Below are 143,683 nucleotides of genomic sequence, written 5' to 3'. Positions count from 1 at the left end.
TACTGTTGTGATCTTGATTGTAGGTGTCATGCTTGGGATCTTTGCTTGAGGAGTAGCTAATGCTAAGTGAAGAAATAGTAGTGTAATGAATCTTGGTTCTGTTTCTGTTGTGTAGAATTTGTCATTTGGTTATGTTCAATTGTGATCTATGAACTTCATATGTAATGTGACATGTCTTATCTGTTGTGTGGGATCTATCATTTTGTTGTCGTTATGCTGAGTTGTGACATGACTTATCCATTGGTTTATATAGGAAACTTATTTTTGTGAGCTACGGTTTATATTTTTGTGAGCTTAGTTTCCTACCATAGTCACATTCAGGAAGGTATGAGGCACTATGCCAAGTGTTCTGCTGAGGATATGGTGCCTTGCATCAAGCATTGTACCCATTTCTAGGGGCGGACCATGTCATCACTCGTCCCTAGAAATAATTTTTGGGAGCAGGTGATGCCGTCACCCGCCCTTGGAAATGGGGGCTATTTCCAGGGCGGGTGATGGGGTTACCCGCCCCTGCAAATTGTGATTTCCAAGGGCGGGTCACCCATCGCTCGTCCCTAGAAATCACCCCCATTTATAGGGGCGGGTCGTCCTGTGGCCCATCCCTACAAATGGTTCTCTAGGGACGGGCCGTATGCTACTGTAACGACCTTGTTTTATAGGTGCGGGTGGCAATTTCGCCAGCCCCTGTAAAAAATAGGGCGCCCCTACAAATCCATCACTTAATAGCTTGTGAGATTCCGGATCCAGGCACGCTATCTTCAAAGAGTGTTGCGCCATGGAGATCCTCAAACGACGACTTGAGAGGCGGCGGCGTGTCCTTGAACCGACTTGCCAATCCCAGCACTGCATCTATGTAGTACCTTGAGGTCGTGGTGAGCACAATGGCCTTTTGGTGTGCATCTCCGTCAAGGGCTATGCCGTCCACAAGGAGTTTAGACTGCAGGTTGAGGCCGTAGGTGGCTTGCCCGGTGGAAGTGTTGGCGGTGAAGACCCAAGATGAGGCAAGAAACCGCATGAGGCGGCCAAGGTATGGCAACTTAGATTGCGGGATGGATAGCTCGGTCGTCAGGCTGGGCAGCGAGGTGGTGCCGCCGAGGCGGTAGATGGCTGTTGGGATGCCGAGCTCGACTGCGCACTTGAGTGCCATGGACGTGAGGTAGCAGAGGCTGTGGCGCCATAGGTCGGCCTGCGCCTGCAGCAGCTCGGTGTCCGTGGGAGCTATCTCTGGGTGAGCCTGGGACGCCATCTCTATGCCTAATTAACAATACCTTGATGTGTTTTTATGTGCTACTTAGAATGTTTTGGGTGCCCAGCGAGGACTTTTATAGCGCTGGACGATAACTTGTGTTGAGCATCTATTAGCTATGGGCTTAGGTAGCCTCGCTCTGTTGTGGAGACGTGGAGCACGAGAGGGGAATGGGTTCTTATGACCGATGAGCGGTTCATATATGGCCACACGTATTCCGAATTAATGGCACCTTGTGTACGCACTTCCATTTTTTCATTTTTTTTAATGCAAGCTGGCATATTAACTGCCAGCCTATATATATTAATAGAGAAGGAGTACAATAAAAATGCAATAACAAACAAGTCGCCAACCAAGTCATGTCCACTACAATAAAAATCTCATGTAGAGACACTTTTGTACTTATAAATATGTCATAATATATTATAAAGACACTTTTTGTGTCACTTTAGAAAGAGATATTGTTTGTAGTGGCACCTTTATGACATAGTGGAAAATGATTCTATGAGTATATATAGAGGTTAAAAATGTCTTTAGAAGACAAAAATAGTGTATCTACATGTGAAGTTGTGTTGTAGTGTAGGGGTGTGTGTGTCGGCTAACAACCAAAATTGTGGTACAGGCTATTTCAACGGGAGATGCTGTCATAGACATGCCATATATCACTGACGCTGCATGTACGACGCCACTTGAACAGCAAAAATAAGGTCATGAAGCTTATCAGCAGTTCATTCATGGTTCCAACCGAGAACAAATTTGAGCCTGATACTTTAAATGCCTGTTTTTAAATTAAAACCACTTGCAATTGGCAATTTGGCATTGATCCTTGCATCTTAATTGCATCCTTGCAAACCAGGACCATGCTCACCGTGTTCATGCACTCCATATGATCTCTTGTGTTCTATCTTATAATGATGTACTGTTTCTTAACCAAATATATTATAGGGGCCAAAACCACTCCCTTTTGCATCAAAAGAAAAACAAGAAAAAAAGGGAAAGCAAACATCTAACAAAAATGGTTCATGACCTCATTGCAATCCTATTAATGGTGTATGGATGAGGTTGCGACTTAAATTGATCTGTTTGGCGCCAAATATCACTGCATATTCATTGGAGTTGGTAGTAGTTAAGGGTCACTCTCTTGTATTGTGCATTATTACTAGTGTATTAAAATCTGTCAACTATGAAAACATGAGGCATTAAAAAACATCGAAGCACCACATGCCCATATTTCTCACCCCACCCTCCTTGTGCTCTAGTAGTTGTCACGTCTGGGAGGCAACCAGTTGGAAACATGCATGGCAACGACAAGACAGGGACACAACAACCATAGTTGCCACGTATCCTCCCTTGTGAACAGAGCCCCCTCTCGTTGTTGATTGCAGCTACATCATGCAAGAGCAGGTCTTGGTCGACCTTACAATTGGGAGTGTACGTGCTTAAAGTAACGATCGATCATGTTCAAAACTGAAAACAACCCTCTGAAAGAGAAACTCCATCAGTGTCTATTTTTCAATTGAGCCCTTGTTCTCTTACCTCCAAACTCCCAACTTTGGCACTATGCAAAAAGAAGATTCCCCATCACATCAAACTTGCGGTACATGTATGGAGTACTAAATGTAGATGAAATTAAAAACTAATTGCACAGTTTTGTTATACTTTGCGAGACGAATCTTTTGAGCCTAATTAGTCAATGTTTGGACAATAATTCACAAATACAAACGAAACGCTACAGTGTTGCTACAGTAATTTGGCACCTCCCAAATTCGCTAAGTAAACAAGGGCTGATTGTTGGTGGATTTCAAGGTTGGTCGGTTTCAAATCGATTCTGCAAATTTTGTAAGTGTAGATATTTTGTGGATGCTACCGTACACGAGCTGCTCTCCGTCACATGAAACGTCAGAGAGACTAGAACCACATGTGTTGAAAAGAGACTACAAGCACTGGTTGGTGCAACATGTTGGCCAACAAGCAGGCACTGTGTTAGAGAGAAGGCTCCAACAACGACAACAGCTATAAATGAGAATTTGAGGAGAAAGAAACTGCCTTGGTCATATATATATGTTCATAGTTAATTACCAATTAGCCTGGGAAGTTAAAAAATTTGCCCAATGATCTATCTAATCCTGTGAGAGGACACAAGTGTATAGCCGTAAATCAGTATCGTAATTTAATTGTCGACCTTTCTTCCTTAAAAATCGAAGATACAGAAATAATCTGTTTATGGACTTGGTTCGGTGACAGTTACTTGTGCTTCAGATCTCACTTGGTCATCTGCTGCACATCGTGATCCTATCTCCTGATTTTGTACAAGTGCAAGCATTGTATTCGCCATTGAGCCATGGAATATTTGTTGTCATGATGTAGATATCTTTGTGCACTGGGTGCTGCTAGATGCTGTCATTAGTTTCTACTGCTGTAAGGACACAGAAAAACTGCACGGACAAGTTTCCAACTAAATCGATTACTGAAAAACAAAGAGAAAATTCCCTGTGCATATGCCATTGAAAAATTTAACCCATCCCTTACATTGCCATCCAAATTTAGCTCATCCAAATTTAACCCATCCTCTCTCTTTGGCTCGATGTATGCCAGTCTCGCCACCATGGGCGGGTTAGCGACCGGGACCAAGGGCGGGCGGGCGCCGTAGCCGGTGAGCGAGGGTAGAGCAGTGGATAGGGCGGAGCACAGACGCTGGCGAGGCCAGATGCGGTGGGGCGGAGCAGCGTGCGCCCGGGCGGGACCTGGGCAGGACTGAGAGCGCCGCCGCCGCCGCCGCTCATCTTCGTGATGGTCTCGGCGACCTTCCTCCCCCGTCCGCCCGCGAAATCCCGCCGCCGGAGCTTGGGTTTCGATGTCGATTTGTGCTCGGGCGAGCCGCGGGATCCGGAGTTTGGGGATTCGTCGCCGATTCGCGTTTGGACGAGCCGCGGGGGTCGGAGCACGGCCGCCGCCTCGCGTTGGGCGGATCTCGGCATCCGGCGCAGGAAGAAGCGCGAGGGAGGCGGAGCGTGGGGCGTGGCCGCGTGTTTGGAAGCGAGGCGGCCGGAGCGGCATCGCTGACCCGAGGGATTGAAGGGATCTCGACGTCGAGAGCTTTCTTTCTAGTCTCTGCCTTCTGTTTTATTGTGCCTTGTTCTAATTCGATCCACGACGCTGCAGCCACGAAGAGCTGTTTGCACAAGACCTTGGTTCGTGTATATGTAACGTAAAATTCATATACTCGTTTGTTTCAACCTCCTCTGCAATCCAATTACATGCAATTGGATATCGAGCAGTTTCCATCCGATTATGAGCCTTCCTCTCCGGTATCCTATCGATACTGCCCCGCCTGCCCCCCAGACTTCTCACATCCCGTCTCCCACGACATCCTCTCGAGTGTTCCCCATCGCCCCCATCTCACACGGGGGAGAAGCTACTGTTGGCCTGTCCCTCCATCTCCCGAACGTCACCGGCAGCTGCTCCCCTCATTGCCGGTACGAAGGCGTCGATATTTTCCTCCCTTTCCTATCCTTCTCTCAAATCCTCTTCTCTGCTTACCCTAGATCGGTTCTTTTGCAAGGCAGCGGAGGAGAATAAGAAAAATCGAAGGATTTTCGGGGGGAAGAGAAGGAACTGCAAGGGGGAGAGAAGGACCGCATGGGAAAAGGAAGAGAAGGGCGGCAAAACAACAGGTCCTCCTCACGCGCCTCTCCTTGACATAGATCCTCCTCGATCTATCTCACGCTTTCTTGATCCGGTTGAGCCATTAGCTTTCTTGATCTGAGATGTGAAGTGATCGAGATTCGGTTGAGCCATTAATTAACTTCTCGTTGGATCCACCTCTGTAGTTTCTGTGTTGGAAGACTTGGGTGAAATGATGGGTGGTAGTTGGGTCCTGAGGTGCCGCAGTGGGTTGAGATGGAGTGAGATCAGGCTGTGGTTGGGTCCTCCATTTGTTCAACACCCCAAATCAGCTCCTGGTTTGGTCTGTTCCATTAGTCTGCATGGCCTTACAGTAATGTTGAGTTGGTGACTATTCTTTTGCTTTTTTTTCATCACTAGAAACACAATTGGGAGCCCTGTAACTGTTTTTCTACCTATTAAAGTGTTAACACCATTGCATCAGTGATAAATAAGTTCATGGTAATCAAGATTCTAGGTATTCTTCAAAGCAATGAGACTGAGTGCATATATGTGACTTGTGCTAAGAAATTCACTATGGCACATGTGCTCTAAATTTCAATGGAAGCTAAATTTGAGATGCAAGTAGATCTGTATTGAATATCTACACTTGTGTGCTCTGGATTTTACTAGGGAATAACCTATTAGTCATTTTCACTTAAGCTGTGTTTCTACTTGTCAAAGATGAACATGTTGGTGAACATTCGGAGCATGTTTCATAGAGATTATTACTGCTTGTAATCTGAACTAAGTTAGGAAATCTGAGAGCAAACCTTTATTAAATTAACACTTTTAGATTTATTTCTAATGTTAGCCTACCTGTTTGTTTACTTGCATTTTTTGTCGTGTACAGCAATATGGCTCACCTTTCTTTATCCACAAAAATCCGAAGAAGGAACATGACCCTTAGAAATATGATGACTTCCATCATTGTCATTTACTACTATATGTGGTCACTCCTTGCAATGGCATATAAAAGGAGATGTTTAAAAATTGAACAAAGAATAAAAAACATAGAACAAAGGAATGTGCGGTTGAGCAACCTTATTCGCAATACTGATGCTGCTTGTATCAGCCAGCTTCGGATGGACAGGAAAATATTCTACACTTTGTGTGAAATGCTTAGTGATGTTGACGGGTTGAAAGCAACACGGAATATGTCTCTAGAGGAGATAGTGGCTCAATTCCTATACACACTATCCCATCATTCGAAGTGGCGAGATAGTTATTAAACAATTCAACTTATGTCTTGTAGCTAATTTAAAGTTGCACCACTTGCTACTTAAGGCCCCTGAACCTATACCAGAGAATAGCACGGATGGTAAATGGAAATATTTTAAGGTAAATGACTTATCAAACAGTTTTTCTTTTCAAAAAAAATCCTAATTAAAGAAGTAGTTTTGTGACATTCTTTTATTTGTTGTGTCTTTTGTTTCTAGAATTGTTTGGGTGCTTTAGATGGAACTCATATCAAGGTAACAGTTCCAACTAGGCTGAAAGGAAGATATAGGTCAAGAAAAGGAGACATTGTAATGAATATTCTCAGTGTTTGTGCTCCTGACATGCAATTCATATATATATTACCTGGATGGGAGGGCTCAGCACATGATGGGTGTGTGCTTCGAGATACTATTTCAAGGCCAAATGGGTTGTGTGTTCTTCAAGGGTGTTACTACCTTGTTGATGCTAGTTATGCAAATGCAAATGGATTTCTAGCTCCATACCGAGGTCAAAGGTATCACTTGGGTGGTTGGACCGCACAAAATCCGTCACACAGTGTGGAGGAATATTTTAATATAAGGCATGCTAGAGCAAGAAATATCATTGAGAGGTGTTTTGGAAGGCTTAAGGGTCGGTAGGGAATTTTGAGGTCACCATCATATTTTCCTATAAAGACTCAATGCCGAATAATAATGGCTTGTGCCCTTTTGCACAATTTAATTTTGCAAAGAATGTCTATTGATCCAATGGAAATGGAGGAGGATGACTCATCAGGGGAATCATCAGGGGAAATTACAAAGGGGGAAATGAGTGAACCAGAATTTATCATGTGTGTGTCAACATCTAATGAGTGAACTAATTTTTGAGATATTCTCGCTCAAGGGCTGTATAATAATTTTAGAGCTTCTGTTTCTTATTGAGGTTTACTTTTTTGTTTCTGTTTACTGAGTTTAAAGTTCATGTATAATACTTGTAGATTTGTTTTACAATCCCTTCTAACATGTTATCATTTTGTGCAGCTATGGATTTATCTGAGAGCTCAACAACAACAATCCGTGGTAGGGGAAAGAAAAAAAGGAAGTGGACTGTTGCCAAGGATGATGAATTGGTTAAAGCCTTGTATGAGATATCTTTGGACCCAAGGTGGAAGGGCGAGGGAGGCTTTAAGAATGGATATTGTTTAGTGCTTGAGATTCATCTGGCTGAAAAGTTACCTAATGGTGGAATATCTGTTATTCCACATATTGAGTCAAGAGTAAGTGTAACGACCTTGGTTAAATCAGCCGAGTTAATCTTAATCCGAGTCCCAAATTCCGCTGACTCAGCTCTCCTGAGCTTAGGCGCTCCAAATCCGGTTCTCAGTCCCGACCCCTGAAAACCCAACCCAAAACTGCCGGTTCTTTCTCAATCCAAAGGCAATATTCCTTTCAATCTTGGAGCTGTGGAACAACCGAGACTGACTGGTGGACCCGAAATCTTTCCCGGATCTCCCGAGGCAAACGCGCCCGAGCAGCATGCGCCCGCTTCAGAGCTTCCCCACCACGTGGCTTGATCTCTCCGACGCCCGCCGCTTCGCCCAGTCGCTGGCCGCGACAGGATGGATCCACGCGCCCTCCTCCCCAATCCCAGCGGAAGCCCCTCTGCAACTCTTTCTGCCTCGCCTCGTCTCGCTCGCGCCCTCGCCGGCCGCGCCAAGGTGCCCCGTCGCCATCGTGGCAGAGTTTTGCCGCTGCTGTGTCAGACCGTCTCGCGACCCGCGCCCATCATCTCACCGGATCCCCGGCTGCAAGACCCGATGCCTTCCGACTTTTCCGCCTCTCCACAGTCGTGCTACCCACGGACTCACTCCACGACGATTCCGTCCTCACCAACCCCGACTCCGGCAGCGACAGCTCCTTTTCTCGCCTCGCCAGTGATGTGCCCCGGCAATGCCGCTGTTTCGCGCTCGCCCGCGCCGCCGCTCGCCCTGTCACTTCGCCTGTTGCAACCTCGCTTGTAGCGCCTTTCTCCCTGTCACGCCAGTCAAATCCACTGCTCGACTTGACCAGACCACACTCGCCTCCGCCAAATCTAAACCCCGGCAAAATCGCGCCTGCGCCGCCTTGTCTCCAATGCCCAATAGCCGAAGACTCTATCTCCAACGTCTTGTTCCGCCGCCCATCGCCGCTCAATCGCTGCCATGGCAGCGCACTCCATCCTTTCTTCCCGGTCTTCGTGCTGCTCGAAATCTCTCTCTTCCGCGCTGCTATAAAAGGGAATGCCAGAGTCCCACCGGAGTTCCTTCGCCATTGCTGTTTCATCGCCCCTACTCTGAGCCCACTTGAGCAATCCCACTGAAACTCTTGAGAAGTTCCCCTCTCCGCTCAAGTCCGCTTTTCCCCAATCCACCCAGCCGTCTGCTCCTCCGTGCTGTGCTAGAGCTTCCTTGTTGCCCACAAGAAGCTCTGCCGCCGCCGGAGCATTGTCCAACCTCGCCGCCACCCAAGCCTTAGTACTTTCATCTTCCGCCCAAGTCTGTTCCTTCCCGACCTCAAGCTTCACCAGTAAACCTGAAGGTAAGCTATCGACCCCTTTCCGCCTTGCCCGACCCTGTCTGTTTCGCTGACCCTTATTCACCTCGCTCGAGGACTCGTCTGTATCCTTTTCCTTGACGCGAGGGTATCTGTGCAAATTATCGGGGACTCCCCAGTGTTAAATCTGAGGACCCCCAACACAGTTATTCCTCAAGTTTAAGGGTTAGATCACAAGTTTATCCCCATCCGACCTTTTTATCCTGTTCTCCACCAACTAAAGCTGGACTCCCCACCTTTTTCTGTAGCCTTGCTACAAGTGTTCGAGCTTTAACTTGCAAGTGTTGTTGAAATAACCGTCTAAATGCTAACTCCTGCATTTGCATTCGTGTAGAGTTACATCTCGCTGACGGCATCTACGAGCTACACCCGATGCCTGAAGACAGAGCTGTAGCAGAGCTGCCAATCCCAGAAGCCGAAGCAACCCCAGCTGAAGACCAGTTTCCCTCCCCTCCGCTTGAAGGCAAGCCCCGGAGCATGAACCCATCTTTCCAAACTTGTGCATGCCTTCCTTCTCATGATTGTGCATTTACGTATAGGAGTTGTTTGCAACCATAGATGCATGCCATAGTTCCTTTGAAATGTACACTAGTCTGTTGGGTCGAGTAGTGCAATGCTTAAATAGGAATCAGTAAAATTCGAGTCATTTCCTATCACTCGCGAGTTATAGGAGTTGGTTGTTTCCTTCTGTTACAACTATAAGGACAATGGACGGGGCAGGGTTATGGTTAACTCTTTTGGTGGTCGGCTGATCGCCCCGTATGTTTATTGAACCTGCTAAGGCCCGACAGTGGTGGTGTTCGTGATCAAGTGTTTGAAAGTACTAATATCATACCTAGTATGGGATGGGGAAGCCTAGTACCTGATTGAACCTGGACGTGAGCGGTCGCTCCATTGTCCTTGGAACAAAGTTCCCCTGCGACCGCACGTGGTGGCAAGTGTGGTCACAGAACGGCAGAGGCCGGGTCTGTGGAACCTTGCACCAAAGGAAGTGGACCCGACACGGGTTAGGGAATTGATGGGGAAGGCTGACACAGGAAGCGACCCTCAGTGGTGCGCAGATGTCATGAGGTTAGGTTCACCATGCATGGTTAAAGAACTCGAATCGATTCGTCTGCCTCTCACAGTTTGAGCCTGCTTGATCATAATGCTACACTGAGTAATGAAGGAGTCTGATGATGACATGGTCTTGATGATGAGCTTATATACATAAAGTTGGATCTATGTTTGCTTAGTGTAAGTTGCCAACATAGACTGGTAAATGAACTTAGAATCTGAGCTAAAATTTGAAAGCAAGGATCTAACATAGTGCTTTTGGCAAACAAAACCCCTCAGCCAAAGAGCCTTGCATGTCTAGACGTGGTGGAGTAGTTCTTCCCACCGGACGGTTAAGTATTGTTGAGCTTAGTAGCTCAGCCTTGTTTGTGGCTCTCTTTTCAGGTGAAGTTGCAGCTTCTGAGCTTGCTGCTGGCACTTGGCTGCCCCAGCTCCCTCCGGGTTGGACGGTCGAGTGGGATCCTTCCTCGGACGGCGGGGAATGGGATCATTGATGTCCTGGCTGGCCTCACCAGGGACGTCCGACCCCGACGAGTAGCTTCCGCGAGGTGTTTACCTTCGATTGTTTTCTTCAGAACTTGTAAAACTCTGATTTTAACCTGTGTGTAACAACTTGTTAATCAAATTGTGGATCTGTTGTATTCTCTGGAACCACTCACTTTCATGTGAGCTATGCTAATTTGGTCCTGTTGAGTGGTTAAATCGGATGAAATCCGATGGCACATCGAGTTAACTTGATTAAGGCATGAGTGTCGCGTGTGAAGCGACTTAACCGTGCTTTAGTTAAGTTAATCCGAGGTGGTTCCGCCACAGCTGGTACCAGAGCAGGTTTAGCAGGACAGAGAAAATGATGGGTCCGAAAACACGATCTTTTTGAATAAAAATTTGCAAGAAAACTGTTGAAAAATCTCTTATGATCGTTAAGGATGACTTTAGCACGAGAGGCCCTAGGGGATTTTTGGGTTTGTTTTAGGTGGCTATTACTTATTGGTTATTTTGCTAACCCCCAGCACTTCGCCACGTGTATCATACGTGTGCCGAGTTCTGCATCATGAGTATGCGAGGGTTGATAGGAAGTTCTATTCAAAGGACCCTATCATCGCGGTTGTTTCGCCCACGTCTATCATATGTGCGCAGGTTCCGTGTGTTGATTCATACGAAGGGTGGTATGGTTCGATTCCAACGAGCCTATCATCACGGTTGTTCGCCCACGTCTATTATACGTGCGCAGATTCCGCATCTTGAGTGTGCGAAGGGTTATACGGTTCCATTCAAAAGGGACCTATTTCCGCGGTTGTTGTGCTGTCCATGTAGCATTAAACGCATGGGTGCCGTTTCTATAGTGAACGGTAATGCTTAGGGATGCTTTCGTGGGTGCTGGCACGAAAGGTTCAAGTGGTTGTGTTTTTCTGCAAGTACACTAACCACGTTCGCTTAGGAGACGCTACTAGAACCCGACTAGCTACTATAGGGAGAGACGTACTGGTTGCCTTGCCACCGGCACTGACTGCGTAAGACCAAAGTTTTGGCAGTTGTTTTGGTTAAGAGGACGAAGTAGGTCGTGCATGCGTTATAAACTAAAATCTATGAAGCCACCTCTCAGAAACAACCTTGCCTTGGAAAATCTCTTCTTCGCTTTAAGGATTTCTAGCTTCCTTTCTAGCTTACGCTCTGGTTTGAATTCCGAGTGCTTTTCCTACCCAACCTGTCCTTCTTCTTAGAGTCTCTATCTCACGTTGTTTCGGTTCTTGGTTCCAAATGGCTGCCCCCGGACACGTGTTTTACGCCGCTGACGGCGTTTCCCACTCTACATGCCTACACTTTGAGGGTTTTTCTGCTATTCTGTGGGATACCTTAAGGTGGTTTGGGTACCAGTCCCTGCCTCTGTACGTGGGACGTGAGTACCAAGAGCATGGAGTGTAGAGATGCAACGTGCAAGTGGTTGTACCTCCACCCCCTGTACTGCCTGAGTGGCCCCCGCTCGAGGTCTGGACCTATGGTCATGCTCTGGAGGACACCTAGGAGTCGGCTGCCCTGCAGGCTCTCACCCAGTTCTGCCGGCTACACCCGCTTGAGGTCACCTTAGACCCAATCGGCTTGTTTCCCACCAGGGATCGGCTGGACCCAGCCTGGCTTGACCGCGTCAACAACATGGAGGTGTTGGCAACCTCCCATTCGTTGGTCACCATCTCTACCATCACCCGGTGCATGTCAGCACTATACCGGCTGATTGAGCTTCAAGGCCGAGCTATGGCTGTCTTGGCTCGGATAGCCGTAGACACACAAGGGCATTTCCATGCCGCCAAGAGAGGCTTGGTGGAGCGGTCATATCAGCTCATCCAGAGAGGCATCCAGATCCATGACATGCAAGCCAGAATTTCCGAGCTCGAGGAAGAAGTGACAGACATGGAGCATGGCATGATCTAGCTTGCCGAAGAGAAGATGGAAGTTGAGATGGAGCTCACAGTTGCTAATGCTCATTTGGACGAGCACCACACCGAGCTCGATGCTATCCATGCCCTGGAGATGCAGCTGGACGAACAAGAGGATCCTGAGGAGGTCGTAGGAGCGTCCAGCATGGACATTGAAGATGGTGACTCCCCTTCTCCGACTCATAGTGTTCCCTCATAGGTTGAGAGCTGTAGGAATCTAATCTTTTGTTGTACTCCTCGGCAACCTAAGTTTTGGATAGTGATGTAATAGGTTAGCCTTGAGTTGAGTGTTCCTCATATGTTTGGAAGAACAACAATGAAATGATCTTAGTGAAATCAGATCTTGACTTGACTTTTGACCCCTTGTGACACGCCTTGGATGCCAAGTTGTGTAAGTTTTGTGCTGTGACCACACACAAGTTTCCTGTGGGTCTGACCAAAGCTTGGTCGACCCCGAGTCGCAAGGTCGGATGCGCTCGACCCCTCGAGGCAGGTCTCCACCTCGCCCGACCCCTTGTTGCCCGATTTTGCTTCGCCCGACCCAAGTGCCTAAGGTCGGATATAGTGGAACCCATCGGATACGGTTTGACTCGCCCGAGGTTGTGTGCAGAACTAAGATAGTTGCTAACTGAGATGGCAAGAAAAAGTGTGTATCCCCTTAATGAGAAATGTTGTTGTGTTGCACTATCGGCAAGAGTCGTAATTTGGGGATTTAAAGTATACGTTCCCGCTTGATTGGAATACTTCTGAGGTTATGGAATTAACGGAACGTTGACTCTTGCAGATGGTGCACCGCACCCGATCTGGCTCTGTGCCTAGCGGTAGCGAGCAGAGGCAGGATCTTCCTCCGCCTTCGCCCCCACCTTCACTGGAAGCCATCCTAGCGGCTCAGACTGAGCTGCTAAGGCACATTGTACAAGGGCAGCAATAGTAGCCCCATGGAGGGAGAGCTCATCAACAACCGCAAGTTGCTCGTTATGAGGACTTCTTGAGCACGCAGCCCCCGACCTTCCACAAGACTGAAGACCCACTCGATGCAGATGCATGGGTTCGTACGATCGAATCCAAGTTCAAACTCCTCACCACCCCGTGCCCTGACCAGAACAAAGCCTGGTTCGCGGCTCAACAGCTACATGGTTCCGCCCGGCTTTGGTGGGATCACTACCATGCCATGCTGCCGGCTGACCATGCTATCAGCTGGAACGAGTTCAAGACCGCTTTCAGAGGGCATCACATTCCAGAAGGTCTCCTGGAGCGCAAACTCAATGAGTTCTTGGCCCTTACCCAAGGAAGCCGTGACGTCCTACGCTATGCACAAGCCTTCAACGACCTATGCCGCTACACCGGCTATCACGCCGATACCGACGGGAAGAAAAGGGATATGTTCTGCAGAGGCTTAAGCCTGGAGCTTAAAGAGAGGTTGAATCCCATCAAGGTTGATACCTACAATGAGTTGGTGAATCTGGCCATCTCTCAAGAGGACTGCATGCAGGCTCTCAAAGCCGACCACAAGCGGAAGGCCTCAGTGGCATTACCGAGCCCGCCCGCTCAACGGTTCAGGATGGTTCTCCCTCAGGTGCCCCATAGGCCACCGCAATCGGGATGATGGATTGCTCTCCCTCCACCACCAGCGGCACCTCGTTTCCCAGGTTTCCAACCGTAGGCGCCCCGGCTGACCTTACCGCCGCCGCGCCCTATGAATAGCAACCGCTATTTCACCTGCGGAAATGAAGGGCACTTTGCCAAGGACTGCCCCAGAAACAAGAATCAGCAAACTAGCCAAAACCCCACGGCCAACAGAGGAAGAAGGCCCAAGGTGCAGGTTCGCCAAGGACGGCTCAACTACACCAGCTTGACCGAGCTCCCCGAAGGTGCGCCAGTAATGACGGGTACCTTCCTTGTCCATAATCAAACTGTTGTTGTTTTGTTTGATTCGGAAGCCTCCCATAGCTTCATTGGGAATAAAACTAGTGAGAGATGTAAGCTGAGTGTTGGTCACACTAAAGGGTCATACTTGATCTCCACCCCGGGAAGGAAGATAGCTTCGGACAAGATAGTTACCCTTGTGCCTATCCAGCTAGGCCAAACTCTTTTTAGGGAGAATCTCATCATCCTTGACCTAGAAGGAATAGATATCATCATTGTGATGGATTGGATGACCTGACACCAAGTGGTCCTAGATGTAGCTGTCCGAGCTCTCCACATCAACTCGCCCTTTCATGGCAGGTCTACCCTATCCTTGACCCGCCCTGAGTACGCAACTCCTTGTGCGTATCCTATATCAGAAGCCCGAGTAGAAAACCTTCCTGTTGTCCGCGAGTACCCGGATGTGTTTCCAGATGACTTGCCCAGCATGCCGCCAGACAGAGATATCAAGTTCGCCATTGAACTGCAGCCTGGCACCGCTCCGATATCCAAGAGACCCTATCGGATGCCACCCGCCGAGCTGGCCGAGTTAAAAACCCAACTACATGAACTGTTGGAGAAAGGCTTCATCCGACCCAGTACTTCACCCTGGGGTTGCCCAGCCTTGTTTGTGAAGAAGAAGGATGAAAGTCTACGCCTGTGTGTGGACTACCGACCTCTCAATGCGGTGACTGTCAAGAACAAGTATCCACTTCCCCGCATTGATGTCCTGTTTGATCAATTAGCTGGAGCCAGAGTGATCTCCAAGATTGATCTTCGTTCCGGTTATCACCAAATCAAGATCAGACCCTGTGACATTCCCAAAACTGCTTTCTCCACAAGATATGGACTCTACGAGTACCTGGTTATGTCTTTTGGACTCACCAATGCACCCGCCTATTTCATGTATCTCATGAATTCAATGTTCATGCCCGAACTGGACAAGTTCGTGGTGGTGTTCATTAATGATATTCTGGTGTACTCTAAGAGTGAAGAAGAACACGCCGAACATCTTCATGTGGTTCTTCAATGATTGAAAGATCATCAACTTTATGCCAAATTCTCCAAGTGTGAATTTTGGTTAGAGAGTGTCAAGTTCTTGGGACACACCATTTCTCGGGATGGCATAGTAGTTGACCCTAGCAAAGTACAGGAAGTCATGGACTGGAAGCCACCCACTTCTGTCCACCAGATCCGAAGTTTTCTTGGACTAGCAGGCTACTATCAGCGCTTCATTCCGGATTTTTCCAAGATAGCTAAGCCAATGAATGATCTGCTGAAGAAGGAAGTCAAATTTGTGTGGAGCAACAAGTGTGAAAAAGCCTTCAACACCTTGAAACACTTGCTGACCTCAGCCCCAATTTTAGCTCAGCCCGACCCTTCTAGGCCATTCGACGTATACTGTGATGCCTTTGGCACTGGACTTGGGTGTGTTCTTATGAAAGACCACCGAGTCATTGCCTATGCCTCGCGGGCGTTACGACCTCATGAGCTGAACTATCCGACCCATGATCTTGAGTTGGCAGCAGTAATTCATGCCTTAAAGATATGGAGACACTATCTGATGGGCACCCACTGCAACATCTACACCGATCACAAGAGCCTCAAGTACATTTTCACTCAGGCCGACCATAATATGCGCCAGAGAAGATGGTTGGAGTTGATAAAGGATTATGATTTGGAAGTGCACTATCACCCCGGCAAGGCCAACGTGGTGGCAGATGCTCTTAGCCGCAAGACTCATTGCAATTGCTTGATGGCAACCAACTTCACAGAAACCCTGTGCCAGGAAATGGGAAAGCTCAGTTTGGAAATTGTTTCCCATGGAACCCTCGGTCATATATCCCTTGAGTCTGTTATAGAGGACCAAATTGGGTCAGCACAGTTAGATGATGAGGAAGTAAGGCGAATAAAAAGGAAGATTTCGTGGAAGGATGAAGGGTACAAGCAATTCTGACAGGATGAGAATGAAAGAGTGTACTATAGGAATCGACTTGTTGTACCATCCAACCCCAATCTGCGGAAGCAAATCCTAGATGAAGCTCATCTCTCCAAGTTCTCAATCCATCCTGGCAGCAATAAGATGTATCATGATCTCCGTCAAATTTTCTGTTGGAGTGGAATGAAGCCAGAGATTGCACGCTATGTTTCGGAATGTGCACTTGCCAACGTGTCAAGGCCAGCCATTTAAAGATAGCAGGTACCCTGCAGCCACTACCTATTCCCTTTTGGAAATGGGAAGACATCAGCATGGATTTCATTGTTGGACTGCCCCTTACATCGCAGCGACATGATTCCATTTGGGTTATTGTGGATCGTCTTACCAAGACTGCCCACTTTCTTCCTGTTCACACCACCTACCTGACCAAGAAATATGTGGAGTTGTATCTTGACCGCACCGTTTCCCTGCACGGTGTGCCTAGGACGATCATATCTGATCGAGGTGTCCAGTTTGTAGCGCGTTTTTGGGAACAACTACAAGCATCACTTGGCACCAAACTCATTCGTAGCTCTACCTACCATCCTCAAACCGATAGTCAGACGAAAAGATTAATCAAATCCTTGAAGATATGTTAAGAGCTTGTGTCATCCATTATGACAAGAATTGGGATCAGTGCTTACCCTTAGCAGAGTTTTCCTATAACAACAGCTACCAGACTAGCTTGAAGATGGCACCGTTTGAAGCCCTATATGGTCGGAAATGTCGGACACCGTTGAATTGGTCACAAGTTGACGAAAGGCAGACCTATGGCCCTGATTTAGTAGTGGAAGCAGAAGAGCAAGTGAAGGTAATTCAAGCAAACCTGAAGGCCGCCCAATCTCAATAGAAGAGTTACTCCGACAGGAGAAGGAGACTCCTGCAGTTTGACATTGGTGATCACGTATATCTTCGAGTCTCCCCGACCAAAGGAGTGCAACGGTTTGGAATAAAGGGAAAATTAGCTCCCCGTTACATTGTTCCTTATGAGATTGTGGAAATCTGTGGACCCGTTGCTTACCGGATCCAACTCCCAGAACAGCTTTCGGCCATACATGATGTTTTCCATATATCCCAACTGAAGAAGTGTGTCCAAGTTCCAACTGAGGTCTTGGAACATGAGCAACTTCAAATCGAGTCCGACCTGACCTACACCGAGTATCCAGGCAAGGTCCTCGACCGAAAAGAGAGACATACCCGACGACAGACTGTAAAAATGTACAAGATACTATGGAAGAACCACACCGAGGAAGAAGCGACCTGGGAAACAGAGGAGTATCTGAACAAACACTTCTGAGGTTTTCTTTCCAACCAAGGAGGTAAGAACTACACACCCCCACTGGTCGCCCTTACACCCGAATCTCGGGATGAGATTCTTTTTAAGGGGGCTAGGATGTAACGACCTTGGTTAAATCAGCCGAGTTAATCTTAATCCAAGTCCCAAATTCCACTGACTCAGCTCTCCTGAGTTTAGGTGCTCCAAATCCAATTCTCAGTCCTGACCCCTGAAAACCCAACCAAAAACCGTTGGTTCTTTCTCAATCCGAAGGCAGTGTTCCTTTCAATCTTGGAGCTGTGGAACAACCGAGACTGATTGGTGGACCCGAAATCTTTTCCGGATCTCCCAAGGCAGACGCGCCCAAGCAGCATGCGCCCGCTTCAGAGCTTCCCCACCGCGTGGCTTGATCTCTCCGACGCTCGCCACTTCGCCCAGTCGCCGGCCGCGACAGGATGGATCCACGTGCCCTCCTCCCCAATCCCAGCGGAAGCCCCTCTGCAACTCTTTTTGCCTCGCCTCGTCTCGCTCGCGCCCTCACTGGCCGCGCCAAGGTGCCCCGTCGCCGACATGGCAGAGTTTTGCCGCTGCTACGTCAGACCGCCTCGCGACCCGCGCCCATCATCTCGCCGGATCCCCGGCTGCAAGACCCGATGCCTTCCGGCTTTTCCACCTCTCCACAGTCGCGCCGCCCACAGACTCACTCCACGACGATTCCGTCCTCGCCAACCCCGACTCCGGCAGCGACAGCTCCTTTTCTCGCCTCGCCAGTGATGTGCCCCGGCAATGCCGCTGTTTCGCGCTCCCCCACGCCGCCGCTCGCCCTGTCACTTTGCCTGTTGCAACCTCGCTTGTAGCGCCTTTCTCCCTATCATGCCACTCAAATCCACCGCTCGACGTGACCAGACCACGCTCGCCTCCGCCAAATCTAAACCCCGGCAAAACCGTGCCTGCGCCGCCTTGTCTCAAGTGCCCAATAGCCGAAGACTCTATCTCCAAGGTTTTGTTCCGCCGCCCATCGCCGCTCAATCGCCGCCATGGCAGCGCACTTCATCCTTTCTTCCTGGTCTTCGTGCTGCTCGAAAGCTCTCTCTTCCGCGCCGCTATAAAAGGGAATGCCAGAGTCCCACCGGAGTTCCTTCGCCATTGCTGTTTCACCGCCCCTACTCTGAGCGCACTTGAGCAATCCCACTGAAACTCTTGAGAAGTTCCCCTCTCCGCTCAAGTCCGCTTCTCCCCAATCCACCTAGCCGTCTGCTCCTCCATGCTGTGCTAGAGCTTCCTTGTTGCCCACAAGAAGCTCCGCCGCCGCCGGAGCATTGTCCAACCTCGCCGCCGCCCAAGCCTTAGTGCTTTCATTTTCCGCCCAAGTCTGTTCCTTCCCGACCCCAAGCTTCACCAGTAAACCTGAAGGTAGGCTGCTAACCCCTTTTCCACCTCGCCCGACCCTGTCTGTTTCGCTGACCCTTATTCACCTCGCCCGAGGACTCGGTTGTATCCTTTTCCTTGACCCGAGGGTATCTGTGCAAATTATCGTGGACTCCCCGGTGTTAAATCTGAGGACCTCCAACACAGTTATTCCTCAAGTTTAAGGGTCAGATCACAAGTTTATCCCCATCCGACCCTTTTATCCTGTTCTCCACCAACTAAAGCTGGACTCCCCACCTTTTTCTATAGCCTTGCTACAAGTGTCCGAGCTTTAACTTGCAAGTGTTGTTGAAATAACCGTATAAATGCTAATTCCTGCATTTGCATTTGTGTAGAGTTACATCTCGCTGACGGCGTCTACGAGCTACACCCGACGCCTGAAGACAGAGCTGTAGCAGAGCTGCCAATCCCAGAAGCCGAAGCAGCCCCAGCTGAAGACCAGTTTCCCTCCCCTCCGCTTGAAGGCAAGCCCCGGAGCATGAACCCATCTTTCCAAACTTGCGCATGCCTTCCTTCTCATGATTGTGCATTTACATATAGGAGTTGTTTACAACCATAGATGCATGCCATAGTTTCTTTGAAATGTACACTAGTCTGTTGGGTCGAGTAGTGCAATGCTTAAATAGGAATCGGTAAAAGCCGAGTGATTTCCTGTCACTCGCGAGTTATAGGAGTTGGTTGTTTCCTTCTATTACAACTATAAGGACAATGGACGGGGCAGGGTTATGGTTAACTCTTTTGGTGGTTGGCTGATCGTCCCGTCTGTTTATTGAACCTGCTAAGGCCCGACAGTGGTGGTGTTCGTGATCAAGTATTTGAAAGTACTAATCTCATACCCAGTATGGGATGGGGAAGCCTAGTACCTGATTGAACCAAGATGTGAGCGGTCACTCCACTGTCCTTGGAACGAAGTTCCCCTGCGGCCGCACGTGGTGGCAAGTGTGGTCACAGAACGGTAGAGGCCGAGTCTGTGGAACCTTGCACCAAAGGAAGTGGACCCGACACGGGTTAGGGAATTTATGGGGAAGGTCGACACAGGAAGGGACCCTCGGTGGTGCGCGGATGTCATGAGGTTAGGTTCACCATGCATGGTTAAAGAACTCGAATCGATTCGTCTACATCTCACAGTTTGAGACTGCTTGGATCATAATGCTACACTGAGTAATGAAGGAGTCTGATGATGACATGGTCTTGATGATGAGCTTATATACATAAAGTTGGATCTATGTTTGCTTAGTGTAAGTTGCCAACATAGACTGGTAAATGAACTTAGAATCTGAGCTAAAATTTGAAAGCAAGGATCTAACATAGTGCTTTTGGCAAACAAAACCCCTCAGCCAAAGAGCCTTGCATGTCTAGACGTGGTGGAGTAGTTCTTCCCACCGGACGGTTAAGTATTGTTGAGCTTAGTAGCTCAGCCTTGTTTGTGGCTCTCTTTTCAGGTGAAGTTGCAGCTTCTAAGCTTGCTGCTGGCACTTGGCCGCCCCAGCTCCCTCCGGGTTGGACGGTCGAGTGGGATCCTTCCTCGGACGGCGGGGAATGGGATCATTGATGTCCTGGCTAGCCTCACCAGGGACGTCCGACCCCGATGAGTAGCTTCCGCGAGGTGTTTACCTTCGATTGTTTTCTTTAGAACTTGTAAAACTCTGATTTTAACCTGTGTGTAACAACTTGTTAATCAAATTGTGGATCTGTTGTATTCTCTGGAACCACTCACTTTCGTGTGAGCTATGCTAATTTTGTCCTGTTGAGTGGTTAAATCGGATGAAATCCGATGGCACATCGAGTTAACTTGATTAAGGCATGAGTGTCGCGTGTGAAGAGGCTTAACCGTGCTTTAGTTAAGTTAATCTGAGGTGGTTCCGCCACAGTAAGGCACTTTAGAACAAAGTTCGGGGCACTGGAGGCAATGCTTAACAAAAGTGGCTTCAACTAGGATGAGAATAGAAAGATGTTTCAGTGTGAAAAAACACAGTATGAAGCACATTGTAAGGTATGTCTAAACTTTACTTCAATGTAGTTATTTCATTTCAACTTGCAATGCAACATTTTGTGTCAATTGCCAAGGTTGAGAAACATTAGTGCATTCCTTTGCAGTATCATCCTGAAGCGAAGGGCCTATATGATGTTGCTTTCCCTTATTATGGTTCATTGGCTGCCATATATGGGAGTGACATAGCTACTGGTGAAGGCGCAGAAGGACTTAGCGAAGCAGTTGGGAACATAGAAAAAGAACTTGTAGTTGAAGGTGGTAACCATCAGGAGGAGGAGGAGGAGGATATGATGTCTAGAGAAACCCCTAGACGCTCTACTGACTCAACTTCATCAAGCTTGAAGAGGCAGAAGACAGACAGGAAGGGAAAGGATCATGTATCTGCAACATCAAGTGACCCTATTTTGGACATGTTACATGAAGTCCAAGGTGATCTAAAGGGTATGGCTACGAATATGGGAAAAATGGCAGCAGTGATGGAACGTGAGGTTACTGTTCAAGAGAAAAATTCCAAAGAGGATCATCAGCAGAAGTTAAGAGAGAAGGCCACAACAGAGCTGTGCAAGCTTGGGTTCACAGGGAGCGAACAACTCAAAGCTGCTAGTGTTTTTGTGAAAATTCTAGACCAAATGAGCATGTTGTTAATGCTGGACGAGACACTGAGGAGAGAATTTATCCTAAACATGCTTGGTATGTGACACTTTGCTATGCTGTTTTAGCTGTTCATTTATTTACTGCCATAATTCGGATGCTTGTTTTTATCACAAGAAAGCAATATCAACCTATCTTGTTGTATGTTTGCAGTAATATCAACCTACTATCTTGTTGTATGCTTATAATGGTTAAGATTGCTGATCTTGAGCACAAATTTCAGTCTATTATTGCTAATATGAGTAGCCTCTAGATGAACATGCTTGCTGAATGATAACCATTCTTTGTTGAAAAATATGATAGCTCATTACTAGTTATGTATTATTTTTTTTTGTAGAGGAAGAGAGAAGGACGATGATAGGTGGTGGAACAAGATAAGATGTTTGCATCTCTGGAGTTGAGCTGAATTTCACATGTTGCAGAGCTTGTCGTGCTGCCGATGCATCTCTGGTGTCTATGATATGGTTATTATGAAGTGATGAATAGTCTATGCTGAATATGGAGAGCCTGAGTTCTCATTTTATCTTCAGATTACCTGAGTTCTCGTTGGCTAGGATTCAGTCTATGTTGAATACTTTTTTTGGGATATACCTATGTTTGAATTACCCGTATCTTATGTCCTAAGTTAATTATTTCAAAATAGTTAACATTCTTGTTTAGTTGCTAAAGAAAGTATTGGTATTGGCATTGAGATCTTATTGGTGTAGTCAAGAGAGCATGGTACTCCAGTTACTGCTATGTCATTCTTGTAATATTTCAATATAGTATTGGTTGTTGACAATGCATCACTTACCATGAGGAGTATTTAAATTTGAAAACTACCTTGTGATACCTGAGCGGTAAACTAAACAGCTGTAACGTTATCCATTACCATTACCACATCAAACCAAAGGACGTAATCAGTGATTACGCTACAAAACCAGCTATGACCTGATTATGTTTCCCTTTGCGTACCTGAGCCCCAACCAAACGCCTCCTTAGTTCTAGGAGTGTTTGCACAAGCCAAACGTGAGCTGCCCGACGTACATCACATGCTAATCTATACTAACGAACTGTGTGAAAAAATTCTCTCTTCTCTTCAAAGGGTAACATTGTCTTTCCTACATCAATCTAACAGCTATATGACTTGAGTGTGACAGCAATGGCATAGAAGGGATGGAGTTAAATTCCCAATGGTGAAGGATGAGCTAAATTTGGATGGCATAGAATGGATGAGCTAAATTTTTAATGGCATACAGAGAATTTTCTCAAAAACAAACAGGGGAATTAGGGTGCAATCCCCCGTAGGGTTTGAGTGAGATGGAAGGGATTTACTAAATCCCTGTGTGGATAAGTTCCATTTAGCGATTTAATCCCTGCCAACCGAGCAAGGCCTTAGGAATTTTACTCATCTTCAATCGACTAACCATTTGCTATCCATCTACTCTATTCGAAATGTTCCTTCTAAAAAAAATAAAGTGATGCTTGCATGTGAAAACCAATTTTCAAAAGCTTCATTTAATCTGGAGGTACTAGCTTGCCTCTCTGGTTTCACATTTCAGCTGTTCAGGAGCAGCTACTGCCTGTTGCAGCTTCGGGATTCGGTTGGCACCATCCATCGATGCACTAGTGACCTCAATTGATATCACACTATCAGATGCTTAGTTATATTATATATAGAACTCCCATGGAAAAAAAATTGTTGCCCCCAATTTAAACCTCTCATTAGCAAAAATGAAGGTACAAAGCAAGCCGTACGCAAATATTGTAATTGCTCAGTCATGCAGCCGGTCTCAAGCCAATTTAGTAGACATTAAAAGTTTCTTGTATTTCATCAGCTCTGATAAATGATAATCTACCTGCAACTAATGGTATTGTTATTTCTTCTTAGAAAAACTGTGTCATAGAATAGCTGTCTAAATGGAACATGGAGTTTCCATTTAAAATAGATGCCAAAGGATGGTGCAGCTAATCTCAAAACTGTGAATTCAAAAATGAAAATCTGATCCTATTTCGGGCCAGCATTACAATAGTTACAAAGATATCCACCCTCATATATTGCTAGCCATGTGTGCATATTCGAAAAATCTAATCCGAGTCTTCTGGTCATATGTTACAGATGCTTTTTTAGATTACGAAAATTTATCTGGTCTTGATAATTCACATGTGAATGTTTACGACCACAAAGAAATAAATCCGGTCAATCCAACCATATACATGAGTACTTGGACTCAACGCCTCATAATGAGGAACAAAGAAAATAAGAAAGCAAGCAACTACGAAACAAAGCTACAAAACTAAACTTCAAACTTTTTCTATGCTCTTGCTTCAACCTTGCAATGGGCCTTGTCTAGTACCTAATCCCTCACATCTGCTATTTTCTTAGAAACTATAGAACCGCCTACTTCATGTTGCTCTCTTGTCGTGTAGAAACTGCACTTAGTCAATCTCTACCATACACTTTAGCAACCCAATCAAGTGCACTGAAACACCCATGCACCACCATCCTTTCAAGTTGATATAGTACCTCCATCCCAAGGATCCAAAATGGCACCTTGAGAGGAAAGCAACGCCAAACACGCCGCCGCCGCCCGAACCTGCGATTCGGTTCTTTGGTTTTCACCTGAAAAAATCCCTGGAAGTCGAAGTCCTCACCACAACACCATCAACAAGGAGAACGATGCAACATGGCACCATCGTCGTCAGCACCGGTCAAGACCGGTCATGGCTTTTGCCTGAGAACCTGACACCCTGACGACCACTAAACATCGCTTGCTACTGCCATAGCTGGTCCACCTCGGGTCCCCATGCGGTCGTGGCAGCTGCCGCCGTCTCCATGGAGGCGAGCAACATCCGCTAGTAGCTGCCATGGACCATAGCCGGGCGGATCCACCCGTGGGGCATCGGAATCGGCCGAGCAGAGTCGCATCCGGCACCCAAAAAACCGGCCGCCCGCCGTTGCTTCCCTCCATCCACCGCTGCCGCCATGGAGCCGAGCAACGCTCGCCTGTAGCTGCCACGGATCGCGGCCGGGCGGCCACCCGCGGGGCACCGGCCTCCGCCTGGGCGCCACATCCGCTGCCGGTACGAGCCACCACCGGGGGACCACCCCCACAGGCCAACATACCCCCACCGGTGGCACCCAGCCGCCAGCGATGCCGCAGGGGCCTGGACTACTAGATCCGGATGCTAGCAGCTCGGATCTGCCCCTCCCGCACTGAAGATTAGGCTCTGTGCGGAGCTACCGCACACCCCAACGCTGGTGGCCACAAGCACAAGAAGAGGAGGGAGGGCGCTCCACCAGCTGGTCCCCGGTCAAAGAGGTCCCACCACTGCCGTCCTCGCAGCCGCGCAGGCTTCCAGCAGCCCGCTCAAGTGGCGGCGAGGAGAGAGAGGATTTGGTTTTGTGGCGGCGCTGTTGAGGTCGCCGCCCTATGTTACAGATGCTAACTGAACGAAACTTACTTTTAGACCAAAACCTACAACACTAACTTCAGACTGATGAGCTCCGACTACCTTGCATCAAACAAAATTCCATGCAATCTGTGACCTATTCTGGATAATTTTTTTGGGCCTTGGGAGTAGGATATTGCTGAAAATTTCTAGGTTCCTCACTACTAGAAAAAATGACATCACCATCGGCCCATCACCACCGGTTTTCGCCGCCGGTTTTCGACGAGCCAGCAGTGATAAGTTATCACCGCCGGTTTTTTACATGATTCGGAGGTGATAACTAAAATCTGCAGTGATAATATCCTATCACCGTCGATTTGTATTATGAGCCGGCGGTGATAATACATACCAGCGGTGATGCGGTTCATGGATCCAAAATTATTATGAACTTCAATTTTGACCTCACGACCGCCTCACCTCCACCCCCCTCTCCCGACCTCCACCCCCGTGCCCCTTATTCGGTCGCCTCACCCCTACCTCCCTCAACTCTGTCCCCTCCCTCTCTCTCTCTCTCCGCCTGACCCTCCCTCTCCTTCCCCATCGCCGTGCCGTCCCTCCCATTCCTCACCGGTCCCTCCCTCTCCCTCACTCTCCTTGCTCGCGAGCTCCATCAGCAGCCGTTCCCCTCCCCCCTTGGCTTGCCCCTCACTCGCGGCAGTGAGGAGCAGCGGTGGGGCAAGAGGTGGTGGCAGCGAACGACTTGAGGGCAAGGCACAGCAGCGGCCGGTAGGGAGCGGCGTGGGGTAAGGCGCGTCGGTCAAGATCCGGCAGCGGGCGTGGTGGTTTGGATGGCGTGGCGGCATGCGCAGGAGGAGTCTCTCTCGCTCTCACTCCAGTTTTGTAGCGGGCGGCGGCCAGCTGGCAGGATCCAGTGGCACTAGTAGAGAATTTGCCTTTAGTCCCGGTTGGTAGGGTGCATATCTCCTAAAAATCCATCCGGGATAAACCAACCGGGATAAAAGGGGGGGTCTTTAGTCCCGGGTCTTTCAACCGGGAGTAAAGGTCATCCTTTAGTCCCGGTTGGTGTCACCAACCGGGACTAAAGGGCCTCCCATGCCAGGTGCGGGACAGGCCCTTTACTCCCGGTTGGTAAAAGCAACCGGGAGTAAAGGGTGCCCCTTTAGTCATGGTTGGATTTCCCAACCGGGACTAAATGGCACCCTGCATGGCACCCTGCGTGGCGCCTGAAATTTTCATGCATCACGTACGTAGTACCGCAGCCCTTTTGTTAACCTTTAGTAGTTGAGATTTTTTTTAGAATGAAATCAACTAGTATTTAAACGAATGAAATTTGTAATTATACAATTATTATATATATACACAATTCATATACACAATTCAACTAGTACAAATCGATCATAATTAGGGCGTATTATATATACAAATAAATCAAACTATATATCTATAATCTTCCCGTTGAGGTGTTGCTGCTCAGAGCGTCTAATTGTCGTCCATCGTAATAAAATTCTCCTTTTGGATTTACCACCTCGTCCATTAGGAATCCAATGAGACCTTCACATATTGCCGCTACTCTTTCTTCCTTCAAGATGCCTTGTTGAATATTTAACATCTATAATTTGGAAATTTGTGAATGTTACACGAACAATTAAATATAAGGAGCTAGAAAATAATTAACTAGTAATAGTTTTATTTTACGTACTTTAATGTTGTACGGCGTCATCTTTAGTCCCTTGGGTCCCATAAAACTGTGCATGTGCTCACAGATGTAGTAGCCACATAGATTATTCCCGGGTTCCTGTCTTAAGCACTTCAGTGCGGAAAAAAATAAGTTATGAAATATTCGTGTTATACAATGTAATAAATGTGCAGACTTCATACATACCGGGAAGTCTGTGTTCCATGTAAGTTTTTCTTTGAATGGACCTTTATGTGTCCTTATGAATTGTTTCCATGCGCTGCGGATTAGAATAATGAATGATATAGTGTAACAGGGATAAAATTTAGGAAACAAACTTTTGCATAGAGATAAAGGTCTTGGTACTCCGCCGGATCTTTCCTCAATGAATCGAAGACAGTGACGTGGCTTCTTTCAGGCTCAATTATAATAAGGATCCAGTGGAAGCTGCATACGTAAAATGTTCATGCATATTAGAGCTAACTAACATTAATCAGGTAAGGAAAAAGACAACGAAAGTAGACGGTATACACACACTTACTTGAAGTTGTATGGAAGTAGTATGAAATCTTTGAATGTTTGTTTGTCTAGGAAATTGTATACTTCCACCAAGATTTTTTCCGGCGACAATTGTATTTGTTTTTGGTTAACTACAGATGGATCCATGAAGCCTATATGTAGGTACGCCTCTCGTTGGCACGTCTGAATTAGCATCCTACATAAAATGGAAGACGAAGTTAGTACGGTGACGCACGCCAAATTTTACATGTAGAGATAAACGGACACTTACAGAACCCAAGCGCTGATTAGAGAGACATCCAGGGCATCATGATGGTACACATGGTATATATCCTTGAAGCCTAGCCAAAATACTTTCTCACCTTTGCCGTAAAAATCTATCGGTTTTACCTTAAGGCTAAACATCTCCCTCGAGTCGGCGGATGCCATCATGTACCATTGATGCAATTCGTACATCTTTGTTGATAGCTTCCGTACCAATGAAGGCCTTACAAGAGGTTTGCCTAGCTCATAAGGCCATCTCGGCTCAGGGGGCGGTGCAGTTGGCATCTCAACTTGCCCTAAACATTCATCAAGTCCCAGACCTGTTTCTTGCATGAATTTCAATACTTCTGCTTGTTGATCCAAGAGCATTGCTGCTACCCTTTGAGCGTCTTTTTTTGATAAATGCCCAAGGTCGGGGACAGCACCACTGGAAGATGACTTTCCTTTCCTTTTGTCCTTTTCATCAGCCTTTACTAAAGCCTGTTCATAGTTTGATAAGAGTGGTATCCTTATCTTGGCTCCTTCTTCCATCCTGATAAAAAAGTTTAAATCTCTTTGATTTACTGGCGGTGGCTCCATCTCCCTTGCTTTTTTTTCTTCGGCTTGTTTCTTGAACCACTCACTGGCCTCTCCTTGGATTTTTGCCCATTGTTCCGCATGAATCATTGCCTCCCAGCGTTCCTTATGAGTCACTTATGAGTCACTTCAGGCTCCTTTGTTTTCTTCTTTCTCTGTCTTTGCTTGGGAGGCGGTGCTCGTGACTTCTTTAGTGGTGCTGCAGGTTCCTTCATGGGGGCTGCTCTTGATCCCAGCGACGGTGATCGGGGAGGGGTGTTGTTATTGTCGTCGTCGCTCCCACCACCAGGATGTGGTGGAGATGGAGACCTTGATATAGCAGGAAGTGACGGTCCTGGAGCAGGTTGTGCAGGAGATGACGGTCTCGAGCTATAAGGAGAAGGTCGCTGCTGGGGATCTACAGGGAGCGGTCTTGAGCTCTGAGGAGATGACTCCGTTCCGGGAATGATGATGTAGCGTTTTCGGCATAGAATGATCCCATGAAGCGCATCTGCCAGTGTCCTTTCCCCGTCGCCTCCTGGGACGTCGAGCTCTCAGCCTTCATATTGGCTATCAACAATTTGCTCTACGCGGACGCTGGCGTAGCCAGGTGGAATCTCCATGCCAAGACTGCTCTGCCCCGCCAGGGTTGCTAACGCACTCCCGTACGCTACCTGTACATATAGCAGAAGTAAACAAGTTATTAAACTCCGATCACTAGGCGTGGATCAATTGACAAGATTGCATAAATATTATGTATAAGTATACCTTAATAGTGAGGTTGCCGACCAGTGCATGCAGCTCACATGTGGTGTATTGTGTGATGGCATCCACGGGGAACTGTTGCTCCTCCACGGGTAACCTAGGCGTCTGCGCATCGGGGACCCCTGTAGAAGCACAACTGCTCAAGAGGCGTTGAGAAGGGCTAGCGTAGTTTGGATTCGGCAATGCTCTAGATTGGGCCAACTCCGCAACTGCGTGGGCCACTCGACGATTGATTTCCTCCAACATTCTTTCTTCTTGTGCCTGCACTTTGGATTCTAGCATCTACCGCCAGCTCTCCTTGATCTGTTCCTTTCTTCGCTTGCGGCTTCTGTACGATGCGCTGTCACCTCGGAAAGCAAACTTCCACAGAATGACCCCGAACCCTCGGCAACGTCCTGAGTGCTCAGGATTATCGAGGGCCAATGTGAGCTCATCATTCTCTCGGTCCACCTTCAACCTCCCAGCCTTAGAATCTTCAATGTTCTTCATAAGACATTCGGCCTTCTCACGTATTGTGTTATTGAAAATCAACGTCCCATCTTCTTGGATCAGGGAGCCTCCATGAGCGTAATACCAATTTTTGATCGTTCGGGCCATTCAATAGTTGCAGGTACGATTCCCCGTTCGATCAGATCTTGTTCCATCTTCCTCCATTTGGGAATTGCTGTGCCATAACCACCTCGCCCTAGATGATGATGGTAGCCCTTCTGACCAGCATTTGTAGTGTTGGTCAGGATCTTTTTCACACCGTCTTCACTCCTCTTATATTCAACAAATGCCTCCCAGTGGTCCCTCAACTTTGGCCACACATTGAAGTCTGGAGTTCGGCCCTTCTTAATATAGTTGGCATCCAGCATCTTCTTGAGTGTCTGGAATTGTGTAGCCATCTTCTTCAGCGTCCACACTTTCACATCCTTTTCAATATATCCTTCGGGGAATGTGAAATGTCTCTTGACATCTTCCCACAGCATATTCTTTTCTGTCTCCGGGAGCGCGTACGGATTAGTGCTTCTGCCCTTCCATTCTCTGATGCTTATAGGCACGTTGTCCCGAACGATTGCCCTGATCTGACTCACGTACTTCTTTGCTACTTTCTCGGGAGCAACCGGCCTGCCCCCTTCTATCACTTCCGTGATGACAAGTCTCCCTTCCATCACCTTTGTACGACCTCGGGTCTTCTGCCCTTGCATCGATCCAGAGGGCTAACAGTTCAAGATTCGTTAATTAGTATGTAGTAGTAACGGTGGCGTGAAATAATACAATTTATATATACCTCGCATGAACCTTCCGCCACGGCAAGGTGTTGCTGGGGCTCATACTCTTCATTCCCATCGGTGGACATGTTGAGGAACATGTCCGCCTGGGTGCCCTCTTCATCGGTGTACGATATTGGAAGGTTGTCGCCACTACCATCACCAGCGATTATCTGCTCCATGAGATACCTTGCGGTCTCATCGTCTGCCATTTCAACTATTGATTTAAACATACATGGAATCATACATGACAGTCATAGAAATCGCCTTAGTTATATGTACATAAGGGTATATACATGAAATCATAAAATAACATGAATCCCACAAATTCCAGAATGTTTATACAAATTTCAACAAATTTATACATATTTATTGGAATTTCTAGCAAATTACTAATAATTCCTACTAATTTTACAAGAACATGAATCCCACAAAGTCCGGAATATTTATACAAATTTCAACAAATTAGTAGTACTTTGTACGAATTTTTACCAAATTTCTACTAATTTATACATATTTATTGGAATTTCTAGCAAATTACTACTAAATACTACTAATTTGAATTTCTAACTAATATACAAATATCTATTGATTTTCTACTAATTCATTCACGGCGCCAGTGCCGGCGGACCTCGCGCGGTCGACGGTGCCTAGGTTGGGCGACGAGGTGGCCGGGGCGGCCGGACGGCGGCGGTTGGGGCGGCGGGACGGCGAAGGCGAGGATGGAGCAAGGTGGCCGCGGCAACGACTAATTTCTAACCTAGGCGGAACCCTTCGTAACTCGGACTAACTAATTACTACTAATTAGTAAACATTTCCACTAATTTGATTTTCTAACTAATATACAAATATCTATTGATTTTCTAACTAATTACTACTAATTTCTATTTATTTTCCAACTAAAAAATACAAAAAGGCCCTTGCTGACGCAAGCCAGTGGGCTTGCGTCAGCAAGAGCGGTACGTTCCTGGCGCCAGTGCCGGCGGACCTCGCGCGGTCGACGATGGCCGGGCCGATGAGGTGGTCGGGGCGGCGGGACGGCGGCGGCCGGGGCGGCGGGACGGCGGAGGCGAGGACGGAGCAAAGCAAACGCCAAGCGGAGGCGGCCGGCGATGAGAGGCGACGAGGCAGCGCGCGCGACAGAGGCGGCGACGAGGAGGCCCCGCGACGGATGAGGGCGCGGCGGCGACAGAGGAGGTGGCGTTGACGGAGGCGGCAACGACGACGGAGGCGACGACGAGGCCCCGCGATGGAGGCGACTGGCGGCGACGAGGTCGAGGGGGCACGACGGAGGAGGATCGAGGCGTGCCGGGACGATGGAGGAGGAGGTGGTCGGGCGGCGGGACAACGATGGCCGGGGCAATGGGGGACGATGACAATGGCGACCGGCGAGGGAGGCGGACGGGCGGCAACGGAGTAGGAGCGCGGGATCTTGGCGAAATTTTAGCTAAGTGTAACTGGCGTGGGGGGTAGAAGAGGCTACAGTACCTTTTATCCCCCCCCCATCCCGGTTCGTAATAGCACCCAGGACTAAAGGCCCTTTTGTTCCGGGTCCCATTACCAACTGGGATAAAAGGCCCCCCCCTTTTATCCCGGTTGGTGATGGGACTCGGGACAAAAGGGTACATCCACCCGGCGGGACTGGAAACCTACCCTTTTATCCCAGGTGCCAACACCAACCGGGACAAAAGGTCCCCCCCTTTATCCCGGTTGCTAACTGTAACCGGGATAAAAGGGTACATCCCCGGCGGGAATCGAAAACTACCGTTTTATCCCGGTTGCAGTTGTCAACCGGGATAAAAGGGGGTCTTTTGTCCCGGTTTCAATTGGCACCCGGGATAAAAGGTCCTTTTTCCCACACTTTCATCTCCCACCTATTTTTTGGAAAAGGATTTTATTTATGTTTTCACTGCATTTCAGGATGCAAAAACAAAAAACTTCACATATTTGAACATGCAAAAATATATTTAATTAGCGAGTATATTGACAATAAGTGTGATTTAGTCATTAATTCTATACCAGTTCGTTTAACCTCTAAAATAATTATTTTACTGCATCGCTATGATCAAGAAATTATTCAATTAAATAATTTCAACGCGCAAAAAAATCCATGTATGTATGTGGTTAACATTGTTCATGTTTATCTAATAAAATCTTCACCTAACAAATTTAAGAACACATGAAATCATAAATAGGGTAAATTAAAAATTGTATCAAGTACTACACAAAGGTCATGTAAATTTAGCGCATTACAATACAACGTTCCTTGATCATGATCGCAGCGTAAGTACGGAGCCTCTTCTTCGGATAGCAGGATGCTTGGATCAACTTCAACTGCGAATGGAGGCATGCCATCAAATTGATCATAATCATCTGATTGGTCTGTTTTATCCTCGACTCCCACGATTTTTCTTTTACCTGGAAGAACTATGTGGCACTTTGGCTCCCATGTCTCTTCTGGATTTCTCTTGGGTTTGCTACACATGTCCTTCACATAGAACACCTGATGCACATCATTGGCAAGTACGAATGGGTCATCACTGTATCCAGTCTTGCTCAGATCTACTATTGTCATTCCGTATTGATCTTTGGTTACGGCAGTTAGCTTCACCCAATTGCAAAGAAATAGAGGGATGTATAGCGGTCCGTATTCGAGTTCCCATATCTCCTGTATGAAACCATAATACGACTCCTTGCTATTATTTCTATCTATGGCATCTATGCGGACACCACTATTCTGGTTCGTGATTTTTTGATCCTGGGCTCTCGTGTAAAATGTATAACCATTTATCTCATAGCCTTGGAATTTCACGATTGTGTTAGCAGGTCCCCTGGCTAACCAAGCGAGCTGTGGGTGAATCTTAGAGTTACCCATAAGTTGTTGGCGCAACCAGGAGGGAAAAGTTTCCATGTGATGACGTGTAAGCCAAGCATCGGATTTGGTCGGGTTTTTGGAAACTACCATCTGCCTGTGCTGCTCGATATACGGAGACACAAAGGATGACAGTTGTAGAACAGTGTAGTGTGCCTTGTTGAACAAATCAGTATCATTGCTGAAACTTGATTTCCTTCCAAGGGTGCCTATTCCCCGGAGTCTCCCCTCGTGGCGTGAAGTTGGAACCCCAATCGAGTCAATTGAATCAATAAAATCAACACAAAACTCGATCACCTCCTCTGTTCCATATCCCTTGGCGATGCTTCCTTCTGGACGAGCACGATTAAGAACATAGTTTTTTAGGATTGCCATGAACCTCTCGAAAGGCCACATATTGTACAGGTATACAAGTCCGAGAATACCAATCTCTTTTACTAGGTGAACCAGTAAGTGCGTCATAATATTGAAGAAAGATGGTGGAAATAACAACTCAAAACTGACAAGAATTTGCACCACATCGTTCTGTAGCTTTGATAGTTTGGATGGATCGATTGCCTTCTGCGAAATCGCATTGAGAAACGCGCATAGCTTTACGAGCGGCAACCGGACATTTTCTGGTAGAACACCCCTTAGTGCAACCGGAAGCAACTAGGTCATCAACATGTGGCAGTCATGGGCCTTGAGATTTGTACACTTCTTTTGTTTCATATTTATTATTCCCTTTATATTCGAGGAGTACCCAGACGGGACCTTCATACTATTCAAGCATTCAAACATGCTATCCTTCTCTTCCTTGCTAAGAGTGTAACTGGCAGGACGTAAGTAGTGCTGTCCATTATCTCTCTTTTCCGGATGTAGGTCATCTCGTTGCCCCATGGCTTTCAGGTCCTGTCGTGCTTCCAATGTATCTTTCGAGGTCCCATAAACACCCATGAAGCCTAGCATGTTCACACAAAGATTCTTCGTTAGGTGCATCACGTCCATTGCGTTGCGAACCTCTAGGATTTCCCAATAAGGTAGCTCCCAAAATATTGAATTTTTCTTCCACATGGGTGCATGTCCATTATCGTCGTTCGGAACAGGTTGGCTACCATGACCCTTTCCAAAGACTACATTTACATCCTTCATCATCTCGAAGACACGCTTTCCATTATGGTGTGCAGGTTTTTTACGATGGTCTGGCGCCCCTTTGAAATGCATCCCGCTCTTTCTCAGCTGGTGGTGAGTAGGGAGAAATCGATGATGACCCATATAGATGACCTTCTTACAGTGCTTCAAATGCATGCTGTCTGTGTCGTCTAAACAGTGGGTGCATGCCCGATATCCCTTATTTGTCTGTCCTGAAAGGTTACTCAGTGCAGGCAAATCATTGATGGTTACGAACAACAATGCTCGTAGATTAAAGATCTCTTGTCTATCCTCATCCCACACACGTACACCTTCTTCCTTCCAGAGCTGTAAAAGGTCATCAACCAACGGTCTTAGGTACACGTCAATGTCGTTGCCGGGTTGTTTTGGGCCTTAGATAAGCGCCGGCATCATAATGAACGTCCGCTTCATGCACAGCCAAGGAGGAAGGTTGAACATACATAGGGTCACAGGCCAAGTACTATGGCCACTACTCAACTCACCGAATGGATTGAATCCATCAGTACTTAAACCAAATCTTATGTTCCTTGCTTCGCTTTCAAAGTCCGGGAATGCTCTATCAATTGATCTCCACTGGGCCCCATCTGTGGGGTGTCTCAGCATCTCATCTTCCATACGTTCTTCTTTGTGCCATCGCATCAACTTAGCATTCGCCTTGTTCCTGAACAAGTGCTTCAAGCGTGGTATTATAGGGAAATACCACATCACCTTCGCGGGAACTCTCTTCTTGGGAGACTGCCCCTCGACATCACCAGGATCATCTCGCCTGATCTTATACCGCAGTGCTTCGTAGATGGGACAAGCATCCAATTTCTCGTATTCATCACCACAATAGAGGATACAGTCATTAGGGCATACGTGTATCTTCTAAACATCCAATCCGAGAGGGCAAATAATCTGTTTAGCTTCATATGTTGTGGACAATAATTCATTATTCTCGGCAAGAATCTTCTTGACAATGTTCAACATTCCCTGAAATGCCTTATCGGACACACCATTTTTTGCCTTCCATTGCACAAATTCTAGTGTCGTACCTAGTTTTTTATGGCCCTACTGGCAATCTGGGTACAATAATTTTTGGTGATCATCTATCATGCACTGCAACTTTGCTGCTTCCTTCTCAATTTCGCAATCTCTGTGTGCATCTCGTAGCACCTGACCAAGGTCATCAGTACGGCTATTTTCTGCAAACTCATCTTCATTAGCCTCGCCCGTTGTAGTATCTGCAAAAGCTTGACCTGCAACCCAATCCGGAATGCTATCATCTTCCTCCTCCTCCTCGCCATCTTCCATTACAACCCCTCGTTCACCGTGCTTGGTCCAAACCAAATAGTTAGGCATGAAACCGTATTTAAACAAGTGGCCGTGAATAGATCCTCAGGAATTCTTTGAATAATCCTTCTTGTTATTGCATTGAAAGCATGGACAACACACGAATCCATTCTCTGGCTTGTTCGCTTTAGCCACTTCGAGAAAATAATGCAAGCCATCAATAAACACCTTGCTCCGCATGTCTGCATTATACATCCATTGCCGGTCCATCTGCATCGTATTACGCATGAAAATGGATTACACTTGACAATGGATTACGCGTGAAAATTGATTACACATGAAAATAGATTACGCGTGAAAATTGATTACACTTGAAAATGGATTACGCGTGACAATTTGAGCACATGTCAAACGTTGTAGTGCAAATAATGCTAAAAGTTTAGATATAGATACAAATACATATATTTAAATTAAAGATCCAAACAACATGATACAATACAACAAGCCATCCACTGGTTATTATCTAGGAGGACTTTAAGCATCCTTGGGCGGTGAAGACGAAGGTTCTGCTGACCCAGCCTCATCCTATGGTTTATTTGTGCCGCCTAAAATGGTAGTACTAAGTGGACGTGAAACACCCGGGACTGAGGGTGGAGCATAACGACTACCAAAAGGAGGTTCCTAACCCGCGGCAACAGCTTCTTCATGACGTTTCTGCAAATAACGAAGCATTGTTTTTTCCAACACCCTCATTTTCTTTGGCTTATGCTGAGGGCCAACTATGATTTCCCCTTCCGAAAGAGGAACCACGATCGCCCCCACCATCGCTACTTCCTCCCGTAGCAGAAGCCATCTATGTACAAAAATTCTTACCTTAGCACTGCAGAAGTTGTTGAACTTGGGGACTGTGATCATCTCGCGAGCATGTCCTCAACTGGGCAGCACCGCACTTCGTCATGAAAGAGGTTCGATGCTATGGAAAAGGGAACACGATCACGATGTCCGTATCCACTCTTTCTCATAGAATTGAACCTCCTTCTTGACATACGTTGCTGCTCGGCGAAGAACATCTTCGCAGAGACGAACACGGTATGCAAGTTCAACATGTATGGATTTGAAAAAACCATATTGAATTTGATAAGTTCAACAAGTAGCATAAGCCATCTATGTACAAAAATTCTTACCTTAGCACTGCAGAAGTTGTTGAACTTGAAGACCGTGATCATCGTGCGAGCATGTTCTCAACTGGGCGGCACCGCACTTCGTCATGAAAGAGGTTCGATTCTACGGAAAAGGGGACACGGTCACGATGTCCGTATCCACTCTTTCTCGTAGAATCAAACCTCCTTCTTGACATACGTTGCTGCTCGGCGGAGAACATCCTCGCAGAGATGAACACGGTATGCAAGGTCAACAAGTATGGATTTGAAAAACCTTATTGAATTTGATAAGATAAACCGTTTAGACAAGGTAGCATCATTCTTAAACCACTGCAATAATACATACTATATATGACACATCAATGAGTCCCTCACATTCTAGCTCAAAATACCTCTCCATTTTCTACTTCATCACATTCTAGCAATTAATCTTTCCATCTCCAAAGCATAAATCAAAGCATAACATAAGGATGAAGTAGCAAACCTTCACAACACTTGTGTTGGCTGAGTGAAATTCCCACAAAAATGAGGGAAAAAACTTCGGGCAGCACCTCCCTTGCTTCGGCACCACCGGAGAGTAGGTGAAGCTCAGCTTTTTGTCTATGTGGTGGACTGGCTCGGGCTGGAGGAGGAAGAAAGGCCTCTGCCTTGGTATATAATGGGGATGAGTTTTTATCCCGATTAAAAACTCCAACTGAGACAAAAAGGAACACCTTTTGTTCCAGTTGAAAGTTTAGTCCCAGTTGGAGCCTCCAACCAGGATAAAAGGGTGTCCCTTTTTTCCCGGTTGGAAGCTGCAACCAGGACTAAACTTTTTGTCCCGGGTGGAGGCTTCAACCGGGACAAAAGGTCCACCCTTTTATCCCGGTTGGAGCCTCCAACCGGGACAAAAGGGTCCCGCCACCGACACCGCGGAACTAGCCGTTGCAACCGGGACTAAAGGGGGGGGCCTTTAGTCCCAGTTGCAAATACCAACCGGGACTAACTCTCCCCTCCATTTTTGCCTACCGTGGCGCACCCCCTTTTGTCCTGGGCCAACTTTAAACCGGGACAAAAGGGGGCGCATCGAAAGCCAATTCTCTACTAGTGTGGGATCGTGGCTGCCGGCAGCTGGATCTAGCAGGGCCGTGGTTGTTGGTTCGATGGTTGGTTTGGGGCCCGGTGGTGATAAGGTACTCTGGACTAGTGCATGTGCTCATCATAGCGCACCAAAGTCCCCACAAGAGCAATGGCCATCCTTGAACTTGTGAAGGCGTTTACTGTCCGGGACAACAATCTCTCTGTTTGCAAGTAATGAAAAGAGCTTAATTGAACTGTGGCAGTCGCTGCGCATGGTGATGTTCTCTGTGGCACGAATTGTTGCACCTGGAGGTGTTTGGAGCAACCCGAGGGCAACAGCTAATCTCTCACTATGGTACTTTAGGGAACCTGCAGCAGGCTTCTCGTCATCCTCACTGTCATACAACTCTGCATTCTGGTAAGGTTCATAGTCAATGGTTTTAGCTTTCTCCAACAGAGTCTCTAGCAGTTGATACAGGTTATTATCACTTTGTTCGTGCATCTTGTCATTAGCTCTGAAGAAATAGACTTGTCTTTGGTCGTAATCCAGCTGTGATCGCTAAGGATTCCTAGATCCTCCTGTCTCATCAGCTTCCGTACTCTGGCCACATCATGCCACCTCTTAGTGGAAATGTGAAGGAGCATCTAGCCTCTGATTTAATTATGGCGATTAATGACAACATGATCATTGCAACTAACATGTATTTTGCAGTGGCATTAAATAAATTAGTGCAATAATCATGAGATTGAAATTGTACCGGTTCAAAGGATAAGCGAGAAGGCTAAGGACAAGCTAGTTCCAAGTGTCGTTTGGTGTTGAGAGATACTCGGATTAGTGTATATCTTTTATTATCCTTTAGCCGCACTATAAAGGGGGGCGAAGAGTAATAGCTTGACCTAGATAAGTCCTTGAGTTGAGTGGATGCACACTTGTGAAACTAGGTACTAGGTAGCTCAGTTGAAGCCCATGAAGATGATGAAGAAGTGGTGGATCTCAAAGAAGATAAATTGGATGAGTTAAACATCTTAAAATGCAAAGCAGGGTGTCACAGACTGATTTCAGTGACCTCTATGGTGTGTCACCGAATCAGCCAGTGACCACTGGGTGTATAATGAGGTTGCATGGCTGCACAGGATGTTACGGTGGTAAGAGTGGCCAACTAGTGAATGAGTCGATGGCTAGCACCTGCGTAGAAGCTGATTGTGTGCGACTGTGTCCACCGACTGATTCGGTGGGTGCCAATGTGCCCCACCGAATGAGTCAGTGTTATCGGCTTGGCTTGCGATTGGCTCAAAATTGGCATAGTTTTGGATGATGAATAAGGCCGCACCGATTTGTTGCGATGAAAACAGTGGTGAAGCACCGAATGAGTCGGTGGGTGTATTAGTGACCGTTGCTAAGTGTACTTGCTGCTTGCACCGATTCATACGGTGACCCCTTTGGGTTGTCACCAAATCAGTTGGTGCTGATGTTTTCTGTGCACGTGAACAACAATGGCTAGTTTCTTGCCTTGGCCTATAAATACCTCTTGTGGTGGTTCATTCCACTTCTCTTGGCACTTTGTAAAGCTGATAGGATAAATTTGAGGTCCAGAGCAAGTTGAGCACTGGAAGTGATTTGAGAAGTTCTTAATTGAAGATTAAGGACATTATTAGTGCTTGGAGAGTAGCAAGTGTGCATCCATCCATCTCTTTGGCTTGTGTAGGTCAAGTGAGAGTCTTTGCTTGTTACTCTTGGTGATCGGCATCACCTAGACGGCTTCATGGTGATGTTCTTGGTGAGCTCTCAAGGAGGTGTCTTCTCAGGTGTCTTGAGAAGCTCCAAGAAGTGTTGTGCTCGGTTTGGAATCCGCCGATTCGGAGTGGAGAATGGATTACTACTAGTGAGCACTTGGTCCTTGCGTGGATCAAGGGGAGCTATACCCTTGCGCGGGTGCTCCAACGAGGACTAGGGGAGAGTGCCGACTCTTTGATACCTCGGAAAAAAAATCGGCGTTGTAACCCTCTCTATACTTTCCGCACTTAAATTCCACATTAATTTTCTGCATTTCATTTTCTAAATTTGCCCTGCTAGTGTAGGGTTGGAACTAGGGTGCAAACCTTTTGTGTGAGTAGAATAGACACACTAAAGTTTTAGGCATATGGGGTGAATAGGCTTGATGATAGGTTTTAATTTCCGCAAAAATTCATAGGAGCCTAATTCACCCTAGGCATCTTGATCCTTTCAAAATGTACATGTTCAACGGTAATACACAAGTTTCGACAACTTTTGGCAGTCTATCAGCAGCATAGAAGGCAAGCTCCGTATTTCCATTACTCCGACATTCAGTAACCAGCTCAAGCTGCTTTATGGCTTGAAAGCCCATAATAGAAGTCTAGATCAACATTTTAGCATAGTAGATTCAACATTTTATAAAGTTATGTCAACATCTAAAAGTAGTAAATTCAACATTCTCTCAAACATGCATCAACATTTTATAAAAATATACTACATTCAACATTTTTCATAGCTTGTTCAACATTTGAAAATAACATATTCAACATTTATATGAACAGAGATCAACATTTCTATTAGCTTTTGGAAACACCAGCACCAGCGGCGCGGGGAGCAATGGTAGGGCAATGCGCGAGCGTGGCTACATGTCGATCGCAGGCAGCTGCGACGCAGCAGCACACGGGGCAGGCCACCACGTCGGGCGCAAGCAGCGGCTGTAGGGAAACGCGCGGCCTCGCGGCGCATGGGGCATGCCTGCCGTAGGCGGCGGTGGCGGAGCAGTGTACGGGGTCGCGGGAAGTCGCGTTGGGGCGACGAGCAGCAGCATCGCAGTAGTGTGCATGCAGGGGCAGCGGCAGGCGTGTGTCGCACGGGACACTCCGGCGGCGGCGACAGCTTGAGTAGGCTGTAGTTAGGTTTGAGCAAGATGGACACATCTGACGGACGATGCTATCTGCACGACTCAAACACCGGAAATTTAATAAGAAAAAAATTCCATAAGTTAGATAGGATCTTCGAACTGGACCAGATGGCCCCATTTGGTTCAGAATTACTTTTGATGAAGGAAAATGCATCATCGAACCAGCCCAAGCGCACAAACATGTAGGGCCGGCTTAGGACCTAGGCAGGAGAGGCGAACGCCGCAGGCCGTACCGGAGGGGCCCATCATATGTTACTTCGAGGCCCAGCAGGTCCTGCATCCGCAAAAGACAGCCCAGCACTGCAGCTTTTCATGTTCCTGTCGTCGTTCATCTGATGTCCATCTCCCATCCGCATCCGCCAAGAGCCCACGACGGCTAGAATCGAAACAAAGCATTGCGCCCTGCAAGTTTTCCATCCGGCGTTCGCGTCGCTCGTCAAATCATGAATGATGATAACACTGCCGGGAATTCACGTTTAGTACAGGCGGTTAGGAACCTTTAGTATCCATGGTAATTCAGCACTAAAGGGAGGTCTTTAGTACTGGTTGAAATAACCGGTAGTACCGTTGGTCTTTCCAATGGGTACTAATTTTTTTTCTTTTCTTTTCTCGTTTTTCTTTTCTATTTCTTTATTCTATATTCGTATTTCGTATTTGTTTCCGTTACGTATACTAGTTCTAATACGCTGATTTATATAAAGTTCTATTTATCTTTAATATTACATTTGAGATAATATTATATATATAGACATATTGTGGATACACATATATGAATAATATTACATTGCCTCAACTTCCCAAGTTCAACATTTCATATCTAATATTCTAAACCCGAATCCGGACGGTGATGTAGATTTGATCCATCATTATGAAACTCCCCCGCTAGATTATGACCTCGTCCAAAAGAAATCCACAGAGTTGATCTTGAACTGCCCTGATGCAATCCGTGTAGAGGACTCTTTCCTTCGTGTACATCATCTGTGTCATTGACAAAGGTTATTATATATATAGTTGATTAATAGGTTTGCACAATTAAAACTAATTTATTGTTAAGAATTTTGTATACATACGGTTAAATCGTGGTCGGTCATACGCTGCGGACCTACAAAGTCGTGGATGAACTCACATATGTAGTATCCGCATAAATTGTTACCCGGCTCCTGTCTCCAACACTATATATATGGAAAAAAAGTTATGAAATATTTGTTGTGTTAAAGGAAGTGTAACGAGATGTGAAAATTCAACACATACCAGGAAATCAGTCTTCCAATGAATTTCCTTCTTAAATTCACTCACGTGATTTTGACGGAATCGAGCCCATACTTTGTTCATAGCGTCTGTGATGTCATTGTATTCTTGTTTTGGTTTTCTCAAAGAGTTGAAGACATTTATGAAGCTCATATCAGGCACAACAACAATGAGTATCCAATGGAATCTGTACAGCCAAATTAAAGCTAGTTAGTCTTATGTTTAACTACTAGTTCGAAAAAGAAAGAGATAGGAAACACGTTCACTTCAAGTTGTACGGTAGTAGTATGTACTTCTGGTAATGTTGCTTGTCGAGGAACTTATATATATTCTTCAAGGTCCAATTTTATTTATCTCTTAGAGTTGACTCATTTACAACATCGGGGTTCATGAAGCCTACATGATAGTATCCTTTCCTCCAACAAGTTTGAATCTTCATCCTGCATGATACAAAATTGAATAGGAGTTAAGACATCGCACAATGACTAGAGCGGGAATTTTGAAGTTAGAGGATATTAAAGACTTACAGAACCCAACAACTGATGAGTGACTTGTCAAGTGCGTCTTGATTGAACAGGAAATACAGTTCCTCAAGCAGCACATTTATGATGTCTTCCCCACGGAAAAATGTTGATCACCAATCCGAACTTTGAGCACGGCAAAACCCTCGGCTGAAGCCTCCATGTACCATTGGTGCAACTTGTACATCTTTATTGGGAGATGGTCCACCAACTGCGGCCACACAAACGGTTTCCCATACTCATATTTGCATTTAGTAGCCCCAGGGTGCTTTGGGATGTGATCCTCCCCTCGAAGTTGAGCTGCGGTCAGATTTGTATCTTTAGCGAACTGCAACAGGTTCTTATAAAACTCAGAAAGCACCTGGAGTGGGGCAACCGATTGGTTGGATTAGACTCCGAGTTGAGGAATAGTTGACCCACTTTTGTTCCTCTTCTTAGAAGCCTTTGTTATTTGTCTATCGTAATCAGAAAGAGCTGGTTTCTCTGGCTGTTTCCTTCGCTCCACCTCCATACACTTGATGAAAGCCTGAATTTTACCCTTATCAACTAGTGGATCCTCTGGCTGTTTCCTTCGCTCCACACAACTTGCGAAGAAAGCTTTTTTCGCAGCATCCACTGCTGCGCGGAGTTCCTCATATGTCATATCACATGGGTTCTTAGGTGGTGGTTGTTTCTGCTTTTGCTTTTTCTGCTTCTTCGTGGCCGCAGTAGGCGAAACTGAAGGCGTCTTTCACCGTGTAGCCATGCTTATAGGAGGTGGAGGTGGACTCATGCTTGGATCCCTGTCTGGTAGTGGACTCATGCTAGGATCCCTATCTAGTAGTGGTGAGGGTGCCCTGGCAGATGGCGTAGGTGATATTGCCCTTGAGCTACTTATTTTTATACATTTCTAAGAATTAACATGATTTTATATAAATTCAGCTACTTCAAGAATTTTTTTCTAAGTTAACATGATTTCCTACAATTTCCTGTACAAAATGGTGCATACATTCATATAAATGAAAATTTTCTTCATTGTATCTTATTCTAAAAATCACAAATTACTATAGCTCTATAGCATAAAACTTACTATACTAACCATGTATCATGGGAGGATGAAGTTTCTAACATTTAGAACACTTGAATGAATGAAATCCCCAAGAAATGGTCAAAAATCTTGCAGCACCTCCCCTATGACGTCAAGGATAGGGTGAAGCTCGAGTTGTGGTGAATGGCTCGGGCAGGAGGAAGAAGGAGGGAATTTATAGGAGGGAATTTAGTACGGTTGGGGGCACCAACCAATACTAAAGGGTCCACATTAGTACCGGTTGGTGCTCCCACCTGGTACTAAAGGGGGTGGCACAGTAGTACCGGTTGGGGGCACCAACCGGTACTAAAGGGCCCCCTCGGGGATTATCCGTTAGGCCCGATACTAATGCTCACATTAGTACCGGGTCCAATTTCAACCGATACTAAGGCTGTGGACGAAAGGTCCATTCCCTAGTAGTGTAACACTGATAAACTTAAAACGATATGTAGATTTGTAGTCGTAGGATAGTAATGGGGATGTAAGTGGGTACATGACCATGATTCTAGGTCAGACTAATTCACACCGTATTGCAATTTTAGTTTATTTCTTATCTAAATTAGTTATGTGGCTGTCATTGTGAGCTGTCACAATGATTCAAAAGAAATATAATATGCATCTTATTACTAGGGAATAATAGTATTACTAGATGGAACATAACAATCCACCAACCTAAAAATCTGTTGCTCTTTTTGAAAGGATGTTGATGCCGCCTACATGGGGGTGAATAGGCGTATCCTAAAAACATCGCCACTTAAAAAAATTTTATCAGCGACTTTCGGAATATTCCGAAAATACCTCCGGAGATTTTTGGAACTTACGGAATCTCCGAAGAAATCTCCAGAATCTCAGAAGATAGGAAACACACAAAACACACGCCTTAAACAACGGAAGAAGATCTGTCTACCTAGAAACCGAAACTTCCGGTTTTAAAACTGGAACCTCCGGTTTTGCTACGAGCAGAGAGAACCCATTAAACCTTATGCAATGCAAGAGAGGTAAAGATCAAACTAGATTTAGAGAATGTGCTCAGATAGAGTATCTTAGTAGAAATATAAAGTTCCTGCACTCCATAAACACTAACAGCCGAGTAGATCAACTAATATAGTGAGATCCACAACGAAGTAGAAGTACAATGCAAGTGTATGCAAAACAGTTAGGAGACACAATCATTTATTTCACCGAAGTTCAGATTCACCACCAGCCGAATCCTACATATCCGTTGGGTGCTTCCAAGGAAGCCTGGTTGCACTCAAACCTTTCCCACTTCACTAGTTAGCTTCTTCCCTTTCGGAGGTGAAGCTTGACCTGCACAAACTGTCCCGTGGCTCACCACATCTTGGGAGCTCTTGGGCAACGCCTAGCCGTCTAGGGGAACACCTCCAAGAGTAACAAATACTTCACTTGTAACTTGAGAAGGCAAACCAGTGCTCAAGCGTATGAGTGCTCTTCTAGTGCTCTCAAATAACTCCTCTCTACTACCCAACTCACAAGATCTTAGCTAAGATCACACTACCTCACAAAGAGGGGTTGGTGAGAGCTATTTGGCTTTGGCTCAGGTTAGAACAGGCAAGAAGCACAGCAGCAACTACAAAAACAGCACCCAGCCACTGAGGGGGTCGTGGGGTATAAATACTCCACTCCCCAAAAACTAGCCGTTAGACATGTCAGACCAAAACCAGAACTTCCGGTTTCCCAAAATCGGAACCTCCGGTTTTCAAACCAATTAGCCGTTAGGAGTTGAGTTCCGGAACTTTCTTCAGAAACTCTGGAACTTCCGGAATTTTCTAGAAATTTCTTCGGAAACTTCCGAAACTTTTAGACCATTAGTGTATACATGTGGCTTTTGTGTCTCTTTCCTCACATAGGATACTTGAGCACTGAGACTATGTCAAATGACCATGTGATGCATCACTCTTGATAGTACGGCACACCTATACTCAAGATCAAAAATAAATAAACCATGTTCATCTTCTTGAGCTTCATTCTCATTAACCATGCCATACTTGATAAGCATATCCTTTTAAGAGCTGCATCCACTTTTATCTCTTTGTTTTGAGCACTTCAACCTTGAGCTAGTATCTTGGATCAATATTCAATCACATATGAATGAAAACCTAATTTTAGATCACAAGTCACTTCTTGATATGACTCAATAAACGTTTGACGCATCCCATTGCTATACTTGGTAAGGCTTGACTTGATACCTCAAAATTATCCAAGTACTAGATCCTTCACCCTATCAAAGCTCATGGCCCAAGTCACTAGTTGACCAAACTTTGCCTAGTGCCTCGTTGCTAATCACTTGCTTGATTTTTTCATCCAATCGCTGCCGCATTTGAGTCTAGCTATGTTTTGACATCATGAATGAAATCCACTTGAGATCATATCCCATTTATTTATAACAAACTTCTCATTCTATTTAGAGATCAACTAATATCCCAATGCCATCATGCCTCTATCTTTTCTTCAATTTGCTTGTCACATATCGCATATAACCATCATGGGATTCACATAATATTTCCTTTTATGACATTCATTTTTAACTCAAGCAATCTTGCAATGTGAGGCTATCAACCAAGAATCAATCTTTCTTTTACATCATTGCTTGCTCGAATGAATAACGCCATATGCCATACTTGTTCTTTTCATTGTCTGAGCTATTTAGAACGATCTTTTCTACAAAGAATATATATCGATAGAATTACACCTGCTCATAGACTTAACAAGTTCATTGGACCTTTAATCACGTTGTCATTCAACACTCCAAAACCCACTAGGGGCCTAGATACTCTTTCACTTTTCATTTCGCTTTCAAGCATGATCTCATTTAAATCATTAACTACGCATGTAATTATTATCACGCCTCTGATTATTTTTGTCACCTTTTGTAGGACATACGGAGTGAGCAACAACCAAAATATATAGATGCAAGGAGTTACAAAATTTATTTGATAGAAAAATAAAAATTGTAGTTGAATAAAATAATTGTTGCAAACCAAGATGGCAAAAAGTTCAACGAATATAGTGGTATTGTTTCATTAGCCAATGAAAAATTGTTTCGTGGAAACATAAAAATGTTATAGTTAAGTAAACAAAGTTTGTCAAAACCAAAAAAATGTAATAACAATGTTGCAGTAGAATAGTTGTTCAATAGTTTTAGATATGTAAAAACATGACGGTTGATGCGTTAAATTTATCCCGATGCCACTTTAACCGACTTATAGTTGGAGTTGGCACAACTCAATACCGATTGATAGTTTGTTGCTCAAATGACTCATACTGGACCATAACGAAGTCGCTGTTTTGGTGCTGTGGTATAGTGCAAGGTGCAGTATATCAGCCGAACAACAGGGGCTTCCTTGCATAACAATCAAGATGCCAAATCTAAAGAGCAATGAGTTTACCCGGGGTCGCACTTGTCAAATCTACATGGCAACAGATCATGTTACCGTTACCGTTCCCTTTGCGGTCGCCACAGCAATAAACATGGCAACAGATCATGTATGGTGCAAAGTGGTGTCAGGGCTGGTCTTGACGTTTCGTGGGGCCCAGGTGAAATATAAATATGGGCCCCTTTATTTTTATCGTCATAGATTTTTCGTTGATGAAGTTGTCCAAAAGCTTGTAAACTAGTTAGGTTAGTTGCTATTTCAATGAAAGGTGACATGCCTATTGATAATCAGGCGACTGCAGTGACCTCATCAATATTAATTAAGATCTGCTAGCACAATCTTTGGTAAGCATCTTCATAGAAGTTTGGTGTGTTTGTATATTTGCGTTCATAATAGTGTATGAGGGTGTATACGGGCCTGTGTGTGTTGAATAAAATGTGCAAGGTGAAAGGGCTCTAACCATTGGTGGAGTGGAGTCTACCACCAAAGTAATTTTGCATTCATTTGTCAATAATGTGGTGTAGAAAAACACCCATGACAATATTGCCTCAATGATGCCCACATTCACGGTAGAATTGCATCTGCAGGGACACTGCGACGGGGCTACTCTAGTACCTAACCGTGGTAGAATTGCCAATCACTAGCCCGCTTGTAGTTGTAGCAGCCTCGGTCTTAATCTCCCCGTCGTTGTCCCGCAGTCCGCGTGGTACTACAAAACTGCAGAGAAAGCTGTACAGAGGTGTTGTATGCATGGCAACCCAAAGTCTCAGCTTGACAACTTGCGCCAGGTTTTGAGAATAACCACCACAGGAAACAGTAAAGTTGCCGAGTGCCACAGGCACTCGGCGAAGACCCAAAAACACTCGGCAAAGTGTTTGCCGAGTGTAACACTCGGCATTCAGCACACGGCAAATTTTGCGTCGGCAAACACGTATTTGCCGAGTGTCAAACTCGGCAAAGTGTTAGCCGAGTGTAACACTCGGCATTCAGCACACAGCAAATTTTGCGTCGTCAAACAGGTATTTGCCGAGTGTCAAACATTGCGCACTCGGCAAAAGGTTTGCCGAAGGCCAAAAAGACACTCGGCGAAGATAAACACTCGGCGACAACGGCGGCGACGGTGTCCAGGTTAACGGCAAATTTCCCGAGTGTCAGACGGCAGACACTCGGCAAAAAATTAAAGTTTGCCGAGTGTCGGCCTCGCGGCACTCGGTAAAAATTTAACGTTTGCCGAGTGTCGGTGGCTCGACACTCGGCAAATACGTAAACCTTTGCCAAGTGTCGGGGTCGTGGCACTCGGCAAACATGGGGCACCGGGAGCATTTTATGCCTTCTTTGCCGAGTGTTTAAGCCAATACACTCGGCAAAGAAGCACCAAAAAGTGGTACAAATGCCCCCTTTGCCGAGTGTAATACTCAGCAAAGTTGACAGTGCCCCCCTTTTTACCTATTTTGTCACATATAACGGACCCCTCTCAATTCACAATACACATTATCACAGGCATTTATAATAAACAATCGCAGGCATAATTCACAACCACCATTACAAGTATTATTCATAAACATCACAGACATAATCCAAAGTAAGCATGAAACAAGCCATAAATCCAAATTCAAGGCACAACTAAGTTTCATCCAAGTTCAAGTCACAAATGCAAAGTCTAAAACCGTGGAGGTCAAGGAGACCACTGCGATAAATCTTGGTCTTCATTATTCGAAGCTGCCGATTGATTCTGCACATAGGATAGGACATTCTGAGCTAACATCTAAAGTTGTCAAAATTAAAGTATTCAATCTTAAGCACAATGTGTCAAGTGACTCACAGGAGTAGTTGTGGGTGGCTGAGGTGGAGGGAACAATATCGGTGGCGGTGGCAAAGATTGACCCATACTCGAAGCAAAATTCTGCATGTACTGGAACATCTGGTCCATCCTCATCCAATTTTCTTCCTCCATCCTCTGCCGCTCGACCTCTATCCTCTGCTGAACCATCTCCTCCATCCTCGCCGCCATCTCCTCTTGTTGCTTCCTTGCTGCTTCCACATGGGCCTACAATATTCCATTGCAATGTTACAATGCAAAGCTAAAGTACATAACAACCAACGAACGTTGAATGGATGAGAAAGAACCTGGAGAGCCTCCATCTGGAACTGTGCAGTGGTTGGTCATGGCCATATCGCCGGGCTCGAGTCCGTGCTCCTTGCTCGGATCTGGGAGAGAGTAGGAGTAGAGGCCGTGTCGATTACGCCATCGCCAATCCAATATCGGCCATGCTTCTTGCCTCCTCCCACCCTCATCACGATTTCTCCATCAATGTCCTCGGAGCTCGGATCGAAGTCTGGCCCGTGAACGTCCCTAGCCATCGTTGTATACTTGGTGACGTGGCTATGTATGCTAGGATGGTTGTACGCCTCGGATGGGTCCACCGGGTCGAAATCGATATCGGTCGTCGCCTTGCTATTTTTGGACAGGACCCATGCCTTGAGCTGGGAGCAAGGTTGGCCATCATGTGATGACAACTGCGGCAAAAAATACAAAATGATTAGGAATTATGTAGAATTGAACGTTAGAATAAAGAATTGAAGTCGCGTACCCATTTTTCTCTATATTCATCAAGGCTTAGGCTGCCTTGATGGTGTGGTGCACTCGGCATCTGCAAACGCTGCTACCGGCAAGCAAGGTGGTTCTCCAACCACCCGAGCTCCAACCACACATCCACCATCATCTCCCAGCACCGGATATGCGCATGGCACCACCACGGAGGCACCTACGTCATCAAGCGTGTGACATAAGAAAAAGGAAATTGAGCCTAATTAATCTTAAATAAAGTAAGTATCAACGTTCTTTACTTATCCTCATGAATTGGTCCTTGCCTCCTCTTTTCTAACCTTTATCCTTCTGTATTGAGCGTAGAATTCGATATGGCCTGGATGCGCGCCTCGTAGTGCATGTCCTTCACGAGCTCCTTGGCAGCTAGTTCAGAGACAAACTTCGTCTTGGCCTCGAATCCCTCCTGGCATCTATAGAAATCCTGCATATATACGCGATGTATACAGTTATTATTTCAAGGATGTCAAACGTAAGTGATGTATTGAGCAATGTAGTGCGAGGAATACTTACCCACAGCTCGTCCTTCACCCGCTCCGCTATGTTGGAGAATCTCCTCTGTTCACGATCAGGGACGTTGGGGGCGGTGACGTAGTGGTCCCACGTGTAGGCCGGCTGCTGCTGTCCGGCGTACACCACCAAGCCACGGAAGTGAAGCCTGCACAAAAGGCCAAGGATCCCGTTGGCCTTACGGTTGTGACCACCCCCACTGAGCTTAATCCAACTCCTGCACAAATGATTAATATAAATTATTATTTTTTTTAACTTTCAACATAACAACATTATTGAGAATATTTAAAGTTACTTACTTGGTCCCACTCGGTTTAATTAGCGGGCGTAAATGCTCAGGCATCAGACGCTTCGGGAGGGATGAGGGACCTCGCAACCATATCTTGGACTGGGCATCCCCTGCCTCCCCCTCCCCCTCCTACTCCTACTCCTCCTCCTCCTCCTCCTCCTCCTCGTCACCAGTTGCGTGTGCGGAAGGTACCTCCTCCTCCTCCTCCTCCACCTTAGGTTCAGGCGACGGGGGCCTCACCGCTTTGCCCTTCCCTGGAGGCCTCTGGACCTCCTCCTCCTCCTCCTCCTCCTCCTCAACCCTGCGTCAAAGCCTGCCTCGACCGCTCCTTGAATCTGACCCTGAACCTGAACCAGTCCCTGTAGCGGCCAGTCTCTCGCAAATAGCCGTGAGCTTCCTCATACCACCCACCATTGCTCAATGACCTGCAATTAAAAAGAGTAAACCAATCAGCATAGATAAACAAAAACATAATTAGAAAGATATGCAAAATAACATGGTATGAAAAATTATAAATAAATTTTAAATAAATTAGTATGACTCATACATGTATTAGAAATAATCGTCATGATCGGGATTAGCTGGATCATAAGTCTCATCATCACTATCACGCATGTCGATATAATCAAGCCCATGCTCCGAAGGAGGAATATCATCATCACTGTCATTGCCTAACTGTAATCGTTGAAGTAATTCTAAGTCCTTCACATTCTGAACCTCATCTCCAGCGTCCTCTTTAGCAACCCTTTCATTGTCTACTTCTATTCCGATCGTTTCGGTTAAGTCTATCACAAAACTCCCTTCGAGCCCATCTTCTTGGAATAACTCTCCTTCGTATGTGTTGGGGTCTATATTGTAATCTTAATTGTTTGGTATAGGTAGTTTACTGTGTGGCGATACCTTGTACACAACATCCCAACCCTTAAGACGGCTGTCGGTTTGGCACGGGTATGACAAATAATAAACTTGCGTGGTCTGTTGAGCCACAATATAGACATCGTCTCCTGGTAACATGGATGATTTTCGAATTTCGACTAGCCCAAGATTAGGGGCCCGTCTCACGACAGATGGATCAAACCAATAGCATTTGAATATGACTGGATTAAAAGGTTTTCAACCATGAAAAGTTAGTTTGTATATTTCTTCAATTCTTCCGTAGTACTCGACCCCATCCTCGGGCTGTCCAAAAAATATGGACAATTCGAAACAGATATGGTTATAGATATGCAAAGATCTGCATATTTCCAACTGTATCTCTTTCAAATGGGAGACGCCTACCTAGCTTATGTGATATACGAACATCTTACGGAAAGAGAGGTGTAGGATGCCTCACCTTGCTATCCTACAAAGTGACGAGAGGTGGACGGTAACGTAGCCTCTCCTGCAAGAAAAGAAATATAGAATTGTCAAGTCGTAATTTTGGCAGCACCTCCCCTGCACGAGGAGGATTCTAAAACCTACATCAAATCAAACGGCACGATGGCCGACAACTACATCCACTCCAATTTAATGGCACGATGGCCGACAACCACACACAGCTCAAAAGGAAGCAGATAATTCATACATCATTCATCCTCTTCTAATTTTTAAAAGAAACTCCTATCACCTCCCTAGTCATCCTACCCTTTTATAATTTCTAATTTTTTTCAAATTTCTAATCTACAAGTCCTTTTCTAATTCATCCTATCATTTTCTAATTCTAATTTATTTTCTAATTAATTTGAACAGCAAATATTGAAAAATTACCGGCTGAGAGCGGCGAGGGGGCGGGCGGGGCACGCCGGGGGCCGGAGGACGTGGGGCCGGGTGCGCCGGCCGAGGGGGCACGCAGGGCCGGGGGCTAGGGGCGCCGGACGGGGGCGCCGGGCACTGGGGCGCGCGGGGCAAGGGCGTCGGGTGCCGGGACGCGGCGAGGTCAGGGGCGTCTGGGGCACTTTCCGCGGCGAGGTCAGGGGCGTCGCGAGCCCCGGCGCGGTCGGGGGCGGGCGGGGCGCGGCGCCAGGGGCTGAGGGCGGCGGCCGGGAGCGCGCAGCGCCGGGGGCCGGGGGCGGTGGCCAGGGCCGCGTGGCGCAGGGGGCCGGGGGTGGCGGCCGGGGACGCGCGGCGCCAGCGGCCGGGGGCGGGCGGGGCGTGGCGCCGGTGTGGCGGAACCGCCCAACTTAAGCTGGTTTAAGTGCGCCTAATCGCTATCGGAACAGCAATTATTCGAAACGCGCCTAAAACAGCATAAGTCCGGTAGTCCGTCGAGTGTCCCTAGGACTCCTCGAAGGATCCACGACGTGTCTCATAGCCATACATCAAGATAATATCCGCGATGGGATAATATCAACAAACATTATATTTTTACATATATATATAAAAGGTACGAGTTATTACAGGACATAGGTTGAAACAAACTTAGTGATGCAGTGTCAGACAAAGCTCTAAGATTTAAACATAAATAGTTCAGGAGAAGATGCGCAAGTAGAACTTTTTCTCTAGGGTATTGTGAGACTCAGGTCAATACCCTAGGGCTTCGGGGTCTCCTCCTCTGTAGACTCCTGTGGAGCTTCTGAAAGATAGCCACAAGGGAAAAACCCTGAGTACGGGGTACTCAGCAAGTCTTACCCGACTAACCAATATAATAGTTTTCTTTGGAATGCATGCTAGCTTTTTGGGGGTGTTTGGCTAACATAGCTTTTGCCGAAAAGCTTACTATGAGTAATGCCTTAGTTTTATCTTTTATTTGGGTTAAGTTATTACCTAACCATTCTAAATGATAACAGAAGTAAAAACAACCATAGCTATTAAATCATACATCAGTTGGTAACAGAAGAATACATATTGCATGAATTGATACTACGATGCTCAACAGTGATCAAGTGCATTCATAACCGAGAATTGCGGCGATCCGGATCTAATTACATCTTGTAGGAGAGTACCCTGATCACCAGCGTTATACGACTGTCCAGGTCGTATCTAACAACCTCTTGATTAGCAAAATCAATGATTAGGAATACGACTACCCGGACCCAGGGATGCACCCCCACATGGGATCCCACGTCTGGCCCGATCACCATGTGTGTTTTCAGGCTATACCCCTGCCAATCTCCAGCACGTCAAGCGCGGGTACAAAGTATTCCTGATCATAGAGTTTACTAACCTACTGGGCTTTACTGATCCCATACCCAGTAAGTGATCAGATGCTTATCACTTGATCAAAGGTTAAGACAACGAATCGGGCCTTAACCAAATTAATCTAGCAGACAGAACTACATCTCTAGCTTCTGTCCGTTTTCACCTTCCAAGTTATCTTCCATAAGCAACATGTATGACTTAAGGGTTTTCCTTAAGGTTGGTAAACCAAGTATGTAAGCAAGTAAGCAATTCTAAACTTGGGTATCTTCTAAGGTTTGAACAAGTGGCAAAGATGTCCTTAAAACAAGGCATGATCATACACAAGAATAGGTTTCAAGCAACTCCTAGATTTAGTGCATACATAAAGCAAATAACCTATAATTAGTCACATGAAATAACGACTCCAAAATAGATAGGTATAAATGCACCGGGGCTTGCCTTGTTCGTTAAAAAGATTAGTAGTCTCTGACGGGTGGGCTTCACAGGGAACTAACTCAAAAATTTCTTCGGATTCCGAAGGTCCTTCTGAAAATTCCCAATATTCTCCTTCCGGTGCTTCGGGATCTATGGCATAATACATGCAGGGGTTAGAATGCAACATTTTGAATTAAAGACTACACAACTTTCCTTCATGATAAAGTTGCAAGCCAACAAGGACTATACAACCTATCATGATAAAGTTGCAAGCCAACACATAGGAATTCAAAAAGATTAACCCACAATTTTATTTTTCTTATTTAACCCTTCTTATAGCTTTTTCTTTTATCTTTAGAAAAAGTTATAATTATTCTCTAACTTGAAAATCTAATTCCCTATGAGTTAAGAATAATTTGTGATTAAGAAATTGTTATTCATATTTTATACATTTTATAAATATTAAGTATTTATTTAATTACCTTAAAAAGAAGGCATTAAATAAATACCTGAATTTTTATTATTTTTCTAGGGTGTAAAAATTTTAATGCATAAAGGAAAAATAAACAAGCCTAACAAAATTGGTTTCACTAATTTTGGACACTCCTAGAAATTTCTGTGATTAAAATGGTGTAAAGCGAATTTAAACTAATTAATTTCCTAAGGAAATCTAATTTTTCCCGAAAATCACCCGGAAATACTTTTCTTACTCAGCCCCGCTCTACCCTCTCTCACGCGCACTGGGCCCCATGGCGCGGACCCCACTTTTTTCCTATTCCTTCTACCCGCCGGCCCTTTTCTCCCCTAACGGGCCCCGTGGGCCATTTTTCTTTTTCCCTTCTTCTTTTTCAGCCCGACACCGGCCCACGGCCTGCCCTCTCTTTTCTCTTTCTCCTGCGAGGCCAGCCTGCTAGCTGCCCTGGGCCCCCGGCCTTTTTCTCCTCCACTCATCCACGCGCGTGCCACTGGGCTTCCAAGCCGCGGCCCAGCAACCGCCCGCGCCCCGGCCTCCTTCACCCCTCTGCCTCTCTGCCGCGTGGGCCTGCTGCTCCAGGCTTCGTCTTCCTCCCGCCAAAACGCGCCCGCGACAGGGGGCGGCGCGACTCGCCGGCCGGCGCCCCACCGGCGGCGAAGCTAGACAAGGATGGCACCCCTACACCTTCACGCACCCGTGCGCGGCAACAGCTCCTCGGGAGATGGCCGGAGCCATCCCCTCCACGGCGATGGGCGGCGACTCCCTCGGCCGGTCGTGGTTACTCACGACGACGGCACAACCGACTCAAACAGCTACCCTTACACCATCCTGGGACCCTAAGGACTCGACTACGACTACTCAAGAAGAAGGAGAAGCAGCGCGAGGTGGTGCTCACCGTGAGCGGGTGGCGCGACGACGGAGGACAGAAGCAACGGCGAGCACGGTTATTTTGGCATGGATGTTGGACAACAACTGGTCTGGGGTGTAGCTGGGGTGTCTGTGGAGGAGTGGGCGAGAGGAATCGACGGGAGGTGAGACGTGGTGGTGGAATTTTGCTCGGCGGCGGTGCTTGACAGAGGAGGTGCTAGCGGCGGTAAAAGGATGGCGGTGAAAACGGCGGCGCGGGAGCGGTAAATATATGAACGGTTTACCGTGCGCATGGCTGCCACCGTGGTCTACCCATAGGCTTGCGTGGTGAGGAGGTGGCCTAGCCGTCGCACTGGCGAGCGACCGAGAGCGGCGGCGGCGACACGTCGAGCTCGGCTCTGCTGCTCTCCCCTTTTCTGATTTCTGGCGCCCAAAATTCAGAGCTTCCCCACGGTGGATTTCCAATCCGACGGTGCACAGGTGTCTTAACCGAAGTTGCAGATAATCTTGAGTCCTCCAACTTTTATTATGGTTCTACCCCGAGATAAACATCCAACACAGTGCAATTTGAATTCTTTTACCAGCTCCAACTGAATCTCTACTGAATTTTGAGTTTCAGTTCGTCAGTTTGACAGTGGTGTCGATCTTACTTGGTGCTTCGATTTAGTGGTCCAATTCTTCTTCTTCCAGTCCAACTTCTTCCCAAATGTGTTCTACAATATCCCAATGTTCCATTTTGCTCATGAACAAGTACACCGTTTGATTTATATTGCTCTGAATTCAAGTCTAAAGTTGACATTATGCTGCTGTTTTCAGACTTAAACCATTTCAGTGATGTCCTTTGCAGTGGTAAGATGCCAACTTTGAGCTTGAATTTGAATTCCTTCCCTTCACTGTTTCTGGCCAACAACACTCAAATATTGTAGTCCAAGGTTCATACTTCAATATAGTGTAGTTGTCCTAGTGCACTTATTTGAAAAATTCTGCAGAATTCAATTTTGAAAACAGACTCTGCTGCTGTTTTTCTGAACTCCTATTTTCGGACGGTGAACAGTAAACACCATTTTCCTTTTTCTTTTCTCTGATTCCTTTGAGATAATTTGCACCATTTTGTTCCGAATTCTTGATCTCTAAGTTCTAATTACTCTCACACTTGCATTCCACATTTTTGCCGAATTTTTCTGAATTTCAAATTTGAAAATTCAAATTTCGGTCAAATTTGACCCGAATTTGATTTTCGACCAATTTCTTTTCCTTTTCTTCTCAATTCGCTTTTAAATTTTCCAAAGTCATTTAAATGACTAAATTAGCAGCTATTACAGCCGGGGTCCGGAGGCGGCGGCCGGGGGGCGCGGGGGGCCGGGGTTGGGCGGGAGGCGTGTGTGTGGCGTGTGGTGTGTGCATGTGTGCGCGGGGGCGGCCAACCCGGGTGCTTAACTTCCATGCTTTGCCGAGTGCCGGATCGCGGGCACTTGACAAAGGACCTGTTTTAATTTTTTTTCAGATTTTCAAACGGTGTCGCTGCTAGGTGGTGGGCCCGCGGAACGTTTGTCGAGTGTTTCGATGTGACACTCAGCAAATAGCTTACGTTGCTGAGTGCCTCAATGCGACACTCGGCAAATAGCTTACGTTGCCAAGTGTTTCGACAGGACACTCGGCAAAGTACGCTTATATTTCATGTGTAAACCTTCACTATCCTGCTTTAGTAATTTTTTGTCCGTAAACTTTGCAAAAACCTAGTCAAAATCACTAAACAATGCCTATTTCATTTTTCTACTAATATTATTCCATTATTTCATAGAGTTATAGCTCAAATTGAATTTATATCTATTAAATTTATATAATTGCAATTAATAAATAAAAATTATCAAACGGATCCAAAAAATTCCCAAAATTTGACATGAACCAATCTATGTTTTCTATGGCCTATACAAAAAATTTTGAACTCAATCCCAAATTCAAGTATCAATTCAACTCAAAATCTTACCGGATCCTTCCAACTTCTATGAATCCTATCTCCGCTCAAGTATCAATTCGACTCAAAATCTTACCGGATCCTTCCAACTTCTATGAATCCTCTCCGGAGATGCTTCAATTTCTAAGCATCATATGTCAAAATTTGTGCGAAACCTTCTCAATTTTTTACCACAGCCTCCACATATGAAATCATGGCATCTTGGCAAATCTCGTGATTTTCAGACTTCGTTTGTATTTTTGAGAATTAAAAAATCATTCGGCCACACGTTCGTTGTCGTCTTTCTTAACAAAATGTTCGAAATTTCTTTTCATTTCCCGGATGAGACCTCAATTCGGACTCATTAACATGAATATGATTTTTTCCACTCGTATTATTCCATTATTCCAATCACTTGCAGTTCAAATTTGACTTAAATCAACAAATTACTCTAAATGAAATTAATTCATTAAATATAGCAAACAGGTTAAGAAACAGACCATCTTTTAACATGTAGTGCCAAATGTCATACGTGGGGAGTAAAAAAATGTGGAGGGTGGAGGTGGGAAAAATTATTTTGATTTTGCCGAGTGTCGCAAAAAACACTCGGCAACCATTCATGTTTGCCGAGTGCCGCGGAAAACCACTCGGCAAACACAAGTCTTTGCCGAGTGTCGACCGCGGCAATCGGCAAACTTGTAACTTTGCCGAGTGTCTACATCGGACACTCGGCAAAGGACTAACGTTCGGCACGCCCCCCTAACGGACGCCGCACGTGCCGGTCACGTGGTTAAGATTTGCCGAGTGTCAGTTTTTTGTCGAGTGTCGGTTGCGAGTTTGCCGAGTGTTTATATTTTGACACTTGGTAAAGAGGATTTATGCCGAGTGTATAAAGTTTGCCGAGTGTTTTCGTTTGACACTCGACAAACACCTCCTTTGCCGAGTGCCCGAGATAAAGCACTCGGCAAATATAAAACACTCGGCAACTTTATTGTTTCCGTAGTGAACTCGAGCAGACATTCTTCTCAACCGCGCAAGAACGGTGTGGTTTCACATCAACTACGGTCATCGCCATCCTATTTTTTTGATACAATGTGCATGTCGCCAATCAGGACAAGTTGTTGCATAGAAAACTGGAATCGTAGGAAGAGGCTTTGAGATTGTCAACGGCTCAACACTGATCAAGCCCAATCAGTTGACTTTTCACCCTTTTTCCTTTATAGTATCATATTCTGTATGTCCATCTCCCACCATCTTAAAATTAGCACAGATAAATTTGCAATAATTTAGAGCATTACGTACAAAGGGAAATGAAATTGAAAAACTCAGCATTCAACTAACGGGGAGTTAGAAGAGAGTAGACCATGAATTAACAAACCACATGCCGAGCTGGCATTGAGAAGCATGAGAGCACGAGGCAGGCATGAACTAGTCTTCAGAAACCAGTTCAACGTTTTCCTAGTCTTCCCTCCCCTATACAAGTTCTTCATGCTCCCTTGGTCCTCTCTACTTCATTATCTCTTCTTCATCCTCTTCTAACTCTGCTTAGAAGGCCTGAGTCCTCCATACTTCCTCGGGATTCGCCGGTTAAAGAATTAATAGCAGGATCATGGCGGTATGTTTGCTAATAACCTTATCTTTTCTTCAGCTTTGCTTTTCCATGAGTTCAATTACCTTACTGTGTGTTGCTAAAAGGTTGCCTACAAATATTATGTGGTTGTGCAGTATGCAAGTTTAATATGTTTGATACTACGAAAGGAGAATAGTTCAATTTTGTTTTCCTATGTGCTGTTATCGATGTTTATTGGCGTTGATCGAAATACTTCACATAATATCTGGACGTTAGTGACGGTAGAAGAAACAGAAATGAAAGAACCCCCTTTTGGCCTGTGTAGTTCTTGCCACCTACTACCATCTAATTGATCTCTGCTGAAACCCCATACTTTGCCATGTGCCAATATGTGTTCTGCTAACCACCAGGGTGAAAAAGAAGGCAAGAGCCTTTTTCCAGGGATGGAAAATTACCTTCGTTCTTCTGATGTTCGACAACCTTCTTGAAAGTTTAGATGTTTCACTTTGCACATGCTGGTAGCAAACGTTTTCAAAGTTTTGGTGTATACACTCTCCGCTCCTTGTGCAAATCTCCTTTTCATGGATTCTAGTAATGGTTGCTGTCCTTGACAATATTTGTTACTAAGATGCCTTTGGAACATGATTGTCAAAATACATGATTGTCAAAATAATTTAGTCCTAGTCGTTACACATCATCCTAGTGATGATCACGATTATTTTACTTTTCACAAACTGAGTGTAGCCCAATTATTTAAGTGTCTCATGGTAAAATCTGTCAACCTAGCATTGAATCTTCAACTAAGCCCAAGTGTTGACATTTACGACTAATTACTTTTTAATGGTAGGCAACATGCTCCATGATAATGAGGAGGCTGTGGTGACTTTATTAAACATGGGTTTTAACTGGTCTAGTTCCACGAGAAAATGGTCGCTCTACTTTTTTTTCTTCAATATGAGTTACTTATTTCTAACATAACTCATCATATATATGTTATTATAATTTGCAGTAGATGGTCAAAGCAGCATGCACGAGGTGTGGTGCCTGTTAATGCTTTTCAGATGAAATATATCTATGCCGTTCCTTTATCCTGATTCCAGTGTGTTTCGTATGTTCTTCCGGCGATAGACTCATGGTTTCAGTCTCTTTTGTAATTTTTCCTTCTTTCTTTCTTTTGTTTTCGTCTCTGTTGTACAAACTTTTGATTCTTTTTTAACATATAACCAGTAGGGGGCCTACCCCTCCTGTTTCATAGAAAACTATGGCAACTCATGTTAGCAGGCCGTGGAGACACAGTGATCACATTTTGTTCCTGTTTTTACTTTTTATCATTTTCTTCGTAATGCGGTGGCATACTAATAGTTTTTTTATGTGTGTGTACTCTGCTCTCCAGAATGATTCTTATAACTATTCAACAAACGTACTCTACAGGGAACTGCTGGGAGCATCCCAAAATTTGGCGAGTGGAAGGCCAGTGACGGTGGTTCCCCTTACACCATGTATTTTGAGAATGCAAGGAAGAGAAGGAACAACAGTGGCATCACACCTCCCCCTGGGGCATCTCCAGCTCACATGGTCTCTGCCCCAGCTGGCCATAGAACCCCTCCACGAACAGCTGATGCCAAGCCAGTGAAACCTCAGGACCGCGCCAACCGCTCACGAAACCAAGCCAAAGTGAGTGTGCTCAAGTCCCATTTAAGATTGATTTTTACATGATTTCAGGAAGAGCCAAGACAGCTTGAGTTCAATTCCTCACATTCTTTAGGACGAACACAGGGGACCTCTCTCATCCTGAGCTACATTGCTAAGGAACACTCGACTTTGCCGTTTCACATCCTACCAGAAAAATAGGATAGCCCCGCATTAATGTCATTTCATATTACAAACTGAAAATGATAAGCATCCGAGTGTTATAAAGGGGCACACATACCTTTGTGACTATCCATGCCGGTTCCAGCTATGAAATCGCACGGATAGTCTCTTGCGTTTGTATTTTGAGTTACAATTCATTTGGAAAGTTTATAATTTGTTCTTACTGATTCGGATATACATAAACTTTACATGAAATTCAGTAAGATCTACAACTTTGCAGTTAAAGTTTTTTTTTCTTTGAAGTAGTTTAGGTGCCCAATAAGTAACAGATATTTTGGCAAAAAGGGCCAATAAAAACAAACTGCACCATTGCTAGGTGGGACGGTAAGGGGCTTTGCGCGTGGGCAAGTGGAAAAATTGTGTCATCATGTGGGAACGCCTGACACTAGCCTGTAGTAGGGTAGCCTGAATTTGTTGGTGTTACAAACTGTCAGGGAGACCATGCATAGTTGGCAGGAATACTTGCAAGTTGTCACCTCAATATCCCTGCCACGAATTTCCATAGTTCCAGCACGGATGTGGGTGACGAACCGAAAAGATTCGTAGTAGTACACTAGTAGAGAATTGGGTTTTAGTCCTGGTTGGTAGGGTGCAAATCTCCCGAAAATGCATCCGGGATAAACTAACCGAGACAAAAGACCCCCTTTTATCCCGGTTGCGCAAGCCACAAGTCACGCGATTTTTCACGCGAAATATGCGCGTGCGCGGTTCGTGGGATTCGAACCCACGACCTCCAGCCTCGCGCGTAGCTTCCTTGCCATCCCACCTACACACCACATCTGAGTATGTAGGGGATGCTACCCTTTTGTATTAACTCGTGGGGGACCCTTTTATCCCGGTTGGAAACACCAACCGGGATAAAAGGGGCCCCTTTTATCCCGGTTGGTATTACAAACCGGGATAAAAGGGTTCGAGGATTTAATCCTCTTCCAGTCACCTTCCAGTCACCTCGTTGGGGACCCTTTTATCCCGGTTTGAAACACCAACCGGGATAAAAGGCCTCTCAGAGTCTTTTTTTCCCACTAGCCTTTGCAACCGGGATAAAAGGTCCCGGTTGGTGAGTCCCCCACCAGTGACCGAGTTTTAGTCCCGGTTGGTGAACCTTTTGTCCCGGGCCAACTTTAAACCGGGACAAAAGGGGGTGCATGGAAAGCTAATTCTCTACTAGTTAATTAGTTGAAAATTTAAATTATGGAGGCATTAAAGGTCACTCTGCTATTTCTCTTATGCTTCACTATATCTGTCTGTATGAATGAAAAAGAAAGGTAGAACTTATTGCAGGCAGAATAAAACATATGGTCATATGAAATCCTCTACAATGTTAATTGAAGCCTAATTTGTGTAATATGCATAGGCTGGACAAGGTGGCTCTGGCTCAGTGCCAACGTGGGGCCAGTGGAATGAGAGCAACAGTAGTGCAGGAGCTCAGCAGTATACGCTTGTCTTCGACCAGCTAAGGGAGGAAAGGAGTGCTCCTCCAACGCCTAGCGTTGAGCAACTGCAACGTCCTACTCCAAATCGAGCCACTCATCATGATCTTTATGACCATGCACCCAAGGTGGAATTGCATTTGGTTTCTCATTCATTTTAGCACCCCTTTACATTATTGAACAGTTATGAAGTCGTGCCCAACTCTACTTTTTGAGCCTCATGATACTATTCTCGAAAAATATTTTCCATTGCAGGGATTTAAATGCTGTGGATTGTTTCGAATCTAAGGGTTTATGGATGCAACAATAGAAATGTGACATTTAAATGGAAAAAGTACATCTCCATTTTCCACATACTTCAAGGTTTGAGCAGTGCTATAACAATGAAGAGATGTTGGGATGGTAGATTTGAATTTTGAAACTTGCATTGATCTCAGTAGACATTATTTGAAGGTGGTGATACTGCAGTTATCCACATGTACATGCCAGAAACGATTTTGTGCAAAATATGTACATTGATCGATCTTTCATTGTTAGAAAGTTCCATTTGTTGTCAGAATTTTTTTAATGATGAATGAATCATGTTGTAAATGATGTTGTATATATTTTCATGTTATACATACTTTATCTATATATCCAATATATTATTTTATTATTTAAACATTTTTCCAAATAAATGCCATTCTCATTTTGAGTAGAAGCTTTAATTAATTATATATATATCATCATTTTTGTTGCACACATCTTTACTACCTATCATTTCTAAATATGAATTACTAGTAGGAAAAGGGAGTAGCACAATGCAATTAAAGATAAATGATCGACCACAAAAAGTAATTTAGTAGCCTACTGATGGATTTTAGATGTACTTTTCATTTATTTTAAACTAATATAAGTTTGAATAATAATGTGGATGAAAGTAACCTTGCCAATAAAAGGGGAAGGTCCCTTACAACACACACCCACTCTCAAAGGTTTACAAGGAACACACACTCCTGTGGAAAAAAAAAAAAGGAAACGACCGCGACTAACATCAACCTACTCTAGCACAAGGGTGAGGAGGTAATTTGCAAATACGTCTGGCCCCGGCCAAACCCCAAAACTGCAATTCTACACTTGCGAGCATCAGGGCTCTAGTGAGGTTAAGGGAGAGATCATCACACACATATTTATTCCGGTGGTGCAAGGACCAGATTAATGTTCATGAATTCAGATGATCTATCCCCATAAATTAATGTTCATTAATTCATATAATCTGTCCCGTAATTAGTAGTATAACATTAATCTGATCCTTGCACCCACATAACAGTCTTTTATTTACCTTGGTATACTAATATTCAGAATCTGTAAATTTGCATCAACTTAAAATTAGATTTGTATTTAAGGGTCAATGGCCTAGACTTTATCTATTCAAATTTAGTCTATGCTGTTAGACCATAACATAGGTTTAAAATTTAGTCTATTCAATTAAAGCGTGAAAGCCTTGTTGTAGGTTCTCATTCCTGAATTCAAGTTCCTTTAAATCTTGAACTCGAAACGTATCATCATAATCGGTTGCGTCTCCAGCAACCGCACTGAACAAGACTCGTACCTACGTGCAAGCATTCACAGGGTTGACCATGCGAGCGTATATGTGAGCATGTGTATTCATAGCAATGAGACACCTACCTTTTGCGCGTTGTTCATTAGAACGAGGATGACGGAAATTCCTTCTAGTCTTGCCGGTGGGTACCACGGATCATAAATACCCGTAGGGTAGCAACGTATCCTGCATTGACGGCCACCGTTCATGAATGTATTGGATTCCTTGTACTGCCCAATAGTTCCTTCTACTTTTGCTTTCGTGCTTGAGACTTTGAAGTCGACTTGCGATGTAGGGAACATGGTAGTGTGTAATGCCATAACTGCTGCAAATGACAATGATCGACTCGTGGATACACTGCCTCTTATAGGTGGGAGTGTGTCATTTTGAGACGGCCATTCGTGAACATCCGTTACCAGTCTTGAATCAACATGTCCCTACAGTGCGAACAGTCTTGATCCCCAAAACTGCAAATGCACGTTGTTCCGAAACGGCCATTCATGAATGCCCGTTACCAGTCTTGATTCTCGCCCGTTGGTGGCATTTGGTTTGCCATATTCCGCCTAGGCCTTGTCGCATCGGCCAGTTCACGTTTTTCAGGATCCACTGGCATGCGAGAATCATCTAGAGCGAATCCATTCCCACACATGAGTGGAACTAGTCATGCCATCGTGCACCATGCATCTGACAATGTAAGGACTATCCGACCTTATCGATTTGTGCAACATGCCAACCATTATTCTCTTTCTCCAGCTGCAGTTGATGCTTATAACTGTCACAAAGGAATGTTGGTAACATCTTCCTTACATTAAACTCACCTTCAAAAGGGAACATATCGCTCATAATCTCGCATGAGTTGTTTCGTAGGAATGTCTATGTTATATGCCGGACAGTCCAGCAAAATGCACACATCCACACGTCGGGCTTATCCCGTGACACCCGTCATGCACACATGTAACCAATGTGCAAAACTAAAGATTCCTACCCAGATTCGTGGCAGGCTTAAGCCTGAATATATTCTGAGCATCTCACATTTTTCATTGCAACTTTAGCCTGCCACACCGACCTCGCGTGCCCGCCGTAGTGCTCAATAAATAGGCGGGTGCACAACGGTCTTGCAAGACAACGCCTTGATTCATCGGTTCACCATCTTGCATTGTTATATTGAAGGTTCGCAATGTCATTTTCTTATCTATCTCGTTTACTATATGTATGGTATTGATATGGTCAGTATTGTAAGCGTATGGTACCTTTGTTCTTCTATTTTGTGTATGTAGTGGAGAATGGCTGGGCATGGAAGAGACGGAGCATGGAAATTGGAGGAGTTGGAGAAGTGGGAGCAGCCTGCCCCCATGGCACCTCAGCAGCAATCGGCTTTGATGGCACCTCAGCAGCACTCTCTCGGCATGATGGCACCTCCACTTCAGCCGCTGGTAACGGCACCTCAGCAGAACCCTGTCGCATGGCACCTCCGACTCAGCCGCTGGCAATGGTACCTCAGGATCAGCTGGACCTCATGGCACCACCTTTTCACCCGCGGCCCAAGCCACCACCTCTGCTGCTACCTGTTGAAATGCCACCTCTGTGGCTAGACCTCATTAAATCAGATGAATCGCATGAGCTGAAATGGTATTTGTTGGCTTTTCTTCAACAGTCCGGGCTCAACCGTGTTCATCTCCATAGTATGTGGGTTTGCCCCTTTTCCCACATTGGTCACAGGCAATCGACCATTCATGACCTCTTGTTCCATGCGCATACCATTGCCATTTCACTTGTGTGGCTGTGAGATTCTAGGGCAAAGCATCATGCTCTAGAAGAGTATCTGCGCCAGGATGGCCATTTTACTGAATTTCGTGCTGTCGTGGGGTTGTCATGATCGTAGTAGTATGTCGATGCACCACTTGTATGCCTATGTTTGTTGTGCTACTCATTCGTTAGAGTGTGTCATTGTACTGATAGTGGATATATGTCTATGTATCCTTCATTACTTTAGAGTGTGTCGTTGTGCTTGTACCATTAGTGGATCTATGCCTATGTATGGTGTGGCCTATGAATGCGGTGCTGGTAATAAAAATAGTCATGTTTATCTATGTTGTAACACACATTGTTGCATTTGTGATTGGTACATTGACATGGCCCAAGATATCTTTACTGAGGAAGGGGGAAAGTCCATTGCTACGTTTTTGAACTAACCAGATGAATGTCGTAGAAATAGGCCTTCGTAGTCTCACAACAGTTGTGTAAAGTTGGACAAGGGGGAAAGTCCGTTGTTAGGCATTTGAACAGACCGGATCCAGTGCCGCGCCCCCTCCCCTCCCTCCGGGCTCCTGCCTCCGAGCCTCTGCTGTGCCGACCGTGCCTCTTCCCTCATGGGCTCCAGCGTCGGGCCCCTCCTCTCCCGCCTCTACTGCACCACCGACCGCACCTCCACCGCCGAGCCTCTGCGTCGCTAACTATAGTCAGTGGTCGTTCTTTTGGCCATGATGGTGGTGGCCATGGAGGTGGCTGCGGACGCTATATTCTCGAGGAGCCACCGTTGGCTCGTCCTCCAGGAATTTACTTCCCTAATCACATCATTGACTTGCCTACTAGCAATCGAAGGCAAGGATTGATGCCCAACATAGTAATATTCTTTCCCTCTTGTAATTGTTTTTGTTTGGTGCTACACATGAATAATTCCTAAATATACTTACATACAATGTAGCATATCAAACCTATTAGATGGCTCAAAGATGTTGTTGAAGTTCTAGGTGGTACTTCTCCTTTAGTGCAATCCAAGGTTGTTGGTGCAAGGAATTTCATGAGAGTAAAGATCTCTTTTCAAGTAAATATTTGAGGAGGACACGCTAACTTGATGCAACCAAGATAGGCCATCCTGATGGAATCAATTGCCACATGGGGTAAAGAAGAACCAATTAGGATCATTTTTGCAAATTCCACCATGGAGGCCTGTCTATAACAGCTTAAGGATCATGGGTACTTTGTTCCAGACTTCTCATATTTTCGAATAAAGATGCTTGAGGAGGGAGAAAGCAATGTGACTATGACTACTGAGAGGCTTTGCTAGCTGAATTTACATGACATGGTATGGAACATATCTAATCATTCTTTTATGAGTTATGTTACATTTTTTAACTTTCATCATGTTTCTTTTAGGATATCTTTGGTCAAACCATTGTGGCAAAGAGCTTTCATGCGATTCTGGCTCAATCCTTAGATGTGTTGAATTATAGTTACACCGATGGAAATTCGATACGCACCAGAGATTTCAAGCTCCAGGCTCATCTCACTTTCTACAAGGCATATGAGTTTACCTCTCCGTTGTTCGAGATTTATGGAAGTGCATGCGACCGTCAATGTGAAGCGATAGAGAGTGCACTAATTCATGCTCTAGTTTATATTGATAAAGTTGTAGGCTTTAGGATTGGAGACTTAAACTATGTTGCATATCTAAGGAAACTACGGAATATGAAATATGTAGCATGGATGTACCCCGTACCCTTTTCCTATGGATTTGAACTTGTTCTCTCTAAGACCTTAAGTATTGATGTAGGAACTTGTGATACTGGTTATATATATTTCATTGCATATACAATGTTCTCTCAGTGTTGGATCTATGCATATGTATGTTGTGGCCTATAAATGTTGTGCTGGTAAGCAGTGGATCTAACAACAGTTGAGGAAGGGGAAAAGTCTGTAGCTCTATTTTTGAACTGACCGGATGTAAGCCGGATGAAAGTCCATTGGTTTGTATTTGAACAGGCCGGATGAAAGATTAACAATAATAATTCTACTTAATTAAACCCATCTTACTAGCAAAAGAAAACTGCAGTAACTGGACCTAGATCAAAAGGAGAAAACCGCATCACAATGGGATCAAGATCAAAGATAAAACCGCATCACAATTGTTACTACTACTACCACTACTACTTCTTCTTATACTACTGTTGTTGTTGCTACTACTTGAGGCGAGGCTTCTTGGTTGATGGTGAGTCCGGGACCTTGATGCAGCTACCCGAGGATGAGGTGCCCGTGGAAGATGGCGGACCTCCTTGGCCACTATCTGCGGATGAGGTTGTCCCTCCATTGCTGTCGCCCGTGGAAGAATTCATGCCTCCATTGCCGCCGCCTATGGAAGATGGTGGACCTCCATTGCCGTTGCCCATGGAAGATGGCAGACCTCCATTGCCACCGCCCGTGGAAGATTGTGGACCTCCTTGGACGCCGACTGACGAGAATGATGGCGGTCCCTTCCTGCCTCCTCGAGCCTCATGCTTGATGATGGTGGTGCCCTGATGAGTGGCGGTGCTTCCACGCCCCTGACCATGGCCACCTTTGGCTGACTTGCGGATGGTGCGACATTGGAGAGGCACTTGATTGACAATTTCCATTTGTTCCACATACTCCGAATCATTAGAGAATGTGTCTACCATCACTCTAGGAGACAATGAATCGCTCGGCTCCGGATCCGTCAGCCCTGGAGCTTTCTCCTCTTGATCAGAGGATGTGCCATACACCGTCGCTCTTGGAGATGATGACTCCATAGGGAGAGGAAGAGGTGCGCTACCAGATTGGGGTTTTTTAGTGGTTGCGGGAATGAAGAAGTAGTTTACTTGAGAAGGGAAGAGAGTGGGGTAATACCATAATAATACAAACACAGATGAGGCCGTCCCTCTGTTGCCCCGCAAAGAAATGTAAGAACATAAAGCGGTCCTCGAATCTCTCCATGAGTGCCCCATCATCATGTGAGGGATATGGGTACCCCATGGGTCCCCACCGACCAGGACACTGGCCGGTCCTAACAAGTGGACCCGCCTGACCAAGGCGTGCGGGCCAAGTACATGAAGATACTTGGAGTACAAGTCAAGGAGGCCAGATTCAAATCAGCCCAGATATTGCGGGTTACGTATTGTAATCCGACTCAGATCACCTTCCATGTAACAACCTAGTAGATTAGATTCAAACCGACTTGTAACCCTAGGTCATCAGCCTATATAAGGTGGCCAAGGGTGCCTCCTGAGGGCATGCCAATCCAATCTGTAAACCAGGCACCAGCGCAAAGCAATACAAGCACCAACATGCAAGACGTAGGGTTTTACTCTCCAGAGGCCTGAACCTGTCTAAAATACTCGTGTCCCTTGTATTCTTGTGATCACCTTTGAGTTCTTGGTCTCGCGATCCTCTCTACCTACAAATCAATCACTTGGGTAACCCCTTCGTGGATTGCTAGGCTACTAAATTTGACAGTTGGCATGCAAGGTACGGGTGATTGTGAGATCCTCCCCAACGAGCTCGATGGCATCCCGGCTCGACATCGTCTTCCCCAAGAGCATGAAGGACTACCTCGCCAACCCGATCCAGCTCCGCTTCGGGAGCTTGCCGGTGGACTTTAGCTCCACCGCCTCCTCCAACTTGACATCCGCCGCCTACTCAGCATCCGTCGGATCTACGTCGACCGGGCAAAACCTCCACCCGAGGATCATCATGTCGCTTGCCCAGCAGGTCGACGATCTCTCTCTATCTCTCTCTCTCTCTCTCTCTCTCTCTCTCTCTCTCTCTCTCTCTCTCTCTCAGAGAGGGTCCTGCACATCCTTGCAGCAACCCGCCCACCCATGCCCTCCAATCTGATTGTGGGGTTAGATCGCATCAGCAACACAATCGCTGAGTGCATCGAACTCTCTAAGGCAGCGCTACACCCAACAAGGTTGGCACAGGGTCCTTACCTCGCCCCCTTTGGTCTGAGGAACTCGGTTGCCGTGTTTTCCTCAAAACTCACGCAGTCTCTTCAGATCCAATTTGAAGGACCACCCGAACCCACCTAGTTTCTGGACTGAGGTGAGGTCCAGGTCCCCCGCGTCGTCCTGACTCTGAATCCCTATGGAAGCGATGATGAGAGCAACTCCTCCATGCCAGATCGCAAAGCCTTCATGGTCTCCACCGACGAGCCACCTAGGGATGGTGAAACCTCTTCTCAGGAAGCAGGTTGCAATGTGAGGAACCAAGACTGTATAGTACAGCACCTATAGGAGCAAGCCAATGCTCAGCAACAACCTGCTGCTAACATGGAGGTAGCAAGCGATCAGCGCCGACCACAGCATGACGATGGCGACAACGCTGACCAGGATGGTGCTCGGGGCAGGCGCAGGCGCTCTGCGCGCGACCGCAATATACAAGCTGACCTCGAGCAGGCCGGCCACAACATCTTAACCATACCCCAAGCCAACCTGGGAGCTATTTTCGCTAACCTGGAAAACCTTCCAGACTCAGAGCAACTGCAGCAGATCCGCACGCGTCTCCGCGTCACCAACGCCCAGATCGAGGAGCGGGCCCATAGCCGGTCCGCATACTCCTGGTCCACTGCTACCCAGCACTCCCAGAGCAGATCTAGCCAACACTGAGGCAACCACCGCACGGGAGGTCAACTGGAGCCCATCCGAGAAGAAGAGGTGGAGCGAAACGCCAACCCACCCGCCAACGACGACCATCAACACAGGAGAGGTGACGGAAAGGACCGCAACAGGAGAGGCGATGGTGAGGACCATGGCAGACAAGGTCGCCAACGTGATCTTTGCAAAGAACTGCGCGACCTACGTGATCATCGCGACCTCAACAATTGTCACCAGAAGCGGGAAGAGGCCAAGCTCCGCCACCATGCCGAGTACAATCGTGACTATGGTGCTTCTAGACTCAACCACGATGCGGAACGAGAGGACCGCTAGCGCTAAGAAGATGAGATGCGTTGCTGCGCCGACTATGACCACATGTACGGCGCCCCTAAAGACGCCTACGCACCACCTAGGCGTGACAACGGTAGATGCCCCAGGGCTCCACCCGTTGTATACAACCTTGAGGATGACGCTGACATGGCGATCGATGGTTTTTCCACCTTCACTCCCAACCTCAGGGCTGTTGAGTGGTTGGCCCCCTTTAAGCCAGCCATCAACGAAAAATACGATGGTCGCTCCGACCCCACAATTTTGCTCAAGATGTACAGCACCACGGTGAAAGCCGCCCATGGCACCTACGATCAGATGGATGCCTACTTCCCGATGGAGATGGGTATCATCCCGCTTCTGTGGCTGGCAAACCTCCCACAGAACAGCATCGACAGCTAGGGTCAGCTCGCTAGAGCTTTCACTGAGAACTACCAGCTACTTACAACCAACCTGGTAAAATGGAGAACCTTGGCCAAGTCCACCAGCGGAAGAATGAATCTCTTCGAGAGTATGCCAACTGCTTGTTCGAGAACCGCAATAGGCTGGTTGGCATCGAGGACCACGACATCATCATGGACTTATGCTCTGGTCTCATGAACCACAATATGTTCTACAAACTGTATGAAGCTGCCCCCAAGACGGTCGGGCAGATGATGAAGGTTGTCAACACCTAGGCCGACATTGAGCAAGTGGTGCAAGTGCAATTCCAAGGCGGCAAGAATCACCAGAACGATGACCACGACCAGCCAACCCATGATGAGCACCAAGCATGACCAGAGTATTCCTGCCTTCGGAAAAGGGCCCCCGAGGTCCTCAGTGCTGAAGGCGACCCCGCTAGGCAACCACCTTCCTCCAGGAAGACTTTGACAGCACCCTCAATGCTCTGTGCCCCTTCCATAAGGACGCACATCATAATCTTTGGGACTGCACAGTCCTTAAGAAAGAGCTTGGCACCCGGTGGAGTACAAGTGACCCCGCCGCAACGACTACCGTAGGGAAGATAGCAGGCACGATAACTGCCATCGTGACGACCGCGATAATCGCGGCGACCATCATCGTGATGATCGCTACCACGACGACCGCGACTGCCGCCGTGACGACCACGACGACCACCGCTGCGATGACCGCGACAATCGTCGACACGATGATCAGCACAGGGAGGAGCGCCATGATCAGCCAAACCCAGACGCCCACTGGTCCGACGCTGACCAGAACGGGGAGTTCCAGCGGCCAAACTGTGAGGTCAACATCATCGTGGGCGGTCCCAAGGCTTTCTGCAGCAACCGCAAGCAGAAGCTGCACCAGCAAGAGGTCCACTTTGTCTCCATATGGCCAGTCCAGTATCTGCATTGTTCCGAGTAGCCCATAACCTTCTCCAGGGAAGATCATTGGGTACACATCCTAAATCCCAGGTCCTACCCGTTGGTGGTCTGCTGACTATAGATCAGGCCCTACTCCCCAAGATGTTGATTGACGGCGGTAGCAGGCTCAACATCATCTTCGTCGAGACCTTAAGCGCATGGACTTTAACTTCACACGGCTCCAACCCTATGAAGAGCCCTTCTATGCCATCGTGCCCGGCAAATGCTCCTATCCTATTGGCCAAGTTGTTTTGTCGGTCACCTTTGGCATGCCCAACAACTACCGCACAGAGCACCTCACCTTTGACATGGCCAACTTCAAGACTTCATACCACACCATCTTTGGTAGGCCCATGCTGACGAGGTTTATGGCGATCCTGCACGACACCTACCTCATCATCAAGATGTTGGCTCCAAATGATGTCCTCTCCGTCTACGGCGATGTCAAGACTTCGTACAGGTGCGACACGGAGGCAGTACAGCTCACTAAAGCCCTTGACTACTCAGCCAAGGCCACCGCCATTCTCATTAAGGCCTAGAAGGTGGATAAGGACAAACTCACGATCCCAGATATGGAGCCGACACCCACAGTGCTGCAGCCCAACCCCAAGGTCTGGAAGACCCAAAAAAGACGACCCTCAAAGGGTCCGACCTCTCCACCAAATAGGAACTTGCACTATTTCGAGTTCATATCTCCTAGATTCATAATCCAAATTATGCTTTCCATATGTTCAAATCGAAGCCCTTGATGGTGGCTACAACTTTGTTAGTCAAACTTTCTTAATTAGAGGTCATTTAGGTCTTCGAATCTGCACCGAAAGATCAGGCTATTTTGGGCTACGCAAATATCTCTAGGGTTGAATTGATCTCATGGATAACTTTCCAAAACATCAATTTCTTCATGCTTAAGTCTCCTTAGCCCGAGATTCATTGAAAATTGAGCTCGATTCCTTTGGGCTTACGCTTCTAGGTGGGCTTTGTGCAAATCATCCAATTTACCTTGTATTTCCTGTCATTTTGCAATATGATCCAAAATACAAGACATGCAATAATAGGGTTATTTCAAGTGCCAAGTGACGGGTTAGTATAAGAATATGTATGAAAACACCACAAAGTATGTCAATAACGAGCGTCAACAATCGCCCCATGCTTAAACCTTACTCGTCCTTGAGTAAGTCCAGGATACTTGCTTAATCAGGAAATTAGCATTGCCCTTTGATGTCATCCCTGCACTCAGTTATACATAACAAGAAATATTACTCTCTCAAGTATTTAGCATTTAAAGTTCAAGTTGTGACCGGCTATTTTTTATCATGGAAGATAGACTAGCAATAAAGAACATGCCACAATAAAATAAATACAATGCTCTTGAACTTAAGTGAACTTCAGGCATTTACCTTGTTCCATCATGAAGAGTTTTTCAAAAAAATGCAACTATGGAGGTAATTAACAGATTATTTGCTCAGTACAATTTTGGTTTTAGAGGTAATTAACAGATTACCTTCAGACCTTTACCCTTACAATGCTCTCTCAAGGATACTTCACTGGTGCTTCATGTATTAACAGATTATTTGCTCAGTACAATTTTGGTTTTAGAGGTGAATCATAAAAAAAAATTCTCACCAAATGTGAAGCAACTATGGAGCACCAGGTACGGAAACAAAATAAAGCAAGTCCAACAAAATAAGCGCGAAAATTATCCAATGCAGTGTCTCCCGGTGTATCCTTCACTATGGAGTAATATTTATATTACTTGTAAATTTTAGGTGGTCATTGGAATTTGGAATCACTAGTTTGCAGCGAATGCTTTCAAGTTTTGCAACCGAGACGCACGTATTACGTACTTCCTCACTTCTCGTCTGGGTTTGGGCTTGCTGAGGGCTCAACCTGGGCTAGCTCGGCCGTGTAGCAGCATATTCGAGCTGGACCTAGCAGAAGTTGTACTCCGGCCAAGCTCGAAGAAAATCAAGTAGACCTGAGACGGTGACGATAGATTTCCAATAATTATGATATTTCTGTTTTCTTAGTTGGGTTCGATAAAATAAGATTATAGTTTAGAACTACCGGTGTTTTGTATTCACCCTAATCCACGACCGCTCGCGCACACTTTTATGTTCACTTTCTATGCAAAGTCACCATGATGTGGGTGCCATCAGACAAGCAATGTGCAAAGTGGAATGAGAAGGCAGTCGATCTGAAACTGTCGTGGGCCTTGCCCTTCCCCCTTGTAGGGCTGGACGAGTACACTAATCCTCCCATCTTCACAAAGCTAACCAGATGCATTCACTCAAACATAACTCAACAAAAGCTCCTGCACACAGCAACAACGAATTGTTGTGCCGACTGCAGAGCAAGATTGCCAAAAGACGAGTCACCAAGGGCGCGTTTGCTTCCCCGTATATGGCTCGGCCTGGCCCTCGGGATACAACGTCGAAGTGATTGGATGCCTGTATTCGTACCTGAGCCTGGCCCTCGGCATGCAAGACAGCCCCCCGAGCCTGGCTGCCGGGAAACGAAAATGGATTCCGTTTCTTGGCGGCCTGGCTCGTGCGGGACGCGAGCGCGCCCTCGGTGCCCAGAAAAATGGCTCCTCAGATGCAGGCGGGAGATGCGGGGGCGCGCGCGGGAAGCTAGGGTTACCGCCGCCCCTTTCGCGCCTTCCATCCGCGCTATATCTTCACCGCCGCCGCCCCTCTCCCCATTCTCTCCCTCGCACTCGCCCTCTGCCTCTCCGCTGTGAGCTCTCCCGCTTCCTCGTGTCCTCCTCTTCCTGCTCGTCCAGATCTGAGTGGTGGTAGCAGGTGATGCATCTTCTCTTACTTGTGCTCCAGATCCACAGTGTTTGAGGCTCGATTCAATCGGTGGTTGACCTTTCGCTTCTCCCTCTCTTCATTTTCCGCAGGTTTGAGGTTCGATTCGTCGGGGTTTCATGGCAAAGAGAGCAGGTAACCTGTAATCCGTCGCAGATCTGGTGTTGCTCCCTTTCTCCATCGGTTTTTTTGGGGTCCTAATATTTTGAACATTTGTAGGGTCGGATCTATGCTGGTGATTTCGTTGGAGGTAAAAAGGCAAGTTTTTTCTTTTAGGGTTTCGGTCTGTTGTTGTTTCTCCCGATTGGATCTTGCATGTTTTGATAGTAATCCCTCTCCCTCATGTGCAGATCTGCCTTTATCTTGCCTTACTCGTTGAACTCTTGAAAGCCCTCCGACTGTTTCTAGCGGTAACGATTTTTTCCAGTGAGCCTTTGTCATTAGCCGATGATGGTTGCTTACTTACTCTGGAAACTGAGCACATGTTCTTAGCCGATGATGAATGCTTATTTACTTTCAACAGTGACCACATGTTCTTAGCCGATGATGAATGCTTATTTTCTTTCAACAGTGAGCACATGTTCTTAGCCGATGATGAATGCTTATTTACTTTCAACAGTGAGCACATGTTCTTGGCCGATGATATTACGTTATAAAAATGAAAACTAAGCACATGTCCTTATCCAATGATGCATTCTTATTACACTGATTTACCTATATGTGAGCACTTGTGCATTAGGCGATGATGCAGTTTTTTTTCCTGACCCACTTGTTGAATGCTCAAAATGATTTGTTGTTTTGCTGAGACATGCTTTGCATTGTGTAATAGATGAACCCTGTCGACCAGAGACGCATGCTTGTGATAAAAGCTGCTGCTTTTGTATCTGTCATCTATGCATACTTCATGAGTAGGCTCAGGGTGGCCTATAATTCACAGACTCGGATTACATATGCCCCAATGAGTGCTATGGATGAGGAACGCCAAGCCAACCTAAACAAAATTTTTAATTGTAATGACATAGAATGTGTGAACATGTTGCGTATGCGTAGAGCTCCCTTTTTCAACCTGTGTAACCTGCTTAGGGATAGAAGCTTGCTAAGGGACACAATAAACAGTACTGTGGAGGAACAAGTAGCAATGTTTCTCCATGTTGTGGGACACAACCAGAGATTTAGAGTAATCCACCAAACATTCAGGAGATCCATGGAAACAGTAAGTAGGTATTTTAGAGAGGTCTTGTATGCTATTGGTGAGCTGAGGGGAGAGATGATAAGGCCACCATCAACTGAGACAGCACTTAAAATCAGAACAAGCCCAAGGTGGTATCCTTATTTTAAGGTAATTAAATGAATGTAAGGTTTACCTGTACCTAACTACAGTCCTGACCAAACTTTAATCACAAGTCTTGCTATAATGTAGGACTGTATTGGTGCAATAGATGGTACTCATGTTCATGCTAGAGTTCCAGCAAAGATATCTGCAGCATTCAGGGGTAGGAAGCACTATCCTACTCAAAATGTGCTTGCTGCAGTTGACTTTGATCTGAGGTTCACTTATGTGCTAGCTGGATGGGAGGGATCTGCACATGATGCACTCATTCTAGCTGATGCTCTAGAGAGGGATGATGGGTTAAGGGTTCCTCCAGGTACTTGTAACAGAAACTTTTAGACAAACCACAAATTGGGATTTCACATAACCACTACAACTGATTCTTGGCTACCTAATTAATTGTTTAGGTAAATTCTACCTAGTGGACGCTGGCTATGCATGTCGTCCTGGATTTATGCCCCCTTACCGAGCCACTAGATACCACTTGAAAGAATATGGTGGAAGAAATTATCCTACCAATAAGAAAGAGTTGTTCAACTTGAGGCATTCAAGCCTAAGGGTCACAGTTGAGAGGGCATTTGGGGCTTTAAAGAATCGATTCCGTATTCTAGACAACAAGCCCTACCACCCATTCAAGACACAAGTCAAATTAGTTTTTGCATGTTGTATTCTTCATAATTGGATAATTGGCCATGGTCAGGATGAGGTTATTCCTGATGAAGCAACATGGAAACCTAATTGTAGTAGTACTGCACCTGCTGATGGTTCTCAGACAGATGACAATTTAGATTGGGGTACAAGAAGGAATGAAATTGCAAATGATATGTGGAACAATAGGGGCACCTCTCATGTGTAGAGCTTGCTGTTTGTGTGCAATGATCAACTGTTGTTCTGTTAGCTGAGCCAATGCACTTGTGCAATGATGATGTAATAATATGTTGTATGAACAACTAGACTGAGGCTATGGACATGTGCAATGATCATTTCATCCTCTATTTCTTTTAACTTGACTGAGGCTAAGTACATGTGCAATGATTATTTATTCCGCTGTTGTTCTGTTACCTTCACTGAGGCTAAGTACATGTGCAATGATTATTTATTCCACTATTTCTTTTACCTTCCCTGAGGCTAAGTACATGTGCAATGATTATTTGTTCCACTGTTTCTTTTACCTTCCCTGAGGTTAAATACATGTGCAATGATGTTGAACATGCATCAGTTACATTCTATTTTTCCTGATCATATGTCAATGAGTTTGTGCAATGATGTTAAGCATCCATCAATTACATTCTATTTTTCCTGATCATATGGCAATGGGTTTGTGCAATGATGTTAAGCATGCATTTCATTAGGGATGGCTGAGGAGGTTGGGGTGATTGATCTGGCAGTGGCTGATGAGGTTGTCCAGGTTGCTGGGGCTGGTGCAGAGCAGCGCCCTAGGGGTGCTATGCGCTGGACTAGTGCCATGTCTTCCTTTGTCCTGCGCCGTATGTGCTAGCTGATTGAGAGTGGTGTTAGAACAGACAAGGGCTTCAAGGAGGTCCACCTGAACCAAGTTGCCAAGTACCTGCAGGAGTTTAGTGGCAATGAAGTGTCTGGTACTCAAGTGTATAACCACTTGAGGAAGTGGAGACAGAGATGGATGAGGGTGTCCAAGCTTAGGGAACTAAGTGGTGCCCTTTGGATTGAGGAGAATTGCATGATCAGCCTTGATGAGGAGCACTATAAGGGACACATCAAGGTGTGTGGGATGCCTAGATCTTCGTTACCTTGTTCTTATCCTGATCCTTTAGTTTTATTTCTAACATTTCTAACTAATCATACACACTACAATTAGGCACACCCTAAGGATGCTGAATTTCTGAACAAACACATTGAGAACTACAAGGAGATGATGATCATTTTTGGCAATGGGTTGGCCACTGGCAAGTATGCTATGGGTTCTAATGAGGCTCTAGGTAGCCCATCTGACTTTATAGATATCTCAATCAAGACTGAACCATATGATGAGGACAAGGCAGCCAAGTGCATTGATGATGTTGCTAAGGTCTTTGGAGAAGCACCCAAGGATACAATAGAGGTCATTAGTGGTTCTGGTCCTAGCAAGAAGAGGAAGAGGTCTGTCCTCACTGAGGAGGACCATCTGGTGATGAGCAGTATGACTGAGGCAGTGAGGGATGTTGCTTCTGCTATCCGTGAGACCAAGGTTGAGGTGTTGAACCCTGATCTGTACAGTGCAGTGATGTACATGCCAGGGTTCAGTGAGGAGGCTCTGATCTGTGTTTTCTCCCATCTGGTTGACAACAAGGCCCAGGGTGATGCCTTTGTCAACATGGCTGAGAACCACCGCGTCCTTTGGCTAAGGACATGGCTTGCCAAGAATTCCTACATGTAGATCCCTCTACATGCTTCCTGACTGATCTATCTTTTGCGTAGTGACTTCTTTTGTGCAGGATACACTGACTGGAGCTTCAAACACTTTGCTCCATTTCTTTTGGTTTGACACAGCACCCTTAGGTTGTGGCTGGTAAGTATGGTTAGGTTGTGGTCTTAGAGAGGCAGAGACTGTAGTTGGTCTGTGATGTATTTGATCAGTCAGTTACATTGCCTATGATGTCATGGACACTTGGTCATGGTTGCAGTTATTCATATGGCATTTATTTCATGTGTCTGTCATCCATTACCTTCTGTGCATGATCTGAGCACAACTCATTGCCTTTATGAGGTCCTTATTCAGTTATGTATGAACTGAGCACAACTCATTGCCTATTATGATGTCCTTATTCTTCTGTGCATGATCTGAGCACAACTCATTGCCTATTATGATGTCCTTATTCATTGGAGCATGATCTGAGCACAACTCATTGCCTTTATGAGGTCCTTATTCAGTTATGTATGAACTGAGCACAACTCATTGCCTATTATGATGTCCTTATTCTTCTGTGCATGATCTGAGCACAGCTCATTGCCTTCATGATATCCTTTTTCATTTGTGCTTCATCTCAGTACAACTCCATTGGCTGTTATGTTTTCCTTTTCTCAATTTGTGTATGATCTGAGCACAACTCATTGCCTTTATGATATCCTTTTTCAGTTGTGCATGATCTGAGCACAGCTCATTGCCTTCATGATATCCTTTTTCATTTGTGCTTCATCTCAGTACAACTCCATTGGCTGTTATGTTTTCCTTTTTCAGTTGTGCATGATCTGAGCACAACTCCATTGCCTGTTATGATGTCCTTATTTATTTCTGCATGATCTGAGCACACAACTCATTTGTTTGCATTGTTCATTGATTAATTTTGTTACAACTCACATTGTATTGCTGCATTGTAACTAATCTAGGACTTCAATTATGACTTGGTATGTTGTGTTCTATGGCTGCAAAACTGGCGTCTTCTCCACCTGGAGGGATTGCCATCAACAAGTCAATGGCTTCAAGGGAGCCTGTTTCAAAGGGTACAACACTGAAGAACAAGCTTGGGCTGCCTATCACAACCAACATGTAGATCAAGCCCCTCCTCAGTTCAAGGCCGACAAAGAACTGAACAAAACAAGCACACCAACCATAGATATCATTATCATTGTTCAGTTCATTATTATCCTAGTTTTATTGTACAAGCTTGTATGATCCTTTGTTGTAATATTGAGTTATGGTATGACCTCCATTGGTATGAACGAGTTGTATGAGTACCTAGCCTAAAAATTGACTTGTGGTAACCTCACCAATTTCAACAATCTGGTATTCAAACTCTGGTACATGCAGCCAACCAAACAACTGCTTTCTCTTCTCTATTCGCCAGTTCTTAGCTCATACATGCAACCAAACATGTGCTCTGCTCAGCCTGTCTACCTTCGTCTTGGTAACCAAACAATGATCACCTGCATGCAATCAGCCTGGCCAGCTTAGCCTGCATACCAGATGCGAGCTAGGCTAGCGATGGAAACGAACCAAACGCGCCCCAAGTGGAGACGCCCGGGTAAGCAGGTTTCTTCGCAGTGCTCAGGCATGACACGCCAGCGTGCGGGCGGCGGGGATAGCACAGTGTGCGGGCGGCGGGAGGCTCGGACAGCGGGGGCGGAGGCCGAGAGCATCACGGTGTTCCGCAGCGTGAGGACGCGGCGGACCAGACCATGACCGGTCCGAGTCGGAAACGATCCGATTCTTTCTATTCTTTTTGTATGACCGGTCCGAGTCGGAAATAATCCGACCGAATCGCTTCCGACTCTGAAACCCGGGCCCACATGTATATAAGCGTTAAGCGATAAAGGCGATCCCACACTCCCTCCCTCCGACTCGCCTCCGACTCCTCTTGCTCTCCCCCGCGTCCGCCGCTGCGATCCACCAGACGACTGCCTCCGCACAATACAGCGCCGCCGCCGACTTCCATCCATCTCCGCACCAAACAGCGCCATCCGCGAGTTCCACCTCATCCATGGCGGCGGCCGTGAAGCGCCTTCCCTCCCTCACGGAGGGCAAGCTCCTCGCCTCACGCCAGCGCCGTCGTCTTTTCGGGGACTCCGCCCACTCCCGGCCGTGCCCAAAGCAGCGAACGCACCATGCGCCACCGCACTAGGCAGACTAGATTCGTACAAGCGCCTGAGGAAGATCGGCGAGGGGGCGTTCGGCGCCGTCTCGAAGGCGCGCCACCGCCGCACCGGCGAGGTGGTCGCCATCAAGTCCGTCCACGAGAAAGGCCGCGGCGGCGAGGCAGCGGCGCTGCTGCGGGAGGCCGTGCTGCTCGCGGCGTGCGCCGCCAACCCCGCCGTGGTAGCGCTCCGGGAGGTGGCCCGCGGCGCGGCGGATCGGGGCCGGAGGACCTCCACCTCGTCATGGAATACGTTGGCCGGAGCCTCTACGACGTCATCAGCGAGCGCTGCCGCCTCAACCTCCCGTTCAGCGAGTCGGAGACGCGACGCGCCATGGCGCAGCTGCTGGCCGGCGTGGGGACGATGCACGCCCACGGCATCGTGCACCGCGACCTCAAGCCCGGGAACGTGCTCGTCGGAGAGCGCGACGGCCGGCTCAAGATCTGCGATCTCGGCCTTGCCAGGTCCGTCGCCGCACCGCCGCCGCTGGACGCGGAGCTCGAAGGCACGCCCGGATACATGGCGCCGGAGGTGCTCCTCTGCGAGAAGGGCTGTGGAGAGCCCGTCGACGTTTGGGCGCTGGGGTGCGTTATGGCCGAGCTCGTCGCCGGGCAGTCGCTCTTCCCAGAAGACGACTTGTGCAAGCAGCTGGTGAATATCATCTACCTCCTAGGGATCCCCGACGATGTGTCGTTGATGCCGCTAGGCATCACGGCGGCGGCGATGAGCAAGCTGCGGGACAAGGTGCCTGAGGAGCGGCTGTCGCCGGCGGGCTTCGACGTCCTTCGCGGACTGTTGCAGTACCACCCCAAGGACAGGCTCACCGCCGCGGCGGCGCTGCAGATGCAATGGTTCAGTGACGATGCTACAGCGATGTGAAGATGGACGTCGGCGTGTCGGGACTGTAGTGTTAGTTGCTACTTGCTAATGTATTCTAGATCGTTTGCCCTGTATCAGCCAGTTTATATTTGATGACGATGCAGTGAGGTACTGTTTAGGTGTAGAATTGTAATGATCTTTAGATTGTGGTACTAACTCTATTTTAACTGAATCTGAAATTCATATTTGTATGCACAGCATTCCCATTTAGTTTCCAAAGACTTGCTGATGAATCCTATTGAAAGTTTGTTAATTCAATTTCGTAAACCTTACGAATTCATCTGTAATTTACTTATTGCATGTGTTATGCAATTGGCACATGCAACCACTCCGCCTGCGGCAAGAGACCCCTCCTATTCCATGTCCTTGTGAAACTGGATCCTCAGATAACCTTGTGAAACCAGGACAGCCATGACGCATTATTCCAATAAGATCGCACTGATGAAACTGCATCCAGCAAAGGTGTATAATTCGAGTCAACAGTTCACAGATCACACCAACTTATATTCGACAATGTCAACTGTTCGAACAAAAACTCCGAAAGTTATACATCTGATTCATACTATAGCTAGATACAGTTTTATCACTTAACTTCTATAACCTTCCTTTAAACATGGTACATCCCCTGTGCACAAGAGATAAATAGGGAGGATGCACAATGCTAACGAAAACACAAAAACAGAGCCTTCGCACTCCACACCTCTCATCTCTGTATACAACATGTACCACCCACTCCAAAAACGGTGCTGCAAACACCACAGGCCTCAATGCCTGCAATTCTATTTTCCGAGCTAACTTGATGCTCCACCCAGTGATCTGGAATCGCCGCTTCTTTGCTGTATCCTTGTGCGGAAATATATCTCCTTTTGGTACCTACAATGCCACCTACTTGCCAAAATGTTACAAGGGGACCAGGCCTCTCACGTCATTTTGCTTTGGATTTGCCTGTGCACATGCACAAGGAACTCAACGTAGGAAAAGACGGCAGGTGCCTTGTCCTCTATTAAAAATGATCGGAAGAAATCGCCTGCAGGGACCAAACGTTCATTTAATCAAACACAACACCTAGTGGGTTTTTTCTTCTTTTTGTATCAAAACCCCAGGGGTTAAAAAAAACAAAGTTCACTGAGTGGTTCAGAAGACTAACCAGATGGCTCGCCCCTTCTGCATAGTCTTAGCCTCAAGTACGAGCATCTCTGGCGTCTTATTTCATTTACAACTTCGTTAACCTTCCTCGAGAGTTCGTTGTCAAATTGCTCCAATACCAACTGCAAGCAATTCATTTGTCAGGTAATTAGTGATGCAGTAATGTTGCATACCCTAAATTTCTGGGGAGATCAGCAGTCCATATTGTTATACGCTAGGCACACAGTGCTATGACAAACCAAAAGGCTTCAAGAGGAGAAACCGCAGATAGACTTGCCTGGACTGGTAATGCAGCCAAAGAAGAGACGCCGAATATTTGTTCCAAGGTGGCTGGATTTACCATATTTCCTACATAAATTAGACCATCTTCTCCGTTTTCCAATAAATAGACCCCATCCTCTTGTACATTTTCACTATTGAGCATAAGGGGACTGGGTATAAGAGAATCATCATCAGCCTGAAAGAATAAGTCCGAAATTTAGATAATTTTTCCCTCAAGGAAGATAAAAAAAACTGCCATTGCTGTAATAAGCAATGCAACTAGTACCCTTGATGTGAGATCATGGATCGGAATCAATCTAGGGAACACCAGTGGAACAGCTAGTACTACAGAAATTGAGGAGACAAGAGACATCCAATAGGAACGTTCATCCAAACGTCCATCGGTTCTCAAGCCTACACTTTTGACCAATGCTGAAAAAGAAAGTGAAAATGTTAGTGGAACCAATGGACGTGGAAGAAACAATGTAAAACACTCAATGGGCATAATCATACCTAAAGTATACAAAGGCAGCAGTTTTAGAGCCTCTGGGAGAATCAACTGCCCCGATGAAGTTACAGACGCACAGTGTTTGCGGTAAGATTGCAGAATATTTATGCATGTATTTGTTGCTTCATCCCGAATACGGGGTAGTGGAGATGTCGGGATGCCATTAGCAGCTGTATGGTGCAAGAATGTCAGTATCGTCCATAATATGCCATGGGTGACGAGTTTGAACAAAATGGTATCATTCAAGGTACTTTTGCTTAAGACATTTTATCAATAAGCTGAATAATTATAAAGCCAGAAAAGGTGAACAAAGTTATATTAAAAGGATCTTCACTGTTTTTACCTTGCTTAAGGAAGCAAGCAAATTGTGTCTCCAAATCAGCATACCGGAAAAGGTTGCTAAGCAAACTTGTGCATGAAAGTGAGAGGTTTATGACTCGGATCCTTCTTTGCCCATATACAGTAGTATAGAGAAGTGCACACTGAAAAGTGCCAGGAATAGAATGTCAAAGCCATAAATATTAAGTAAACACCATTATAGCAACTAATCCAACACAAAGTCAACATCCATGCAAGATGAATCAACTATAGCAGATACAAACTAGACATGACAAGTGTACTAGTCTTGAAGATACTAAAGTCCTCAAATTGAGACATCATGATATTAAAATGCTTAAGATTAAACCTAGATAATAGCACAGTTTCAAATACTACAAGCAACCAGTACAACTAAATCATCAACGGATGGAAATAAAGCACTACTGCAACAGTTATGACAAGGTATTTTGATAATTTATAATATGATTGCACTCAGCTACAATAACTTTCTTAAGAAAAGGTCTGGATTTTACTCTCTTTTTTGCGATTAATAGATATTTCAAAAGAATTTTCAAAACTTAAAATCATTATGCATCAAAAAAGCAAATGCTTCTTACACACTAGTTTGTATATAGTAGTTACTCTATTTTGGGTAAGTAGATGGTTTTCATGGGTCAATTACATATCTTGAGAAGATACCAGCACAGCTAAGTTCTGGTCCTAGTATTTCTGGGCCAGTGCTCCTTGTGGTTCTCATAACTAAGTTAGAAAGTAGCTTGGAGCCTTGGACAAATGCATGCAAGTGACAAATAAGTACAAGTAACCAGTTTACCAAACCCTAGCAAAAAAGGAGACTAAGTGCTAATACTTGTGGAATACATGCTGCTAATTCAGTATAGCAACTATTTTCCAGCTCAACGTGAAACCTAAGCATTTCTCATGGCATTCTCAACTACATAATGACTTCAGCACCTGGGGACTAGAAATGCAGGGAAAAAGCATCCTGAGAAAAACTTGTTCTAAAAAAAATAGGCACATAACCATGGAAAAGTAATCAGGAAAATCCATTCCATCTCATTATTACCTGGAAGCCACATTCCGCGTTTTCTTGTAACTTGTCATCATGCTTAAATGTGACCATCACAGTTTTGTCAGAATCAATCTGCACCCACATAAAATCTTTTTTTAGGATAGAGAATTCAAGGAAATATAAAAAATGACATAGGGACAACTAAAGGAACAAAAACTTCGAGAATGCATGAATAATGGAATAAAGTATGTAATAATAGTTAGGAACATGATTTACATGTGTCATTATCTAAACGCAATGCCAATGCAATTTAAGTCTTCCTTCGATTCTAAAATAGTGATGTGCTTTTAGAAGGTTGGTGTAGGTAATTTCAGTAGCAATACCATCATATATATATTTCTAATGTTTATCAAAGCAAATTAATGTCAACATTAAACTATAGAGGCAAAGCTTCGTATCACAGTTGATGCAGATAATATTAAACCACATTTAGTGTACACCAGTATTAAGTACTGACCGCTGGAAGATCAATGTCAGTAGGAACACGCTTGCAGAAATTGCCAAAATAGTCCTGAACTTGGAGACCCTGGTGTAAAGTTGTAAGGAAATAGTCACATTCAGACTCTTTTAACATATAAAGTGCTGAGGAAAGATGATCTGAGATTAAACCCACCTGACTGCACCTGACACGCATAACAGCCTCAAAACCCTGGGGTCTACTGATATTCCATCTAAGATCGTTGAAGAGTTTGGCTGGATCTGAAAGAGCAGAAAATGGATAGTAGTAGTAGACCTGCAAAGAAAAATTAAATATTGTAAAAAAATTGTCAGAAATAATCATAACCTAATGAAAAATGAAAATATAGAAGTAAAGATGCATTTCACAGTAGGGGCCTCCCCTAGACCCATACAGCATATCCCTAAAAAAACAAAATGTAGGGCCCTGAGATATTAGAATGTCACTATTTTTTGAATGGATCAAGACATCCAAAAAGACTGAGAACATATCATGCGCACATCTACCTCAAAGAAATTCAGGAACATGGAAATCGTAGAAATGAGTTAATGACCACTTTTCATGAGTATTTTGTTACCTTTGTATTTTTCTCTCCTAGGTATAACAATATTCATTCCACAAAATCTGTCACTGGAAACTATATGGTTACCTAGTCAAATATGCACCAATGGTTTTCCCTTGAATATTTAGAGAACATTTTGCTAGTTCTCTAAGTGCATTTCAGTTATAAGCTAATATCCAGGCAAGACATGCCTCCCTGTACATGGCAAGGTTGCTATGCCTAGTGGACAAGTGCTCATCACATCAGAAAACAGAACCCCAACTATCATCAGTGATTTACAGTTTACAAACCATGAAACCAACATAATCAGTCAATGATCCAATGTAGATAGCAAACTTCGATCAAGACTATATATCCAATTATAAAGTCATAAATATGTTTACACTTTCTAGAGAACGATATACTATTGTTCTAGATAAAAAAAATGCATGCCTCTTGTGTGGTTTGCAAGTAAATAGGGAGAATGCCTACCCGGCCACCTGTAGTCTGGGGCACAACAGATATAGAAGCAATATCAACATAGGATTGTGTGGTGAGGAATACATCCACAGAGACCTGAAAAGAGGTGAAAAATAATGTCACTGCAACAAGCCTCAAAACCAAGAAAACAAAAAACTCAAGCGCTTAACATATCATGCCTGATATTCAGCAAATTCTAACGCCATTGTCTTGAGAGTATTATCAACAGGCTGCAACAGTTTATGGGCTTCCTGAGAATCATACAAGATTATTAGAGTGTTAACTGAGCATTCCCAATAAAATGAACATGTGCTGTTAATGAAACAAATATATGGAAGTAGATCTTATTTGTATTTTTAGTGAAGGTAAAAAAGGTATATGAAACAATGAATACCTTATCACCAGTTGTAACATTTGCTCTACCTTCAGCTTCCCTAGCAGATAAAGAACCAACCCCAAGCGATGGAAGTACTGCCAACAATGCAAATTGATAACAGATGAGGATCTTAAGTTTGAGAAATAAAAAAAAAAGTGAAATATCCCACAGAAGGTATATGGGGTAAATTAGCAGCAATTGAAACCTTAACAGGCAAAAAAAGGACTTGAATCTACTTGCACGACTTGAAGTAAAAATGTCATTTGACTTATGAAGTCTAAACAACTTATGTGGCCAGTGTACAGCACTAGAGCCATTCATGTAGCACTGCCATCCCAATCTGGTACTAATGACAGGTAGAACTTCCTGAACTAGAATATACCACTTGTTACAAAGGAACAGACAGATCAAATTCAAACATAGTGAAAGTATCACTCACTGATTAAGCCAAGCATGCATCTAGAAAACCAAGTGCCGAAGCAAACCAATGAAACACTTAGCAGTAGTTGGCAAAAACATAGTTCTTGAAATTAGCTTATCTCTGATAGTTAACAAGCATACCTGATTGGAAAACAAGAAGTTTTCCACCGGTAGATTTAATCGCCAGGAAGCCAGCCTGAAGAAAATAGAACAAGAACAAAGTTACCCAATCAACCATGACAGTAAAAATCTGAAACAAGAATTTTTACTTTGCATAAAGATGATGAATTTGATCTGCTGCTCAGCAAGACCTAATGCCAAGTGGAAATAGAACTAGCACCCATAAAACGTAAACCAGTACCTTCATAGCTGCTCCAAAAGCAGAATCAGCAACCCTATTATTTTCAAACATGTTCGGGATGCTTTCCAACAACTGCTCCAGATTCTCCCGGCACTGAAACCACAAAGGAAAGGTTGGATCATAAAAAAATGTTTTCAGGAACAAAAGGTTTCTCTAAAAATCCTTATCAGAAAATGAAATAAAAGGCACTGCCAAATTTCAGCTGCTACAAATACAAACCTCGGAAACTGGGAGAATAAGATCTGTCTGAAGAGGTGTATATACATCTTGAACATCAGGAACGATGAGCATCAAAGGCTGCAAGGGAAAGAAGTTACTTAGACGATTCACATATGTAAGATTTATGCAGAAACAAAGTGTACTAAAAAAGAAAAGAGATGGCATAAAAGACAATGAAAATGATATTTCTACACACACATATATATATGATCCATTAACAGCCAAAAAAAAGGCATACAATAATTCTAAACTAAAATATAATCAAATGGAGAAACAGAGTTACCAATTAATTCAAGAGTTTCACTCCCAAAAGTGAAAAAGGAAAACTGAGACAATTAACATCCCCACTATTTCAGGGTCAGAATCGATACGTTTTTGCATAAAAAGAAGGGTCAGAATGTGATTGCTTTGCTCTGCTGCCGTGCGCAGCATAATCTAATTTGTTAAGGGAATAACTTTCCATTGAGAATTGATGTTATGGATCCAAAATGGCTGCTTCTACAGGAAAAACCATGGCAATGCAAAACCAAAACCCAAGTTCTGATGCTGAGGGCAAGTTTAAAGAAAATGCAAGTTGCAATACAATGTCTAATGTGCATTCAGAGCACTTCTGTTAAGATAATGTGAATACCTGCTGCTGAGCACGTTTAAGACTGTAGAAATGAATCGCAGAATCAAATGTGGCAATTCCAACCATTGTCCGAGGACCTTCCTACATTACACAGAAAAACAGTCAGCGTCGCAAATCAAGTTTCATTTCATAAATTATTTTAAGAAAATTAATCGATCAAGTCTGCCATTATGTGTGGTCAAATGTATTTGGTCTTTGAACAATAATGTTTACCCCATATGGATACATTGATATGAACTCTTGGGAATGGGATTGTTGGCTGTGAAGGCTCTATCATCTGTACGCGATGCTTTTACTTAAGTCAAGCCAAACCATCAAAGAGATGTTCACTCCATATTCTTGATCAGTCATTGTGTCATTATGTAGGTGCCAAAAATCAACTAGATACTCTGTTCCTAGAGTAACAGTAGATAAAACAAAGAGAATTGAACCCGAAGTAGCACAATACACCTATAGCCTATCTATCAATACTAAAAACTGATACTAGAACAAATACTCAGAATTAAAGCATTTCATGTACTATGACTCATAAAAACTACAATTTTCACCCGGGCATTATATAAGTTATATTTATACATGAAAGCATACAAGACCCTATAGGGAGAGTTACAATTGTAGATAGTGCTGCAGTTCAAATTGTCACTATGGTAGTCATGATTAAAAAAGACATACAGTGGTTTATATGAGTTCCTGAATTCTACAACAGAGTCCAGTACACATAACTTACCGGCAGATCTGAAATAGCCTGGGCAATAGCACTGCAAGCTGCAGCAGTTGCACCAGTTTGTATAGCATTCATGGAGACGTCAATAAGGAAGAAGTATACGGCAGGCATTGGATCACGAACCTGAAAAATTATTATGATGGGTTTTCATTGAATAGTATATGCAAAAGGCAAAGCAAGCAAGAAACTAAATATACAACAGAGGACAGTGGATTGCTGTATAAAACTCATTTTTAATAGCCTACTAGTCCAAGTTCCATAATTTGCTGGTTTCATAACCAAATAGTGGAGTGAAGAAATATAAATAAGATTGCATCACATAGAAGATACGAGTTTCACACAGACTATTTAATGCAAACACTATGACGCAGATGTTACAAGGTCTTCATGGATTAGATAAGCACAAACCAGAAATTCCTTTGTAGCAACAAATTCAACTGTTCCTCTACATAACTCAGGCCTCTCATCAGCATCACGTCGCCTACCATCAGGCCCTAAGTTGCACATGTAGTCCCTAGGAGTATCATTTCTGAATCCTACAGAGTTTTGGATCATTATACGTTAAAGTTAGTATATGTAACATGCTCAATAAAATTAAAAGAAATACTCGCTGACAACAAGGATAACACTGATGCTGTAAGAACTTCATGAGCATATCATACAGGCAAGTTCACATTGTGTCAAATGTTTGTGTCATTTAAAAGCAGAGGCAGGTAGCAAAATATTAACCAGCAGCAATAAGTAGCGGCTGCCATATTATTAAGCTTTGACACATAGTATGAATTATAAATAAGACTGAAACCAATGCAGCTTAAGCCCTCACCACATAAATTACAGATGAAATGCCTCCCTTGATCAACAAATTTCATGAAAGGATTTATGTACGCTTTGCAACGAGAACACCGAATGGGTCCCATCTCTCCGAAGTCCACAAGCTAAAATATGAGGCAATGAGTTAAGCTTCAAACAAGGTAAACAGATAATTCTGCTAAGTAGAATTGTGAGTAAATTACATTAGAGTTTACATTCATGGAACTGCTGGAGTTGTTGCTACTACTTCATTACAGCTCCTCAAAATAAAATTGAATTGCCAAGTAACCTTAGAAAGAAACCAGCAACTAGAAGTTCAATCCATAAAAAACAAGCAACTAGTCGGCAGATTACCAACACAAGTGATTGCAATCAACACTTCTATACACCACTATGAAGATTAATTGAACATTGTGACCAAGAAAACAAACGGGTATGTTTTAGGAGTTGGACTATTTATGATCTAATGTATTAACCTACTATAGCATTCAAATTTAAAGCAAGGGCTTGGATATTGAGATCAACACCAAAGTTGACCAATTGCAGTAATAATCCCAACTTTTCTTGATCTTTGTGACAAGCCGCAAAAACCTAAGCTAATAAGGAGATAGGTGCATATAGTGCCAAAATGAGTGATGTTTGATGATTGATTACTCAGTCGACTCATAAGAAGATAGGTTCAGCCATATAACCTTCAAGATTGATTGTTGGCGTTGGCATCACCTAAGATAGGTTCAGCACTACTCTCTTGCAAGTGATCTATGCCAGTTAAGGCTACTTATGGTTGCAACTTACAACAAAATATAGCAAAAAAGTTTTTGTTGATGTTAGGTACCACCATAAATTCTTGCAGATGGAATTTGTATACTACATCAATTAAAGTAATACAAGTTCCAGTTTAGTGCCATTATCATCGCAACGCACTTATGCAGATATCATTGATATGATAGTGCTTCAAAGTAATAAAAAAACAAAAGTTGAGTTTATTACGGTGCCTATCAAACTGATCATCTATTTACAAAGTTCTCTGAGCGTGTGCAGTGTTTCCCTTGGTGCAAGAACAAAGAAGTGAAAACAAATACCTGAATAGGTTCCTCAGAAGGGTGAGGAAGGGCAAAAGGTTGAACCATCAGAGCTAAAGGCATGGCCGATGTTGTCAAGAGATCACCAGTACAAGGTATCTGATAGAAATAAATTAGCATTAGATCAACAAAGAAACAAAGACACCAGAGAATTACAAGTAATTATTCAATTAAGCTACCTGATTCACAGTGCATCGCATTAAACGAGGGCTACAGTTCCCAGTGTCCTTCACAATAAACTCACTAGATGCAGCCTGTGATCAATAAGTTACTCTTATATAAGAGGCAGGAACAGTTTTAGCCTGCAACAAAATCTTAATGAAAATATAACACCATTTACACGATTATAGCTCTAAGACATACCGGGGGAACGGTTGCTTGGCCACCTTGACGGGTCTCATAAATGATGACTGATGCTTCAGGTATTGGCCTTGGGATTTGAGTAGGATCAATTTTGGATGGGGTTGAGACCTGGGTTCCAGCATGTGGAGAATACGGCATAGTCGGGGTGCCAGGGGGTCCTAGTGTGTTTGGCTGCATGCCAGGGATGCCTGGCATTCCCATAGGTGGCTGCATAGCACCAGACCCAGCTCCCTACAAATAATTTTATAGAGCACGTCAGAAGTACAGCTTCTACGGTTCCAAGAATCATAATCATAAGAGTTTTAAGATTCAGTTCTTCACTTCCCATGTGCTATGAAACCACACCCTTCAATTAACTTTTCACACACTATGAAACCATAAACTTGTCAATAAATTAAGTTTCAATTTTTTGTCAACTCAGTATTTGATCATATACTCAAAAGAGTATTACTTCTAAACTATTAATCACACCACCCATGTATTCCAAATAAAATCCACATACCACTTAAGTTAACAAATTATAAACCATTGGAATATAATTTAATAGGAAATATAATATCTATCACACATGGTTACAGGTTCAATCAATCAACACAAGGTTCAAATAACCCAATTGAAAATTGTTGACAACTAGCAGATAAACACTCAAAAAAATGTCCTTCTGTATGTAACATTATAAACACCATAAAAAGAGTAAACCATCACCACTTGCAAACATCAGCACCCCCTCCCTCCCAAATAAAAATCTAATCTTTCACAGGAGGATTTCAACATGCTCAAGGGAATGCTTTTATCACCTGAGTTTGCCATGACGGAGGCCCAAACGCCGGAGCATTTGCCCTGGGTGGTCCCATGAATGGCAGCTGCTGTGCCACAGGCGCTGATTGTGCAGCAAAGGGCGGCTGCGCACCTGGCTGTGGACCCCCAAACTGCGTCTGGCCGCCAAACGGCGTTGGAGGCTGCTGCGGAGCCCCGAAGCTAGGTGGCATTGCCTGCGACGAAGCTGCCGCCGTCGGCCCAGGCTGGCCGGGGAATGTCGGCCGCGGCGCGCCAAACATTGGTGGTGCCGGCTGCGACGCCATGGCGGGAGGCCCACCGAACGGCAGAGGCTGTGAACCCGCGCTAGGGGGGCCACCGAACGGCGGCGCCTGGGACGCCGCAACGGAAGGGCCACCGAACGGCCGCGACGTTACGGCGGGAGGGCCTCCAAGCGGCGGAGACGCCTGCGACACCGCGGCAGGAGGGCCCCCGAACGGCGGAGGCACCTGCGACGCCGCGGAAGGTGGACCTCCGAACGGTGGAGGCGCCCGGGACGCCACCCCAGGGGGCCCGCCGAACGGCGGGGGCTGCTGTGACGCGGCACCCGGAGGCCCGCCGAACGGAGGCGGCTGCTGCGACACTGCCCCCGGCGGCCCGCCGAAGGGCGGCGCGGCGGACGGCGCCGCCGTTGCCATCGGCGCCCGCACGAACGCCGGCGCGGGAGGGCTGCCGGGGAAGGCGGGCCGGGCCGCAGCCGGAGGCGGAGGTCTGCCCCGGGCGCGCGGCGAAGGGCGGGGGCGCCTGCTGCGGCGTGAGCCCGTGCGGCGGCGCGCCGGGCGGCGGGGCCGCCGCTCCGCGGGAGATCTGGAGGTTGGCGAACGCCCCCGGGAGCGCCCCCGCGCCCGGCGGGCCCTGCGCGGCAGGGTTTTGCGCCGCGAACGGCGGCGGCTGCTGAAGCCGCTGCTCCGGCGACGCCATGGATCGCGTAGGGGATCGGGATCTGCCGATCTGGGCGCGGCCGGCTCGGTTTTGGGAGGAAAGGCAAGGGCGTCCTCTCGTGCTCTGCTCTGCTTCCTTTCCTTCCTGTCTGTCAGAGCATGGATGATGGATCGATCGAAGCAAAGCGTTTCGTGCGCGGCCTGGTCCCGTTTCATGCTCGTGCCGTGCAGGTGGCCTACCACCGGGCGCGCCACGGTCTCGGCCGATGGGCCCACATGTCATTGAGGTAGATGCCCTGGTCGCGGTGAGTTGCGTTGGTGGCGTGTGGGTCCTGTTGAGTCAATCGGGCCCGCGTGGCGGTGGGAGATGAGAGATCGGTGGGTGAGATGGCGGTAGGCTATTGGGCGAGTTGCGTGGAGGGCCGTGGGGCCTCCGACGTGGACCGCGGCCACGTAGGACTCCGCTGACGCGGCGACGAAATGACGCCGCTGTGTGTATGATAGTGGTGAGCTGGTAAACAGGCCATAAACCTTTTGTCGTATTTTCCAAAGAAAAAAACTTTTGTCGTGGGATGGTACGAGGTGGCTAGGCAATAGGCACGTGATGACTACTTCTCTAGTGCGGGATGCTACATCAAAGAGTGCCACAACACGCTAAAGTTTAATGACTCTCGGTAGAGATAAAAGTGCATGCAACACTGCACTCTAAGGTAACAGATTCTTATAAAGATGTTAATGTCTACTCTCAATAGAGATATCATGGTGCTATATCTAAAGTGCACATCGCACCAAGTCTAAGGGTAATAGATTACTATAAAGATATTAGCGTCTACTCTCAGTGGTACAATAGAGATATCATGGTATTATAGCTATATAAGAGTGCACACTACACTAGAGCCTAAGGGTAATAAATTCCTATAAAGATAGTACTGCCTACCCTCAATACTATGATAGAAGCATCATGGTGCTATATCTAAGAGCGCACACCACGCTAGAGCTTAAGGGTAATAAATTCCTATAAAGATATTGTTTTCTTGCAGTACTCTGTAGAGGTATCATGGTGCTATATCTAAGAGTTCATGCCACGCGCTAAAGCCTAAGGATAATAAATTCCTTTAAATATATTATTGTCTACTCTCAATAATGCAATAGAGGTATCATGGTGTTATATCTTAGAGTGCACACCACGCTAAAGTCTAAGGGTAATAAATTTTGTGTAGATATTATTGTCTATCCATTACTCCAATAGAGGTATCAAGGTGCTAAATCGAAGAGTGCACGCCATGCTAAAGACAAAAGGTAATAAATTTCCATGAAGATATTATTGTCTACCCATTCTACCATTTTTACATGAATTTTGACGAATTATGTATATTACCTTGAAATTAATATCATTTGAATGTGTTTTCAAATATAAATGCAATGATATCGAACATTTTAATGAATAAATTCTTAGACTAATTATTGGTTGAAAATTAAATTAGAATGTTTGAATACTGTCTGTCTTACGTTTTGAGAATGATGGAGTACCTAAACTAACACGCGATTTTGTATTATGTGTATTATGTAACTCGTCACAAGACTTGTGAAACGAAACTACATGTTTTTTGGAAAAGATAAGATAAAAGTTCAGGTTATGAGACTCTAGGATGTTACTACCTCCGGCATGACATTGGAGGCTATTATGGAAGCCTAAGAATACATGAGTGCCAATAGTTTAGATTCTTACATATTCTTCGAGAAGATAAGATAAAAGTTAAGATTAAAAACATATTAGAGGCTATTTTGGAAAGAACTCTATGACCAACGTATTGAACTCTTACATATGCACATTGGTTGCAAACATGCATCGGCGCAAGTGACAGAGTTTGGGCTAAAGAATTTTGACTTATAAAGTATTTGCAAGGACTTTTGTATTCCTAGTTGTATACATTTATGTAATCTCTATAGTCGGAATGCCAAGTCGCCTCTATATACACATGCTTATACTTATCCTTTTTTTATCAACAACACTATATTTTTTTTTCTAATTGACACAGCTAGTGCTTTAATGGTTTGTATGGAAAATTTAATCAGCATGAACAATGAACATATGGTCTCGTTCAGCAATTGTAAAGGCACGAAATGCTGACGCTTCCATTCTATCGAAGTCCAATGTCTCTGTTTACCATTCTGTCATGCAAGCAAGAGCAACACATTTATATGTTCGACGGACAGGATACGAGAGATGACTTTCAACACAGATGCTTGAATTTTTAAAGAGTAAAATACACCACTGATCCTCAAACTTGTAGTGTTGTGTCATCTCGGTCCCCAAACTTCCAAAACGCATAACCAGATCCCTAAAATTGCAAAACGCACAACTAGATCCCTAACTTGCTGATCGTAGTGTATGGGTCCTAATTCTTCATAATTTGCATTAAGATGCTTGCATGGCATGTAGGGCCCATGTGCCAGCCCGTCTCTCCACTCTCATCCCTTCCCCATCACCTCGCACGTTGTTGCGTCGGCATGGGCCATGGGCAGTGACGGAGCTCGCATTCTCCTCTCGCTCACTTTCCAATGTTGGCATCAACGTCAGACTCAAGCTGGGATTCGTCCTCCATGGGGATTTGGTTGCTCTGGCTACTGTAGTACTGCCGCTGCTGGCAGCTTGATGGCTGCTCCTTTCTGAATTAGGGAGAAGATAAACAAAGAAGGGGAATCGAAAGGAAAATTGGAATGGAGAGTGAACTAATGGTGCTAGCAATTTGGAGGTGAACATGGCTTGAGCGAGAACATAGAGAAGTGCCCTACGGGAGATGGAATTGCTGGCGTGTGGCGTCTTTCCCACTGGTGGTCGGTGGCTAGCATCATGCAGCCCGAGCACAGGAGCAAGCAGCACCAGCACGGGCATGTGCAATGTTGCTCGGCTCGGCAGAAGGCATGCATGATCTCGATACCTGTTTTGCATGCACAAAAGGAGGTCACCGGCCCCATTCCTGAGGCATCGGCGGCCCGGCGTCAGAGCTCGAGCCTATCGACAAGCCTGCGGCGCTCACAGCTTCGTGCTTGTCTTTGTCCTCGTCAACCGCGTCGTCCGCCTTATTGACCTCGCACCCTTCAAGGCTCCCGCGGGTGGGGTGTAGGTTTAGGCCATCTAGCGTCGGTCTACCTCGGGCAGTGGTCCGGCAGCGGCGGTGCCCGGCCATGAGAGAGGGGAGAGTAGAGAGATGGGGATGAGTAGGTCCTAGTCCACCTCACCATAGAGTCAACATGCCACGCGAGAAGCATAATGGAAATCATGAAGAATTAGGACCCATATACTACGATTAGCAAGTTTACATATCTGGTTGTGTGTTTTGCAAGTTTGGGGACCAGGATGACACAGAACTACAAGTTTGAGGACCGGCGGTGTACTTTACTCATTTTTAAATATAGCATTCATGTCATATGTGCCTAGAGTAACCCCTGACACCCTCTCTGTATGGTGGTGTGGCCAAAACAATTCTTATATTTAACTACCTTGTGGCATGGACCCATACCTAAATTTTTGAGGTCCCTGTGTGAAACACAAAATGCTCCCTAAGTTTGGAAATTACTAATAATTGACCAAAATGTATTTGGATTCCATTATATAACTTCATGTCTTTTTACAATACTAAGAAATACAATAGGCATTAATGCTAAAAGAGTGAAGGATAATTTTTTTCTTGTAATTGAACCTTGATACTATGATGCAAAGTTAGTATAGTAGAACTGAAGGCTGCAGCCCAAAAACTTCAACAAGACACCATCATTAATTGCTTCTTATCCTTATCGGCAGGACAACAATAGATCAGAGGGGATAGGAAATTGGAAAGTACATAAACTTAATTAGAAGGAGGATTGGAGGGAAAAAAATTTAGAAACGAGATTCCCAGGAGACATGCAATTGCCGTGCATGACCCATCAGATGGGCTTCGACCCATTGTGTTGGAATGGAGAATGTAACTGACTTTGTAGTTTTGTGAGAAGAAAATATTAAGTTTTGTGATTTTGTGAAAAGGATAAGAAAATGCACCATTCTAAATTTATTGAACTAAAAGTAATCTTTCTCTCCATGAGTACCACGTACTATACCACCGGCTGCTAACAAATCGGTCATGGATACATCTCATGGAACTATGAAGTTACTAGACAAAAAAGTTCTTTGCTGAAATCAATGAAGTACCACAATTAAATTAAACGAGGATAATCCCAACAAATAAATATCATGTTTCCATCAAATAAAGTGTATTAAGATGTACTCTATTCTTGATCTATACACCAACCAATTGATCATACTTTGGGTGGTCTAGCCTTGGGAATATGTAGTCTAATAATGTCATAGATATGCACAAGTTAGAACGGGTCTTAAAATATAGACCAAAAGATTACATGTCTTACAACAACAACAAAAAGATGAAGCAACTTATTAGTAATCAGGTCTACTACTACACTACAAAGCGGTAAATAGATATAATAAGTTGCTAAACCTTGTTTTGACTCAATCTCGAGGAAATCAGGGTTAGCTAGCTTTCGATCACTTCTTTTTCTTTGTTACAATGACTTTGCTTGCAAAATCATAGTTATATCGTTACTTATTAAAATGTGAATTAGATCCTAAATTCCTTTTGAATGAATTAGGTCCGAAATTCACAAGTATGCGTAGACATGCCCATGATTATCCTTTATTATTAAGTCATTGGAAGCACATTTAAGAGAACCTCTATGTACATGTTCACATCCATGATATGAAAAGGCTAGATAGAGATTAAGGATGTAAACGTACGAATGGATTCAATTATTCTCGGCGGTTTGCCGTTCAAACCGATGAATCGTAGTGTAGGATGTATACAACAACAAACTCCAATAAAATCAAGTTCTATCCTTACCTATATTCATTCTTTCTTAGGTTAAGTACAAACAAAAAGGTTTAAAGCCCCCGGAAATTATTGGTGGGTGTAGCCAGAGAATTTGAGTGCAGTGTACCTATCTCATTTTGAAATCAGCCAAACCAACAAATTTCACCGTAATCAATAAACAACATTTATAATCTGACCAACCAGAATCTGACACCTCAAAGGCTCAAACTAGAAAACATCCTCTTCCAGCTACGCGCAGCCGCGTCGCGCCGAACACCTGGACTGCACTGCACCGGCCCACGCACACTCCCCCGCCCCGCTCGCTCCCTCCCCCGCCCCAGATCTGAGTCCATTCGCTCCATCCCCCATTGTTAGCGCCGCGATTCCCCCCAATCCGCGCGCGCAAACCCTAACCCCGCGCGATCCCAATGCGCAGGTGAGAGCCACCCCCCGCTTCCGGCGGCGATTCCTTTTCCGGTGATTTGATTTGGTTTCCGCCGCTGATTTCGGTTGGTTTTCGAGTGGACCCTGCAGGGGCCCCGGCAGCGAGGCGTCGCTCCGCCGGCGCCGCGGGCCGGCGCGGCTCTGGGTGGCCGTGGCGGCGCTGGTGGCCGGCACCATCTGGCTCTGCTCCTCCTCCTCCGTCGGCCTGTTCGGCGCCTCGTACAGGGTCCAGGTGCGCTCGCCACGCCCGCCCGCCGCCTGCTTTTCTAGCGTGCGGTTCTCTGTTAGGGTTTGCGGTTCGCTCTGCTTGGTGTGTGGAATGATAATTGAAAGCATTGGCATGGTTGTGATGTCCCTGCTCGTTCGTGGGCAATTGTGGGTGCTCTTTACAGATGTTAGAACTTGGAGCTCCTTAGCAGGGATTAAATGCTAGATGCATGCTACATTGTGTTCGGTAGCTGCTTGAATCCCATTACTGACTGTAGATACACCTTATTAAGATGTGAGACAGGACATCTGCGTCACTCTCACTAATCACTAACTAAAGTTAAGATAAAATCAGCACAAGTTTGATCCTGTCCACCATGTCATCTTGCATCTGCATTGCTTCAGAAGTTTATAGAACGGTTAAAGACCTCGCAAAGTCTTCTTTAAGTGGATCAAATATACAGTATATGGAGTAAACTACCGGAAGTTATGGTTGTTTTGAGTGCAGTATGTCAAGGCTATCAAGGAGCTGCAGGAAACGTGACAAATATTTAACAAATGCTTTAAAAACATGATGTTCCAGCTGGTAGTTTGCATGGATTACATTTCTCAGCATGAAAATAAGGTGTGGGAATGAAACTTCCAATGCGTTTTATACTTTATTGTGGTTTGGGATGATGAAGTTAGGCATAAAACACATGTATTTGAGTTGGTAAGGAATCACCACCATCTTCTCTGTGGAATTGGTTACCAACACTTTGACCAGAACGTAATGCTAAGTGGCACTCTTGATAGTGTTGCATTTGGAAATACAATACTAAACAGATTAGGAGTAATGTTAAAGAAACAGCAAAATTTTCTTAGATATAGATTTTTGGTGTGTCACTTATCTTTTCAGTTCAGATTCATTTGCCGTATATGCATGGACTTGGAAGATAGTACTATAATGATATACATACTATGCTTACTTGAATTTTCTACCATATTATTTCTTGTACTGACATCAATGCTACTACTCAAGGATGTTGATGTAAATAAGTTGTGGAGAACTGCAGATTCAAATGGCTGGAGAGCATCTTCTGCACCACGCACGTATTGGTCTCGTAAGCTTCTCTTTGTACCCTTGCAGAAGTTACTGGTCCAGTTGCATGCCATTCCGAGTGAGGGTAAATGGTTATACTGAAATGTAATATCTTTACTTGCAGCCCCACCAACTGAATCTGAGAGCAGTGGGTACTTGCGCGTCCGGTGCAACGGTGGCTTGAACCAACAACGTAGTGCAGTATGATTCATACAAGAAACTTAGCATCTAAAGCAGCATAATTCACTGTGCAAATTTATGTTCATGGTAACATAGCTAAGAAATTTGAGATCAGTGTTGTCTTGATTTTGTAGATATGTAATGCTGTTGTTGCTGCACGAATCATGAATGCTACACTAGTGCTGCCAGAGTTAGACACAAATTCATTCTGGCATGATGAGAGGTATGTAATTTGTCTGAAATGCTTTATCATACAGGAAGATTATTGCACGTATGGCTTACCACAAACCTTGTATTCTTTGTGAATAATTCTGTTTCACCACTAGTTTTTTTAATCTCTACGAGATATAATTAGTTTGCCCACAAAGTTAACTGAGAATTTTTACAACAAACAGAAGTAATCTTATTGTGTTTGTTGAACCACATCTCTATTTGTTTCTCTAACCAAATATTCTGTATATATGTGGGATTAACATTATATATTTGACCTAATCCTCCATGTAGGCAGCCATGCCGATTAGTTTCTTATAATTATCTGTGGCCATGTGATTGGATATAATTTAGTGCTTTCTAGTGTTATTGTTTGGAAAGGTTTACACACAGAAGAAAACAACCAATTGGAAGCACTAGAAACACTGTTGATCTAAGTCTTATTCTCAGAACAGTAAACAACCACGATCTTCTACTCCGGCAGCGATCCAGAGTTCCATCTCTTGCTGGGGAGTTGGGGACGTGAACCCTTGAATACCCAGCTTTTGTTCTCTTTCCAGATGATTCACAACGTTAGCATGGCAGAGTCAATGACCTTCCAACATTGTGTAGGAAAGAGCCCTTATGTAGGAATTTATGAGAAACTTGAGTCTGACATTGCTTCAGTGTCCAGTCTGAAAGTTTACTATTGATAAAAAACTTAATATACTCTGAGTGAAAGCATGTACTGTTGACACTGCAGATAGTATCATATTATAATATCTTGTAGGAGAAGCATGTGATGCATTTACCTGCAATTGCTTAGAAATCCTTATTTTCATTTTTGTGTAATGCCATCATGAAGATGTTACTGTGCCAAGATTATAACTGTTCAGAGTTGGACTAATACATCATTGAAAGTTGAATTATTAAGTTTTGGGTAATTGATTTCCAAATAATAAGGTGATTGCACATTGTTAATGATTTACAAGCAGTATGATCTCATTCTTTATAAGATGTTTTATTCGGTAATTATGGTGAGGTTTCAGTTTCTAAATTTACATTCAGTTCACGTCATCTCTGGCTTTGTAATTATCTTCTTGGTCAACTTTCTTTATGTTGAATGATCTGCATGATCATCCGTGGTTGGTGTTTACTTATCTTCTGCATTTATATATGCACCCAGTGGTTTTGTAGGTATTTATGATGTTCCCCACTTCATCAAGACATTGAAATATGATGTTCGAATTGTTATGAGCATTCCAGAAACGACTGCAAATGGAAAGACCAAGAAGCTCAAGGCACATCAGGTGAATAAATTGAAAGCACACTGAATTCAGTTATACTATTATCGTTTCCCTATCTTTAAAAGGTCAAATTGTTAGGAGCATACTGTACTCATGGGACACTCTTTGTCATGACAGATTCGACCACCTAGAGATGCACCAGTATCTTGGTATGCAACAGTTGCTTTGGAGAAGATGAAGAAATATGGGGCTGTATATTTAACTCCATTTTCACACCGTTTGGCAGAAGATATTGATGATCCAGAGCTCCAGAGATTGAGATGCAGGGTGAATTATCACGCACTACGATTCAAGCCACATATCATGAAAACAAGCAGTGAGATAGTGACCAAGCTCCGCTCAGAAGGCCATTTCATGTCAATTCATCTTCGTTTTGAGTTGGATATGCTTGCATTTGCTGGGTATGGATTCAATTAAATTATTATTAAAAATAATCACTTAGTTCTGAATAAATTCATATATATAATCAAACAGTATCATTACGCACTGTATAGTTCATTGATCTTGACTACCATTGATAACCTGTGCATGAAACTTGATGCAGTTGCCATTACTTGCTGTGCCATTTTCTTTACCTTACACCAAAATGAAAATTGCAGGTGCATCGACATATTCAGGCCTCAAGAACAGAAAATTCTGTTGAAGTACAGGAAAGAACATTTTGCAGAAAAGATACTTATCCCCAGGGAAAGAAGGCTCATTGGAAAGTGCCCTTTAACTCCAGAAGAGGTACTGAATCTTCTTGTAGACTTTTGCTAGATGTTTCTTAAGAGCTAATGCTTGTTTTGTGTTTTCAAATCAAAAGTTAGTTGCTTTGAATGGGGTGCAAATTTAAGCTGAATACCTATTTAGGTAAACGTAGTGGTTTTGATGCTTATGGTATGGTACTTGAGTACAGTTTGGAACGTCTCTGGGTGGTTTCCCAAGAGTTTTTTACATTTTCATGTACTCACATGCATCCTAGTTCAGTTTTTTATCCGAACTCCATGGGTACATTTGTACATTTTTGCATTTACATTACATTTTCATTTTAAACAATCAACAATGGGTCATATTCTAAAATTAGCAGACATGAATACACATGCTTGTTGGATGTACTATTCTCTGTACCTTTCCTTCATGTATTGTGAACAGTTTGCCGTTCTACTTCTACCTAAGCAATCTGTGATCTACATCATTTTGTTTTCCCCGTTGATGGTTTGTGTGTATGAATGCTGTTCTAGTTTCCATGATTGGTTGAACATCATGTAACATTCTGTACTCTTAACATTAACGAATCATTTTAGTTGATACAAAATGATTATATGGAGCAAAGTTGAAAAATATATAGGTGAATATTATTTCTTACTAAAGCAGAAAAATAAGTGAAAGAGTGAAAAATCAATAACATACCTGACATTGCATAAACGACTGAAGTAATCAAAGGCTCTATTTATATTGTTGTGCAGGTAGGTCTTATTCTACGTGCTATGGGATTTGACAATACAACGCGCATTTACCTTGCTTCTGGTGAGCTCTTTGGTGGGAAACGTTTCATGAAGCCATTCAAGGCTATGTTTCCACGTCTGGAGAACCACAGCACGGTTGGACCCGGAAAGCTGGAAGAAAATACCCAAGGGCTAGCAGGATCGGCTGTTGATTACATGGTCTGTCTCCTGTCAGACATTTTTATACCCACATATGATGGCCCAAGCAACTTTGCAAACAACCTCATGGGCCACCGCCTGTACTACGGTTTCCGGACAACAATCACACCAAACAGGAAGGCCCTTGCCCCGATATTCATCGACAGGGCCCAAGGCCGTACTGCTGGCTTTGAGCAGAGGATCAGGCAGGTCATGTTCAACACACATTTCGGTGGCCCCCACAAGCGAATCCATCCAGAGTCTTTCTACACGAACTCGTGGCCAGAGTGCTTCTGCCAGACAAACACTAGGAACCATGCGGACCAGTGCCCACCTGATAACATAAATGATGTTCTAGAAAGTCAGTTCCAGAGTGAAGAAGAAATGGAAGAAGCTAGAGCAACTAATCAGACTGACTCAAGTGGCCAAGCAGAAGAGACTATGATTTAACTGAGGTAGCTAAGGATCATTGCTTGAGAACATATTGTATACTTGGGCTGGATCGTTCGATTGAGACCAGGGTGACATTTTTGGAGGAATGGATCAATTGATGGTTGGAGATCAACTATGGGCTATTCTGTTAGATTGGAGCTGTTGAGGTTGTAATTCGGGTAGGATTGAACTATAGGTAGGCCTGGGCATATAGAGTTTTGATGTAGAAAGCATTATGCATGTCTATAGTTTTCGCCTCATTGATGAGCGCAGAATGGATGTGAATTATGTGGCAACAACAAATTTCGGGAGCCTTTACATGATGCTCTCTCCGTTCCAAATTATTCCAAATTGTAAGTCATTCTAATTTTCTTGGAGAGTCAAATTATATTCCAATTTTCTTGGAGAGTCAAATCATTTTATGTTTGATCAAAATTACAAAAATTTATGGCACCGAATAGATATACTATGAAAATATATTTAATGAATAAATAAACATTTATGGCACCGAATAGATATACTATGAAAATATATTTAATGAAGAAACTAATGGTATTTATATGGTTGCATGAATATTAGTACTTTATTGTATAAATTTGGTCAAACTTAAGATATTTTGATTCTCCATGAAAATTGGAATGACTTATAATTTGGATAGCGGACTGTTTAGTTATGCTGTACCCCTTTCTTTTTGCACAAATTATTTTACTGAAAGTGCCTGTGATTGCTGGAGGGGCTATTCCTTTTTCTGCGGTGAATTGGCCTGGAACATCCTCGGTGGTTGTTTTGATTTGCTGCTGACCTTTTCTTAAAAAAATGGGTGAACGTCTTTGGTGCTCTCTGTGCAGATAGTTAATCCAAACCTGACCAAGAACTGTACTCTGTCAACACTTGTGTGCATGACGGATGTGAGGCTCAAGCTGACCAAGAACTGTACTCTGTCAACACTTCCATACATAGTTTCCAAGCGAGTGCCACAACGTGCTAGCCTGCTAGGCCAGTGTATATACTTTTTCCAATAGAAATGCTATGGTTTAAAATTAAAATCTTGGCGTCCGTTCATTTTCTTTCAATCCAAGGGTCCTGTCTGGAGAAGGTAACTGACGGGGCAGTCTGTCGTCTGCACTGTGCGACTGTCTTCCTGTGACTGCGTGATCGCTCGCGCTGCCGCGGGTGACGAGCTGGGAAGCTGCCCCGGGGCAGGCCAAGTAAGGTGTGAGATGCTAGCGTGGTGACACAGATTCTCCTTGTTCTCGCCTCCCCAATTCTCTCCTGCTTCAGCTTCGCCGTTCGTTACCGCCCCCCTCACCACTCTGCACACCACCTGTTGGAGCGGGTGGTATATGTTGCATACAGAGATGAGAAATGTGGAGTGTGAAGGCCCTGTTTTTAGTGTTCTCCTTGTCATTTTACATCCTCCCTTATTTATCTCTTGTGCAAGGGGATGCATCATGTTTAAACGAAGGTTATAGAAATTCAGAAAGAAAGCTGTACCTAGCTAGTATGAATCAAATATGTAATTTCCACAGTTTGTGTTCGAACAATTACATTGTTAAATCGCTTTGTGTGATCTGTGAACTGTGGAGTCCAATTAACACCATCGCTGCACTGTTGAATCCATTGATGCCGGGACGTGAGAGGCGATGGCCCTCGGAGTGGTTGCATGTCTCATTTGCATAACAAAATTACAAACATAACAAGCATGGTTTCAATATCGTATATAAATATATAAAGTATGGATTTCAATTCAGTTACAAGGGAGATTGGGATTGCACTTTTGCAATAACACAATCTGAAGAACAACAGAATTCTGCACCTAAACCCTATCATTTACCCACTGCATCATCAAATAAACACGCTGACGACATAGGGCAAATAATCTAGTGTACTTCAGCAACCTAACACTACAGTCATCTTCAAGTCGCTGCAGCATCATCAGTAGTCATCCGAACCACGGCATCTGCAGCGCCGCTGCGGCGGTGAGCCTGTCCTTGGGGTGGTACTGCAACAGTCCGCGAAGGACATCGAAGCCCGCCGCCGACAGCTGCTCCTCTGGCACCTTGTCCCGCAGCTTGCTCGGCGCCGCCGCCGTGATGCCCAGTGGCATCAACGACACATCGTCGGGGATCCCTAGGAGGTCGATGATATTCACCAGCTGCTTGCACAAGTCGTCTTCTGGGAAGAGCGACTGCCCGGCGACGAGCTCGGCCATAATGCACCCCAGCGCCCAAACGTCGACGGGCTTTCCACAGCCCTTCTCGCAGAGGAGCACCTCCGGCGCCATGTATCCGGGCGTGCCTTCGAGCTCCGCGTCCAGCGGCGGCGGTGCGGCGACGGACCTGGCGAGGCCGAGATCGCAGATCTTGAGCCGGCCGTCGCGCTCTCCGACGAGCACGTTCCCGGGCTTGAGGTCGCGGTGCACGATGCCGTGGGCGTGCATCGTCCCCACGCCGGCCAGCAGCTGCGCCATGGCGCGTCGCGTCTCCGACTCGCTGAACGGGAGGTTGAGGCGGCGGCGCTCGCTGATGACGTCGTAGAGGCTCCGGCCGACGAATTCCATGACGAGGTGGAGGTCCTCCGGCCCCGATCCGCCGCGGGCCACCTCCCGGAACGCCACCACGGCGGGGTTGGCGGCGCACGCCGCGAGCAGCGCGGCCTCCCGCAGGAGCGCCGCCGCCTCCCCGCCGCCTCCCTTCTCGCGCAGGCACTTGATGGCCACCACCTCGCCGGTGCGGCTGTCGCGCGCCTTCGAGACGGCGCCGAACGCCCCCTCCCCGATCGTCCTCAGGCGCTTGTACGAATCTAATCTCGCGAGTGCGGCGGCGCAGGGTGCGCTCTCCGATTTGGGCGCGGCCGGGAGCGCGCGGAGCACGCGACGACGACGGCGCAGGCGTGCGGCAAGGAGCTCGCCCTCCGTGAGGGAGGGAAGGCGCTTTCCGACAGGCGCCATGGATGAGGTGGAACTCGCGGAGGGCGCTGTTTTGGTGCGGAGATGGAGGTCGGCGGCGGCGCTGGTTTGTGCGGAGGCAGGCGGCGCTGGGCTCGTGGCGGCGGACGACGCGGGGAGAGGAGGAAGAGACAGAGGAGGCGGAGGCGAGTCGGAGCGGGATCGCTTTATTGCTGATATGTACGTGGGCCCGGGAGGCGAGGTTCGGACGATCGCTTTTCCTAGTCGGAATCGATATTCGATCGGACTGTCCGAGTCGGGCTCGTCCGCCGCGTCCTCGCGCTCCTGAACACCGGACACCACCACCGGCTGAAATTTTGATATTTCCTATTTTTTAAACTTTGATCCCATCTTTGCCTGCAATTATTTTAATTTAGAGATTTTTTTCCATTTCTCTATTTTACTCCTTTCTTTTCATTTTCTAGATGAATGGACAATAGTGCTATGGATTAAATCATTCTTTTCATTTTCTACATTAGATTTCTCCCCAAATCTAATGTATAGTAACATTGAATAGCAGAGATATTAAGGTTTGAAGGAGGAGCCTTAACTACCAGAAATTTTGAAGGGGATCATGCCATCTATATAGATTCATCAAACCCTAGTAGCACCACCGTCTTTATGTTCTTGAGTGAGCGAGGGAGAGACAAGTGAGTGAGCCAGGGAGGCACGGGAGCCTGGATTCAATGGATGTGGGCCAGTGTTTAACTGTTTATGCATTCATTTGGTTAGGAGAAAGGAAAAGGAAAAAATAAAAGAAGGGGCGGACCTAACACAAATTTTGAGTGAGGGCATACCTCAAGAATGTGTAAATTTACAAAGCTTAAACATGGTGAATATTTGTTGGTTTCCTTAACCTAAAACTTCGTGTGCCCTCACTCAGCCCTCCGTAAGTCTGCCCTGTGAAGATAGAAATGAAGAACAAATCTCTTCAACCAAAAAATTCAGAGATGTAGAGTCATATTTTGTAAAGCATGCAAATTGAGAAGTTGAAAAAACTGAGGTGCATCGGTTCGATGTAAAATATCAAAATTGCATGTCAACATGAGTGACATCATGCTATTGCATATGGCGTGACTCACCGTTCACACCGGTGTGGGAGTTTGATCACGCCAATATATATGGATGACTTATGTATTCGTCACACTATAATGTTTGGTTGATTAAAAGGGCTATTTCTTAGAAATATAGTTTGGTATTGACTATTATTAAAAAATTAGTTAAAAAGGGTTAAAATAAAAAATCCTTTGTTGGTGGTCTCACACTATAACTTGATTTACTTTCGAGCTTGGCCCAAGTACAAGTTCTGTGAAGTCCAGCTCATATAGTCATATGCTGCTATGGAGACGAGCTAGGTGGGCAGGTTGAGCCTGCGGCAAGCCCCAAACCCAGAAGAGGAGCGATGATGAAGTACACAATATGTGTGTCTTGGTTGCAAAACTTACATCATTCACGGCAAAGTAGTGTGGTTCCAGATTCCAACGATGGCCTAAATTTTACAAGTACAAAATGAAAAAAGTTCCAGCACTGTTATTACTCCATAGTGCAGTGTATAGGGAGACATTGCATTGGACATTTTTCGCGCTTATTTTGTTGCATCACTTCTGTGCAGAGCCAGGAGCAGCTCTTGCTTCACGTTTCGTGAAAAAAAAATCATGACTTATATCTTTGCAGGACCGATGATATGCAGAAGTGTTCATAGTGCATTGCTGCAGGGTCAAGAGATGAGGGAGACAATCACAATTCACAAGTTTGATGAGCTACTGCGTTTTAGCTAGCCAATCTTAGGAACAAGCAACACGAGATACAAACAGATTCAAAAGGAAAACCATCCAAGACTACAAGGGAATAAGTACATACTAAAAGGATCAAAAGGGAAAACAACTTTTGAGAATACGCAGGAGAGCTGCGCATCATTGTATTTAGAAGAAGAAAGATAGTATGTTGTTACAACGCGGGCCAATTAAGCACACGCACATGGTGCATCAACACATCGACGATTACACAATAAAACAACAACAACTAAGCAAAAGAAGCAACAGAACCGGTAGCCTCACCAAAGTTCAGCCTGACCGACCATTTAAAAGGAAAAACAACTGAGAGTACAGAAAGAAAACAACAGGTTTTGCCTTGCTAAAAAACAAACAGCCAGCATACCAAAAAGGCCACATTCACTCGCATCTCACCTGTACAACCACGAAGTGACACTCCACATAAACCTTTTCTTTTGTCTTGATTATTCCACCACCACTCAAGGAATCGTCTAGTTTGAGCTTACTATCTTCATAGCTTCCCCTGATCTTGAATACTCTACGTGATCGAGCACCATCCTTTTGCTGCATCAAAGACCTCCCTCACGTTTTGTCCAAGCAGTCTTGCGCCCCACTCCAGCAACTCCCTGTTTTGTTCTTTTTTTTTGCAACACAGACCAAGATTTCAAAAAAATGGCTTGCCTGAAAAAGATCGAAAAAGGGTCTTCAGGCATCCTATTAAAACGCAACGCGTTTCAAGTTTTTCCAAAGAGTCCAAAAACTTCCTAATCCAGTGATCACAAAGCTGTGAGGAAGGTATGGTTTAGGAGGCAATCTAAAAGCCATAGAAATTACATTCCAAACGAATTTTGCCCATGGACAATGAAAATACAAATGATCTAGTGAGTCCCTGTTATCACAAATGACGTTGATCATAACATTTCCACCCTCTTTTAAACAAAGTTATCTTTGGTTAAAATGCTCTTTTTCTATGAAATAATACAGGAACACCTTGTGTTTTCCAGGAATTTTGTTTTCTCCAGACTTATGTGGAAAACCTAAATGAAACTTTTAGTTCTGGTTAAAATCCTAATTAATTCGTTTTCATCTTACTCAAAGGCACCCTTAAGAATTCATCTTTAATGTTTTCCAAGCCTCTAAAATTTGTCCAGTCAGAGTACATGTAAATTTGATACAATCTCAGCCTTTTTCAAACAACTCAGTATTGTTTACTAAAAGAAATATTATAAAGCCCGGGATATTTCTAAGCTAAAGGTTATTTGCCTACCTTATATCATCCCAGAAACTTGCACTTTTCCATTTCCACCTTCGTAGAAGCCGAAGGTATAAAAATATTCTCTAACTTCATCACTCAAGTAAAATGAGAGTACCTCCCTTAAAGCTCATATGAATCAAAGATCATCTTTCAGATATTGTTTATACAACAATTCTTTCCATAAGCCATCCTATTTAAAATATTCCACGACTACTTACGTAACAGTTGTCGTGAATAATCACGTTTCAGGGAATTCAGTAGGAAAAGAAGTGCACAACTGACATGGGTAATGATGTAAGTTTTGTAAACAATCACACAATGGGGGATTGAGTAGGAAAAAAGTGCAAAACTAAACAGTTATTGATGCAAATTTTGTAAATAACCACACATGGGGAATTCAATAGGAAAAAAGAGGGCAATAAATATTCCAAACTAAGGATGTTAATATTTGTCACATGTTTTTTCTAGAATATGCATGAGAGCTGCGTATTTTGGTATCAAGAGATACTTGACACTTTTGACCAAAACATGCATTCCAAGGTAGTTATGTTTTGGGAAAAATATTTAAATAATGGGAATTTCTAGCTTTCAAAACTGAACTTCCCTTGTCACTAGTTGTTGAATTACTCTGGGAGGTTTACAACTTTATACATAGAAAGGGAAAGTACATAAATATACTGTTGGAAAATGTTAAGAAACTCAAATTAAACTTGCATTTCAAATTAATTGGACGATAACATGATCGAGGCAACTGCTGCAGGAACATAATATCTTCAAAATGTTTTCAACCCTTTCATCGATTATTGGACATCTAACTTCAATTATATTGTCTTAGTGTAAGCAATTGTTCCATAAGATTGCCGCCTGCCATTTCCACACGTTGAAAGATCAATCCTACATAATGGTTCTATAAAGGCAACACCAATAATGTTCAGAAGACATATCTTACCCTACAAAGTTGAAGAATGAGTTTCTCAAGAATTGGAGTGTGTCGAAGAAAGCAAAGTAGCATATGCAGGTCGGCCACCAAACACAAGCCAATGAGTAGCAAAGTTTATAGATTAATAAATGTAGGGCAGCATTTCATATGTTTTTTGAATGTAACCTGTACAAAGTGAAATGTAGCAGCAGTTAATGATTTAATCCAACGTAGCGTGATGTGATGATTCTGGATTTGAGCAAGCAAGATGAAATGAAGTGTAAGTGTATCATTTCAGCGGAGGTTTCAATTCCAAATATGTCGTGCTTCAGAAACCTCCAAGAAGAAAACAAACACCGTTTCTGCTGCCATGAGCATTACAATATATGGAGCACATGTCACTAGTGCATTCTCCAGAACAACAATTATCACAGAAGTCACAGAAATCCTCATTGTTTTCGCCAAGCTTGATAGATGCTTTTTCCAGTGAGGGCATGCTTTCAAGAATAGGAGTTACTCCAACAGAGGGGCGGATCCAGGACCCGGGCTTGGGGCTGCAGCCCAGGTCCAGCCCAGATTGTCCCCTTAGGACAGTTAAATTTCTGTGATCTTTATTGAAGAAAAAAAGGCCCAGCAGGCCCAGGTCACCCACAGACCACTATTTCAGCCCGGGGCTTAGTCATTTTCTGGGTCCGCCCTGCTCCAACATAGTCATCTAGTTGCAGTGAAACAAAAGTTTGAGCAGACATTCCGTCGAACAGATTGTGTGCGTAGTACTGAGGGGGACGGTAACGAACGGCGAAGGTGAAGCAGGACAGGAAGGGAGAGAGAAAAAGGTGAGTCTGTCACCTCTCTAGCTTTCACACTTCACTGGGCGACCCTCAGCTTTCCCCTCGCGTCACCCATGGCGGCGCGAGCTCGTAGTCGCATGAACTGAGGAAGATGACGGCTGATGGCAGCATGCACCCTTAGTCTGCTTCAGCTGTCACTAAGCAGTGGGACCCGTGGATCCAAAGAAAATGAACAGACGCCGAGATTTTATTTTGAAACCGGAAAAACTTTCTATAGGAAATGCCAGGAATACATTCCATTTGGAACAAAAACAATTCTTTGATTGAAATGGAAGAATCAAACAAAGCATTACAGAATATCAGAATCAAACTCATGAACAAACTTCAAGAGTTCCACCTGTATCATATCCACGCATACATAAGTCCCTAACAGGTTTGACTGGACGATCCAAATGATATTTATTCGCTAGCTAGCTAGCTAATTCAAATGATTGGAAAAGCTAAACTATTACAATCTTGCAACAATAGCTAGTACCTAGAGCGGATTCTTGCCACCAAGAGTTTTCCTGCATCGGCACCACTTGGCTCTACCTGATTCTCATGGCACAAGATTTTCTTGATCCGGGAGAGCTCACTTTGCATATCATAAAGCTCACCTAGATCCAGATCCTCTATCTTACCAAAAAGATACTTAGCCATCTTGGAGCTTCCCTGGATCTTCTTGGTTCGCTCGATTAATTCCTTTGTCCTCCTTTTCTCTATAGCCAAGTTTTTCTCCAACTGGAGAAGCTCATAGTGCAGATTAGTGATATTGATATTTTCTTCCTTGTTAGCATCTGACTTCATTGGCACACTCTTTGAAAGAAAAGCTTCAATGACAGGACAAGCTGCTGGGATGCTACGATCTTTGTCATCCTCGATGACCCTCCCTCCTGACATCTTTCCCAACCTTGACATCTCCAATGGAGTACACAGAACTATTACTACCAGTATGCAAGTAAGCTGTGGAATGTATTTTTTCAAAGACATGTATTTCGATGCCAAAGATGATATGCGCTATGCCGCTTATATAGAAGAAAAGGAGGTGTTTTATATGGACAGATATCTCATAGAATCCAGAATAAATACCAATTACGGCACGTTGTTGAGTGGTGGGTTGTTCTTTTGCCCAGACAAAATGGGTCCCAGTTGTCAGTGATAGGTCATTCTTTTGCGCAAATAAGATGGGGCCCAGTTGTCACCAACCAATAGAAAGCTTTTAGAATAAAATCCACATTATTAATTTCCAAAAACAAAAAATGTGTATTTGGGACCTTTCGTTTTTTTGAGGCGAACAGCAGGGGAAGCCTCTACTGGTTTTTTTCTATTATAAAGGAAAAGTATATGCAGTTTTACAAGGCCTTAGGCCCGAAGAGGAAAAGGAGGAAGAAATGTCTATCTAAAATTAGAAAACTAAGATTCCAACTCTATTTTCAGAGAGGCCCGAAGAGGAAAAGGAGGAAGAAATGTCTACCTAAAATTAGAAAACCAAGTTCCAACTCTATTTTCAGAGAGGGCTTGGCCCTGTGCTGAATAAGACCGAACTCCTCTCTGAAAATCGATTTGCTCCTCCCTAGGCAGAGCGGTACTCCATCAAAGATGACTTCATTTTGATGTTTCCTAATGGCCAAGCAAGCCACCATGAGTATTTCCCTGAAAATTTTCGAATTGAAATCTCTTCAAGCCTCAACAATCATGTCCATGCTCATCAAGCTCAAGTCCCATCTGATGTGTAAAAGGTGCCATCACCATTTTACTAAAGGTGCACGAAAAGAACATGTGCACCAAGGTTTCTTTAGTGTTGCTATCACACATGACACAGTTGTAGTCATCAAGGACTCTTCTTTTCCTTTGAAGGATGTTTCTTGTATTGAGCCTATCCCACAGTAGGAGCCAAAAGAAAAACTTGTGTCTGCCCCTACAGGACGATTTCCATTACATCAATTTGAAAACCAGACTGATATGAGCTGAACCCATCAACTGTTTGTATGCCTTCTTGGTGTTGAATTGACATGACCCCCATATGTAAGACCACTGATCTTCCAAAGATGGATTAGCTGCCAGTTCCTGTAGTAGAGGAATGAGCTCATACAAATGTATTGATGTTTATGAAATGCCCAAACAGTAGAGGGTGACTCTAGAACAAGGCACTTGTCCAAAGAGCTTCTAGGGGACTGAGTGGCTAGAATGTTGTGTCTTTGTTGAACCTATAACCCTCATATTTATAGCCTCAAGGGACGGAACCTTTTTGGGCAAAGGACCTTATACCCTCCTCGGGTGTTTAAAATATAATTAAACTTAATCACTTGCATAACATGAGCATTAGCATCTCATATGTGCATTCCGACTTCATGATTGCTAGTAGCTACTGTTCACTTGTGATATGCATCTTTTTGGAGTGTTTATGCTATATTTGCATTTAAATAATACTAAGAAGCATAAGTGTGAAATGGTGGGAAATTATACTCAAAAAATGGTTAGTGATGTTAAATAAATCACTTTTGGATCATGAACATGTTTGATTTCTGAATTAAATTTGAAATGCACTTTAAACCTTGGTTGTTTGAAAACACTTAAAAAAGCTTAAGTGTTGATTTACTCAATTTTAATAATCTTTGGGTGCTATTTAAAACTTAATTTTGTTACATACTCAACATTTATACCATAGGAAAGTTGTACTCTAATGCAGCTAGTTCAACATAAACATGTTATGGATATGAGATAATAGTGTTTAAGGGTTCAAAATTGTTGATTTGTGATCCAAATTCAGTTGCAAAGATAAAGGCTTTCACCTCTTTATATACTTCCTATAAGCCGCCGTTCGGGATATGTTGAAACAGCTGTAAATCCCCGGCGTTTGTAACCTCACCTGATATAGTGAAGATTTGCTAGCTGGCGCCCGTGGTTTTTCCTCTTCCTCCTTAGAAGTATTTTCCACGTTAAATCTTGTGTCCCCTGAGTTTGATCCGTTTATTTGCCTCTTGGTTCTAACAAAAATCGAGGTCAAAATATAGGTCAACTGACTGTTTTCACCTCACCTGCCCTGTCCTTCACCCATGGACGCACAACGTGCGGCAGATATCGAACCACCGGCAAAGCTGCACCGCTGCCACGTGCTGGCTTCCACAAGGATCGGTGCACGGCTCTACGCTGCGACGCGACATCCAGGCCGCTGGCTCCACTGCGCCCACACCGTCGACGTTAGCGCCAGCGTTGCCTCGCCTGCACTCGCCACTGTCGCGCCGTCCTCGGGCACTGCTCGCCAGAGCATGGCTGGCAGGCCCTTTCCCACGGCCCATGCCGAGACCCGCGACCTTATCCCTTCCCTAGGTTGCCAGCCTCATCTCCCCGTTCCTGCTCTCTTTCTCTCTCCTCTATTTTTCCTTTCTTCTTCCTCGAGCCAGAGAGGAACTGAGCGAGTAGTCACAACCCGCCGGCCGATTCCTCTCAACCCTCTCTGCCAGTTTCAAATCAACAGCACCCACAGCTCCTACACCTCCCCAGATCCCTCCTCCGTCACCTGTTGCCGCCGCCATGGTCCCAGGTGCTGGGGATTAGAATCCCTGTGCCCGCCATTGCCGCCACCCGCCACCACCTACTTCACCATCGATGCCTACCTTCCTGGCCTTCTTTTGCCCAACCAACCATACAAATAGAACCCCGATGAGCTCCTTATCCTCAAGCTCTCGCCAGTTCTCCGTCACCACTAAGGTTCCACGCATGTTCCTGAGGGCGTGGCCATGTGTGCGCCGGCCTTAGTCGCGGGCTAGGTTTGGGCTAGGGATTTCATGAGAAAAGAGGGGGAGAAGATGTTCTAGGGTTTAGGCAAGCCATAGGGGTAGTTTTTGGTGAGGGACGCAGAGCCCCCACGCTGGTGCCGGCGCGCCGTTGCCGCTCGCCGTGCGCTCGGGCGCGAGCCAGAGGTGGAAGAAGGGGCGAAGGGCATGGGTGAGAAAAGAATAGAAGATTAGGGGGTGTTCTGAAAATATGCTGGAGTTAAGTGTTAGGTAGAATTCGTTTCAGGGGGGTTAAGGGTAAGAGCCGAGGGCTAATTCGTAAAAGGAAGGGTAGTTTTCTTAGAAGAGAAACTTTGTAGGGACCTCGGTGTAAGGCTGTTTTAGTTGTTTTCTCTTTTAAATTGGCTGTAACTTTAGAAAGGTGTATAAAATTGTATACAAATGGTAAAAATTTAAACTAAATTTGTTAATTCCTGATGCTCAGTTCTACCTAGGAAAAATATTTGTTCATGTGAAGTCTATCTTTATGTTGCTCAATAAAATGCATGTTGTTTAACCTCCTTAAATTGGAATAAATAGCTCTAGTGCTCTAAAACTCCTGATAAATTCTCAGTAATGTACTTTAGTATTTATAGCTATTCTGAGAAGTTTGTAGCACCAAATTACTTATAGAACTCTAGTTATAATTCATTCTTCGGATCTGCAGTTTTACAATATTTGATTTTAATAAATTCTGTGGTAGTCTAATCATGCTGAAATTTTTTACACTTAGGAGTTTATGTGATTAGTGAGCTCCTGTAAATGATTCATGTTCAAATAACATAGAATGCTTCTTGAATAATTATTCTTGCGATGAGCTAGTTTGAATTATTAAAAATACTTGCTAGTGAAATTAAGATCTTGTAAATTATTTTTATGCTCGTCATCAGTAGCATGTTCACCCATAAAAATGTTGCCAGTAAAATCTTGATGGTTGCTTGTATATATCAATTGTTTAGACTCTATTACGTTATTGCTATAGGTTCATTCATAAGCATATTTTAACTGGATCTTGCTACCATCATGACATGCTAATCACTTGTTTAGTACATGGTATTCATGACATGCTGCAACCAAAGTCACTGGAATATTATTGGCTTAGTTTAGTAAATGTATGTGTCACAGGAGCAACTTTAGCTAACTCTTTTAACACCATCTTGTTTCTCTGTGTAGATAACGATATGTTTTTATGCTCTACTTTTGATTTTAAAAGTTGTATGATTGAGTTGCTGCACTTCTGAAACTTGAAGTTATGCATGTGTCATCACCTTTCCATGAATTCATAATATGCATTGTCATGTTAATAACCAGCTAGCGGATGGACTCTATGAATTATTTACTGAGGGATAAGGGGACTCACGGGTCCCCACCGATCAGGATACTAGTAGACCCTAACAAGTGGGCCCGCCTGACCATACCGTGTAGGCCAAGGCATGAAAATGTGAGAAGCACAAGCTAGAAGGCCAAGCGAACGGATTCTGCCCAGATATCACGGAATACTTGTTGTAAACCGATTTAGATTGCTTTCCATGTAACAACCAACTAGGATTACATCCTATCTAAATTGTAACCCTAGGTCATCAGCCTATATGAGGCGGCTAGGGGCACCCCTCCGAAGGCACATTAACTCTTCACACCTGCAATCAGCAATACAATCAACCAGAACATAGGACGTAGGGTATTACTCTTCGGAGACTTGAACCTATCTAAACCTTGCGTCTCTGTGTTACCATTTGAGTTCTTGATCTTGCGATCTCCCCTGCCTACAAATCTACCACCTGGGTAACCCCCTGGTGGACTGTCGGTCACTAAATCTGACAGTTGGCGTGCCAGGTAGGGGTGATCATATGATCCTCCCAAGCGAGCTCGATGGCATCCCACCCTGACGTCATCTTTCCCAATAGCATGAAGGACTTTCTCACCAATCCGATCTAGCTTCGCTTCGGGAGCATGCTAGTGGACTCCGACTCCACCGCCTCCTTGGCCGACTCGGCGTCCACCACTAGCTCAGCATCTGCTGGATTTGCTTCGATGGAGCAAGGTCTTCACCCGAAGATCATCACGCCGCTTGCCTAGCAGGTCGGCAATCTCTCTCTCTCTCTCGGAGAGTATCCCACACATCCTCACGGCAACCCGCCCACCCACGCCCTCCAAACTAATCGCAAGTGCATAAACCTCTCCGAGGTGGCACTACGCCCTGGAAGGTCGGTGCAGGGCTCTCCCCACCCCCCCTTTGGCATCAAGAACTCGACTACCATGTTTTTTGCAAAACTTGGGCAGTCTTTCCAGATCCAATCTCACGACCCACCTGAACCCACCCAGTTTCCGAACTACGATGAGTTCCAGATCCCTCGCTTCACCCTAACCCCAAACCCTTACGGCGAGGATGACGATGGAAGCTCCACATCACTAGATCGGGAAGTCTTCACTGTCTCTGCCGATGAACCTCCTCGTGATGGCAAAACTTCCTCCCAGGAGGAAGGACGCAATGAGAGGAATCGAGACCGTGGCAGGTGCCGCCAACAGGATCGAGCCGAGCCAGTCTATCAGCCGCCTGCCGCCCCTACAGTGGCTGATGCACCGCCCATCCTGCCAGCACCTAAGGCGGCAACAATGACAACCAAGCGGGCACTGGAGGTCGACACAGGCATCCCTTACATGCCTGCAATCTGCAGGTCGACCTTGAACGGGCTGGTCATGACGTCTTCGCCACATCCCAGGCCAACTTGGGGGCTGTTTTTGCTGATCTGAAAAACCTTCCGGATTCAAAGCAACTGTAGTGGATCTGGCCGCGACTGCGTGCCACCAACGCCCAGATCGAAGAAAAGTCCTAGGCTCTAGCATGCTCAAGGAGCCGATCATCGCACTCCAGATCCACATCTACCCGGCACTCCCAAAACCAATCTACTCAGAGTAGATCCGATCATAGCCGAGCTGTTCACAGCCACTGAAGGGGAGGTCGGCTGGAACCCATTCAAGAGGAGGAGATGGACCAATCCTAGAGCAATGACTACCATCCTGATGATGATGACCGCCGACCAGATAACCACCACCACGACAACTACCACCATGACGGACGAGGAGATGACGAACGCTGCGGCGGCCTGGTCAGCAACCTTATCGTGACCTCCGCGACAACCTTCATGACCGCCGCGACCTCCGTGGTGAGCTCAACAACCATCCCCAGGAGCAGGATGAGACAGAGCTCCGACGGTGCACCTAGTACGATTGCGACTTTGGTGCTCCGAGGGTCGGCAACCAGCCAAACCGTATCGTGGAGCAGGAGGCCCGCAACCGCTGGGAGGAGGAGCTACACCGCTGCAACGATTACGATCGTTGCTATGGCACCCTTGGGGACGCCCACAATCCACCCCAGCATGACAATGGCACATGCCCCAGGGCCCTGCCGCTACAATACCGCCTCATGGCAGACGACTTCATGGACATCGACGGGTTCACCGCGTTCACCCCCCCCGCCTCAGGGCTGTCCAGTGGCCACCCACCTTCAAGCCAACCATCCACGAGAAGTATGATGGTCGCTCCAACCCAACGATCTGGCTGAAGATGTATTGCACCATGGTCCAGGCTGCGAACGTCACCTAGGACATGATGGCCTCCTACTTCCTGGTGGTGATTAGAAGCGCACCTCTCCTATGGCTCGATAACCTCCCACAAGACTGCATTGACACTTGGGGTCAGCTCGCCAGAGCCTTCACCCAGAACTATCAGGCTACTTACACCCGACCCGAAAACATGGAAAATCTCGGCCAAGTCTACCAGCGGAAGAACGAAACTCTCCACGAGTACGTCAACAGCTTCTTCGACAACCGCAATAGACTGGTTGGCGTTGAGCACCACAACATCATCTGGTACTTCCGCACCAGCCTCATCTCGATGTTCCGTACCATGTTCAAGGCTGCTCCCAAGATGGTTGAAGATGTAGATCGTCAACCTTCACGCCAACACAGATGAGGCCGAGAACGTCCAATTCTAGGACGACAAGAATCGCCAGAACAACAACTACGAACCACCGACCCATCAAGATCACCAGCACCAGCCCTGGCCGGAGCCCTCCCAACCTTAGAAGAGGGCCCCTGAGGTCCTCACCGTGGAAGCCGACCTTGCAAGACAGACAATCTTCCTCCAGGAGGAGTTCAACGATACGTTGAACGCCCCATGTCCCTTCCACAAAGATGCACGCCACAATCTTCGGAACTGCACGGTCCTTAAGAAAGAGCTCGGCGCCTCGGTGGAATACAGGCAGCCTAGCCGGAATGACGACAACATGTGACTATGGTGTCTCCTCTAACAGACTCATTTTATACACTGGTGGTGGTCAAAAATGTTAAGGAAAATATGATTCAATGACTGCCAATAGAAACCAACCATGGGCCTACATGTAAATTTGCGCCCCCCCAGGGTGGACGAAAAAATGACCACCTCTCCTTTTCTGTTTGGGTGGTCTAATTCACTAACCACAGCACATTTGACTTGGAAACAAAATGATTCTTTTATTTGATAATATAAAGGAAGAATCAAATAAAGCATGGCAGGGATGTGAGGATAAAGTTCATAAAACAAACTTCAAGAGTTAGGCCCATATCATATCCATACATGCACAAGTCCTTAGCAGAATAATAGGTTTTATTAGATGTCCAAACCATATTTATTCATCTAATGATGACCTGGCTAGCTAGCTTGCTAGCTAATTCAACCGAAGAAGATGATAAAACCATCACAATTCTCGCACTAGCAATTACTCCCTTTGTTCCAAATTATAGGTTGTTTTAACTTTTCTAAATTTATAGACTTTATTATGTACTTAGATATACCACATGTCTATGCATCTAGAAAAGCCAAAACGACTTATAATTTGGAACGGAGGGAGCAGTACCTATGGAAAGTTTTTGCCACTGAGAGTGTTTGTTGCTTCACAACCACTTGGCTCTATTTGATTCCCATGGTACAAGAGTTTCTAGATCCTTGACAGCTCATGTTTGCATATCATGGAGCCCAGTTAGATCAAGATATTTGGCCATCCTGGAGCTTCCCTGGATCTGCTTAGTCCGTGCGATTAACTCCTTTCTCATTTTGTCTATTGCATTGTCTTTATCCAACTCGAGAAACTCCTTCGTAGACTATTGATTTTAGCCTTTGCTTCCTTGATAACACCTGACTCCATTAGAGCATTTCCCGGAAAGAAAAGCTTCAATGAAAGGTTGTGTTGCCGGGGTGCCGAATAAGGAAGCGCCACCATTTTTGGACTCCACCACAACAACAAACCTCACACCGCAACAACGAAGAGGCTACAATCTTTGTCATCCTCATTGGACGTCATCATAACATCTTTCCGAACCTCCAATGGAGCACACAAAACTACTACTACAACAGGTGAGTAAGCTATTGAATCTATTTTTAAAAAAAATGAATGTAGCTATTGAATCTATTTTTTCAAAGACGAATGTGTTTCAATGCGAAAGAGGATGCACACCATGCCCCCTATATGGAAGAAAATGAGGTGTTTTATATGGAAAGAAATCTCATACGATCCGCAAGTAAATATGTTCTTATAAAGTATTTACCACACGATGGAATATTGGGTCATTCTTTTACGCTGACAAATTAGGATCTAATTGCTCTGGGGCAAGCTTGGCTTGCCCTTCCCACCCTTTCCTCCTGGTAATGAGCTCACTTGAGCTTCTGCTTCATTGCGGAAGTCATGTAAGCATGGCGCTCAGCCGCGGTCCGCAGCCATGGTGTGTGGGCAGAGAGCCGCGATCATGCATCCAATTATATACATGGAAGCAGGGGCGGACCTACGCCTAGGGCCACTAGGGTCGTGGCCCAGGAACACTCAGTTACCCCTCTTTAATTTTGGCCCACAATCAGCAGGCTTGATACCGAAACAGGCCCAAGTTCAGTGCTCCACGGCTCCTCCATCTCTCGCTGCGCGCTGCTCCCCTGCTTCAGTCCACCTGCCCCCGCCGCCGCCAGGGCCTAGGAGCGAACCGTCGCACCAGTGCGCCGCACCTGCCGGTTTCCTCCCATCCGCCCGCCGGAGCCCTCGTCCAGTTGTCCCTCGGCGCTCGACAGCTCGGGGCTCGGCTCCACGCGCTCCTCGGCAGATTACCTCGTCCTTGACGTTGCGACCTTGCCCTTGGCAACTCAACTCCTAGCTGCGTTGCAGGAACTGCCTGCGGGCAGCGGCGGCGCGCCAGAGCAACCGCGCAAGGGCACCACAACGCAAGCGCGCTGGCACAGGCGCCAGCCCGCAGCTCCACCTCTCCTCTCCAGAAATTTGTGGTTTTGCTCTTGTCCCAACTTCTCACACTTCAAATTTTCTATTCAGTTGGATCTTTGGATTGAAAGTCGAACTATTTATCACACTATTAAAGATGTACTAGTTCATGTCTCATCTCAAGTTCTCAACATTGTCAGCTTTACTGAATCTTATCCAATGGACGTGCTCCTGCCGAGTGACTTCTCCGGGGACCCTACGCGGTCAGCACCTCCCATCTCCTCTCATTTCTCTGTAAAGCAACCGAGTAATAATCTAGATAATTTCTAAAATCACTTGCAGCTACCACGTTGATTTCGTGAATGGAATTGTAATCTAAAATCATATCCTTTATTTAAGAGGATTACTAACGATCTTAAGTTTGATAAATAGCTCGGTTTCAAAACTTGTTAGTAATGCTAGTGTTTGCAAACCAGTTGCTGTCTTGTGGAAATGCATCAAAACATTAGCGTTTATGCCTCAAGGGAGTTTATATTTGGTTATTGTTAGGTTCATGGCAACCAAAAATTCATATTTACCTTGTTTTTGTCTAGTAAACATAGAGCTCAAGTATTGTATCCATTGTGAATTTGTCCCTTGCTATTTGTTGATGTGGAATCTTGTACATGAACCTTTTTACACTTTGTTTTTGGCCCTAGTCTTGGAGAATTCCTGGGTCCACAACTGGATGGAAGTGGGCTCTTGTGGCCATCTAAAACCACTTATTTTTCACAATTTGAATGGATTGACGTCACCCATTAACAGCCCTAGGTGCCACAGCCATGAACAGATTTCATTAACAAGGCGACAAGCTAATTTGTCACAGCGATCCCTATATCCAAGATCAAGTTTTTTCTACATATTCTAATTATCACATTAAAATAATACACTGCAAAAGATAACACTCCTCTGTTGCTACAAGGGAAACCTATCCGGTAGCACGTATCTTCACATGAACGGAATACAATCATTCCTTCGCTTACCTATACTGAAAGCAGGAAGAAGCCCAGGAGACTGTTTTCGATGTATACGAAAACAGAAGTGTACTCATAGCTCCGATATCTTGTCTAATCTTCTAATCTTCTGATCTTGAGCCACGTTTTGGCTGGCCACACCAAAGCTGGCCAAACAAACCACAAAAGCAACGCCACTCTAGGAACACTGATGTTCTTGCTATTTCGCGATATAAGCAGATGAGGATCACATGGGCAAAATTGAAGTACAGATATAACTAGCTGGCTACGGTCCCTCTCAATCGGTTGGCGATGTGCAGGAGGTGATCGATGTTAGTAGCTGGGTAATGCTGCAGCAACTGGATGTTGGCGGTGAAGTCCCCAGCCAAGAGTCGCTTCCGGACTAGGATGAGCATAGCACAGCATATCCTCATCAGTGTGTCCTGCATGCAAAAGTTTAGCCTAAACTCCGCTGGGAAGATGCCCACAAATATAGTTTGGAGGTGCTAACATACCGGTGGGCCTTCGGGGTCGCCCAGGATAGCATCCCAAATATGTATACATACGTTGAAACTGAACTCCATCGTCAAGAGCAATGTGATCCATCTAAATGCATAATATTGTGGGTACACCTGTATATTGAACAGCAGCCGATTATCGATATTGATCTGCTAAAGCAAATTGGCATAAATACCAATGATGCAACTGGAGAAAAACAAGACATGTCAGGTATTGTCCTTTGGAAGCTTTTTAGTGTGCTTAGTTGCTATGCATGCAAGAATCTCTGTATTCACTAGTTGCTAAACACCAGTGTATTTTACAGGTAGCTATGCAATTACTATGTACCATTTGTAATATGCATATTGCACATTTAACCTAAGCAATTACGCCGCCAAGACTACAAATAAGATATTCTGTTATGAAGACTATTCAGTCTATCATTTAACTGAAACCCAGAATACCAGGAATCTGTAAGATGTGTTGTACAAATCTAAACTTAGTGTTTAATGACAAGATAAACTGTACACCCACTTTATCTCATTCAATTTCTGCTATTTCTGTTCAGTGGACAAGACCTTACAGCATTTATAATGAGAAGTATAATTTCAACTATGGATGAAAACATAAGAATAGGATAGCAAAGCTGTCTTAATGCAATTTAATGTGCGGGTTCTCAGCATGACACAAGCTTAATTAGGAAAAAATTGCAGTAGATAAATCTCATCTCCATAAAATCCAGCAATCCATACTGCTTGACAGTTAACACGAGAAATCTAGTACTGAATTGCCTACCTTCGTAGTAACCTCCATGTGACGCCATAGTTCTTCATCATGTCGCTTCAAGAGTTGGGACAGCTTTGAAAGTGTAGATCGAATACCCACACTGCTATTGTCAAGATGCTTGCAATAATTGTCCTTAAAGCCACTCAACAATTCAACAAAGCAAAAGTATGTGTCTGCTTCAGCTGAAGCCTACATTTCCAAAAATGGGTAATTCAGTTGACGAATACCCCGTGACACCAATAATCAACAGAATAATTGTGAATTGATACATCAAAAAAGAACAGATTAACAAATATTATGTTCTCTATCTAGGGAGGGTGGGGCGAATAGGATGTTTACAAATGTTATGGGCTCAAAATCTAGGGACCCAGTGGACAATCATGGAAAAAATAATTAATAACAGATGAACTTACTGAGCTGCTTGGGTCAGGGTCATTCTTGAATACGTAGAATAGAGGTGCCAAAACTTCGTTCATCCCTTGCACATATCTTATGCTGGGGTTCGATTTTGAAAAGATAATCAGAATACGCCTCAGAGATTCCTGATAGGAGTTAAAATGATTAGTACAAACAATATGTCCCTATTAGTTGAACAGGTAACAGTACGAACACCGTAAACACTGAATGGAAACCTGGTTTGACTTGGCAGAGAAAAATGATATGTCTGGATGTGTTCGCTTTACATCTCGGTCTATCTGTTCTAGTATCTCTGATTCCTGAAATATATGTTTAGAACATGAGCAACTAAATGATGAAAGCAAAACTTTCTGTACATCCACATCATATTCAGGCAGCGAAATAAAACTGTTCAGTGGACATGAACTGTACAAGATAGCCTTGAGCAGAATACAAGTTAGAAGAACCAATTTTTCCATGCTGTTTCCTCTTAGGTTTCATTATACTTCTTGTTCTTGTTTTTGAAGTTTGACATCCGAAGCAACACGTAAGTTGCAGTCATGTCTAATGATACAAACGATAAGACCGAACAGGTTGAAGATAGCAACGTACTGGTATTGCACAATGATAGATTATCAAAAGGGTACATACGCATCTCACACACTTCAGTAGCGCAACTAGTTGTTCCAATTCACATGCAAACAAAGAAAACAATGCTAATAGAAATCTGATGACATCAGTCCTGGGCACATTCCAAGTTTTAACCAGGTAGAATTTCAGCAGTAAATCCGAATAAAGAGACCAGAAAGTGGAACTTCCAGCAAAAATTGGGAGAAACACAAACACACATAGGCACATAGTGCACATAGCATAAGAAAATTGCACCAGAAATGCAAAGAATTTCTCAGGACGCAACGCATTTTGGTGTTATTTTGTCTAATTCGAGCTAATCTACCAGAAGGTACCTAGAAGTGTGCTAGGAAACCAGCCAGTTACCACTGGTATGCAAATCATGCATATAAACCTTATTTCTTCAAATAGTATCGCTTGCAAAGTTAATATGAAAGATGAAACAGTACCTGAAAATATTGGTTCCATAAGCTAGATTTACCAGAGCTCAAAGGATGCTCTTCATTAGTAACTTCCAATCTCGGAAGCAAGCCAATCCTCTCAATATTTAATTCTTTCTTTCTTGAAAGCTTTGATTCCTCAATTCTCCGTAGTTTTTCTGACTGACCACATGAAGGATAGTGTCAGGACTCTCATATAAACAAATAAATGATATGCATGCTTTGAAAAGAACCACTTACTAGCAATCCTGGATTGTGCTATTATTAATGTTTGAAAGAACTTTTAACTGACATCCGTGGTGAAAGCTACTTAATTTTAAGTATCTTCGCTACAGTATTACAAGTTGACTTTTCATGCTTTGGGTACGTTCTTGATTTTTTTTCCAGGCAAAACAAACACACGTATTGTCTTACTCCCTCCGTCCCAAAAAGAATGACTTTCTGGGATTTTTCAGACAGATTAGGGGTGAATGAAAAAGACGCATGTACCCTTAGTTAGTTCAGTTTGCATATAGAAAATGGAGAAAACATGTTTGCATTTAATTATGCATGCACAAGATCAACGTGCCAAATTATGCATGCATAAGATTTAAATCCTAGAACATTATTCGTTTTGGGATAAATTTTGAATGCCAAAACATCATTCTTTTTGGGATGGAGGGAGTACTGAACAACAAGCAGATTTTTCCTACCAGCTCTAGATATTGTCCTAATATAATGTGTACAAAGATAACTAGGGATAATAGATCTTCGCTGATTGATACTTCAGACTGGCAGCTGTAACTTACAGGATTTAGAAGAAACTCTTCTTTGTATGCACTATATTGACTCCGCTTCTTTTCTAACTCGTAAGGCCATAAACCACGATCAGTTGGCAAATACCCCAAGAGAAGCTGCACACTATAAATATAGTAGAATAAATTTGTCGTGTACATAGTTAGATAACAAATATAGTAGAATAAATTTCTCGTGTACGTAGTTAGATAACAAAATAATGTTAAATGTACAAAAGAACTGTCAGAAGCTCCTAGAATGCATGCTTATCAAGACCCTTCACAAAACAAACATATTGTACAAAAGTTGGGGTCAATGTGAAGGGCAACACAAGCCATGCTAAATCCACACCCATCAAATTTTGAGCATCAGTTTAAGCAATTTCAGATGCACGCAGATGATTAGCATGCACAGGACAAGATTAACATATATAAGATATAAGAATAAGAAAAACTCGGAATCATACCCAACATAAAGCAGCCAGGTTTACTCAAGTGATTGTCAGTTCAAACTATTAGTGAGACCATGTATAGAATGACCCTGATGTTCACAGAAAATCTGTCAAAGCTCATCTTTTACAGCTACAAATAGAAAAGATATCATATTAACAATACAGACCACTTACACTATTTTATGAGTGGGTGATTACTAAAAAGGTCCATGTAGGTACATGAAAGACTACTCAATGTCACTAATAGGATCCTTCAAGCTGTTAAAACTTGAGCTCCATGAACAATTGAAAAAATGTTATGGGCTTAGCGCATCTAACAGATACTCACATGATGGATCATGGCATAAATTTTGGCAAAATTATGTTTCATTCTAGGGCCATCTCTCTTCACAGAAGCAACTGCAACATCTAACTCTATTTCCATAATTCAACTGAAAATATAAAACCCAACGTAGGGAATCTATGTCAAACTTGAATACATCTTTGACTATGAAGCTTGTCCCTTCTTAATTTGCTACACAACCCCGATGTATCAACTTAAAATCAGACACTAGGAAACTCCATTTCCATGTCCCAATTCAACCAGTAAAACCTGTTTTGGCATTGGACAGCTATGTAAAACTGGGAAATTGGCCCACATTGTAGACAGTGAACCTTTTCCCTTCCTCATGTATCTCACTGACCCAATCTCTGTAAAATGATGGACTCTTAAGCAGAGCAAAAGGACCTCTCGCTAACTAGCTATAACTACCAATTCATACTAAATTTATAAAAAAGCTGGATCAAATGTCAACAATAAACCCCAGGACTCCAATTGGGAAATGGAGAACTCCCAACTCTATTCGGAGCACAGACCACAGCAGAAACCACACAATCCGAAGAGAAGGGAAAGAGATTGCGAGTGGGGACCTTCCACACGACTGGTCGGACGCCCGCGCCGCCGTCGGGCACGCCGAGGCAGGCTAGCCGCTGGAGCTCCCCCATGTTCACCACCTTCTTCGACAGCTGCACGCACGCACCCACAACGCAACAGAGCCATCAATCAGACAAGCACGAAGACCCTAGCGAGTAGCGAGAATCCCAAGCCAAAACCGAAACCCCCACGCACCGCGGCCTTGAAGTCGGCGAGCAGGTGCGCCCGCAGGACCGCCCCGGCGCCCTCCTCCTCTTCGTCCCCCCGCCCGCCGCCCTCCCGCACCGCCTGCTCGTAGGACGGCGGCGGCGGCATGGGCGGGGCGGTGGCGACCGGCGGGGGGGGCTTGGGGGGAGGCGGCGGGGCGAGGTCGGCGCCGTAGGGGTCCGGCGGGGCCGGCGCGGGCGGGGGCGCCGACCAAATTGGGCTGTTGAGCCACTCCGGCACCGGCCTCCCCTTCTTCCGCATCCCGCACCCAGAGAGGATCCGGGAAGTCGCCTCGCCGCAGCAGCGGGGGAACGGAGGGAGGTGCTGGAGTCGCTGCCGCCGCCGGCCGCGTGGGAGGTGGTCAGGTACTCAGGTGGGAGGAAGGGTCTGGAGAAAGGGGAAGAAAAAAAAAAAGGAGGGGGCGCAGATCTCCAAACTGAAAGTGGCTAGTTGCAACGCTACTGCTGTTAATGCACAGAGAGGGAGAGAGAGCAGAGGAAGGAGGGCGGGTGGGGCCCAGTGGTCAGGAACGGTGGTAGCAGGGTAGGGTAGGGTGGTTTTGCTCTGCTCTGGCCTCTGGGAGACTGGATGGTGGCGAGATCGTGTGATCGATCTCGTATTTGGTTGTCCGTTGTCGCCAGGGTCACGTGATTGGCTTTGTTAATACTAGCAAGAGGTCCGTGGGTGCTGAGGCGAAACGATATTGCTTAGCGCACGATATTTTTATCGTGTGTGTAGCGCACCATATTTTTTAATCATGTTGTGTAACTTTTTTATCGTGTTGCCACTAAATCTGAACATCTGATTGGAACAAAAGAATGTTTGTACATCTGAATCCAGTGTAGAATGTATTCTAGCAGCTGGCCAGCACGCCACTTCTGAATCCTGAAGAGGCTCCTGAGAATGTATTGTGCATTTTAATTCAAACTGATACAGAATATTCAGAAATGAGTGTATACTGTAAATATTCAGACTACTCTTCTACGGATACTACTGAAGCAAACTCTGCTAAATCTGACACTTAGGAGTATTTCTAGAGCTATGGCATGACTTTTAGAACATGTGTTTTCAGAAAGCTAGTGACATGTCTTCCATGAGTAGTGTGCTCAGAAGGCTAACAGAAAATGAAAATTGAGAGAATTTGCATATTCTACTGCATTTAGTACATCGACGAACCCGCTTTACATGCCTCAGATTCTCCAAAGGACATATCGTGCTCAACTGCCTGTGACCAGTAAAAAAATTACTTGGAACGTTTATCACACTAATTGGTCAAGCTAAAGCCAAACACAACCAGGAACGCGTTGCAACTCGGAGAGAGAAAGATGTAGCATGGTGTTGATTTTCTTATTGAAGAGAGAACTAAACAGAAACATTGGGGGTTTGAATTTCATATCAGGTGGATGCAACATAACTGAAAATCAAAGACAATAATATGTTCCTATGAAGAGAAGAAATTCCAGATGTAATATTGGCTTTTCTAGACACCCATTGCTTAACCCAACGCAAAGCCCTCCAACTATTATTTCCTGAATTTCTTAACTAAACAATAACTCCCAAAACAGTACAAACCACTGATAAGTTTGAATCCAAACTAAAAGAACAGGGATGAAAAGTCCTTTTACCTAATGAGATCGTTGGTTAGCTTTGGTTCAATGTTGGCAGCCACCACATCAACTGGTATGCAAAGCAACAAGAAAAACAAAATCAAATAGCAATAAAATTCAATTGCAGGGGCAATTAAACCGATTGGAATACCTGTGGAGTCCTGGAGGGAGGTCGTCAGGTTGCCAGGGACCTCAGTGAGCTCCCACCCCATGATGACCAATTCTCAAAAGAAACTGAAACCAAGAAGCAGAGCAATCATGGTCACATTTTTGAGGTAAGCAAAACAATTGTAAAAAAAAGGGAAAGAAGCAAACTTGCATACATGGATGGGAATTAGGCCATTCAACCCCTTTGGATGGGCAGGGAATGCGCTTCTGTTGGGGAAATTGAATCTGAACTGATATTTCCACCAAAACCTAAGGGACTGGTCTAATCCATTCCTATTGAAAGCAAAGGGCCAGAAAAGCAATCGGTTGCCCGACATTCAATCAGCAAAGTTCACCCACAGTTACACAAGTCTCTACTACATCAGCAGGAAACAAATCTGACCACGAACATTAGAATTCACATCAATAGAAGGCCACACCGCAACAGGTTGATACCGCTCAGGAGCAGAGTACCGCAACTTCAGTGTATAAAAACGAGCACACTTAATTCTAGGCATCAAGCAGAGCTCCTGCAATAACATCGCCATGTTGAGAGAAAGCATCATTGAGAGCTGTTTCATTTGTATCGTAACAAAGACCTACACTTTATTATACAATTACAAGAAATAAAAGGCAGTAATCAACATCAGCACACCCCAAATTGAACCCATCACACCACTTAACATCCTTCCCATTGGAAATTAAAAAGGAAGAATTTGATCAGGTGCGATAATGCTATCTCTCTAAATCTGACCACAGAAAGCGATCCACTTAAAGAAATCATATGGGAAAGGTCGAAAGGATTTACCACCGATGAATAACTTGGGTGTGCGTGCACATGAACATGCGGCGTTCTGATTGAACAGCTTCCCGAACGGAATCATAGCATTGCGCAGCATCCCTCCTCTCCCATTCAGCATCATCTGCAAACTCTAGAAAACGATAACCCCCAAATCCAACGGGCGAGCGAGGAACGCACCGGTCTTGAGAGATGCCATTACCTGCCCGCGCCTCGCACGTGCTCGCCAGCCGCCGCGGTGTCCCGTGCGCCAGTTTACGTCGCCGTTCGAGCGCAAGTAGAGATCGCCGGCGGCGCCAGCGCGGACGGCCAGCACCGCGGCGGGTGGGGGCGCGGGCGATCGGGTCACGGAAGGGCCGGCGGCGGACTAGAAGAGGAGAAGGATGGGACACGGATGGTCGGCCGAACCGTCTGCTTCGAGATGACGGAGATCGCTGGCGGCGTCAGCACGGACGGTCGGCACCGCGGCGGGCGGGGGCGCGGGCGCGGGCGCGGGCGACCGGGTCACGGAAGGCCTGGCGGCGGACTGGAAGAGGATAATCCGCCGGCGACGGGGCGGATTGGATTGGCGAGCGAGCGAAGTAGGAGCGGCCGGCTGGGGACGTATCTGGACAGCGTCCGTCTGGGGGTGGCGGCCGACTGGCTGGGAATCTACGCTGGCGGAGGAACCCTAGATGCACGCTGTTTCCCCGCTACTTGAGATGGGAAGAGGAAGCGCGGACGGAATAGAAGGGGAACATAAGCTTTTTCGGCTTAACCCCCTCCCTTCCCTCCCTTTTCCGCTCGAGCTCCCCTCTATTTAAAATTTGGACTGCGGGTTGATTACCAAAAACTTGAGGGGTTTTTTGCGAAATGAGCGTGACGGACGAAAATTGCTGGCAGAGACGTTGCTTGCTTTAATAATAGGTAGTATATATAGATATGACAGTCTTCGAAAATGGAGTAGGATATGGACCTCTAGTTGCCACGCACTCACCATTCAGTACTAAAAAGTAAAAACAGGGTTTAATATTTTATTCGTATTACTACAACGTGTATTGCCGATTTGTATTACAAACTCAACATCATCTTGTAAGTATAATTTTAAAATAAATATATTGATGCACCTTTTTATACCAAAAGCCCCCCAAACTACTGCAAATAGTATAGAAATTGCCACTCAATTTGGGTGTTTGTTTGTGCTACTTTGCAGCGGATGAAGCTGCAGCTGCAAGCCCAAGTAGCTGAGCTGCTGCTTGCTGGCTTCAGCTGCAAAACAGCCAAGTAGCTGAGCTGCTGCTTGCTGGCTTCAGCTGCAAAACAGCCACATCTTGCAGTGGCTTAAAAGAAGCACAACCGAATAGGCATAATAAGATAGTCATGATCTTAGTGTATCATAAAGGAACTTCTTTTTCTAGGGTAAAGATCATGGAAGAAGCCAAGATGTTACCAACAATGAGAAAATATCATGTCCTACCAGCCGGTCTTCCAGTGCTACTGCATTATCAAACATGATAGTATTATCCGCTATGTTAGGGCCATAGTGGACCATGCTCCCTGTTGTAGAGCAATTTTCAAAGGAAGCACACCCCTCCATGGCTTCATGGATGCCTGAACTAGAGAGCACATCCCTTGTTCTGCATGATCACAGCCCACATGCATAAATGCATTCTCTCTCCCCCACACCACACATTCTCCCATTCATTAATTGTATTAATAGGTACCTCAGCTTCTATATTCTACTTATTCATTGCATTTTTGAGACTTTGTTGTTGTAGAATACGAGGGTTCATACACCAGGTGCTTTTAGTTTTGAATGTGTCTAACCTACCTCCAACTAGCATTAGATACACATGGATCATCTGCACTACACTATTCTTAAAATTGCATATTTGCCGTCTTCTTCAAGGACAACGCACAGTGCGTGCATTGGGTGGTAGTAATAGTTAGCAGGAGCACATGCAACTCCCTTTCCTAAGCTGCTCACTATCTCATTGTATTGTGGTTACGTCACTCACCTGATGACCAGTACATCACAAATTCGTAATTTTATACATGCACCTATTGCCTACACACAATCCATATGACTAGCTTTATTAACTACATACAGCACGCGCTTGCCTGTAACTGTAGATTAGTTATTAGCCTGGAATTGCGCCCCCCCCCCCACCCCACACACACACCTGATTTCACCCCTAGCCCGGTGCATGAAAAACTAATCCAGAATATGGAGACAAGCATCAATCATCATGCAAAATCAACAATGTGTGGTTTAATTTCGTGCATGTCTCATGTCTCGTGCATCAGTCAGCTTCATCACTTTTCTTTTTTTGCAGAGGTGTAGAGCCATAATGAGAAGTCTAGTTTATGGTGAAGAATTTGATTGCTGGTGATTGCTACTGCTGCTATTGTTCTCTTTAATCCATTTGAAAGATGCATTCGGTGTAATTTTTATTTTCAATTTGTTTGTATGAACATTTTTCATGCTCCGGTCATTTAGTCAAGAAGATAGGGTACTGTTGACGTCAGATTTTGACACGTATGGGATCGGCGTCAAGAGAAGAAAGGATTAGCTGATACGGTGGATTAAAAGGTCACGATTGGGAATTGGTCGATTGGCGCTACGGTGTTTTGGCGGATGGAGATCGGCCGATTGGAAAGCTGGAGCGATTAGGCCAATGTGGGCTTAAAGTGGGTCAGAGAAAGGAGAGAGAGAAAGGTTGGCCCGTGGGAGTACAATAACCAACTCTGATACGAGTTGCGTTTGTAAATATTCGTTTTTGTTTAAAATTAGAGATAGACCCTAGTCGGTTAGGAAATTGGTTGTAACAGGCTATAACTAGCCATCTTTAGAGATTTGTAAACAACACATCAATCAATAGAACAATCTACTATTTCCTCATACTTTATTTTCAAGTCGGTGACTTCGCCAATACTTTTCTTCTTTCACGAGTTCGTGCGGATTGGCAGCGCTGCATCGACACGATCTCCGACCGATTCTGTAAGTTCCGTTTACCGAGTAATATCTAAGCTTTAACTTCGGGCGCATCGCTGTCGTTTCGTTTAGATTTATTCACAAGTTATCGATATTTACTAGAATCATAGGTTTTATCTACTATTCTAGTTTTATCACCAGTTATCCAGCTTGAGATTTGAACTATCGGCTCTATTGTTGTTATTTTCATTCATCATTATCGTATAGCCGATTAGATCTATTTCAAGTGTTGCTTTCGTAGCTTTATCTAGTTTACTCTAATAGTTTTCTTCATAATCGCTATGTGATTGTCGGTTGTATCATAGCCGATTATCTTTATATAGCAAATCGGCCGATTCGCTGATACGCTTTTCGAGATCAGAACCTTAGCCGATCGGAACCCCTGGAATTTGACACGTTTTCTTCCTTGCCAATCAATAGGTCAGATTGGCTGGCACGCCGCGCGAACCACACCAGGGCGATTACCCGAATAGGAGCTAAGCAGATTCTCCTGGGTCGTGTGTCCAACGCTGAAGGTCGATTGGCCGACTTTTAGCGCCAACACACTTTTGGCACGCCCGGTGGGACCACTTCAACATCCAACATGTCAAAGGCTGCCGAGATCTCCGAAGACAACGTCATCGAGGTAACGGAAGCAGATCTCAAGGACGACCATAAAGAAGAGTTGGCAAAGCACGTGGAACAATACAGGAAAACATGCTTGCAATCTTTTAGTCGTATCAGGAGCGGGGATACCGTCAAGAAAGCTCCTTTTCCAGCTCCCCACCAGATCACCATCGCTGAGGATTCAGCCAAGATGTCCGATATGATCCAACAATCCGTCTATCAGGCTTTCATCGACCAATCCCCGGTGATGACCAACACGGTGTACAATGCCGTCATCAGCTCCCTAGGCAACGGAGTATCTCAGGGATATCAGGGGCCAGCGTACGCCCCGCCCATTGTAACCCCAGCCAGGAGTTTACCGGGCACATCTCACTCGGCTCCTCAGCCGACACAACACTTCACTGCCTTCAATGAATCCAAGATACAACGGTGCGCCATGCTTTCAATCATAGGCACCGTCTCAGCTTGCTCAGATTTCCTCCGTGCAATCGTTGCCTTTAAACTCAGTGCCTTGGGGGGCACCGGCAACAGCGGCCGTTTTGGATCAATCGGCCGGTTATGGAGGCTCTCCGATCCAGGCACCATCCCAATTGGCTATTCGGCCGACGGTCCTACAGTACCAGCTGACCACGTTAGAAATCGGTAGGGGGGCAGATGCTGCTGAAACACTCCGAAGTGCGGCGCCGATGATGCTGTACGATGGGACAGCCGATTCGCTATGCCACCAACTGTCAACCGCTTAGCCGGCCATGTTACTACAAAATCCACCGCACGCTTTGATTCATCACCCGGTCATCCCGCCGCCGATCAACCAACATGTGCCGATTCCCCAACCAGTTATTCATCAGCAGCAAGTGGATTGGACAACAAGGATAGCGGAGGTGATTCAAGATCAATTCGGGTTGAAGCCAAAGGTACAAACCTATACGTACAAAACGCCATACCCACCTACCTACGATCTACTGCCGTTTCCCCATCGGTACAAAGTTCCCGACTTCACTAAGTTTTCAGGGCTGGATGACACCTCAACTGTGGAGCACGTAAACAGATTCATCATCCAGTGCGGGGAGGCCACTACACAGGATGCTCTGCGGGTACGTCTGTTCTCATCATCCCTGTCCGGGTCAGCCTTCCAATGGTTCACCACGCTACCGCCCAATTCCATCGTTACCTGGGCTGACCTGGAGAAGCAGTTCCACAAATACTTCTACGCAGGAGTCCACGAGATGAAACTCTCAGATTTGATTGGCCTCAGGCAGAGGAGCGATGAGCCAGTAACCAATTATGTGCAAAGGTTCAGAGAGGTCAGAAACAAATGCTACACCCTAGTCCTGACTGATGCGCAGCTGGCCGATATCGCCTTCCAAGGCCTCCTGCCACACATCAAAAAAAAGTACGCTTCCCAAGAATTCAAGAGTATGAGTTAGATCGTTCACCGATTGGCCGGTCAAGAAGTACGCCCTTTTGCTCAGCGAAGAAATTTTCAGAAGAAAGTGACATACTTGGAGGGATATGAATTTGAGGAGGAAGCGGAAATCGGCCTAGCAGAATGGGTTAAGGGTAAAAAGCCGATATCGTGTCCTTTCGGGAAAAAGGAGTCGGGGCGTTCGGTTTTGACACGTCAAAGGCCGACAAAATTTTTGATCTACTTCTCCAAGAGGGGCAGATCAAACTCTCGCCTTATCACACGATCCTATCGGCCGAGCAGCTAAAAAAGATGAAGTATTGCAAATGGCACAATGCCACATCCCACGACACAAATGAGTGCAAGATCTTCCGTCACTAGATACAATCGGCCATCGAGCAAGGCAGGCTCAAGTTCGAGGTCCCGACAAAGCCAGCGAAGCCAATGAAGATTGATCAGCACCCTTTCCCCACTTACATGGTTGATACGGGGAGAAACACGCTTCAAACCAAGGTGCTGATGTCAGAATCAGCTAAAAGGAGTGGCACTGTGGACCTCAGAAATCAAGCTACGGCCGAAGATGTCAAGGGGAAGAGACAAGTTGACGACGAGGGTGAAGGATCGGAAAGACCACGTAGACCCATTACCTCCCAATTCTTGGTCAACAAATATCAACGGCAGCAAGAAAGTTCGAGATATCGCGAGGAAGTAATGCGACGACACGAAGATCATTGGCGATGTCCGTTCTTCATCCACTGCTGAGAAAATAATCTCAGGTTGCCATCGGCTGATAATTGCCTGGAGTGCAGCGGTCCATATCGCGATAATCGCCCATTCAAGAGATCTCACTCCAGGGACAGAGGATCAGAGCCAATCAGCAGAAACTGGCGCGACCAAGAGGATCGGCGCCTTTCAGTGCGTGATCGGCTGGGGTCATAGTTGACCGGTACGATCCACCAAGAGGCAGACGTGAACAGTATGATTGGCCGAGGGGTAGATTCGACCAGCACAAGCGACCGGGGGGCAGAGTCAGTGCACACGATCGGCTGGAGGAGATGGCCGACGACAGGGTGTCAGATGAAAACCCCCTAGGATGGGAACCGGACTGGGAGCACACCAGACCGCCGACTAAACCGGTGAACCCCAGGTGGTGCCCTGATGGATTGACCAAATCCCAAAAATGAAGGATCCAACGTCTGCGCCAATGGGAACAACAAGAAGAAGAGCAGAGACAGATGGTGGATAAGAAGGATGACAGATCTCGAGTCTGGCACCCCAAAAGAACAACAATGAAGAAGGTGACAATCAGGAATCAGCAGCTGACGTCAGCATGGTGTTCATCTTGCCGATGGAGTTCATGGCTCCCGCCGATCGGGACGACACGACGGAAATGCAGGAACGGATGGCACAATTGGCTTTGGAGCCAATGACAGCCACTTTTGAGAAACCCGAAGATGAAAAATGGCAGCACCTCAAGGCACTGTTCCTCAAAGGACACATCAACGGTCGACTTGTCACCAGGCTACTAGTAGATGGAGGCGCTGCAGTCAACATCATGCCGTATGCCATGTTCCGGAAACTGGGCAAAAGCGATGAGGATCTGACAAAGACGGACATGATGCTTAAGGACTTCGAAGGCAACGTGTCTCCCACGCGCGGGGCACTCTACGTAGACCTTACCATCGGCAGTAAGATCCTTCCCACTACTTTCTTTATTATTAATGGCAAAGGGTCCTACAATGTGTTGCTTGGTTGTGATTGGATATACGCGAATTGTTGCGTCCCGTCTACAATGCACCAATGCCCCGTACAATGGGTCGGTGACAACATCGAGATAGTCATCGCCGATTCCGCCTACAGTGTTGCCGCGGCCGATGCGCAGCAGTGGAGCTGCGAACACGTCAAGTGCATATTCAGTAGGACTTGGGACACCGATTTCGTAAGAGTGTCCGATTTTGGCCTACAGCTGATCCGAGCAGTCAGCTCTGAAGATTCAGATTAAATGGATCAGTTCGTCCGAGAAGATAGGAAGCTGGGGCATGGGTTTACGTCGACTGACTCATTGGAGATAGATTTAGGTGATGACACCAAACCAAGGCCGACGTACATTAGTGCTAGCTTGGATCTCGAGTACAAGTGTAAATTGACAAATTTATTAAAAGAATTTAAAGATTGTTTTGCTTGGGAATACCATAAGATGCCTGGTCTAGACTGGTCCATCGTTGAACACCGGTTACCTATAAAACCAGGATATCGGCCGTATCAGCAGCCCGCACGATGATGCAATCCTAAAATTCTACCTGATATAAAGGCCGAGATTACAAGACTGATTGAAGCAAAATTTATTCGGCAGTGCCGTTACGCCGAATGGATCTCTAATATTGTACCCGTATATAAGAAAAACAGAAAGCTACGCGTATGCATTGACTTCAGGAACCTTAATCAGGCTACACCGATGGATGGGTATCCAATGCCGACAGCCGATGTTTTGATAGATGCCGCCGCAGGACATAAAGTTATCAGTTTTATGGATGGTAATGCTGGGTACAATCAAATATTAATGGACGAAGAAGATATTTTGAAAACGGCTTTTAGGTGTCCGGGCCACCTTGGTTTATTCGAGTGGGTAGTAATGACCTTTGGATTAAAGAACGCCAGCGCTACATATCAACGGGCTATGAATTACATCTTCCATAAGCTCATTGGCGTCCTGGTGGAAATCTACATCGATGACGTCGTAGTCAAATCAAAAGGGCATCAAGAGCATCTGGCCGATCTACAAGAAGTGTTGGAGTGCACGAGGAAGCATGGGTTGAAGATGAACCCGAACAAGTATGCATTCAGCGTATCAGCCGGGCAATTCCTGGGATTCATGGTTCACGAGCGCGGGATAGAAGTCAACCGGAAAATCATAGTGGCCATCAATAAGGTCGTGGCCCCACAGAACAAAACCGAGTTGCAGCCTCTAATCGGCAAAGTCAACTTTATCAGGAGATTCATATCCAACTTGTCCAGGCGTATTCAAGCCTTCACGTTGTTATTGAAGCTGAAGCCCGACCAAGAGTTCGTGTGGGGAGACGAACAACGAAAAGCGTTGGAAGACATCAAGCAATATCTGATTTCGCCACCTGTATTAGTCCCGCCACAAGCTGACAAGCCGTTCAGACTATACTTATTGGCCGATGAACGGGCTATCGGATCAGTGCTGGTACAGGAGTTCGAAGGAAAGGAACGGGTGATATATTATGTGAGCAGAAGACTTTTGGATGCCGAGACAAGATATTCCTCGGTGGAACGGCTATGTCTATGTCTTTATTTCTCATGCACCAAGCTCAGGCACTACCTGTTATCAGCAGAATGCATAGTCGTATGCAAGGATGACATAGTCAAGTACATGCTATCGTTGCCGATTTTGAAAGGACGAATTGGAAAGTGGATTCTGGCTCTGTCAGAGTTTGACCTAAGGTACGAATCGGCCAAAGCGGTTAAAGGTCAAGTCATGGCCGAATTCGTAGCTCAGCATTGTGGACCGGAAGTCGTTGTCGTTGAGCTGGTTGCATGGACCCTATACTTCGATGGTTCGTCATGTGGGGCCGGGTCAGGAATCGGCATCGTCCTCATATCGCCTCGGGGGGCAAGTTATGATTTCTCTCCGCCGATAGAAGCATCCGCAACAAATAATCAGACAGAATACTGAGTTGTCCTGAAAGGCATTCAATTATTGAGAGAGATCAAAGCCGACGCTGTGGAAATTTTTGGGGATTCCATGCTCATTGTAGACCAGTTAACGGGAAGATCCAAATGTAAAGATGACATCCTGAGGATTTACTATGAAGATTGCCTCCAACTTTTAAAGGAATTCAAGTCCGCGGTCATTGAGCATATTCCCAGAAACTATAATGAAGAAGCCAATAGGCTTGCCCAACACACATCCGAGTATCGGCCGATTCAAGGCGCCATGACTCTGGAACTCGCGGCCGACGATTGGCGTAAGGAGATCGCCGATTACTTGAAGGATCCATCCAAGAAAGTGGATCGGCGAGTGCGTTTTCAAGCCACAAAGTATGTACTACTCGAAGATGATCTGTTTTACCGAACGATTGATGGAGTTCTGCTCAAATGCCTAGGGACAGAGGAAGCAAAGATCCTAATGGGAGAAATCCACGAAGGCGTGTGCGGAGCTCACCAATCGGCTCACAAAATGAAGTGGATGATTAGAAATAACGGTTATTATTGGCTGATGATACTCGAAGACTGCTTTAAATATTATAAAGGGTGTCAGGACTGTCAGAAGTTTGGCAACGTGCAACGTGCGCCAGCATCAGCTATGAATCCGATAATCAAGCCATGGCCGTTTAGGGGTTGGGGAATAGACCTCATCGGACAGATTTATCCTCCATCAAGCAAGGGACACAAGTTCATATTAGTAGCCACTGACTACTTCACCAAATGGGGGGAGGCAATTCCGTTGAAGGCCGTAACATCGGCCGCCATGGTTGATTTCGTAAGAGACCACATTGTTTATCGGTTCGGTATCTCTCAAACTATCACAACTGATCAAGGAACGATGTTCACTTCGGGAGAGTTCGAGGAGTTCACCGCCGATATGGGAATTAAGTTGTTGAATTTTTCTCCGTATTATGCTCAGGCCAACGGCCAAGCCGAATCATCCAATAAAGGGATAATCAAGTTGATTAAGAGGAAGATAGAGGAACAACCTAAAAAGTGGCACTTATGTTTGACCGAGGCTTTATGGGCTTACAGGATGGCCTGCCACGGGGCCACTAAAATATCTCCTTATCAATTGGTATATGGTCATGAGGCGGTATTGCCTTGGGAATTAAGGATGGGGTCAAGACGCACATCGCTTCAAGATCAGTTGACGGCCGATGACTATTCCCTCCTCATGAAAGGAGAGCTCGACGATTTGGCAGGTCAACGGTTGAAGGCCTTAATCAGCATTGAGGAGAACAAGAAGAGGGTGGCCAGGTGGTACGACAAGAAGGTCAAGGTCAAGCAATTCTCCCAAGGAGATTTGGTATGGAAGTTGGTGCTGCCGATAGGATCTAAGGGTCCCAAATTCGGTAAATGGTCGCCCACTTGGGAAGGGCCGTATAAAATCGGCCGATGCGCTCTGAGAAACGCATATATACTGGAAATGATCAAAGGAGAGGAGTTCACAAGGGCCTTGAACGGAAGATATCTAAAGAGGTACTATCCGAGTATATGGGTCGATGCATAAATAATGATGAAATGTGTCAAGATGGTACGGCCAACTCCTATTAGATCTTATAGCCGATGCAAAGATAACGTCGCCTTAAGAATGAAACATTCATATGATTTGGCAGATTTATTATTCGGTACAAACGACGGGGTACATGGCGGACACGGTACAAATCGCCCTTAGCACAAAAAGTACCAACACATCTATTGACCACGCTTTTTCTTAATCTCCCTCTCGACCAGACCTAATTCTATCAGGAGGCGGATGCTCTTTTCCTCCAGGTCCTTCATCGCGGCTTCAACCTCAACCTGACGAGGAAGGGGGTGGCTTCGGTCAAGTGGTGGTTGAGACGTTCCCGCTGCAGCATCTTCAAGGGCGACTGGACGAGGGAGTGGATGACTCCTTTCAGTTGGCGGCCGCCTGGAGCAGTTGGTGTCGATATGGTCCCAGATCTTCTAGACTTCAACAGGAACATGGTCCCTGAGTTCTTCGTGATGGGCCCTGATCAGTTCTTTGTCCGCCTGCAACAACGGTTCATCGGAGTGCATGATCTCAATCGCCCGTTCCAACTCAGGACTAAGGCGTCTCGGCTGAAAAAATCGGCAAATAATGGCTCATAGACAAATTAATCAGAATGTTAAGGCGGGGGAATGAAGGACGAAGGAAGTTTTCATACCTGGTTCACGGAAAAGGAAGAGAAGGAAGAAGATGAAGAAGACATCTTGGTGAATAGTCTGACGGTATGAACTACTAGAGGAGAGGAGGATGAACGATGCGAATGCCTCTGGAAACAATACGGGGCCTCATACTTATAGAAGGAAAAGGGGCGAGAGTTTGGTAAGACGCGACCCATCAGAGTAAAAGGGGTAATAAATGAAAAGCCACCATGAAGGATGGGTTAGGATTGGATCCACACGTCAACGGTCAAAAGATATTAATATTTTACAGAGCGACCAGTACTTTTACAGTTCGTCCAAGGAGGGCATTAATAGCCGCAATCACTCGCCGCCTAACCTGATCGGCTGAGTCTAAAGTTCGCTGGTTGTCGTCAGCCGATCCAGGGACTTCTGGCATGTGGCGATGAAGCTTGATTACTTCGTGGGCCAGGCAATGTCTCTCTTGCTTCAATTCGGCGATGACAGAGGGGAGGTCTTGGAGTTTTTTCTCTTCAACGGCTATGGCCTTAGTCACCTGCTCCATTTCCTTGGCAAGCTCTGCCCTTCAGCATTTAAGGCAATCTATAGCACCAACAATATCCGGACGGGAGCTTTCAAGGAAATTGATTCAATGATGTACTTCTTGAGCCCGATGCTTATAAGAGTCCTCCTCCTCGCGAGCTTTCGCTAACTTGGCACGATCGGCCATGTGGCGTAAAGCCCTGAACACCGGAATCCACATTGACTCGATGTATGCGGCGGGTGCCAGAGCTTCTTCTGCCTCCTCGGGAACTCGGCCTCTGATATCGTTGAAGAGTTGCCGAATCGGCGAGGCGTCCTCCACTAATCGGCTGATATCATCTTGAAGGAGGGTCCGTATGCTCTCGAGCTTCGCGCGGACGTCGTCGGGGATTGAGCTCAGCGTGATTTGACATGAAGCAACCTCGTCATCATCAGAAAGTGCGACCGCGAAGGAGAAAAGACTGTTGTTGGGGGTATCTTGTTCCTGCGAAAGAGTAAAAAATAATAAATACAGATTAGTCGACGGCAATGGGAAATCGGCTAATTTGGGTGATAAGTCTCTTACCTCTTTGAGGGGGATTTCTTCTGATTGCACCAGCGGGAGTGCTGCCCTTGGTTCAGGAACTGGTGCAACCGGTTCATCAAAGGAGGAAGATTCGATGATTATTGGTGCCCTGCTTGGACCGACCTCCTGGAAAGGTACGAGGAGCAGATTCTTATGAGTATAATGCAGATGATTAAGTCTGATGATATGTGATTGTTGCTATACCTTCGTGGGTCGCCCGGCCGATGGCTGTTGGAAAGGTACGATTGATGTGCCAAGGGTAGCCTACATCAGAATCGGTCAAGTTTTTGATTAAGTATAAAAATTGAAATAGAGGTTCTCTACCTCAATGGGAGGAATCACCGGTGCTCCGATTTCTGCTTGGGGTGTGGCCGATTGCTGCTGGGACTGCATTGGGGCGGTTTGCGCGGCCTGGCAGAAAGAAGAGGTTAATATCAATAGAATACTTAGAAGAATGTGGAGTATGTGGAGTTACCTGAACAACCTCTATTAGTAGTGATGCAGCAACCGCTCCAGCTTCTGTAGCAGCTTGGGGGTCAACTTCTTCCATGACTGGAAGAATTGGCGCAGCCAAAGATTCAGCCGATGCTGCTGCCGACTGATCGGCCGATTCCGTGCGGGCGCGCACTCGGCAGCTCATCTTCTTTGAAGTCTTCTTCGGCGTCTGTTTCAATCGGCCGGTGGTGATGTCATCAATAGTTGGGGCATGATAGCCGATGAGTGGGAATACTGTATATGTGTAGCGATTCTCTATCGGCCTGCCACTCCGGCTGCGCGTTGGAGGAAGTCGACTCTCGGACTGCAAAAGAAAATAAGAGTTAGCGGCAAAACTTGTGATATAAAAGAAAATGATCGGCTGAGGAAAAAGTAGTACCGCTGCATTCGGGTTGATGTTGTCAGGGTCCAGACTGTTGCAGTATATCGAGGGAGATGCACAAAAGAGATGCTGTTTCCATTCTGCCCACCATAATTTGAACTGTTGAACAGCAAAAGGAGCTACTATCCAGTTGTTCAAGTCAATGGTGCTGGAATCGGGCACTCGATCGCACAACTGACTGTAGTCAAGATCCTTGGTGAGCTCATCCCGGAATTTCGCACGACCGGCAAAGAAGACTTGAATCGGCAGCTGACCTAGGCCAAACTGCTATGCCCAACTGATGGATTGTAAAACTCATAAGTGGGGGCATCCTTTCCGGAGAAGAAGTTCGCCGGTAAACCCTGGTTTGATCAAGGCGTACATGAGATCGATGTCAAAAGTGTTGGACGCTGAGTCATAACAGAACGGAAGCTCAAAACGTGGTTCTGTCCTTTGATACGGGTACCAGCTGGTGGTTTCTTCACTAAAGCCGTTGTAAAAACATCTGAAGTATTCGGCTACTTTGGTGGCGGTGAGCTGGGAACCGGGGAAGACTGAGGCCGCTTCGTCGAAAGAGGTGCATCGGCGTCGTACGGTGGGATTTTCCTCTGACTCGATATTGGGAAATGTCTTGATCTCTACCCGCTGCTGTGAGATCTTGCTCATGTACAAATTGAGCGAGAGGTTGATGAACCACCAGGGGCCACCTGGGTTTCCAATCGGCTCTCCCTTTGATAGCTTGACACCGATTTGGTGCATCATATGGTAGGCCGATCCCAATAAGTGTTTTTCCTAAAGGGACATTTGCTCCTCTTAACAGGGCTTCGGCCAGGGCTTGTGTATTGGAAGAAGGACCGACTGCCCTGCTGCAGAAAAGGTGTTTCTCTAGCCACATCATCAAGAAGGCCGTATATTCTCTATCTTGAATTGTCCCGGTCCTCTTGTTCATGTTGATGAACCCCTTCCACCCACCGATTCCTTTTGTTTCCAGCCGATGGGTCGGCTTGACCAGATAATTGAAAGGAGTATCGGGGGAAGAGATGTCAAGGCCGGTCAACATCACAACATCGGCCAGAGTTGGGGTCATGGGTCTGTGCCCGAAAAGGAATGCGTTGAGAGCGTCAGACCAGAAGTAGGAGGCTGCTATCACCAAGGGTTCGTTTCTCTCCATCTGGGACAAGGAAAGGTTGATGCACTAGCCGATTTTTTTTTATCCCATTGAACTCTCTTGGAGTTGGCCATTCTTTGTTACCACTCTTTCCAACCGGGGGTTTCATTGGGCCAAGATCTAAAGGTGCCCGACCACTGGTCCAAATCCATCGATGATTGTTTAAACGGAATCCTCTGGGTCTCTAAATTAATCATATCGGTTGGGTCCGAGTTCCCCATAGGTCCTAAATAGATGAGGCCAGGAGCTTCGGAAAGGCGAATAGTAATTTGGTGTCTGACTACCTAAAAAAGGAAAAAAGGGGATGAACTAAGAATGGATCTAAAAAGATGCGTGGGCGGTAAAAGTAAAAAGGAAAAAGTTCCGGATGAGGACCTCTGGGATGAAAGTCATCGTTGCCGACGGGGCTGCTGGTGGAGCTACCGCCACTGATGAAGCCACCGGAGGAGCCTCTGTCGTCGATGGAGCTACTGCCGCCGCTGATGGTGATGAGGACATCAACACCAACGATACATCCACACCTACACAAGTACACGTTTCTGGTCCGATAACTCGCGCCCGTGCTCGTCAACTTAATCATCAAGTAAGTTCACTCTTGAGTTCCTGTCCATCCTATTTAGACCATGGACACGCGTGCACTCT

The 143,683-nt window shown here is 45.3% G+C and overlaps 10 protein-coding genes, 1 long non-coding RNA gene and 3 pseudogenes across 12 annotated transcripts; 8 read left to right on the top strand and 6 right to left on the bottom strand.

Moving 5' to 3' along the window:
* LOC101766465 overlaps window positions 1-1,274 on the bottom strand; it is a 22,967-nt pseudogene extending 21,693 nt beyond the window's left edge.
* A 5,877-nt stretch (window positions 1,275-7,151) lies between these two features.
* Window positions 7,152-21,466, top strand: LOC101766061 (annotated as a pseudogene).
* Window positions 21,467-37,497: 16,031 nt separating this feature from the next.
* On the bottom strand, window positions 37,498-37,860 carry LOC101765237 (pentatricopeptide repeat-containing protein DWY1, chloroplastic). Its single transcript, XM_004980429.1, has one exon. It carries the CDS (start codon window positions 37,858-37,860, stop codon window positions 37,498-37,500), a length of 363 nt encoding a protein of 120 aa, XP_004980486.1.
* A 20,293-nt stretch (window positions 37,861-58,153) lies between these two features.
* LOC101774022 lies at window positions 58,154-62,224 on the top strand. Its single transcript, XM_004979210.2, has 4 exons — window positions 58,154-58,349; window positions 59,736-59,978; window positions 61,531-61,734; window positions 61,862-62,224. Exons 1-4 carry the CDS (start codon window positions 58,344-58,346, stop codon window positions 61,892-61,894), a joined length of 486 nt encoding a protein of 161 aa, XP_004979267.1. The 5' UTR covers window positions 58,154-58,343; the 3' UTR covers window positions 61,895-62,224.
* Window positions 62,225-67,147: 4,923 nt separating this feature from the next.
* On the bottom strand, window positions 67,148-67,732 carry LOC101764438 (protein rtoA-like). The gene has a single exon (XM_004980427.1). The coding sequence runs from the start codon at window positions 67,730-67,732 to the stop codon at window positions 67,148-67,150; it is 585 nt and encodes a 194-aa protein (XP_004980484.1).
* A 3,691-nt stretch (window positions 67,733-71,423) lies between these two features.
* LOC105914957 lies at window positions 71,424-71,804 on the top strand. Its single transcript, XM_012848192.1, has one exon. The coding sequence runs from the start codon at window positions 71,424-71,426 to the stop codon at window positions 71,802-71,804; it is 381 nt and encodes a 126-aa protein (XP_012703646.1).
* A 3,538-nt stretch (window positions 71,805-75,342) lies between these two features.
* LOC101764028 (protein ALP1-like) lies at window positions 75,343-76,261 on the top strand. Its single transcript, XM_004980426.1, has 3 exons — window positions 75,343-75,414; window positions 75,496-75,721; window positions 75,813-76,261. The coding sequence occupies exons 1-3, from the start codon at window positions 75,343-75,345 to the stop codon at window positions 76,259-76,261; spliced, it is 747 nt and encodes a 248-aa protein (XP_004980483.1).
* A 498-nt stretch (window positions 76,262-76,759) lies between these two features.
* On the top strand, window positions 76,760-77,800 carry LOC101763629 (annotated as a pseudogene).
* A 2,438-nt stretch (window positions 77,801-80,238) lies between these two features.
* Window positions 80,239-80,874, top strand: LOC101763221 (putative cyclin-dependent kinase F-2). The gene has a single exon (XM_014805636.1). It carries the CDS (start codon window positions 80,239-80,241, stop codon window positions 80,872-80,874), a length of 636 nt encoding a protein of 211 aa, XP_014661122.1.
* Window positions 80,875-81,339: 465 nt separating this feature from the next.
* LOC101773615 (protein transport protein Sec24-like At4g32640) lies at window positions 81,340-92,536 on the bottom strand. Its single transcript, XM_014805693.2, is given in 24 exon segments — window positions 81,340-81,901; window positions 82,022-82,142; window positions 82,298-82,477; window positions 82,568-82,713; window positions 82,795-82,959; window positions 83,133-83,271; window positions 84,192-84,269; window positions 84,655-84,723; window positions 84,811-84,930; window positions 85,688-85,771; window positions 85,855-85,926; window positions 86,070-86,146; window positions 86,613-86,667; window positions 86,833-86,925; window positions 87,052-87,129; window positions 87,683-87,763; window positions 88,410-88,529; window positions 88,815-88,942; window positions 89,230-89,341; window positions 90,299-90,397; window positions 90,478-90,552; window positions 90,662-90,892; window positions 91,459-92,190; window positions 92,192-92,536. Coding segments are annotated over 24 exon segments (3,369 nt in total). The 5' UTR covers window positions 92,399-92,536; the 3' UTR covers window positions 81,340-81,794.
* A 5,061-nt stretch (window positions 92,537-97,597) lies between these two features.
* On the top strand, window positions 97,598-103,081 carry LOC101773203 (uncharacterized protein At1g04910). 2 transcript variants are annotated; one of them, XM_004979209.2, is made up of 9 exons: window positions 97,598-97,659; window positions 97,758-97,899; window positions 98,896-98,977; window positions 99,080-99,156; window positions 99,270-99,358; window positions 100,511-100,634; window positions 100,749-101,032; window positions 101,231-101,360; window positions 102,080-103,081. In XM_004979209.2, exons 1-9 carry the CDS (start codon window positions 97,652-97,654, stop codon window positions 102,704-102,706), a joined length of 1,563 nt encoding a protein of 520 aa, XP_004979266.1. In that variant the 5' UTR covers window positions 97,598-97,651; the 3' UTR covers window positions 102,707-103,081. The 2 variants fall into 2 exon arrangements, with proteins under 2 accessions (XP_004979266.1, XP_022685047.1); XM_022829312.1 differs by lacking the exon at window positions 97,598-97,659 and having other exon boundaries at window positions 97,803-97,899; window positions 98,930-98,977.
* Window positions 103,082-104,630: 1,549 nt separating this feature from the next.
* Window positions 104,631-111,311, bottom strand: LOC101762813 (putative cyclin-dependent kinase F-2). Its single transcript, XM_004980425.1, has 2 exons — window positions 110,964-111,311; window positions 104,631-105,944 (listed from the first exon to the last, which is right to left on the bottom strand). Exons 1-2 carry the CDS (start codon window positions 111,309-111,311, stop codon window positions 104,631-104,633), a joined length of 1,662 nt encoding a protein of 553 aa, XP_004980482.1.
* An 8,746-nt stretch (window positions 111,312-120,057) lies between these two features.
* Window positions 120,058-120,940, top strand: LOC111258255. Its single transcript, XR_002678904.1, has 2 exons — window positions 120,058-120,490; window positions 120,626-120,940. It is a non-coding gene; the product is annotated as an uncharacterized LOC111258255 (long non-coding RNA).
* Window positions 120,941-121,232: 292 nt separating this feature from the next.
* On the bottom strand, window positions 121,233-126,919 carry LOC101772790 (TBC domain-containing protein C1952.17c). Its single transcript, XM_004979208.4, has 9 exons — window positions 126,501-126,919; window positions 126,302-126,397; window positions 124,956-125,060; window positions 124,177-124,329; window positions 123,334-123,417; window positions 123,115-123,243; window positions 122,711-122,890; window positions 121,933-122,049; window positions 121,233-121,860 (listed from the first exon to the last, which is right to left on the bottom strand). Exons 1-9 carry the CDS (start codon window positions 126,771-126,773, stop codon window positions 121,696-121,698), a joined length of 1,302 nt encoding a protein of 433 aa, XP_004979265.1. The 5' UTR covers window positions 126,774-126,919; the 3' UTR covers window positions 121,233-121,695.
* Between the last annotated feature and the right edge of the window lie 16,764 nt (window positions 126,920-143,683).

Source organism: Setaria italica, chromosome VIII (genome assembly GCF_000263155.2).
Source record: "Setaria italica strain Yugu1 chromosome VIII, Setaria_italica_v2.0, whole genome shotgun sequence".
Classification (NCBI taxonomy): Eukaryota; Viridiplantae; Streptophyta; class Magnoliopsida; order Poales; family Poaceae; genus Setaria; species Setaria italica.
This window is presented reverse-complemented; position numbering and strand designations above follow the sequence as displayed.

Coding starts and splice junctions, on each gene's coding strand:
- LOC101765237 (XM_004980429.1), bottom strand. CDS start 37,860: ATGCACGAACAAAGTGATAATAACCTGTATCAACTGCTAGAGACTCTG.
- LOC101774022 (XM_004979210.2), top strand. Junction 59,979..61,530: donor GCTCACGAAACCAAGCCAAA/GTGAGTGTGCTC, acceptor TAATATGCATAG/GCTGGACAAGGTGGCTCTGG. Junction 61,735..61,861: donor TTTATGACCATGCACCCAAG/GTGGAATTGCAT, acceptor TTTCCATTGCAG/GGATTTAAATGCTGTGGATT.
- LOC101764438 (XM_004980427.1), bottom strand. CDS start 67,732: ATGGAGTCATCATCTCCAAGAGCGACGGTGTATGGCACATCCTCTGAT.
- LOC105914957 (XM_012848192.1), top strand. CDS start 71,424: ATGGACTTTAACTTCACACGGCTCCAACCCTATGAAGAGCCCTTCTAT.
- LOC101764028 (XM_004980426.1), top strand. CDS start 75,343: ATGATAAGGCCACCATCAACTGAGACAGCACTTAAAATCAGAACAAGC. Junction 75,415..75,495: donor GGTGGTATCCTTATTTTAAG/GTAATTAAATGA, acceptor GCTATAATGTAG/GACTGTATTGGTGCAATAGA. Junction 75,722..75,812: donor TGGGTTAAGGGTTCCTCCAG/GTACTTGTAACA, acceptor TTAATTGTTTAG/GTAAATTCTACCTAGTGGAC.
- LOC101763221 (XM_014805636.1), top strand. CDS start 80,239: ATGGAATACGTTGGCCGGAGCCTCTACGACGTCATCAGCGAGCGCTGC.
- LOC101773203 (XM_004979209.2), top strand. Junction 99,157..99,269: donor TGAACCAACAACGTAGTGCA/GTATGATTCATA, acceptor TTGATTTTGTAG/ATATGTAATGCTGTTGTTGC. Junction 101,361..102,079: donor GCCCTTTAACTCCAGAAGAG/GTACTGAATCTT, acceptor ATTGTTGTGCAG/GTAGGTCTTATTCTACGTGC.
- LOC101762813 (XM_004980425.1), bottom strand. CDS start 111,311: ATGTCAGGAGGGAGGGTCATCGAGGATGACAAAGATCGTAGCATCCCA. Junction 105,945..110,963: donor TCTTGTGCCATGAGAATCAG/GTAGAGCCAAGT, acceptor TCAAAATTTCAG/CCGGTGGTGGTGTCCGGTGT.
- LOC101772790 (XM_004979208.4), bottom strand. CDS start 126,773: ATGCGGAAGAAGGGGAGGCCGGTGCCGGAGTGGCTCAACAGCCCAATT. Junction 126,398..126,500: donor TCGCCGACTTCAAGGCCGCG/GTGCGTGGGGGT, acceptor GCGTGCGTGCAG/CTGTCGAAGAAGGTGGTGAA. Junction 123,244..123,333: donor TCTCTGCCAAGTCAAACCAG/GTTTCCATTCAG, acceptor AACTCCTATCAG/GAATCTCTGAGGCGTATTCT.